The sequence below is a fragment of the Balearica regulorum genome, chromosome 7, assembly GCF_011004875.1.
Source record: "Balearica regulorum gibbericeps isolate bBalReg1 chromosome 7, bBalReg1.pri, whole genome shotgun sequence".
Lineage (NCBI taxonomy): Eukaryota > Metazoa > Chordata > Aves > Gruiformes > Gruidae > Balearica > Balearica regulorum.
The window spans coordinates 36,241,005-36,380,771 of NC_046190.1; the positions used below are offsets into that span (position 1 = coordinate 36,241,005).

The following is a 139,767-nucleotide window of genomic DNA, read 5'->3' on the forward strand; positions in this document are numbered from 1 at the left end:
GCTTGCCAAGCAAATGAGCAGGAGTAACACGTGCAGATCAGTGAAACGATTGATGAAAATCTCACTGAGAATGAGCTTAAGGCTAATGTGGTGAGGTGGAGAAGGAAATCCTGCCCACCCCGCCTGCAGCGACTAGGGCAGGCTAAAGGAGGATGTGTCTGCCAAAGCAGCTTGTGATTTTGGCCAGTGCAACCATTTAATTAAAGTAGCACTGAAAAGGAAGCCGGAAACTCAAGAAACAGGTTTTTAATCACTTGGACTTTGGTAGACAGTCTCCATGCAAATCACGCCTCCAGCATCACCATCGTTTGCATGGGTGTGTGTTCCTGTCCCCGCGGACGGACTCGGTGCAGGCAAAAACCCCTCAGGCTACTGGCATGTGTCGTCTTTGGCCTTCGGCTTTCAGAGGCGCATTGCGTCTCTTCGCTTACGTGCACGTGGGACCCTCAGAGGCTTCACAGAGGTGGATACGTGCTGGGGAATGCACCCTGATGTGGCAAAAATGTGGGCAGCACGCACTGGGAGGAGAGGTCCTGTCTGTCAGCGTGTTTGATGTGGGGATTTTATGGATGGAATAAGAATGTGGGATCCCCAAAAGTACAACTGTCAAAGTGATTGTCTGCTTTCGGGGGCCCCTGCGTGTCTCCCAGCAGCTCAGCCCACAGCCCAGGGGGACCAGGCTGGGTCCCACTCACAGTGGAGGAGGCATCGCTCCTGGGCAGGGGATGCTTAGTGTTAGTTGGAGGTTCCCGCAGTTTTGCTATTTTCTCAAAGATTTCTGAGCACAGAGGCTCTTCTGAAAACAGCTTTGATTTAGTTTTCTTTTTCTGTTTTTTTTTTTTTTTTTTTTTTTTGCTTTTCACTTTGCTCTTCCACAGCAGAGTTAAAAGAGTGGCGGGAAGCCTTCAGCAGTCTGTCTCCCAGGCTGCTGCATAAAGCCCCTTTTGGAATACGGCAGGGCATTGCCTTGCTCCTCCTCCTCTTCCTCCTCGCTCTTGCCTGCCAGAAATAACACCGAGACCGCTCCGTGCCGCGCCGCCGCCACGTCCCCGCCCGGCTGTGGGAGCGGGGCTGCGGGCGGAGCCCGGGCCGGGGCCGGGGCCTGCCCGGAGGAGGAGGAGGAGGAGGAGGAGGAGGGAGGAAGGGGAGGCGCTGCGGCGGCGGCGCGGCCATCCCCGGGCCCCGCATCGCTGCGTGCGCGGAGCCGCCCGCTGCAGCCGGCAGGATGATCGCCGCCCAGCTCCTGGCCTACTACTTCACGGAGCTGAAGGAGGATCAGGTCAAAAAGGTAGACTGAAATCCCTCGGCGGAGGGCTGTGCCCCCCGCCCCCAAGCGAGATGGGGGTTTTTTTAATTTTTTTTTCTTCCTTTTGGTTTTGTTGCTTTGTCCCCATAGCGACCCTGCTATGGGAGCAATGGGAATAAACCCGTTTTTAAGCTCGGCCGAACGGCCACCCAGAGCATCCCCACTGGAGAGCGGAGCGGGGTTTGGGTATGGAGAGTGCCGCGCGTGGGTGATGCACACCGGCTCGCTGCCGCTCAGGCCGCGGAAACCCAGCTCGGCCAAGTGGGCAGGGGTCGGGGCCGCACCGTGGGGTTTTGGTGACGAGGGTGGTGGTGATGATGGTTACCCTTTCGGGTTTTTTGTGGGCACCAGCATCCCTGGGAAGGGGACTTCTCCTTGTTCCCCAGGGTGCTTGTGGGCATCTGTCACTCCAGCCCGGGGGTGACGAAGATGAAGAGCAGGTAGTTTTTGGATTATGTGTCACTGCAGCTTCTGAATTTACAGGAAGTGGTTGTCAGTTGTGCTTAAAAAAAAAGAGGTATTTCTACGGACTTCTTTTCCTTTAGCATTAGGCGACTTGCTGTAGGGTTGGTATAGCCCTGGGATTTAGCACTGCCACAAGGAAATGGGTGCAGAGCACAGGATAAATAAAAACATGGCAGTTAGGTCCCGGCTGAGCATATTGCAGAGCTGTGGGGAGTGAAGAGCATGGGGCTAGGGACACGGGGACACAAATTAGGAAAATAATTGTGAATATCACCGAGCCCTGTCACAGAGCCAGGCTGACGTCAGGAAGCAGAGGCTTCCCCTCTGCCACCTCCTCCAGCAGTGCTGCCTGACCCACCTGGGCTGAATGCCTGCTGAAGGCATCCCTAAAATATTTTGGGGAAGCCTCAGTGACAGTGTTAGCAGGGCTGATTTGTAGTGGTCTCGGGGCTTGTCCTGGCAGGAGGAGAGCACCTCCTCCCTTTGGGCTTCTGGCTGTGCCTGGGGAGATCTCAACTGCTGTGTGTGGGTGACCCATCCTGACCCACTCGAGACATGTTCACCCGTGCCCACTCCTCTGATGGATAAAACCCGAGACAGTGCCCCACGTTTTCCACATCTCCTTCTGTGGTTTAGGTCTTTTGCTTTTCCGCCCAGAGGTTCTCACGAGGAGCAGCGGACTGTGCACAGCCTGCAGCTCTCTGCGTCTTCCTGCCCCACGTACGTGGCCCTCCCTTTTCCCCAGGCCCCTTATTTTTCCTTTTCCCGGAAGATTTGTAAGTGCTGCTGCTGGCACCAGGCATGCATGCCTGGGAAGGCCTTCTCTGTCTTGCGGTGCCTGCTATATTTAGAAACCCAAGATAAGCACACGGGTGCGCGCTGGCTGAGGAGCAGCAGAAGGGCTGCATGAGGAAGGCGTGGTGGGAGTGTGCAGGCACGGGGGGGAAACTCTGGTGTTCCCCGGGGTTATTTATTGCGGCTGGTTTGGCACTGTGAGGCTGCTATTGTCTGACGGCATGGGAAATCATTTGGCCAAGGAGCTGTAAAGCATTCTTACAGATCAATCTTGTTTTGTCTGAAAAAGAAAATAAGAATATCAAATTAAAAATAAAAGGCAGGCTATTGGTTTTGGAGGATGTAAGACATCTTTTCCTGTTCATATCCTCTTGGAACAGATATTGAGCCCCCTGACTTTTGGCAGTCCTGTAAGGAGGGTTTCTGCGGCAGTCAGAGGCTCTGCCCCATTGCTCTGTTGCCCCACGGCCACTGGGAGCCGGTGGGCTCCGCTCCCTGGGACCCCGCGGGGCAAGGGGGTTTGTGTTCCATCTCAGCATGCCGTTTACGGGAATACGTGCCTGCATGGCTTCATTTCAGGTCCCTCCCTCTCGTCTCTGCTTCCGGAAGAGCAGCACTTGCTGCTGTACGTGCTTTTGCAGCCGGGGGCTGCCGACCAAGGCGTTGCCCCCCCCCACCGCTCACCACTTTGCCCCTTAGGGCTCCTGGCCCCTGCGGCTGCTCCTCTGCCTAGCTTGTCCATGGCAGCAATCGACTCGGCGTTTGGTGGCACAGTTGGCAGGTCACCTTGAGGATGCTGCTGTGGGTCACAGGAGGGATGTGAAGGGGTTAAAAGTACCGGTGAGGTGAATTTGGGAATGGATTTGTTACAGGGGTCTCCACTGCTCTTGAGGCCGAATGTCCTTCTTCCCTTGCGACCCTGTTTCCTCCTTTTTTTTGGGTTCCTATCCCTGCGTGGCACTAATGCTTAGTATTGCCTTTCTATGGTGGGATCCCTGCCGAGGGGCGCAGATGGGGCTGGTGGTTTCAGGCCCTCAGGGTACCCTGGGTCTAAGAACTAGTGTGTGCTGCTTCCGTGCTGATTTTGCTGGGTTTTAGACACTCCCTTAAGTTTCAGTGTCATTATTTTCCACTTTGCAGTTTCTGGAACATTTTTCAAGATGAGTCGTGGCGAATGGGAAGTATAGGCAGAGTGGATGTGTAGCCGGGAAGATGTGGGTGGTTCATCACGTGTTGGCAGCCCCATGGCCCAGCAGCCCCTGCAAGGGGGCATTTTCCCATGAAACCACATGTACGTGCGCTTGCAGGTGACCCTACCGTGCAGAGGCAAGCTGGTGATGTACGATGCCCTGTACCATATAAATAGGCATGTGATTTTACTCCAAGCCGGATAAATTATCCAGATGTTTTTGAAAACATCTGCTTCCTGTACATTTGTGATCTTCCAAGGGCAGGAGCTTGAGCTCAGCATCCTCGCTGTGACAGAGGACTTTGCACAGCCTGAACTGAGGCCTCGATTTCTCTAAAGGGCTGACTTCCATCCTCAGGGGTACAGGCACCACGGAGCATCCCTGGCATCTGTGCCGCTGGCCTGTGTGCAGGGGAGCTTTTTTAAAACTGTCTTTGAGTACCTTTGTTTCCAACAGGTTTGTACCTGCAGTAGCTGGCCCCAGCAAAGGGAGCCTCTAGGTGTTGCCTGGTTTCTGTCAGTGAGGGGGATAATACCTTTTTATCATATTATCTGATGAGAGAAGAAAAAAGTCTTGCAATCAGAGAGTGACACTTAAATGTCGTTTAACCTTGAAAAGAATGTGATGGAACAGGGTGTAAAATGTAGCAACTGCCATCAGAAAAAGACTTGTAATGATGACCTGCCGGGGTAAAGGCTCTGTAGGAACCAATCTGAAAAATCAGAAGCGAGCACAAAGAGTTTCAGGATGTCTTGTTTTAACATGCCTTGGCTCCTGATGAATCTTCTTGGTGCTGAAAGGAGTATGGAGTATGATTAGCTCTGCAGAAAAATGTTTACATGCTGAAGGGTTTTAGTGCAAAGCCTGTGTCAGTAAAATAGGTGCTAATGATTTCTGAAATTGTTGTGGGAGTGCTCTGTTCTTGGATACCATCAACTGTTAGTGTCTGGCGAACGAGACACGTATTTAAGGAATGACCCTTGGTGCTACCTGTTTCATTATGCACTTATAATTATTCACAACGTCCCATGGAGGCTGCTGTGATTGCTGGATTTTCAGAAACTTTTCCCCAAGTACCAAAAGTGTCTTTCCTACGTGACCAAGGAAAATTATGTGCATATGGTTCAGATTATGAAATCCTATTTAAAAAAAAAAAAAATTGCTCACAGATTCTGTCTGGCTGTTTTGTTGGGGTTTTTTAAAGAAAAAGAAAAAAAAGAAGTGATTGAGCTCGTGGAGGGCTCCCATAGTGGCACTCTGGGAAGATGCCCTTCCTAGGGGTGTGACTCTGAGATGGCAGCTAAATAAAGGAGCGTTTTCTGCTCCTTGCCCACACAACCGCCTGCCTGAAATTGCTCCTGCTGTCCGCCATCTCCTGGGAAGGGCTGGCACCCATCTCCCACGGGGCCACAGCCGCAGGAGCCTCAGCGGGGCTGTGTGTCCTGCCAGCAGCTCCTGTCTCTGTCTCTGCCAGCCCCTCCACTGCTTCCCTTCGGATAAGGCTGAGATTTGCTTTCTGATCCGCTTTTATCGCAGGCAGAGCAGGGAGTTATTAAACCTCCATGCTGTAATCCAGCCTCCAGCCGCCCCCCCCCCCCCCCCCCCCCCCCCAGTTATTTATGGCTATCTGCTGAGGGTTTTTGCTCAGAGGGCTGCCTCTGCTGCCAGCACAGGAGAGCAGCGCTTTTCCCCTTGCAGCTACACTGCTCCAGTGACTAACCCTTTTCCTGCCTGGGGAAAAAAAAACAAAACCACCCTGCTTTTTTTGTTTTAGTTTTGGAAACTGTAACACAGGAGTGATTTTGTTTCAAACTGAGGTTCAGTCCCCATCTCCCCCCCCCGCCACCACCCCGTGAGTCTCAGCGGTGAAGATGGCCTCGATGCGACGCAACGCGATGCAACGCGATGCAACGCGAGGTGATGCTCCCTGCGCGCAGGAGGGTCCAGCCCAATTATGTAAGGGCGCTGACAGCGCTCATTGGTTTTTCACAGGAGGAAAAAGAGCCCTCCCTCCCGTTTTCCCTGGCTGCTGTGGGTAGCACAGGGGCAGAGGTGGGGAGAACGGGCTTGTCTGGTCCTGACTGTGTAGATGCCAAAGCCGGCATTTACAACAGGGCTTTTGGTGGGGGGGAACCCTTTAGCCCTGTTTTTGGGAGGAGGATGCAGCAGTGGGGCTTTGTGGGGGTATTTTAATTGCACAGTGAAGTCTGACTGTGTGAATGATGTGTTAGTGTAGTTTTCACTGGGAGATTTGGGGAATCGGGCCTCTGAGCGTCAGTGTGGGCTGCTGAAAGCTCAGCCTTAAAAGAGTTTTGTTTGGGGTTTTTTTTGTTGTTTTTTTTTAAACCCCCCTTTGAAAGGGAATAACCTCATGCTCTGACATCATGGCTTGACAGTCTCTGTTAAAAAAACCCCTATGGCAGGGTTTGCCGTGGAGGAGAGACCTTCCTGCCCAGGTCGACACCAGCCTCTGCGTCCATCCCCACACCGTTTGGGGCTGCAGCGAGGGTGCATCCCGTCCAGGTTTTTCTTCTTGGAGTGAAATGACACCGGTGGCTGGCTGTGGTTGTCGCTGCGACAGGGCTGTCCGCCCATCGGGGTGGCACAGGACACAGCTGGGATGTGGGGATGCTGCCCTGGGGTCTCACATTTCTCCTCTGCAACGGAGAACCTGAGCTCAGACTCTTCTGCCTGCACCGTCACTTCACCGGTTCGTGGAGCAAACGCACGGTATCATTTTGTTGCACTGTAACTTCCCCCTAGCATCTATTTGATGACTCTTTTGCTCTTTCTCTGCGAGCGATGGCACCAAAAACTTCGCAGCTTGTGCAGCCTCTGGCTGTGGCCCCGCACTTCTGGCTTGCCTGGCCCCAGCTCTGCGGTTCGGGATCAGACTGGGTAGCTGCGCCCAGCAGTGCCGTCCATCCATGCCTTCCTCCTGCGGCTCTGTAAATGCTTGGTCATGGTGGGAGGGCGTCTGGCTCGGGGAGATACGCTGTCTTTGGTGCAGATCTCGACCACGTGCCCACAGAAGTACTTTCTGCAGGAGCAATTAAATTGGCGCTGATTTTACAGTCAGTTTAGGGTTTAATTACATTTTGATTGTCTGCATTTCCTTCATGAATGGCATTATTCATCGCTTTCTGTCTCAAAGTCCCTGGTATATGGAGCACTTGCTTACATACTTTTTGCATGAGGTGTTTTATTGTGGCATTGGTCCTGTTAGGACATAATGCCACCTGAGAGATGAGTTGCTCTCAAGGCTTCCAGAGCAGCGAAGGAGGCACAGGTGGCCTTGGCACAGAGATGGCCTGGGGTTTAACATGAGGTGGCTTTTCCAGTTTTGCTGAGGACAGAAAACATGGGCAGGGTTTTATTTTCTTGGTACTGCTAAGCTGGAAACAAAAGTGTCCCAAAGGTGTGGCTTCGGTCTGAGCTGTTTACAGACCCAAATTTCCAAGGCAGATAATGAAACAAGGCAAGAATAGACTGGCAGCCAAGGTAAAAGGGGTGGGACGTGTGCGTTTAGCAAGAACCCCCTCAAGGCTAAGTTGTATTTTTGAATCATCAAAGCATCTCTCACTCTTCTTCCTGATGCAGAAGATGGGTGTAATATTATGGAAAGCAATTTTACTGGAAAACTGGAACCACCTCCTTTTTCCAGGGAGGTAAAGAAAGTTCCTGTCATGGGCAGCCACAAGGGAGAAGTCAACAACTTTTAATTTGATGTTTTATCTTGAGGAGGAAGACGCTACCTGCCCACAGCCTAGTTCTGCCTCTTCTGACCCTCTGGCTGTGATAGCTTTGGAGCGGGATAGGGAAAATTGTCTGCTACACAGAAATAATTTCTCAGCCTCGGACGTAGCCCCGAAACCGCTGTGGCAAGTCCTTCACAATGAAAGGCTTTAAATACAAGGCACCTCTGTGCTCTGCAGCGACACCCACATCACCCCAGTTGGGACAAGGTGCCAAAGGAGGGATTTTTAGCTGCAGGTCTTCAGCTCACAGACAGTCAGGAGAGCTGAGAAGTGGGGCGAGGCTGTGGGCGAACTGTTTTGTGCGGAGAAGAGGAGGCAGAGTGATGTGGGACTGGGTCTTGCCTTGGGAGGGCAGTAGGGTGGGGTGGGCTTCAGCTCGTTCTAGGTCCTAGCACTTGCACGTTTTCCTTGATTTTGAGTCAAAAGACAAGGCACGAAGCGTGTGGCTGTGTTGTCAGCTTGGCCAGAGCCCCGGGGCAGTCTTTCACTCCGTGGTGGTTGTCTTTTTCCTCAGATTGATAAATACCTTTACGCCATGCGGCTCTCCGACGAAACGCTGATAGACATTATGGCTCGCTTCAGGAGAGAGATGAAGAATGGCCTCTCCAGAGATTTTAACCCAACGGCTGCAGTGAAGATGCTTCCTACATTTGTGAGGTCCATTCCTGATGGTTCAGGTAAGGAGCTGAGTATTTGTTTTCTGTGTTAAACATGGTGTGCTTCGTGAGAAACCTGTTAAAAATACACCAAGAACAAGAGCAATTTGCTTTCTGGCAAGCCTGGACAACGTTTCGAAGACAGCCTCCCCTCTGTGTGCAGGTCTGTTCCCACAGATGCTGGAGGATTTTGTGATTCCTATGTCAAACCCACTTTGATGCCAATGGAAGAGCCCTTCCTAGCAATTGGTCCACTAACAGTCAATACATTTACGCTGAGATTTGTCTGCTGACAATCAATACCTCGCAAATTTTTGATTTATGCAATTCACACGCATGTGATCTAGAGTCTTAACAAATACGGTGGCTTTTAGTCATTTGCTGGTTTTGACTCAACATCTCTTCTCCTCCTTATTTTTTCCCCAGTGGAAGCGTAAACCCTTATGTGCTGAATTTGAGTTCCCTGGCTTTCATTTTGCTTTTTGTAGCTACCTCTTGCAGACTGTCTTAGGGCAAACTCACAGAACTCAGGGAGGCTGCAGTGTATGGCTCGAAAGCTGCTGCTGTGGCGTACTGAGCTTTTTCCATCCGGAGGTAGGATTTGGTTTTTCCATGCTCACTGTACCTGATAAAAGTGGCACAAAGAGCTATTGGAAAACAAAAAGATGTTGTGATTGTATTTGAGACCAAGATTGCTCCTATTACTTATTTTTGCGTTTATTAAAAAATAGCTACTATATGTGGAGTATACAAATGTATTTATAAACAGTATATAATAGTGTTTATTATTTTGTGGTAACATTGGATTTCCTTCTCATGTAGCATGAGTTGGTTAACTGTAGTTTGGTGCCTACCACAAATTACGTCCCTGCGTGAAGAAATTGCACAGTTGCAAGAACTGCAAAACATGGTTACCTTTTTTGAGGCTTTTTTGGAGTTAAAATTAAGAATTTGTTGAGTGAAAGAACACGAAGCCTGGTGCTTTGTGTTACTTGCCGTTGTCTGGCAGGTGGAAATCTCTGATGGTTCTGCTTTGCTGTTGCTTTCTGCCACCTTAAGCTTTGTAGTTGAAACATGATTCTCTGTCTAAAAAAACCAAAGGGAGAACAAACTTGAATCCTGTGTTTCCCTTAATTTAGCACTACTGGCTGTTATGTTGAAATGTTGTGTTGAAATTCGCAGCCTGTTGAGAAAGCCAGAAGCTGCCACACACAGCTGGGTCACAGGCAGAGGCTGCTCTAAGGATTTGCTGGTGATGAAGTGACTTGAGGGCTTTTGCCTGGAATCCCAGCATTTTTACTGACTCTGAAATCCCTGTTTTTTCCTTCATGGGTGTTTTGAGTTCAGCTGAGTACAGACCTGTCCCCAGTACCCTGGTTTGTCGGGCACTGCAGGACAGCAAATCTGAGCTGCTTACAGTGAGTCAAATAATTGTGCAAATTGTTCCATGGCACAAACTGGGGACACTTTGAGATGCAGTACGGCACAGAGAAAAGGGGGTCTGTGCCCGGCCAGGAGAGCGGGGAGAGATTGCTAAATGCTGCTGGGGGACCGAGCACGAGCCAGAGCAGTGGGTAGCCCTGGTGTGAGCATATGTGTGTCTGTATGTCAAGACGTCAATATTAGATCATGTATTATGCACCTACTTAAAAAAGCAACCTCGTGTCTTGTGCGCGGAGTGCTTGGTTCTTGATCCTGCGCCCATTTGGGTACTGCCAGCCTCTCTGGGACAGGCACGCTGTGGGTAGTGTATTTGCAGCACAGGTTAGAGCAAGGCAGTGCTTTGCCCCACACAATTTCTGTAGAACGTGATAATAATCTGTATATGCACGCTGCGAGTGTCTCTTTGGATAGCTGGTAGAAACACAGGCAAAACCATTCCATTATTTGGCTAGAAAAGGCATGTTCTGACCCCAGGCATGAACAATGTTTGGTGTGGATGGGTGTTGTTGCATTTCTTTCCCTGACTCACCTGCGTGTGCCTGCCACGTCCAGCTCAGCCGCCGCACAGATGCAGGCAAGGCAGACGCAGAGCCCCCTTCTTTCTTCCTCCAAAAGGCTCTGGGGGGCCCCTCGCGGATGTGTCCGTGTTGCTGTGCCCAAAGCGTGGGCTTGGCTCCCGGCCGGTGGCAATTTCTGCCTTCAGCTGTCCCTCCGTGAAAGCCAGAGGCTGAAAGCCTGCCCTTTTCTCTGGCCCGTCTCTAATTACTGCCTTGTAAGCTCTTTCCTCTGAGTCTGATTATTATTATGGGAGCTGACTATTCAGAAAAATACTGTTGTTTAGTTTCAGGTCTGTGCTTGTGTACTTTATTAACAAGGAGCTTTCGAGTAATAATTTTGGAGACTTTTGGAGATGTTGGTGTTGCATCTTGGTGTTAAAAAGCATAGATTAAATGCTGCTACTTGGGTTTAATTCCTGAACTACACTGAAAGAAAACAGCTACTTTGCATATAGAAAGCTTTACATTCTAGTTCAGAGTTGTTCTTTTTAACTGAAAAGGATAATTCTTAATAAATTTTATCTTGCAATGAGATTGATGGTGCTGGAAATCAAACCTGCTAATCTGTTAATTTACTGCCAGGGAAGATATTTCTGAAGTGCAGTGTTTGTTTAGGTATGTACCAAGGTGCATTTAGGCTTGAAAAAGGGCCATCTGGTCCAGTGTTGATTTTTCCATTATTTATTGGAGGTAATGACTTGCATTCAACAAATGATAGTCATATAATAAAGCTTATTTGGGTATTTGGTTTAATGAGACACTTGTGGTTAATGTTTTGCTTCCGGTCTTCTTGTGGTGAAGGGGGTTATGAGTTACTGAATTCGTTATGCCAAACCTGATAAAGGGAACTGCATCTACAGTTTGGATATGTTCATGTTTTAAATGACATTTGTACTGGAGCAAAGCAATGTTTAAAGCCACGCTGTTCAGAAACAGATAGGGAAGCGACGCAAGATCTGTATTTCGACAAACTCTGAGTTTGCCCGTGTCTTAAGCAGCAAGAAGGAAATGTTGCATTGCAATGCACTAAAATTAGGATGATTTTTAGGAATTCTGGGCTCCAACTGTCGTTTTGTTACTTTTTTCTGTATGGAGGTTGTTGTTCTTTCTCAGATGAGAAATTGTGATTTCTCAGATGACAGTGTTTTGTTTCTGTATTACACCGCAACCTTGGAAAACTGTACGGGCTTTTGCAGTGTCTTTGCCTCTTGTAGGCTGTTCCTACTAGAGGTCCTGCTGTGAGGGATGCCCCGTCCAGCTAATCAGCTTTGCTGAGCAGGATGGGGCTCCTGGAGGTGCATGGGGCGATGAGGAGGAGCAGTTCACTAAGCTAAGCTTTAAGAGTTTTGGTCTGAGATTGGGCAGAGTAATCTCAGAGGTGAGTCTGGGTCTGTAGATCCTCGTGGATAAATTGCATACCCGATATTTTGGTGACAGCGTGGGGTCAGAAGGCTCTGAGAGCTGGCTCAAAGTTTGAGGTAACACATCAAAAGATACTGTTCTTCCCAACTGCTAGAGGTCTTTCCACACTGAATTTAGGTAGAAATGGAAAAACAGTGATGTTGGGAATGGCCTTCCCGAAGTCATAGTTTAAAGTTGGAAGGCAGAATGAAGAGAGGCCAAAGAGCACTGCAGGATGGGACTGGCAATGCGCATCAGTGGTGCGGGATGTGGGGGAGGCAGCTTGTCCTGCCGTGGTGTAGAAAGTACAAATCGATGGGGAAACCAGGATGAGAAAGTGCCGTGCGCCTCTGCTTCACCACCCTCCGAGCAGCCTCGGTGAGCCTGGGGAACGCCACGCGTAGGCACGGATGCTTGCAAAGAGCCTCAGTGATTAACTGCAGCCTGGACGCGCGCTCCTGTGTGATAAGTTGTGCACACTGCTTCCCTAAATATTATCTTTTTGCAGACTTTAATGATTGCTGTCTTTGTTTGCTCCCTCTTTGATAAGGCAAGATAGCACAAGCGGTTCAGTCAGATATATTTGTCTTGCTCTCCAGGGGGTGCTGGAAGTGTCGTTCCTCAGATAGCCAGACCACGCGTCTCTTGCCTGAATTACACCCTGAAGTCTGTGGAGGTGGGCTGGTAGGGGATTTGGCTTCAGACCTTTGAAATCCAAATCCCTCTCCACCACAGAGACGGATGGAGGTATCCTAACTCTTTCCCTGTCTCCTGGGAAGGTATTTAGGAGCTCTGTGCAAGGGATCGCAACTTCTGAGTAACTCCTGCAGCAGTGCAGGGCCACCCTGTGATTTTTCAGAATGTCGTTTCTCTGACTTCTGTTATCTGACTGCAGTTTGCAGTGAATCTCAGCTTCCAGGCGTGAAATAAGTGGTTCCTGCTTTAACTAGCTCTGTGTGTAATTTTTTGATTTATAGAGTAGTGCACAATCCAGCCACCATTCGCTGTTATTTGCCAAAATGACACAGGTTTGTTTACAGCAAAATGCTGTTCATTAGTGGTCTGGCATCCCTTTGTTGTACTGTCTCTGTTTTCAACGTCTTTTTGGCTTTCTCCTGAGGTCTTTGCTCTGCCAGCTTCATCATGAGATGTCCATACAGGCTGTCCGCTGTTAGTCCATTCTTTTTTGGATAAACCCTCATTGCACTTGTCTGTGTATCCATGGTGTTTGACGTTGCCATTGCACCAACTTCATGTTAAATTGTAGGGAATCAGGTTGATGCTTCACATGGACGCCCTGCAGCTAGAACTTCCTTGCTGTAGGCACTGGTCATTTGCCTATGCGTTATACTTAACAGAGCTTGTTGTTTCCCAGATTTGTGTCGCATGCAGTTTTTAATCATTTGTGTCTTGTTTTCCATGTAGAGAAAGGAGATTTCATTGCACTGGATCTTGGCGGTTCTTATTTCCGAATTCTGCGGGTGAAGGTATCGCATGAAAAAAAGCAGACGGTACAAATGGAGACCGAAATTTATAATACGCCTGAAGATATCATGCATGGCAGCGGAACACGGGTAAGCATCTCTTCCTTAGGATGTCTCTCTAAAGACTAGCTGCTTTCACACTTCCAGTTTAGAAAAACACCACGAGAATGACCGTAGCATCTTAGCAGTTGCACTTACAGCATGCACAGACTTGACTACAGCTCTTTGATGATACTGAAAATAAATAAGCAGTAGTTAGCGTAATAGAGCATGCATGGGTGCTGCAAATCTGCTGTCATTGTGTGGGAGACTTTCGGCTGAGTTAGGGAAAAAATGGCCTAGAAATAAAAATTCTGACTTTTACAGTAAAGTTAATTTCCACAGGTAGGAATGGGGAGCAGGAAAACAGCTTAGTCTTTGTAAGCAACGAGCGTGACCAACCCTGCAATTGTAATGTTAGATGAGGGATAGAAATACCCATGACAGCCACATATCTGTCCTGGCAGTCTGAGCAACTCAGCATTCATGAACAGTACAAGTACATTAGAAAAATTACAGGAAGCTGATAGAATGTTTTGGCACAACTTCAACTTAATTTTTGCTGAATAAATGTAGGGTGTTTTTTTTTAATCTCCCATGTTCCAAGAGTAGAAAAAGCTTGGATCCATTTACTTGGATTTCAAATTGGGTTCTTTGGAATAATTTATTTTCTTTTTATGATCAGGAAGTGGATTACAATGAATATTTTACTGACAGATTTGTCTCAGTGTCAGTGTAAGACAAACCCGGTAATTTTCATTGTTGGAAAATGCAAGGTTTTTTTATACTTTTTACTAGAGTAAGGTGCTATTTAGGAGTATAAGACACCTGCAGGAAATGTATAGCTTGTTTCACAAGAATAAACAAAAGAGGAAAAAAAGAAAAATTGTGCAAACAGCATTTCTACCCTTAACGTGTTTTCTGTAGTCACCTTAATGCCCTTAGCATATGTATCTAACTGCTGCTGCATTCTTACGCAGTAAGATGGCAATCATGGCTTGTAAGTAGCACGGATGTAAGCATTGCTGTGATATCTGAACCCCAGCAATAAAAGACCTTTCTTGTAAAGACTTTTCCTAACATTATTTCTTTGTTATCTGGCCAAAAGGTCATGCAGTGGCTTTCCCACAGAATGGTTTTGAGGGGGAGCTGAGCTGCCTGTTGCTGGTGGAGGCAGGGAAGTCGGGTGAGTGCCCGGAGGCAGGTTTGGAGCTGGGGTCGCTTGTCCATCGAAGGGTGTCGGGAGCTGGAAACCGGCAAGCAGCTGCCCGCACACCCAGGGGACAAGTGTCTGTCCTGGGGAGGCAAGGCAGCCTGACTTAAGGTGAGGCTTGATGGAGACACAATAAGGATGGTAAGGAGAAGCCAGGAAAGGAGACATCAGGTCTGCATTCTTTCCAGGGCTTTGTCATGTTTACATTTTAATTTTTAAATATCCGAAGGCCATTTGGCCATCAGGATCCGGCAGCGTGGAGCTCAGACTGGTAGGCTTTGTCATGGCTTTTAAACTGAGAGAGAGGCGAGCAAGGCTTCTGCTGACCCTGAGGGGACAGTTGCTCCCGGTATTTAAGTACCAGGAAAAGAGGAGGAGAACTGGAAGCATCATCAGAATTACATTCGGGTTCGAAGTTGTCTCATGACAATATCCAACCACGACTAAAATGCTTGCTGAGACTTCACAGGGGAGCATGGCAGATGCCTGGGAGGTGCACAGGCAGGTGATGATTTGGTTCTTAATGACTGATGCATACGGTTGAGGTTCTCTGGAATCTCTGAGGCAGATTAGTGGAATACTTGGACTGAGCTGACTGCACAGGGTAGTTTACTAATATGTTTTTCAGCAAGCTGTGTCATTAACCTCAGTGAATTATACTCCTGAAGCCTAATACATAATCAGCTTATTGAAGGGATTGCGATTTATGGTTTCATGCCTCACTAGCACGGTTCGTTTTGATATTTTCTGCTTCATTGCATTCAAACTTCTATTTTTGCCCATCTGTCAGGCATGGGCTGACAGCTTTGCCAGTCGGAGACATTTCCCTGTCAAAAGTCAAGGGCAAAACTCTCGTTGACTTCAGCAGTGTAACAGCAGGTCTAAAATTTGTAAGAAGCCTGTTTTCTTTGTGAACTCAGCGAATGAGAGCGTGCCTGAGGCTTGATTTTGGTGTTGCTTTTTGCGTTCTGCCGCCACTGGAGGTAGGTGATGGATTCGTGGCTGTTCTCCCGATCTGAAGCTGTGGTTTCCTTGGCCCTTAAGTCTTCCCCATTCAGGGGCTTGAGCTTGAGCTCAGGTCTTCAGCTGCTTGCCAACGTCTGGTGGCTGCCAGCCAAATGCATCCTTGTGGAGACTTCTTGGAGCCCAACCTGAGCAGGCAACTTCACGGCCAGAGGAAGTAATGAAGCCTGATATCATATTGCTCAGCGTCTCGTGGTTGTATCGCTTCAGGTCTATAAAGGTGTAAAATCTGATTGGCCCTTTTCTCTTGGCTGCAGCATTCCCTCTGCCCGTCTCTTTGACTTTTGCTAAAAAATTGGGCTCGTACTTCCCTACCGCACATCTGTGGGTGGCTGGAAATTTGGATTTTTCCTCAATCCGCCTGCCCTACTTTAATGAAATCCACAGGAACTTTGTAATGTTGCCTCTACTGTCCTGTCAGAGTTATTTGGCTTTCGTAAGGTTTGGACGTTAATATAGGCACGGGCGCATGCAGATGCTCCCTTGAATCTCCTTAGGAAAAATCTTACGACTCTCAATGGTAGCAAAATTAATAAATGCCTCTCTCTTTCTTTTCTCCTTTCGAGCAATGCCTTCTCTCTGTGCTTTATTAAAAACAGTAGCACAGCCAGCCCGTGCATTCCTGACTAGACACTGCTACTGTAGCATCAAGAATGTGGCTAATAGTTAACCGCATTTGCCCGAGCAGGCTGCGGCAGGGCATGAGTTACGCTCGTGTGCCCCGCTACCAGCCCAGAGCCCGAATGACTCACGGTGCATTGCTTGCAGCAAGCGTGTGTGCTAACTCACGGAGGCGAGCTTCGGCAGGTTGTGCCGGGACTGCACGGGCAAACGCCGGGAGATGCGTGGACTTTCCGGAGTGCTTTGGGAATGCCCGGGGATCTTTTTGTAGTTGGATTTATAAAGCAGGTCCTGTTTCTTCTCTCTGCGTTCGTGGTTCATTGCATGAGAGGGATTTTTGTAGTGACACCCACAGTCAATATATCTGCTTCCTGCTCTCTGAATTCCTGAGGGGTTTGAGGTTGGCCCCTGGTTATCGTTTGTAATCCCAGGAGCAGCTGAAAGTTTAGTAGGATTGAGTATTTAGCAAGATGCTTCCAGATGGAAAGCATAATAAAAACATATGCTTCTGTTATTTCTGTGTTTCTCCTGGAGAAGTTGTCATATTTTATTACCTAACTATAGTTCTTCTTTTTGTAACTCCTTTTCCTCTCTCCCTCGTCTGGAAAATACTCTTACAGAAGTGGAGCAGCGTACGTTGCTTTCCCATGCTGTTTCCCTGTGTGCGCTCAGTTGAAATGTCCTCGGTTTGCCCAGGACCATGCAATGTTTTCCTTGGGAAACTACTGTACTTCTCTTTAATCAAATCTGACTTCATTTTAGGAACGGGCTTTAGATGCTCTGTTAAAATTTAATGTTACATTTCTTGACCTGCTTCAAACGGCAAAATATTCCTCTTCATTTTTTGTAATTGCTGCAGCCTGTCTCTAGTGCTTTCCCATCTCTCTGAGACTCTGTAAATTGTTCTTAATAAAGCTGCGCGGGCTAATTGGAACCAACAGATATCTTTTTGTACTCCCTCCCAATTATCCCCAATCTTCTGGGCAGTTTTCCTGGCCTCATCCCACCAACGCTGCAGATAGGGTTGGATTGTTTTTTGTTTTTTTTTTTTTCAGGGAGTTAAAATGTGAAGCACAGTTATCTTCTGGGGCAGGAGGTGACTTGTCAATTGTTTGACATCCATTTGTGGTACGGATCAGTTCAAGGCATGTCTGGCTCTTTGGTACTGGTAGATAGACATGTGTATTTTTGTTGCTTCAATTGCTAGGGCTTGATTTCAGCTTTGTGTGTTGCAATCTACCTGGGGGGCTTTCCAAACAGTTTGGTGTGAGAGATATCCCTCGCCTTCGTGCCCACGCACTCCCTGGCATGCCTGGCTCCTGGCCTGGCTGTGGGGACACGTAGTGCTGTTGTCACAGGGTGCCACTGAGGGGCCATCAAGGTGTCCGGGTGGGAATCGGTACCCCCGAGCCTGGTGCAGCCTGCCTGCATGGTTCAGCATTTTAAAAAAATGCAGAAAATGTTCCCATTTTGGGTTGTTTCTCAGAGCATGTAAAATATTTAGATGAATCCCCTGGGTTTTCTTTTTGTTTGTTTGTTGTATGCTTTAGGAATACATTTGAGAGATGATGTCCTTTTTGGGTGGCTCCTGCAAAGTGCTGAGTTCTCTGGTCTCAGCAATGCTTGACTGAAGCAGATGTTATCTTCTGTGCATCACTATAAAAGTGCTCAGCCCCTGTGAAACTGGATCCCAAAGGTTCTTTTGGGATGCTTTTTACTGTTACCAAAAGGTTAAAAGAACACTTTTGTTCTCATCAAATGTCAAGTGGAAGGGTTATGGCAGGCCCCTTACTTCAGGAAAAGCATTTTTGTATGGGTGTAAACGATGCTATGCAGAATTAGGTCCATAAAAGGACAATGTATTTCATAATTTATTAATTATTAAGGTGTTACTATACACTGCCTGAGAGTATTTTCATAGCTATGTCATTTATATATCTTTAAAAATTTGGAGCAGATACTTTCCCCTTTCCCCTAACCCAGTACAGTTTTCATATGGAGTTTGGAATATTTTCTACCTGAAGCTGTATCTCTACTCATGGTAGTTTTATACTTTTCATTTTCTTACAGCTTTTTGATCATGTTGCTGAATGTCTGGGAGACTTTATGGAGAAACAACAAATCAAAGACAAGAAATTACCAGTTGGGTTTACGTTTTCTTTCCCGTGTCGACAATCCAAGCTAGATGAGGTAAGAAGATTTCACAATTTTCTTAATATGCAGAAGAGCTACCATGTTATTAAAACACTGCTATGAAAGCAATATCCCAGACAGGTCTCATTTTCAGGATAAACAAGTTATAATCCACTGTCAGACTTCATGTTTGTGTTTATGTTTCTGTCTGAAAGAGCTGGTTAACAGATGACGAAGAGGCATCTGATGTTTTCTACTGCCTCTGCATGAACTCCTCAGTATTGCGAGCTCCACAGTATTATGGTTTACCATGTAAACACGGCAGCAGGTTTTCCTGCCTCCTGTGCAGCTGTTTTCACCTCTCCATGGGGTGTAACTGGGAAGGACCCAGCCCGGCAGCCTTTGCCCAGATTTTGCTGAACTTCACAAGTGCACGCACCAATCCAGATCAGGGTCTGCCTCCTGAGCAGCAGTGCTGAGCTGTGCTATCGGCTGGGTGTTCAGCACTGAGCGCAATCGGGCAGGCCACCTGGAAGCAACGTGCTTTAAAAGGGGTGGAAATAACCAACGTTGTATGAAGTCACTGATGAGGTTCCCATGACAAAGATGCTACAATATTTTCCTTCGTTGGCTCATTATATCACAAATGACTCAGCTGCCTCCTGGTACAGCATTGCCATGGCAAGGTCTAGCAAATTAATGCAGGAAAGTTAAATCCGCACAAAACGTGAAGAGGTTGCACTGTTAAAGCACAACCTGCTTTTCTAGGTTGTGCGTCTCTAGGCGCAACAGCTCACCAGATGTTGGTGCTGAGGAGGGTCAGGTGAGGCATGATTTTTATTACATTTCATACTTATTGAGTGATGCTGAGAGCTGAAACCAAGGGTGCTTACTAACTCAGGGGCTGAATGTAGTTAAGAACAGAGAGCTGCCTTTTCTGGCATCAGTTCAGAAGAGATGAGTTGATTTTTGGTGCAGGTCTCCAATCTGGCGGTGATGCGTAGTAAGGCCCAGGCTACTGACCACAGCAGCCATGCTGGGGATGTGGTTGTGAAGTTGTGAGTTGCCTGTAGAGACTTAGAGATGAGCAGTGGCAGAGTGGAGGAGGATAGTAAGAGACAAGGGAGGGTGTCTCTTAATAAAAAAATTAAAACAAAAAAAAACCCCTCTCTTTCTGAGAGTTTTTGTGTTACTTTGGGCATTTGAAAAATACATTTTTCTGGATTCTGTGGGCCAGATTTGTTCCTGGATTGCTGCGTCTGTGAGGCTGTGCTTGCCTGGGTGCTGGTTTCTTGTGTTTGGTGAGCAGGAGGAGTCAGGGTGGTCCCTGGTTTCTCCAAGGGTGACAAGGTAGCACTGCATGGTTGGATCCTGCTCAACCCTGCTGCACTCCAAGGGCTCCTCCCTGCTGCCAAGGCTTTGCTGGTGAAGCCAAAAATCCTTCCAGCACAGTGGGCCGATCACACTGAGAGGTGCTGCTCTTTGCCAGTGTGGTTTGACCGGTTTCCTGAATGATAAAAGTTAATGTGGAGCAAGTGGCCCTTTTGCCCATTAACGCTGTGCCTGTAGGGTGGGCTTTACCTCTGGTTTCCCTGCACCGCAGCACGGGGCTTTGCTGGGTTTCTAAATGATGCTAACGATGGCAGCACAGTGGCAAAACTTATGCAAACTTGAGTTTGTGATTTAATGTAGGAGAATACCTCCTGGCCTGGAAAGAGCTGCCCTGGCCCCTCTGTCCTCTGTAGCTCTCCCAATTGGGGGGGTGAACATACACAAGACACGTGGCTGATTTTTAAGCTGAGATATGGGGAAATGTACACGTGGGCAATGGCTGCTTGTGCCTATAGGTGTCAGCTTTTCTGGTTGTTGGCTTCTTGGACTCCTGCTGTGATAGATGTGAATATTGTGGTGGGTACAAAAAGCTGAGCCGATTTGAGTCGTCTTTCCTGTTGAATATTGTCAATGCTCTTTGCTTTCTTTTGTTATTATTTACTTATACATTGAATGCTTTGAATCAGCTGGGCATTATCTAAATAGAAAAAAATCAGAGGTAGTCATTACCTTGGGGGTTTTGCAGGCTCTTTATGACAGTTTGCAAGCAAGGAATTCAATACCAGGATTTCTGTTTTGATGCATGCTGTAAGTCGGGGACATACATTGCTACATTTCCAGTATTTCCATTTGCCTCAACCCATAAACATCATCCCACAGTGAAACAAGCCTGGACAACTGGGACACCAGGCAGCAAATGTGCAGCAGTCTGATCCCCGCTGCAGCAGAGTCCTGGACGTACAAACATCACATCCCTTCTCTTTAGTGAGTCCTGCGCAGTCAGCTTTTTCTGAAAGCAGTCAATTTCCATGGCCCAAAAGGATTAAATGGTTTTCCAAGAAAAACTGTCGAGGAGTAACAGGGAGAAGAATGGGCTGAAAATACAAAATGCAAACAAACCATTTTCTAGCAAGGGAGGGGAAAACAATTTCCCATCTTTCAACTTACTGTAATGAGAATCAAAGACCACCAGTTATCTCAGGTTGGGTTGTTAGGTCATATAAGAAAAGAGACCTGAAGATGCATTTGAAGTATAAAATCTTGTTTTTAAGGGGGGGGAAAAAAAAAAATCAACTTGTGTCCTATGGTGGCATCCTGTTGAATATTGCTCTTTTGTTTTATCAGGGCATTCTGATAACCTGGACAAAGCGCTTCAAAGCAAGCGGCGTGGAGGGAGCAGACGTTGTGAGGCTGCTTAACAGGGCCATCAAGAAACGTGGGGTAAATTGTACTTCATTCTTTTTTTAACTCTGTATCACAGCAAACTGACGTTTCTTTGTCAGGGCCCACCCTTCATTTCGCTGACTCGAGCGTGTGATCAGTGATGGTGCAGCTCTGCTTTCTTGCGTGAAGATGTGCGGTTTTGCCGTTGGCTGGGAAAACAGAGCCACGTCGGAGTTGCTATGTGGAAGCTGTGATTTTCCTCATAGCCCGAAACTGAGTTACTGTGTTGTGGTTTGTCACTGGCAACCTTCAGCAATTTTTTCACTCTCCAAAAAAACCCTGAGATAGTGCTGTGTGTCAGTGCTGCAGCTTTTCAGCGATACCGACACGTCCCATTCCTGAGAACCTGCGTCTCATGGTCTGGACTCAGCTGAGTTGTGCAGCTGCCTTGCTTGGGAGCAGGAGAGGAGCAGAGTAGAAGAGAAGAGGGATTTCAGGCTCAGTGAGCTGTGTTGCTCCCTGCAGTTTCTCATTGCTGATTTTATGGAGGGTGAAGGTGACCAGGTTGCTGATTTAAACAAATAAAAAGGCACTGAGCGTGAGATGGAATGAATTTGGGTTTGTGCAATGCTTGCAGCCAGGTGATATGTTGATTACTCAGCATCCAAGTTCATTGGGAACTGGGCAGTATTTGCTCTGTTTGGGCAGTTGTGGACTCTTAGGCAAACCTGAGTTTTACTGTTACCGAACAACATTAATGTAGTTAGTTACTGTCATCAGGTTTGGTATCAGGTAGAATAACACCCTGAAGAAGCTGGGAGGGAATGAGTGCATGTCATTTCAATAGATTATTTAATTGCATTATTTGCTTATATTTTTGTATTAAAATCTTCACTTGAAATAAAACTCCTAGATATTTTAAGTGAATTCTATGAGAAATATGTAACTCGGGAATATTTTGTAGATTGACTCCACGAGCAACTGTATCAAATTACTCCATGATGATTAACTGCAGAGTTCCTCCCTCCCTTGTGTATAGCTCTTTCCTTTCCTGCCTAAGGGTGCTTATGTGAGAGCAAGTCTTTGCTCTCTAGAATTATGCTACTGCTGTTTTATTGTTTGCCTGGTGCATTAGTCTGTTCTCTTTGTCTTCTTGGGTACGTGGGATAGGGAACTGGCAGACTGAACAGGTGACATTTAAAAAAGAGGAGCTGTGGTATTCAGACAAATTGTTCATCTCCTGTTCCATGTGAAATTAGTTGATATAAGCAAACCAGTGATAAACACAAGCAACATTTTCCAGAGAAGCCATATGGTCCCAGTAATGTTTTGTTCCTCCATCAGGACTACGATGCAGATATCATGGCTGTTGTGAATGACACCGTCGGGACTATGATGACCTGTGGTTTTGATGACCAGCGTTGCGAAGTTGGCTTGATTATTGGTAACGCACATTGCTGCTGCAGCATGCACATGGCTTTTCTCCCTTTGCCTGGCCTGTTTGGTTAGCACCTTCTGATGTCCTTTCCCTAAAGGCACTGGCACCAACGCCTGTTACATGGAGGAGATGCGGCACATCGATCTGGTGGAAGGGGACGAGGGCAGGATGTGCATTAACACGGAGTGGGGTGCCTTTGGAGATGATGGCTCGCTAGAAGATATCAGAACTGAGTTCGATCGAGAGATCGACCGTGGATCCCTTAATCCTGGGAAGCAGCTGTGAGTGAGGCAGTTATTTGTGAGCTTTGCTTCTTTTGCTTTCCTTGCTGTGCTCCCTTTTCCACTTGTGTTAGGAGTTCAGCAGTTGAAGAAAGCTCAGCTTTGCCCGTGGTGAGGAAAACTGCAGGCTGGGCCGGGCGGTATGGTGGCACAGCTGGGCCCTGCCTCCCGGTGTTGCCCGTGGACCGGTGGGTGACTGCTGCTGTCCTCTTCTGCAGGTTTGAGAAGATGGTCAGCGGGCTGTACATGGGGGAGCTGGTGAGGCTCATCCTGGTGAAGATGGCCAAGGAGGGGCTGCTCTTTGAGGGGAGAATCACCCCTGAGCTTCTCACCAAAGGGAAGTTTGAGACGAAGCACGTTTCTGCCATAGAAAAGTGAGTACCGCTCCTGTCTCCCCGCTTGGGGTTCACAGTGACGCTGAATGTTAATTTTCCAGCATCTCTTTTTGCTTTGTGGGGAGATGTGCTGCACTGGGGATGGCTGCCATCCTACAGCACAGGTGCAGAGTAGAGACCCCCAGCAGAAAACTTGTGCCCTTTTCCCTGAGATTTCTTCCTTTTTTTGTGTTGTGAGGAACTGTGAAAGCCAACCAATCTGTGCAGCTACAGGGTATGTGCTGTGCTACCTCTCAGCCTTCTCGCAAAAACTCAGAAGTTGCTACCCTGCAGCTAAACACGGCAGTGAATTGGCTTTGTGCCTCCTTCCAAATACTTGTGTTGCTCCTTGCTGTATCCACGGGATCGCTGGGCAGAAAGAAAACAAGCGTGACAAGGCAGAGCATTCAGTCTCGTAGGCAGTGCTGGGTGCTACATGGCGACCTCTGAGCTATGCACCAGTTGGTTTCTTACGGTGTCATCACCCCTTTGGTCAGTACTTACTGGCTCTTCCCCCCCTGCGGTTTTAAAATTCACATCACTAGGATGGTTTGTACTGCAGTCATTGCGCTGGCTTTTCTTTTTGAAATGCTTCTGATTTTGGTGCACATGTATAGAGGTACTGTTGATTGAAGTGCAACGCTGAGGGAAGAGCCAGTAACTTCTACAATGCCTGTTGCCCCCTGCCCCATTTTACTCCTACCCCATCTTACCTGAACAGTTTTCCATTAAATGTGTGTGTCCGTTCCTCTTAACCACAGAGGTCCATGTGGAGCCAGTGTAATGTTGAACAACAATGAGAAAAATGCAGTTATTGAGAAATTCAGTTACTAAGAGCAAAATTTGCCCTGGAATTCCACCTCACTCTCTAAAGGGCACTTTGGTTATAAGTAGGGGTTACATCCCTGTGCAGCTTCAAATTTCTAGCTGATGCTACCAAGACGCAAGGATCCTTAAAAAGATGTATGGAGTGCAGTTAGTAATGGCAAGATATACTCCTTGTGTTTTTGTCTGGGAAATGACCAAGGTGGACGTGGGTAAGTTTAGCCAGAAACTTTGCTCTCAGGCTGTGTGTAATGTGGGAAAATGCAGTGCAAGAGGCAGAAATTCAGTGAGGTTGTAAAAGTCTGAAAAGAGACCCATTAGGGTGAAATCACTTAGGCAACCTTCGCTCAGGGTTTTGGTTTTTTACACTGGGCTTAATTTATTGTGATATACAAGCAAGTGAGCATGGGATTAGGTGTATGCTCAGGCCTGTGTTGAATTGTGGGGCTGGTGCTTCCAGCTCCAGTGAGGAGAAGCTGTTTGAAGTCTAAAGCATCAGCGTGATGAAAAAGCATTCAATTCCTCCAGGTCTGTAAAAGTGCTTGGAAGTCGCTAACTTTCTTGGGGGTGCACTGAAGGAGCTGTCATGGGGTTGCTGCTCTGCTTTGGGTCCAGTTGGACCAACAGCAGCCTGAGCTACGTGCCGTGCTCCCGGGGGACGCCTTGGCTCCGCAGGATGGGGCCGGTCCCGGTCCCGTGCTTCGTGCTTTTGCTTTCAAAGTACAGGAAGCTCACCCTGTACGAGACTTGATCTGACCATCTGGCACAACGAAAATGCGGTCTGTGTTGGAGAGGTTATTGTTCGACAGGTTTCCAGTGACATGATGTACTTGTTGCCTTGTGGGAAATGAACTTGGAGGAGGGCAGGGTCTTGGGGAACATATGGGAGTAATCCTGCCCAGAGGATGGCTGCTATAGTACCTGGAACTGCATGTTTTATAGGTGGCATGTTTGCACCAGGTTTTAATTGGAAGTTGATTCTATCCATGAATGAATGCATATTTAGAGCATTTTATTTTAAGCCTCATGGAGCTTCCCAGTCCAGATATCTAAGAAATTTTCTTTCTAGCCCCTTTCTCAAACCCCAGGCAGGGACACCCATGGTTGGATGCACCTCTGCCCTGCATTTTGTAGCTCCCCCACTAAGGAGTACCCTTTACTATTCTCTCTTTGTAGGAGCAAAGAAGGTTTGAACAAAGCCAAAGAAATTTTAACCCGCCTGGGGGTGGAGCCATCCCACGAGGACTGCATCGCCGTCCAGCACGTCTGCACCATCGTGTCCTTCCGCTCGGCCAACCTGGTAGCGTCCACCCTGGGTGCCATCCTCAACCAACTGCGGGATAACAAAGGGGTCGGCCGCCTCCGGACCACCGTGGGGGTCGATGGCTCCCTCTACAAGATGCATCCGCAGTGAGTCCCTCCACTCTTGCCGTTAACACTCTTCACCTGCTGTGGCCTCTGCTTTGCGAAAGGTCAAGCACGTAACCCCAAGATGACAGCCAGGCATGCAGTTTGGGTGGGAGATGAAGGCACCCGAAACATGGGCGTGGAGGTTTGGTCTGAGATGGGGAGCTTACTGGAAAGAAGAGATGTCTTTAACTGAAGAAGTAGGGTGAGATTTTAAAAAAACCAACAAAACCACAAAGAAAAGAACCCAAAACTGGATACTGCAATATCAGTGAAAGCTATGGTGGTCTGAGTAGGTACCTTAAGGGATCTCAATAGACTGTCTCTTGGAAGGAGAGTTTCTTTGTACAAAATATTACTGTGTGCCCATGGATTGGGCTTTGAGGAGACCTGTGTTATGCACTTTGATCTCCATTTTCAGTTTAAACTCTGTTGTTTTGAAAATGACTGCTGAACTCTAATTTTTTTCAGTCTTTTCTGCTGAAGATATACCTGGAAAACAAGGGGGGAAAATAGGGCTTACATTTCTGTGGTCTTTTAAAAACTGGCTTAGTCTTGGTTTTCCCCATCTTGAAAGTTACATTTTAAATCAAGCAACTGCTTAGATTTATGTAAAAATTGGAGAGGAAGTTGAGCTCTTTTGCTGTGGGTATACCTGGTCCCGTTAACAGGGTTTGGTGTGAGTCTTAGTGTCAAAAATAATCTAAGTGCCCAAGACTCAACGCTGCGGCTGTTCGTTAGTGGCTGCTGCCCTGTGTGCACTGGGAGAACAGCACCTGCGAAAGAGTTTCCAAGTTCAGAAAAAAGAAATGGGAGAAATAGGCAGTGTTTAGCTATGGTTGATGCACACATGATAAAAGGCTTTTATTTAGTAAATAATAACAGGTGATAACAAATCTCAGTTTCCAGTCCCGGCTGTAGGATTTAGCTCTGGGTACTGAAGAGGAGCAGAAGACCAGTGCACAGGACATACCTTGGCATTGGAGCTGTCTGGAAGGGCTGAGTGTTGTTTATGGTGAAACTTTGGAAAGGATAAAAATGTTTAACGTTTCCTTTCTCAGTTTCCCATTATTTTGTTGAAAAAAAGATTTTCCTTAGTTAAAGAAAAACATAAGATTTTAGCAAACAAAAAAATTTCAGAATAGCATTCTTGGAATAGTTTTTTCAGATGGGCAAGTCCAGGATGTGTTAAGATAACATACAGGGGCAATGTTTGTTTCTGAACTGTTTCCCCACATGATATAAATCAGTGAGTTGAGGACAGCTGCTGAACCCAGGAGAGGAGATCGGAGCAGCATTGGAGTCTGGAGGTTTCTCCCACCTAGGGTCGGGTTCAGGGCATGAGACTGATGCTCCATTCTGCTTTTTGCTGGCTTTTCTCAGGTATTCAGGAGGAAAGAGGCCGTAGGGAAGAACTACATTTCCCCTGGCAGTTTTCCTACTTGGGAGGCTGTAGCTAGCCTGGGCATGGTGAGGCTCCTTGGACCCCTGATGGTCAGTCTATGTCAGCAGCATAGATTTTGGGGGCCACGGAGGGAAGGACCTCAGACAGCGGGCTTGCAGCCTCTCCTCCCCGCAGGTACGCCCGGCGCTTGCACAAAACCACCCGTCGCTTGGTGCCTGACTCGGAAGTGCGGTTCCTGCTGTCGGAGAGCGGCAGTGGGAAGGGAGCAGCGATGGTGACGGCGGTGGCATACCGGCTGTCGGAACAGCACCGACTCATTGATGAGACACTGGCCGAGTTCAAGCTCACCCATGAACAGCTGCTGCAGGTGAAGAAGAGGATGAGGGCAGAGATGGAAGCGGGGCTGAAGAAGAAGACTCATGAGACTGCCAAAGTGAAAATGCTTCCTACCTTCGTCCGCAGCACGCCAGATGGGACAGGTAGAGGCATGCCCTCGCTGGTGTGAGGGCACCGGCTTGGCTGCAGGGCACCCAAAATGGTCTCCCAGCGTTGGGGATTGGGTTTGGCAGAGGGTGAGCAGATCTGGTGCAATGAAAGAGGGGTGTCCTGAGCTGTGCAAAGGAGGAGATCCCAGCCCCAGGCAGGGCAGCCTGGGCTGCCCTTGTGCTTGTTGCTGGCAGACTGACCCCACATCGTTGCCCCAAGGTGCAGGCAAGCCAGGGCCTGGGGGGGAGAAAATCACAACAGGGTTCGTAACCCAAACCCACCTGAACTCTGTCCACACAACCTGGGCAGTTCTTTGCATTTCAGGGTGGCTGGCCAAATTTCTGCTTTCTCTCAGGAACAGTTGTGTATGTCCTCTTTCCCTTGTTGGTTTAAAACAAAACAAACCCAAAAACCACAAAAAAGGGGCGAAAATAATCAGAGCAGCATCTAAAATCCTCCTTTGATGAAGATTTTCCCAACTGAATGTTTCAAAGAGATTTTATATCTTTTTAAGATTTTGCTTATGGTTCTTTAAATACACATGCATATTCTTTTACAGAGAATGGAGACTTTCTGGCACTTGACCTTGGAGGGACAAACTTTAGAGTTTTGCTGGTGAAAATCCGCAGCGGTAAAAGGAGAACAGTTGAGATGCACAACAAGATCTATGCCATTCCTATAGAGGTGATGCAGGGAACAGGAGAAGAGGTGAGTTATTTGTGTTTCTCTTTTGCAGCTCCGCTACTTTTTCAGTACCTTCGTAAGAGCATGTAACGTGTACAACTTCAAATGCATGACTTTTCTCTTTAAAGCTGTTCGATCACATCGTTACCTGCATTTCTGACTTCCTGGATTATATGGGCATAAAAGGCGCACGTCTTCCTCTTGGCTTCACGTTTTCCTTCCCTTGCAAGCAGACCAGTCTGGATGCTGTAAGTTCCTTAGTGTCTTTTGAATCTGCCTTTGTGCTTATGCTAGGCCTGATTTCTCTGTCTTTGTATCACCTATGTGACACTTACAGGGAGGTTGTTCAAGGGAAAGGTTCATGCTCTGACCCTGACCAGTACAGCTGCTCCTATAAATAGTTCCTTTAAAGGTAGTAATGCAAATGCTGCTCAGCCCATGACTGTGACAGATAAGAGCATTTAAATTTTCCGTGGTGGTGATACCCCTTTTTTAAGGTATCATATTTTTTTTGATCACATAAACCTGCTGGACTGTGACACTTCCCAGGTTTTGCGAGCACTAAGCAGAAGTCCATCCCTGCTGCCAGCTCCTGTTCCCTGGCTGATCTGGTCTGCCTGGGTGGAGCGGATGGACCAGGGCCTGCTTGGCTGTGTTACCCTGCGGGTGACACTGTAGCCTGCAGCGTGTCCCTGTCAGGCGTGCCCTTTTTCTCTTCACTTTCACGTTTAACTTCTTCACTGCCGCATACTTCCAGCCTGTGTAGCTGTTAATAGTTTCCTGTCTACTTAGCACTTTTTTTTGAAGACAGACATATTTTCTGTCATGCTTTTTTTTTTTTTTTTGAGTTTGTTGCATTGCTCTGGAAATCTGGAGACCAAGCATGATTAGTAGTTCTAGATGCAAATTCCACATATATAAAGAGATATTCCTTTTCACAGAGACTCTTTTCTATAACCTCACACTAAAGCATTTGAAATGTCAAATGTACAGAATTACATTTGAGTCTTAGCAAAAATAAGATGAATATTTATATATAAGGAAGGAGGAAATAGGCAGTGATGTTAGGAGCAGCATTCAAATGTCCAGCTCTAAAATGCTGTCATCTTGCTGATGATAGGAGGCTTGGTCAAGCCAGGGAGACTTTGGAGTGTGACTGGGAGAGAAGACAAGCTGTTCAGCAAAATGTAACACCCGTGTTGGTGAATACTGGAGAACCTCCTCCTTGAGCAGAGGGCTTCTATGAGTCCGTGTACCGACTGGCCATAATTATTCACAGCCATTTGCTGGGACTGTGGGGTCGGAGCCGTGGTGTGCGATAACCTGGTGGTCACCTGTGTGAAGTGTTGTGATTTTGTGCTTTTATGGGCTGGGGAGGTGAGCAAATGCAGGGAAGTTATCAGATAGAAATCAGCGATCATCCCTTAGAGGACTGTAGGATTTTGGGGGCAATCTGTAGTGTACCAGGGATACCTGATAACCTATTTTCTTTCTTTTTAGGGTATCCTTCTCAATTGGACAAAAGGCTTCAAAGCTACAGACTGCGAGGGAGAAGATGTGGTGTATTTACTCAGAGAAGGAATTAAAAGAAGAGAGGTGATTTTTCTTTTGGTTTTGTTTTCATTTTCTCCTCCTACTTCTCCCTCCCCTCCAGACTTGACAGACCTCATGTGTCAAGCTGATTCCCTCTCGCAGGGTTTGTGTGCCTTGAGGAACCGTGCTGTGCCTCCTGTCCTGCACAGAAGGCGTTTGCTTTGCAGCAGGTCCAGATACAGCAGCCCTCGACACTGTGTGGCTGTGCTGACTCCGATGCTGGCCTGACCTGATCCGTAGCCTGACCACCACGTAGGATGATCTAGGGGGTGTGCTGTGGAAACGGGAGAATTCAGACACCAAACCAAAATTGCTACTCAAAATGAGCCACACTGGGGATTTTGTTTCGTTGCTTGTTTGTTTTTTTTTCCCCCAGAGATGTCTAACGTGCTAAATTTGGCAGAACTTTCAAGGCTTCTTCCAAACCCTGTAGCAATTTTCACTGCATCAGAGCATAGAGAAGGCAGGACTTTTCAATGTAGTGATTGCAGGAATCCACCTCAGTACACCCTAAATGAGAGTTTTCCCCCCTCCCAACACTTGTTCTTGAAAAAGCTTCAAGCAGCTTAGCTGAATCTTTCTGGGAAGGGAAGAAATATAGCCTGAGGAGAGCATTAATTTAAGCAGAATTTTATCAGCAAGTGAAAAGAGGATCTTAAAAACCTTTGCTACTGGATTTGCTACTGCACTGCTGTAATATAGAATGGCGGTAGCCCTCTACCATGTGCCTATATACGAGATCTCTACTTAAATATATCTAAGTCAAAGAGAACAGCCATGAATATACTTTCTTCTGAAGACATAGTCTATTGTAGGTAGAGCATGCGAGGAGCCTTAGCTACCTGCTGGTAGATTAAGTTCCTATTTCTACATGTGTAAAATCAGGCTGGTATGTTCAGTTGTTTGTTTCCAGTGTGCTTTGACAGAGTTCCCAATGGTGTACTCCTTTCTTGTCCCCTTTGGTGTGAGGAGTTGCCCCAAACCCAGAGTTCTCACTGTTTTATTTCTCTCTTCTAAAGGAGTTTGACTTGGATGTGGTGGCCGTGGTGAATGATACGGTGGGCACAATGATGACTTGTGCTTATGAAGACCCAAACTGTGAAATCGGACTCATTGTGGGTAAGTTAGAGCTGCTTTTTTATTTGGTATTTTTTTATTAAGCAGCACATCAACACATCTGTCTGTATTCTCATAGGAACATCCCCGTGGCTAACTGGAAATACAGCTAGGGTGTCCAGGAGTGAAAGATTTTGAGATTAACAGCTACACCTTCAACAGCAAGCTGGGTGATGGAATTAAAAGCAAAATTCAACAGCCAGCTTAGTTCTTTGCACGATCAGTTGAGATAAGCACAGGCTGTAAATGCAGAACAAATCCTGCGGGTTTTAACCGGGAAGGCAATGTGCTGCTTGGGCAGCAAGCAAACGTGGGCTCAGGTAGCCTCACCAGCTCCTGGAGTATCTGTTAGCCCATAAGAGTTTCCCTGCCAGGGCGTTCAGGTAGCCCACAGCTTCCTTCAAGCATGTGGTGTCTCAGAATAAACTTGTAAAGCACAGCCATGATTCCCGAATGGCATGTGATGGAAAGCTCTGATAGGCAGAGTGCAGCGACTGTCAGCTCCCTTCCCAGCAGTGAGACAGCTGAAATAATTCCACAAGCGACTGCCACTGCCTTTGCAAATGCCACTCTTGGGGTGCCTGTGGCACACGGTGGTGTGAATTCCCAAAGCTTTTCCAGAGAAGCGAGTTTTTAGTGGGAGAGAAGGGGACGAGGCACCTTCAAGCTTTAAGAACACTTTCAGTCGCAAGGTGGCTTATAGGAAAATAAACCACCACTGATTTCTCCTCCAGACAGTTGGAAAATGTCCAGGATGAGTCAGCACAGTGCAGTGTGGGTAGGAAGCCGTGCCTGCGCAGCTCTGTCGGTGGCGTGTTTTCAGGGACAGAGTTCCCTGCAGGAAGGACAGCCTGACCTTGGGGTGCTGAGAGCATCGTCTGAGGACTGTTTGCTGTAACCCTGCCAATATGCTCACCAGCCAACGTGTCTGTGGGCAGAGCAGGGGGTCAGAGGTGGCCTGGGTACATCTAGGATAATGAGAGCAAAAGCCCTGGGCTCTGACAACTCCCTCTGCCATGCCTGAATTGCCTTGGCTGGACTGACAGCACTTGTTGAGGAGCCTGCGTGAGCCAGCAGTCCGCCCTGCCCTCCCCAGTGCAGGCAGGTGGGTGAACTTTCCCACTGTTGCTTGGCAGGGAAAAATGTTCTTGCAAGGGCGAGTTCACGTCACGCTGGTGCCCTGTCTCTGCCCAGTGCCACCTGTCCTGCCCAGGAGAGCCGATGCTTTGAGTATCCACTGCTGAATACTTTGGAAGCTGCCTCTGATGAAACCAGGTCTCTGCTGGCAACAGGAGATCATCTAAAAGCCTGTCAGTCTAACAGCCTGTATTTAATAGGTATCTACAGGTTCAGGCATCCCTTACTTAGCTTGTTCTGGACAACGAGACTTGGTATTGGACAGTTTGCCAGTGCTGATGGTCCACAACTGTGCTTGGTCTGGTTTGGCCCTGCAAACCTGGGTCTCAGTCTGCAAGCCCAGACTTTCGCCCCCAAACCCTGTGTTGTGGCTCAGCTCTCCTGCAGCAGGGTAGTGCTGTGGGAGGATCTCTTTTTGCTCAGACTTTATTGATACAGTACATTTAAAAAGAATCTCAAAGGAAAACAGACTTGCTGATATAATTGGTGCAGAATCTGTGATGCAGGGTTAAATGAGAGTTCAGTAGGTGACTTTGAGAAAACTTGTGCCCAGGTAACAGCAAAAGCTGCCTCTCTTTGCTAATAAAGCTTTGCTCCCTAAGGCCTCTGTGTACATGGAGCACTTGCAATTGCCACACTCATTGGGATCCCCTTTAAGCAGAATCAGATATGGCATCATTTCAACACGGAAGTAACCTTCCTGCCAGAGAAACTCTTTAAGCAATTTGAATCAGAAAAAAACCCAAGCAGGAACTAAAAAATACCCTGCAATTAGCTGGTTAAAACCCCTGGGGTTTTCTTTGCCTGCTGCGTCAGAACTTGCTGAGGTTTTCACTTTGGTAAATTTTCCCCTGAACTTTGTGAGCCTGCGGGCTTTGTGGAAGGTGGTTCCTAACTTCAAAATCCAGATGGTTGCTTGCTGTGGTTTTGGGTTCAGAAGCACGTGAGGGTTGGTGTGCTGAAGTTGCTGCGCTGCTGCTCCTCCCTGGAGCGCGGGACCCTCAGCCCAGCTGGCCTGGGTGAGCCTCTTCTCCTCTAGCTACCCTGAGCACTGCAGCACAGCAGTAATGTTCTCCCTCAATTTAGAATTACTGAAGAGTGGGGTTTTTTTGCAGTGTTTCAAATAACGATTGACTTCATCATTCAGAAAAAGCACATTCAAGATCCCCCAGAAGGTTTTGTCAGGGCTGTCGTGCTTTTTCTAGTGTTGTTTTCCAAACAAAGAGTAATTGCAGTATATTCTTCCTTCAGGAACTGGCAGCAATGCCTGTTACATGGAAGAGATGAGAAATATAGAGATGGTGGATGGTGAGCAAGGCCGGATGTGCGTGAACACGGAGTGGGGAGCGTTCGGAGATAATGGATGCCTGGACGATATCAGGACAATATATGACAAAGCGGTTGATGACTATTCACTAAATGCTGGAAAGCAAAGGTACTGCAGGATAAATGGTGTGCTAAGTATAAGCCAGGCTGTCTTAAATGCTTTTAAGAGATAGTTGGATTTCTCCCAGTCGGAGAAGGGAGAGGTTGAGTCAAAAATGACTGCGGCCCTGCTATCCTGTGGGATCTCTCTTCTGTGCTTTTCCTGATTGATTTGCTGCCGTGGGATTGCAGCAGGGTTTTTGGTGAGAACTTCAAGAGTCTTGAAATCACTAAGAGAGCCTTTTTCTCATCCCATTTTGTACTGAGGGGGTTAAGATGGCTTGTCATTCTTTTGCTCTTGGTCTCAGTTTAACCTCTTTTAGCTGAACTCTCTTTGTAGAGGGCTCTGCTTCTAGAAGTCCTCAGCCTAGACCAGCCAGCATGGTTGAAGCTTGGAGCTCCTTACTGTAAAGCAGTCAGAAGCTTTCTAGCAGTTGCAGCCAGCTCTTATTTCAGACAATTTTCTGGATGAAGTATGTCATGTTAGAGGACCTGCCTTCCTCGGCCCTGGAGGTTGCATCTCATTTTGGGTGTCCAGCTCTTGTTTGGGCAAGTGCTTCCCTGCCCCCTTTAAGAAAGGGCTGACAAGGAGGTGTACCCAGCACCGAGGAAACTGGCCTGAGACTGCTGCATGCCCAGACTGCAGTTTTTCATCATTTCTCTGCAGCAATGCTTTGATGCCAGGAACTATTAAAAAGATTTTGTGACTAGAGTAAATCTGCCTGAAAACCGGGGGGATGCAGACAAGTTGGCAGGTCCCTTGGGAAGCTCTTTAGAAGTTAGGGCTCAAACAGACCCAGAGAGGTGGACGCTGCGCGAGCCTGATGCAGTGGTGGAGTTGGCATGGAGTAAGCAGGCAAAAGCAGTAGTGGATACTGCCAGGGGGGAATAATTTATTCCAGAGAGAGTTAGGCACTCAAGAGGGAGGACACTTGCTGGGTACAAGCCTGAGAGAGCTCATAGTATTAAATGGACTGCATGGCCTGCTTCCAGGGGAATGGCATGCTGGGCTCTGCTCAATCCAGGGCAGAAACCCTGCTTAGAGCTTCAGGAGGTGAAATAAAGGATGCATCACAGAATGCCCTTTTCAATACATGGAAAAGTGTTCAGTTCTCATCGGTAACAGCACGCTCACAGACCACAAAATGCTCCGTTAAAACCAGAATGATGCTGGAGGGGAAGGAGAGCGAAGCAGACTCCTCAGCACAGGGCTGTCCTGTGCCGGTGCCGAACACCGCTCGTGGACTGCTCCTTGTCCAGACCGGGAAGACATCTGCAGGTGGAATATATTCCCCCTTTCTAGCCTGGGGCCAGGCCTGCAAGTGGGAAACGCGGGTCCTGTGTGCAAAGTGGGGGACAAGAGGAGTTCAAGACAGCTTGGTTTCTCCCTGTGGGTTTTGGGCAACTGGTTCCCTACTGGAAACCAGGTGCTGGAATTAAGTGAAAACAAACCTTGGACCCCAGCTTGCTAGTTTACAGGTCAGTGATCCTGGGAAGGTGCTGGACATAGCTTTTCACATCTTTTAACTTTCACAGGGTGTTTTGCAGCACAGGACTCCCTTAAAAATGCTGCTCTCACGGTGACTGTACCTTGTGGTTTTCTTGTAATTTTGCTGTATGGAGCCACTGAGCTTTTTCTGTTGAAGGGCTCCCAGACAATGTGGACTGGAGATGCGTTTTCCGTGGGATCCACTCAGGGCTATCACTGGGGGATGCATGGCATCCGAGCAGTGTTCTGCACGCTGGTGATGGGTTTTCATTTCTTCCATCTGGGAGAAATACCAGCTGTCATTAACACAGCCTGACTGGGGGAACATGGGAGTGAGGAATAGGTGAAGTGTTTGTAGATGGGTTCACAAGGCATCACACAGAGTGTTCATGGTTTTTCTTACCAATTTTTCTAGCAAATGGCTCTTCTGTGTAAATTGTTTTGCATATTTCACATCCCTGGTGTGTGCGGGCAGGATACCTGGCTGATAATGCAGCTGCGATGCTGCCTTTGCAAATGGGAGCAGCGTCCCTCTGAGCTGTGCCCCTGTCTTTCATTGCAGGTATGAGAAAATGATCAGTGGGATGTACCTGGGGGAAATCGTCCGCAATATTTTGATCGATTTCACCAAACGAGGGTTCCTGTTCAGGGGCCAGATTTCAGAGACACTGAAGACCAGACATATCTTTGAAACCAAGTTCCTTTCTCAGATTGAGAGGTAAGAGCACTGCACGGGAGGCTGTTGAGGGTGAAATAGTGTGGCAGCGCTCATCCGGTGACACTGCTGGAGGGGAGAGACAGCTGGAGAGCATCGCTTAGTTCTCCAGAGATCATTTTGGTTTCAGTAAGAGCCTGCACGTGTGCAGAAGGGCTCTTTACAACATCTGAATTTCTAGCAGTGCTCCCTGCTAAATGATGGGAATTGACGGTCAAGGATTCCCTTATTGTTTGCTTGCTTGGAAATCAAGCCATTTTCCCGTGCCCCTTCTGTGTGCTATAATTGTTGAACTGAATGAACACTAGCTGAATGAGCACTTTACTGGATATTTTTGTATCTTTATTGCTCAGACTCTGTATTTTAAAGTAATCTCAAAGCCTGTTGAGTCTTTATGGGGGAAAACAAACCCCAAGCTGGTCATTAAAAATATTTTCCTGAAATGCCCTTTGGTAAGAAAAGAGAAGGGGAGGCAATTGCAGAGCTGGACCTGGAGCCTCCCTCGCTGCCTGTGCCTCTCCCCTGTGCTGCAGCATGGTGTCGGGGTGAACGAAATTGCATTCCCCGAGGTCTTTTGCGCTGGCAGTATGGGCTGCTGCCTGGTGTGGGTGTGTGGATGCAGCCATTGACGCAGTGGGGGTCGTGGCGGTGGCTTGACAGAGGGAAACCTTTAATTTTAATGCCATGCTTCTCTGCTTCTGCAGTGACAGGTTAGCCTTGCTGCAGGTGCGAGCCATCCTCCAGCAGCTGGGGCTGAACAGCACCTGCGATGACAGTATCATTGTCAAGACAGTGTGCGGAGCGGTGTCGAGGCGAGCAGCTCAGTTGTGCGGTGCTGGAATGGCTGCGGTTGTAGATAAAATTAGGGAGAACAGAGGATTAGAGCACCTGGAGATAACGGTTGGTGTGGATGGGACTCTGTACAAACTACATCCACAGTGAGTATTCCCTTCTCAGCATTTGTTTGCTGGCAACCTGTAGCGCGTTGCTTTTACATCTTTTCTCTTGACGCACCAGACTGATCTCTCTTACCGGCTAGGATAGGAGCCAGGCAAAATAAGTTGTAATCAGGGGTGGTCAGGGCTTTGTAAAGGGCAACGAGAGGATCAAGAAGGACTTGTGAAGGATTCTTGGGGCAGTGACAAACTGAAGGGGACGCACCTTGCCGAACAAGTTGGAAGCCTCACAGCAAGGCGGGATCTCTTGGCAAAGGCAATGACGGAGCAATGCCGAAACGCCTGGGGCCTCTTTGGAGGATGTTTCTGTTCAGTGTGCAGAGGAGATGGGTTGCGGTGAAGCAATGGCAGGCAAGGGCAGGAGTCTAAAAGAGCTGGCAGCAGGAGGAGGAGAGGACTAGTGCCCATCTGTGGTGTGCACGGAGAGCGATGGGTGGGAAGGAGGTGACTTTACAGTCTCTTCTCTCCCCTTTGCTGTGGTGCTAGCAGTCTGGGTTAACCCACTCAGACAGAGAGTCGGGGTGGGATTGCAAGTGCTTTTTCCCATCAAATCCCACTGCTCCCCATCTTCAAACCCACCCTAGTTTCCAGCATTTTAGTTCTTTCCCCAGGGAAAGGGGGAGCACTACAAAGGCCTGTGGTGGTGCTATGCTCTGTAGGTGCTGCGGGACCTCCCTCACCCACTGCCATTGTTTCCTTTCACAGTTTTTCGAGGATCATGCACCAAACGGTCAAAGACCTGGCACCCAACTGCGACGTGACCTTCCTGCTGTCAGAGGATGGCAGCGGGAAAGGGGCAGCGCTTATCACAGCGGTGGGATGCAGGCTTCGTGATGCCGAGCAGAACTGAACTCCACAATCCTGGCCCCGGTTCTGTCTTGTGAGCACTTTCTCATAAAGCAGCGACTGCATAGTCAGAACTGGTAAAAACCCAGAACTCACTGCTTTATCGGGGGGGGAAAAAAAAATATAACTAATGACATAAAAAAATAGGATACAAGATAGAATGTGTGCTGTTAATAATATCTCCTGTTTCTGGACCCCAATCTGCATGTTTCTTATTCACCTTGTTGGTACCTTCCCCATCTGTAGGTCATGGAAAAATCAGTCTATAATTTCTGCAGCTGTCAAAAATCGGTTGTTGTCTGAGACAAAATTGCCCCCAAGTGATGTGCGTTGAGAGCTACTGTTGCATCGTACCAAATGTGTTCTTTGCAGCATCCCTGTTAAGCGCACCGCCAGCACGCTGACCACCAGACCTGGGTGTTGATGCTTTTAGTGAAGGGGAAGCAACAGTTCCCGCCTGCATATCTACCTGCTGTTGTTTCGTATAAAGCGATTGTGAAAACATTATGGTGTGTCAGCACTGTGCACACACGTAACTCTATAGTGGGACTTGACAATGCGACTTACTTGCTTCCTTGATGCCTGTTTTGTCACGGTAAAAGTAAACGCCCTCGTCCCACAGATCTGGTTCCACTGGTATTTCCCATTGCTTCTGTGAATAGTGTTGTGTTACTGGGCAAAATCTGTCACGTTTCAGCAAGAAATCCCTAGAGAGTAAAACAAAGTGGTTGGTGATTGGGGTAATCCAAATCTCCAGACCCGGGAAATCGGTAGATTCATGGTCCCTACATGGGCTGTGCTGTATTCTTCTGTTCAAGAGTTCTTATAAAAACTATTTTCTATCTCTTCTTGTTAGTCTAGATCAGGGCACTGCGGCTGCCCTTCTACCGTCTCTCGCCTTAAATGGGTATTTGCTTCCACACAAAGCTTTAATCTTTAATACTGTTAAGTAGCCACTCAAAACACAAACACTCAGCTAGAGTTAGTGATCGGAAAGGAATATGAGGGTTTGATTTTGATCTTGCCTTTGAGGACCCGGGTGCATAAACTAAGCAAACCACAAAGCCAAAAATCGGACCCAGCTTATTCCAAGGACTAAAGCAACAACAAAGATCACATACACTTGATGTATCCTGTCCTCTGTCGAGTCAATGCCATTATTATATTTGCATACCAGTTGCATTACTTAAATTGAGAAGCAGTTAGGAAGGCAAATGTTGAATAACATTTGCAAGTGACACCACTTTCTGCAAAGAGGGAGACCACACTGTAGTCCTTAATTCCTGCTCTTTTACCAAAAATGAATTTGAGATGTCCGCATGGTTTTCCCTGCTGCCTTTTCCTGCAGAAAGTAGATGGAAATTTGCAGGCTACTCCTCTTTGTCCTCGTTCCACTCCCCTAAGATTTGGATTGCCCTACCTATCGATAACATTTCAATATGCATTATGGTGCACTGTGAGTGAATGTTGTAAAGTAACATGTGAGTCACAGTCATTGCAGCTTTAAGTGTGTGTCTACCTGAAAAATTGCATGCCTAACTGGTTTTGCAAAGGTAGAGAGTCTTTTTACTTTGCACACTAGTAGCTCCAATACTAGTGTTACGTGATACTTGTGAAAATATTAAACTTTTTTGATGTGCGTTAACTGGTGTTTAGTGGTTCTTTCTGGAAGAGGTGCTGTTGGCTGGTGGCTTAGTGCTTTGGGAAGAGCTATTGTGTAGGGAGAGCTGCAACCTAATCCCAGTGGTGCCTGCGTTTTGTGTGTGTGTTTTTATTCCCGGGCATTCGGGGTCAGATTCAAACAGGGTGGATTTCACCCAGGTCCCCATGCCTCCTGTTTCCTAATGTAGTTCAGCAGAGGCACAGAGCTGACAACGCCCAAATCTTAGGGCGCGTGTAGTTTGTCTGGGTGTATCTCGTGCCCTGTCTTACGCAGGGAGATCTGCAGTGCAGGAAAACCTCGGCCCACTGCATCAAAGCCAACGTGATTATATTAGGCTTTGCCAGATACACGGTGATGGATACGTTACAGTCGCTGTGTCCCTGCAGAAGCCTGATGCACATCAGAGTCTGTAACCTCCCTGTGTGCATAGGGTTAATGTTTGCAGAATCACAGTGTCAGGTGCTTATACACCGCTGGTTTGCACGTCCTCTGTTGGAGTTGTCTATGAGAGCCCCTTTTGCATACACTGAAGTTGTGCTTCTCCAATAACCCATCTTACGTTACAGCTTGAATAGTCTCTGACAACCTTGATGTGCAGCTATGACCCCAAATAGGAGACAGAAGAAGGTGAGAAAGTTTTTGGGCACAGGGGACACATTGCATTTTAATTGCTTGAAGATTTGAAATCTTATGCCTGCCGTCGGCAGTGCTGTAGGGGTGGTGTGAGCCGTGCCTGGGGACCTGGGTTTGGAGCTCTTCAGCATCTGAGGGTTAGGCTCAGTGCCGGATAGATGATGAATGAGAAGTGGAAGTTAAACTTGGTCTCAGGGTGACTGTGAATTTTGGAGATGCTGGCATAGGTCGTTTTGTTTATTGGATCCAGCTCATAACAAATAGGGAGTGAGTTTGTGTTTCTAACAGCGCAACTGTTCCTACTGTGGACCATAGGTGATGTACTCGATAAGACACAGCAGTTCTTTTCCAAAGGGAGACCTGGTGGGATTTTTCATTTCCAGACTACTTCTTACCCCTAGGAAACTGTTCCAAGTGAATCACAAGCTATAACTGTCCGAAGAAATGTCTCCAATGTTATCCAAGCAATGACTGAGATGTCTTACTTAAAGCTTTTAGGCTTGGTGAATAAAAATCATAGTCCTCTTAATTGTTAAGCTGTAATTACTGCAATATGAACACAAAAATCTTATATTTCCTGGGGAAAAGACCATTTGCATACCACTGTTGTAATGTCATCTGCTCCTTACTCCTCTGGGGGTTCTCTCAGAAGCCTTTTGAATGGGTTTTAAAACAAGCAGACTTTGTTTTGTTTTGTTTTCTTAAGAAAATAGCAGAAGGCAAAATAAAGTGTTTCTGAACTTCTGAACCCCGTTCTGTGCTTTTTGTTCGTTCCTTTGCCATAAAAGTGAGATTCTTCAAATATTTTTCTTTACTGACTGCAGGGACTCCGTTGCTGCTTAGAGCACGAGTAACTGTGCAGAGGAGGGATTTATTGCTGACCTGGAGGTGCTTTACTGCTGCGTGGTATTTAATCATGTCTATATCTATATGAAGAATTGCGTGTATTTACTATGGAGCATGGTGTTCCTGTTACCTCATATATCACAGGAAATAATGTAGTCTGCCTTGGCGTGCCTTTTCTTCCAGTACCTAACGGGGGCTCAGAGCATCTCTGCTTCCTTAACTGTTGCTGTTTCTAGTGGAGAAACATCTCAGGATGCGTGGTGTGAGTCCTTCAGGGCACGGGGAGTTTCGCTTGCAACCGGAAGAAATCATCCTCTGCTTTCCGCACTCGAACAAGAGAGAGAGATGCCACGAGCTGTCAGAAAACGTCGGTGCCTGTCAGGGACTGCACAGGGGAGACAGTGCCAGCACGTGCGTGACGCTTGCGCATCTGAAATGGGCTCTAGCTGGCGGTTAAGGTGTGGTGGAAGATGGAGGGGAAGATGTGATGCTCGGGATAGCCCTGTTTGGTCTAAAATGTTCCTTATTAGAAAGCTGCAGGATTTAAAGGCCTTACAATCACATCGGCTGGGCATGGGAGAGGTACAGCTTATGTATGTGAAATAGTGAACTCGGTGTGTAGGTGTTCTTCAGTTCCTCGGAGCGAGAGTCTTTGCAACCTCTAGGCTGATCCCAGAGATGTGTGCCCTGCAGAGCATCCCTCCTAAATTGTTTTGAATCCCTTCAGAAGAAAGACTTGGTGGTGGCTGGCTGTAAGTGCCTCTTACTGCTCTCCCTCGCCCTGCATGCGCCCCAACAGTACAGTCAGAGTACAGAAGAGCAGGCTGACCAGTAAAGGGGGCTGGACAGATAACATCAGCGCTGGAAACTGCCCGCTGGAACTATTCAAAATAATGAACTTTTTAAGAAGGGCACCCAGCCCTGCGCTCTGTTGTCCCATCAGTGAGACAAGTTTGTTGGGCCTCTGTAACATAATTGTTACCTGCAGCAGCCAGGGAGGTGAAGAAGATTAAGTGGAGAAGGAAGATGGATCTGCTGGTTCCTATATTGAAACAGATGTGGGAAAACAACGTCCCTGAGTGCGCTTTCAGTTCAAGCCACGGATCTTTTCTCTGAATTTACTGCAGAATTTAAGCCTGGCAACACTCTGTAGTTTTGCTTTCACAGAGCAAAGGGGAATATTTCAAATAACCGGATCTTGTTGACATTGTAGGAGCTTTTTGTATGGTAAGGTATGGCTCTGTGATATTATATACAAGCCTGTCGTGAAAGATGAAGGTGATTGTGAGGTGCTACTTATCACACCAGTATTATATGCTGTATTACTTTTATATAATGTTTATATTTCAGCTTCTCCTGTTTTGAATGCCTGCACGTAATGCCTCAGGCTTTGAAGATGACATATTTCAGCCTTTATTTTCATATCTGAGAAGAGAAGAACAGTGATGATAAATATGGGGTAAGTCTGGGAAGGGATGATGAAGGGACTCTCTGGGAAAAGACGGGGATGGGTCAGACTGTGGTTAGGACTAACAGGAGGTAAGGGAGGTGAATTCAGATTGGATCCATGAGCCCCAACCGAGCCAGTGAGCATCGCATCCCTGGCTACTGACTGTTCAGACAGCCTCGCTCTCCAAATTAGGCACCACAATTAACTATGTGAAGTTGGGGGAATCACTTGGGCACAGTTTAATAGGAAAATGACCTCGTATTTTGGTACAAGGTTATAGAAATCCATGCAATGATGACATCTTAAGGAACTGTTTCTCGCTTTTAACTGATGAGAGATAGTGCTGATGAATTTGCAGGTTTGAAAATCCCGGAATTCAGAAAATTTTCAAGGCAGACTTTTCAGTCTGGATGTGTTAGTATTTGCCTTTCTCCTAAACAAGCTTTGCTCCACAGTCTTCTCTGCCTCAGGGCTGCTGAGCCATGGGGTTTAGCTGCCCATGCAGCCCTGAGGGTCTATCCAAACTGGACCAGATGTGCCCCAGCCTTTCTTCTCCATCACCTCTTTTCCAGATTTAAGTGTCATGGTGGAACAGAAAGCAGGAGATCGCTATCTGGAAGAGAATAATTGCTATTCCACTGATTGGCACTGCCTCAGGTCTGCCTCACTGCTTTTTTTGACCTCATGGGCAAAATCTCTCTGTTCTGTATTGTAGTTGGTGGTGGTGTAATGGGAGGGCTGAACTTGCATCCATAGCTGGGTGATATTTGGACCTACGTGGATATAAGTCTTATCAGTAGACTGCTTTCAATGCTGATGGTATCTGAAAAAGTCCCGTAGGAAACAGTTGGTGCAGAAAAAAAAAAGAACTGTCCCAGGCTTCTACAAATGTGCTGCCTTGAAATGGTGTATTAGGATAGAGCCAGAACCAGGAGGAGAAAATCAAAGTGTTAGCTGGGTGAGGGTAAATGATGTCTTCTCTTTCTCATTCGACTGAGTTTCTGTATTGAAACTTGTTGTTCTTGACTTCCTGTGGGTTGTCTGGTAAAGAGATGGGGACATAAGTTTAAGTTTGTCTTTCTCAGTTGCTTTTATGCATGGACACCACCGGAACGCTAATTTGAAGCCAGAACGGAACCTGTAAATGTAAGAAAAGAAAGTAAATGGTGAAACGATCTTTTTAATTGCATAGAGAAAGAACAAATGCATGACTTGGTTCTACCTCTGAATGACCATGGAAATAAAAAGTTTCTACTGAAATCAAAGGACTAAAGAGCTAAATGTATAAAACTACGGAGGAAAGAGCAATAAGAGTTTGTGATCAGATTTCCTGATGTTTTAAGTAAATAGATAAGATCAATGAAATGGCAGGATGTCCGATGTGCTCAATAGATGGTGCTGACCATGCTGATAACAGCATTTGAGAGAAGTAGAGCATCTGAGGAATATATGTGTGTTTACCCACTGGAAGCTTGAATAATTAAATGAGGAAGCCATCTACTTTCTGAGAGAGGGGGAGGATGTGTTTGGGTGTTTCACGTTAAACACAGATTGGCTGAACGGGCTGCAAAACTGCCTTATTTTGCGAGCTTACGGGCAGGATGCTGTTTGAAATGCTCTGAAGGAGCGAGCCTCCTAGCATCACTCTGGAGTCAGGCATTTTGCTGATGGAGTCCCTGTGAAACTGCACTGGAGGTGCTGGAGAAGCTGTGCCAATAACTATTTCTTACCCTTAAAGCTCGCTGTGTGTGCAGCCGCGGTGAGGAGAGATGCAGGTTAGGGAGAGGTCTGGCAGTGGGATGTGCAGGCAGGAATTGGCATGGAGACCCGCAGGGCAGCCAGAGCAGCTCCTCAAGCCCAGCGTCCCCCCCACACCAGCGTCCCGAGAGCAGCCCGTTCTCAGCGCAGAGCAAGAGAGACATCTCTTGGCACGATGAGGTTGCGCTCTCCCAGCTGCTCGCTCGCGGCGGTGTGCCCGGACTGGAATCTCAGCAGATCACCCGTGGGCTGCTCCTACTCCCCAGGGGTGAGCCCTGCGCCTGCGTGGGGGGGCTCAGGGCTGTGCTGGGGGTGGGGTGGTGGTGGCACAGGAGGAGTGGGTGGCCGAGCCAGCCTGGCATTAGGCCAGCAGATGCGTGGCAGGGATTACAGATTGCTGGCTCCTTCCTTGGAAATAAGGTAGTCTGTGTGTGGAAGCTGGTGCAGATGTGGCGGTGCTGATCGTACGCCTCCTGCCTGTGCTTTATTCGGAGGCAGAAAATCTTAAGGGTCAAGTTAAAATCTCACTTGCATAGTGTGGCTAATCTCACACTATTAGCAGAGTATAAATTGTCTAGCTGGCCTATGGACTGCAGTTGAAAATCACAGTTGTTCTCACCTCCAGAGGTTTATGCTTTTTCAGATTGAGATTTTCGTTTTCTCTGCGCACATGAGCACATGCTACTCACCTTTGGTTAAGACAGCAGTATATGATGGGGTTGTACATTGTTGAACTCATGGCAAGCAGAAAGATTGCGAGATAAACCTGCTGAATGTACTTCTGCTGGTAGATGTCTTCCTTGAAGCTCCCCAGGATGAAGTATATGTGATAGGGCAGCCAGCAGACAGCAAAAATGATCACAACTACCACCATGGTCTTCACAAACTAGAAAAACAAAACCAGTGTGTTATTCCTGGGCCTTTGGGTGATTGTCTGCGCTTGCTGGGGGAATGTGAAATGCTGGGTTTGTTTTGGGTCTGTTTTGCCCTCCCGAAGCACTGTGCATGGTACGTAGACCTGGGCTGCTATGGCAAAGAAACCAGCCCTGATGGTGGAAACTGGGAGCAGGGAGAGAGGGAGAGCAAATGTTTCCCGGTGCACCGAGTGGACTTTCTGCAGAGGAACTGCTTGCAGCTACATCGGAGAGATATGGTAGGGAAATGTGAGATCTGCTGTTACACTGAAACCTCTCCACCCCGTCCAGAGTTTTTCCCCGGTTTATCCTGCGACGTGTGGATTCACTGGACACAGCTTTACTCTCTAAGGACTGCTGGGAACTGGCTCGCTGCCTACTGATGTAAGCTTTTCTTCCTTGGAAGCTGGCTGGTGCGTGTAGATCACCATTTCGTTCATACTTGCTGGGTGATGCCCTTTACCCCTTCCCAAAATATGCTGTCAGCCCTTTACGCCCGATCCCACAAGATTTTGTATCAAACGCAAGCTCCATTTTAGAGTTGGAGCCTGCAGGGCTGGTGTGCTGAGGGTAATTATTTTTAAGTTTCACTTCTGACCTTTTTTTTGGCATTAACTTGGTGTTCGTAGCGGACCCTGTTAAGGTGGTTGCCTGGAACCGCGCTGCTCCACAGAGTAATTCCTATAATGCTGTATGCAACAAACATCACCATTAAAGGCAGTAAATAAATCAACACGATCACTGCAATGTGATACCTGAAAAAGAAGAACAAGCACGTTTTCATAGTCAGTATGTCTCTTGAAGGGCTCTTTCAGAAATTTTCTTTTGGACATGTATGTCTGGTTCCCATTAACTTCAACCCCAAAGCGTAAAGAAGCAGAAATTTTGCCTGCAAACATCATTACAGGGACTTCTGTAAAGAGCAAAAGCTCATCTCTCTTGTGTGGTGATGATTAGTCCTTGGCCTAGATCCACTGCTCTTTCAAGGCAGGGTAATATCATTTATCTTTTATCAGAGGGTTACAGTCCATGGGCACCCATGGACTGAACTTTGCTATCCCACTGCAGTCAGGAAAGAGAGGTGTCTGGGACTTGCGGCTATAAAAATACGAACCTTTAAATCACAGATATGGAAAAGGAATATTCCGAAAACTACAGAGTAACTTGACGAATGCAATAGTGCCAACAGCTTAATTCAGCAACAGTGGAAAAAACCTGGATCGGGGACTGCAAAACGGAGCTGGCTGCTAACAGCTGGGTGCACAAAGCCGGCAGGGAAGACTCCGCGGATAGCGAGGAAGGAATATTGCCTGTTGATAGCGTGGAGAAAGTGAGCGGCAGTCGTTGCTGTGTTTGTGTTGCTGGCTGGTTTTATTTGCGTGTGCACGCACAATTATGTATCACCAACAGGCAACTCGGTTACTGCTCCAGCCAAAAGCGCTGGCGTCTCCTTCGGCTGTGTTTTAGCTCGGCCCTTCCTAGATTTCCATGTTACCCCGCAAGCTTCTGCTGGTTCCCTCGTGCTGGGGTTTGATTATTTTAAGGAACCACCATTTATGGGGAGGGAACAACCTGCTCACTCGGTTACAGCAGCTGTCAAATTAACATAAACAGTGTAAAAAACTAGGATTAGTCAGGAGGGCTCTGGCACACGCTGCTGGCAATGACCACAAAAGGCTGGGTGCAAATGGTCTTTCTCAGTATGACAACGCTCTGGAGTTACTCGCCGCGTTAGCGAGCGGGATCAACTGCTTTGCAGGGCGCTGTTGAAATGGGCGTTGGGGCGCTCGGTGGTGTTTACTCCTTGGGGTGGCTGCAAGTATCAGGGGGGTGGCTGCACGTAGAAAAACATTATATTTGTGAAATGTGGCAAGTTTGTCACTGCCTGTTTTCCGCGCTTCCCAAGTTTCCTCAAAGTGGTACCTCTTTTGAAGGTCTAATACTGTGCGTGGAGCGCAGTGGAAATGCAAAGCCCTTTTAGAGTTCCCATCCTGGAGAAGGAGAGGATGGGAGCCTAAGCTTGAGCACGTGAGAAAAAGAAACTTTTAGCCTTTGCTGCAAAGTTAACCTGTCACCAGAAAAAATAATCTTCTGTCGTTAAGGTTCTTTTTATTTTGGTTATATTCTTTATATTTGGTTATATTTTGGTTAAACTTCTACAAATTTAGTCCCTTCATATTCAAGATTTCTTAGGCACTGGCAATCACAGTAGCACATCGTTTGGGGTTTTTTTGGACTTGTTTCTGTCATAATTAGAAACATTTTTCCTGCAGAAATGGATTTTCCTTTGTTCTGAAGTCTAGAAATCTTGAAAGCTGGTTTTAATCGACTGAGAGGGATTTGGAGGACCCACAGTCAACAGAGGAACCTGGTTCTCCATTTCTTTCTTTTTTCCTTTGGGTTTCTTAGTATTTCTTTTCCTTGGCATTTGGACTAGGACATGAATGGCTGCACGTGGCTTTTTCTCCCTGGTCTGTATTGCAGGCATTTGTCCTGACACATCCATCACTCAAGATGATTTCTGGGGAGCGCTACTTTCAACTTCCTTTCTAGGAGAGCTACTGAAACCTGCAAATCTGAGGCTGTTCAGGGAGAGTGAGCTGGGGAATGAAGTGATTTAATGTGTTTGGGAGCTGCTGCTCTTCAGCTGGGGATCCCAGGAAGAACCTGCCCTGTTATTTGCCCTGGTCAGGACCCAACCTTTCCAGCCCACAGAGATTTCGTTGGCGTGCTGGTAAACTCTTGTTTCAATCCTTTCCAGACAGTGGATGTGGGAGAAATAAACCTAATACTTTTCATCTGAATGAAATAGTCATCGGTGACTTTATATATAAGTGATTATCTACTATCCCTCAATCGACAGGAGGCTGGCATATTGTGTTCCCCACCATGTGCCATGGGGGTACCAACCAAGGAGCCCTGGGAGGAGCATCGCCCAACACGATGTGAGCCTGATTTTGCTCTTCTCTGACTCTGGAGACTGGGGACAACTGACCGCTGAATATGCTGCAGCTCAGCCAAGCTTACATGAAGCTCTTGGGACTTGGCACATATTAGTGTGAAAACCAGTTAGTTTGGTAATAACGGACCGCAGGAAGCATCCAGCTGTCTGCCAGAGATGAAGACCGAGAAGGTGAAAATGTCCCTGGTGCACATAGCTGGGCAAAAGCGTTCACAGCGAAGAATGGACGCGGGGAATTTAGCACTTGGGTTTGGTTTGAAAAATTGTTTCCATTTTGTTAATCAATTTGCTCCTTTTCCGCAGTTCTTCCATTACTACTTCGTATAAATATGTTTTGCTTGATAAATTTCTCAAACTGCTCTGGGTATCGTGTGCTTTGAATAATGATTAATCACAGCAGATCCCCTAAATGCAGGGTATGGCTTGTTTCATCTGTCTGAACAATCCTGCTTTAAAGCAGGAGGAAATTGCTGTGAGCGTTAGGAGCTTTTGGGAGTGCAGATGTCTACCCAGATAAGTCAGTCTATAAAACCTTAGGATGTTTGAAACATTGGTCCTCTTTCCCCCCACCAAAGAGCAGCATAATTTTTAGCCAATTATGTGGCTTCTCAGCATTAAAGATGGAGGGAGAAAATCCAAAATCTTTGGAACCAGGATTTATTGCTTGTTTACAGACTTTCCGTGCTGGTTTCTCTTAAATCCACCAAGCCCTGTATCTAGAGTTTCTAGATCTTATAACCAGTTTTCCAGTCAGGGGAGGACAGCGTATAACCCTTCTTTACCCTGAGCCATGATCACCTGGCAGCTTTTTCAACAGCTGGCTTAAACTGAGCTGAGATGGGCTGCTCCAGACCCGTATGCCCCTGCTGCGTGGTTTCCCCCCAGAACTGCCTGTAACCAACAGTTTGGAGACAAAATTAATTTCATAGTTAACTTTTACACAAGTGGAGAACTTTTTGTTTCTCTTACGTGAGCTGGTGCTTGGATCCGACGTCATCCGGCCAGACGACGATGCATTTTGTCGTTCCGTTGTCCGTCAGGATCTCAGCATAGAAGCACTGGGGGAAGGCGAGCCCAAATGCCACCAGCCAGATTATCCCTATGATGACTCTGGTGCTTCCAGCAGAAAGCCTGGGCTTGAAGGGATGAATTATCGCCACGTACCTGCAAGAAAATTAGGTAACTGCTTTTACGGTTGCATTGGTAAACTATACAACAAATACAGCGAGTGTAAAAACTCACCAGACAGTATGGTGGGCTTTATTTATAAAGGCATTTTGACAGGTTCCAGGCTATAAATAATAGGAAGGAGCTAAATCCTTTCTGAAAAGAATGCAAGTCTTAAGGCAGAATATATTAAACCCATGTGGATGGATGCTTATGGTGTGAGGAGGAAGCAGTCATCTATGCCTTCTGCATACGGTCTTTGTAAGTATTCCCCCTTACTTTGATTTTTTTTCTCTTTTTCTTTTTTAATTATTTTTTAAATGCTTTATATCTTCAGTCTGAAATTTCATGCAGTGAACTGTTTGTATTAGTCTGGAGCTATGCACTATTTAATACCATGCCCTTCTCTCCTTCCTCTACCAAAAAAAAAAAAAAAAGCATAAACACCCTGTTCCCCCCCCTAATTATATCAGTCTCCTCTGACGCCCCACATTATCACAACAGCAGATTGGGGTCTCGAGTATCCTTCACTCTGAATTTTCCTCCACTGATTTTTAGCCATGGAAAACTCACGTGCCATCCACCTCTGCCTGTAAATGCTCGAGGGGAAGGCTGACCCTTTCATCCCACACCTGCTCCGAGCCCTCATGGCCCATCTGACTATTAGATTACTCGCAAGCCCAGGGTGCTCTCTGGTTTTAAGTTCCCCGTGTAGAAATGCATGGTATCGTAATGAGTACATAATCAATTATGCATTTCTTGTCATGCTTTCTGTACTCTTTGTCATGGTTGTTAGACAGGCAAAATAGAGTGGAAAATGCCAATTGCCTCCTGGTTTTCATAGCGAAAATCTGACAAACTCTGTGCTGTCTCCTGGCCAGGCTGTTGGGAGGGAGCTCTGCCTGGGTGCTGCTGCAGGACAGAGGGCGGCTGCAAGGACAGACAGCAGAGTAAGTAAGCCAGAGCTGCACAGCAGCAGAACCTTATTTAGCTATAAAATTTTCACGTCACCTTGCTTTTCTTAAGCTCGTTGTAGGCAGTATTATGCAATGCTTGAATCTGGTCAGGGAGGAATCAAGTGGCAAATGTTCTCCAGAATACTTGCTCACAGAAGTGCCCAATTCCACGATCCGTGGCTCTTGGTGACCAGCAAGTCCCGGGTACAAATGGTGACCCCCGCCGTACTGCCGAAGCAGCCTGACGCAGCAGCCCGCGTTGCAGATACTGAAGGTGTTAACAGGGCTGCTGGGTGGAGGCTTTCCCACTCAGCCGGGGTGCACCCCCGAGGCGAGCTGCACTGTTAGGCAAGCTCCTGCAAGTTGGGAGATGAACCAAATCTGCTGAGATCTCCTGGCTGCTCTTGCCGTGTGGCAAGGGCTGCCTTTGCCCTCCTGCTCCCTGTGCCCTCTCTCTGTGACGTCCCAGGATGCTGGGACCACGCTCCCAGCACCCTTCCTCCGGTTCTCGTCCCACGCAGACCAAACAAGCTGAATTTCGGACACTTTTGCACACTTTCCGAAGAGGGCCTAGGAAACTTTGCTAACTGGAGTGTGAAACTTGAGCTGATATACTACATTTCTGCCTGGAGCACTGCGGAAAGCGTGCAGTGGAAACAGCTGCTCCGGTACACAGAGCAGCCTGAAACGGGGAAACAGAGTGGTCCTAAACCCAACAGTGAGCAATATCACGTGGGTCTTTTCCATGGCAGACAAAGATGACTTATAGAGCTGTTGCTTCTTAGACTCCTTCCTTACAATAAACCACTTCAAAAGACATCGTTTTATCAAAGTTAAACAACGGAACCCAAGTGGACGCAAGTTCTCATAACAATAAATGGAAGCTGCGAGTTTCCAGGAGGCAGCATCAAGATCTATTTTAAGGTTAAGCAAAGAATAGCTAAATATGGTTTGCAGCGAGATGCCAAGTTTTCTTTCTGATCCGTGCCATGTAACTAAAGCAATTTTGACTGTATAGGTACTTCCACCAAAAGTCCCCAAGGAACGAGAGTAGGGAGACATGAGGACAGGCTGAAATGGATTTATTTAAAAAAAAAAAAAAAATATTTTTTTGGCAGACCACATGTATAAAATAGCATTTACCACCAACCCTTGATTTGAAGCCAGGAACAGCAAAAGAATATTTGAGTCTAAAACTGAGCCGCCTCAGTTTAGTTGCTTCTAAATAAGGATTTGCTTTCATCTGGACAACTGCAGGCTGATAAACGCATCACTCGTCCCTCTGCTTACTGGCGATCCTTCCAGCGACCCCAGGGGCCACTGCCCCGTTCCGTGGCAGCTGCGTGTCGATCCTGGCCGTATCCCCAGTGGAAGGTGCGGGTTTCAGCCAGCGCTACGTGCGCTTCTTTCTCCTGCCAGTTTGTTTGTCTGGTTTGATTTGCGTATCGCTTGCTTCCCTGGGTGTGCTGGGGTGAACCGAGCTGCGAGCAGGGGCGGGAGTTATGAAAGCGACCCGATGACTCACGGAGCAATACTTTTCGGATGGCTCCAGAGGGACGCTGGCTCGGCTCCCGAGGGAGCTGGAAGGGCCCTTCGTGGGTACGCATGCTTGATAAGGAACGGAGGAAACCTTGAAGTCAACAGGAGGGCTTGATAAAGGACCGCCAGGTATTTCTGGACTCCAGGTCCGGCTGCCTGGGGGAAGACCTTCGCTGTGGGGTTGCGGCAGGGACATAGGATGGAAAAGATACAGATGTTCCCAGCGCCGGGCAGGGACTGGAAGTAACGGAGGGAAGACAGGAAGGATGGAGGGAAGGAGGGCAGAGAGCCTAGAAGAGAGCTTAACCTCCCGTACTTCTTTTACATGCCATTGTCTTTAAGAGATGAAATTCCCAAGGACTTTTGGCCACTTTCTAGTAAAAAGAAAAACAGCGTCACGCTACTTAACAGTGAGCTGTAAACACAGACTCCACAAATTTAAGCTCGAGTAAAAGAGACTTGGCAGATGGAAGAGAGTATTATGAAAATACTAAATTACCTCAGAAGTCAAACGGAATCACTGTAATTACTTTCCTCCCTCTTGGAATAAGTCATTCTTGCGAACTATTGGAGCAGACTCTGACATTTCTGATCCAATTCCCATTATTTCTGGTGGTTTGCTGGGATTGTGGATGCTGATGCAGCATCCTGCAGCATATTCGTATCGCTCCAGCTCCAGCTCTGTCCAAACGAGAGGTCCTTCTCGTGGTTTAAAAAAAAAAAACCCACAAATTTGCAGGACGACTGGGAAACAATTTATGATCAGTAACATGGGAACAACAAAATACCAGCCACTTCCACTCACTGGACATTTGGGTGTGATTCAGACCAGGGATAAGACAGAAGAGCCTTCCTTTCATGCCATAACTAGCATCTAACCCCACAGTCTATTTGCCTGGCACTCCTCCCCCGTTGCTGATAAGGCACCTGACGCGGTAGGTGGGAGCCAATTGCACAAAGTATTGCGATAATTTTTTTATAACTTAAAGTGAATTTTTCGGACCGTATCTTCTCCATTCGCCTCTTACCTCTCTGCAGCCACAGCTGTCATGGAGTAAATGCTCACAAACATCGCGGTGATGGGGAACCAGTTCTGAAACCTGCAGAATTCCTCGCCAAAATACCAGACGTTGTGACTGGCGTAAATAAAATTGAAGATGGTATTGAAAGCGGACATCAGCAAATCCGAAAGAGCCAAATTAACGATAAAGTAGTTGGTAGCAGTCCTCATCCTCCTGTGTGCAAGAATAATCCAGATGATGGTGACGTTGCCAACAATGGATGTGATAACGATGAAGGAATAGCTGATAGCCCACAAAGCAATTTGCCATCCCGGCTGGGTAAACTGGGTTACAGCTGTCCAATTGTCGCTGTCCTCGAGGGAGTCAGCCTGCGAACTGTTGCTAGCATTTAAAACGGAAAATGTGCTCATGGTTTTTTCTTCGGCTAAGCATAAAATAAAATCTTCTGGCATCTGCTCGTTTTCTTGCAGTAGATGCTGGTGTTATGAATTCCCATGCATATGACTAAATGCCGTTAAAAAGACACCGGGATGAGATGTCTTACGTCCTCTCATCCTGTTTTCCAAGTGATGCAACGCAGTTCCAGGAGATGAGCGATAGCGAGGGCCTCCTCCTTGCCTGGCATTTTATCCTACGCTTGAAGAGCAAAATCTAAGGAACGACTCTCCTCCCTTGAGTTTCTTTTTCCTCTAAAACAGAAAGAAAAAAGGAAGGGGGAAAAAAAAAAAAAGAAAGAAAGGGGAGGAAGGTGTTTTCCAGGTCAGTGACAGGTGATGTCTTCCTTCAGATTATTTTTAGGGCCAAGAAAATATAAATGCAAGTATCAAGCCAGAAAATGCTTCAATCCAAGTGGAAATCCTTCTTTATCAGGGCAGCGGTTTTCCAAGGCACCAGGTATCTGAATCCTCTGCAGCGGGACTGAGGACATTTGGTTTTCTTTGCTTGTGTAACTGTTAAGTGCGAGGCAGGAGCCGTACTGGGATAAATTCTCCTCAGGGTTTAAGGGGACTTTGAAAGGAGGTGGAGTCTTGCAGGCAAAAACTAAACAACCAATTTGACATCAAATGAAATGCGGCAAAGTGGTTCTTGAAAATTTTTTTTTTCCCCCTTCTCCGTTTGTTTTGAAATAATCTCTGAAATGGACCTGCTGCTATATCAGGGTTTACAGGCTTAAATGCAAGGGTAGCTACTTTGCCGGGTTTACCAGTCCTGCAATCCTTGTGTTTCCAGGACCCTCCCCGGCTCCGTGCGAGCTCTCACAGCAAGAAAGAAACAAAACATATTGAATGCAATTTTAGCAAGGCGGTATTGCTCTTTGCAACTATATGGAGGCTCATCCGCATTTTAAATGCATTTTCCTTAATGATGACTGCCCTACATAATACGCCTCGACTAGCCATATTTAGTAGATTTCGTATGATTTAATTTAAATAAATTACAGCAACGTGTCCTGTTGGTTCTTGAAGGGTCGCCGGTGAATAATGCCAGGAGAGAGGCATTTGTGAAGACCAGACCTGTGCTGGGACTTCTAATAAGGCTTCAGTGGGAAGTTGGCACCCGGGATCTCATCCGGAGCTCCAGAAATCCTTCTCCGGCTGCTCTCTAGCATAGAAACCTCCAGAGGAGCCTCAGTTCCCAGCCTCCATCCTCTGCGATGCTGAGGGGCTGAACGAGGGACGTTCCCCCTTTGGACCATTGCATCCCCTTTCCCAGCGTGCGCTGTTGAAACTTACTGACCTCACGCATGCAAGAAGGAGTATCTGTTCCTCGCAGGAAAGGGGAACCCCTAACTCCCGTCTCTGCTCAGAGCACAGCACTCTTGCTCGCTGTCAGCTTTGCAGTAAAGGACATAAACATAAGCAACACGTCGAGGCTGAGATTTCAAAGAGTACTTGGCACTGGCTCGTGCCTGCTCTGCTGGAAGCTCAAAGTGTTGCAGGTATTAAAACATATTTTCAGATTATTAAAACCTGTTTTCAGGATACGGAAAGTAATACAAAGGAAAAAAAAACTTCCCCTGTGCGTGCAGCGCTGGGATGGCAGTAGTTTTCCAGCTCCCGTAGTTGCTGGAGCTGCAGCTGTGCCAGACTCCCCTGTAACAGGGCAGTATTCATCGGTTCAGGATCCTCTCCACCAGCTCAGCCTGCACTCTTTCCTTGCTTCATTAATTTCTGGAGGCAGCCTTCAGTTAACCCATCACCTAACCACCACAACTCTTTACAGCAGGTCTTCTCTGATACGGTGTTACCCAAGTGTAATATTTTAGAAATTAGTACCTGTAGTACTACATGTAATATCTCCTTCTCCTCATGATGGACTTTCCTGTAGGTAATCCCACTCACTTCCCTACCCAGAAACTGCAAAAGTACACTTGTACGTATCTTCTCACGGGCACTGCAAGGCTGTTCCAGGCTCTTCTTGAAAGTCTTCCGCTGACACCTCATTAAACAGCTTATGAACCTTCCACTTTCTGTACACAGTCCAGGAGGGCTGTTCATGATTTGCAATATGAATTCAACAGCTAATAGCATTCTTCAGATTTTTTTCTTTGTCTCTCAAATCCCTTCAAATTCTAAGGGGAATATGAGCAAAAACCTCCGTATGTTTAGCTGAGAGTGGAGCTAAAATGCTTTATAAGTCTTTGTTATAGAAAGCAAGCGCTTAGAAAAAGGACTGTACTTTTTGATGTGTCAGTGGTGAAACCATAACTTCTCTTGGCTGACTTTGGAGATGGTCAGGGTGCCCACGTTTCATAGGAAGCACCGTTGCCGCCTTCTGAATCATCTGTCCCCGTCCCTTATCTGTTACTAATTGCTGGTCCTAATTGGAAAGCAGCCACCCTTTGGTCAATATTTCATTATACGAGTCAGCAGGGACTTGCTTTCATTTATACAAACCCACACCTTTTATTCGTTTGCTGGTTGTGCATTGACGAGGTTATCATCCTGGAGCCCGGCCAGCAATGTAGCGTGTACTATCGGCCTTTTGGAGCGATTTTTTTACAAAGGCAGGCTTCAAATGCCTCAGGAAAGTCGTGGTTGCCTGGGACTACGCGTAAAATCTGCCTCTCTAATGGTTTTGGAGTTATACCGGAGAAAGAAACTATCCGAGAGCAGGAGTTTAGGGTTTGGCTGGCTTCACTGTTGTTTTTATTACGGGCAGGATTGTTCAAGGCCAAACGTTGCTGTGCTGAGTCACTGATCCCAGCTCTGACCAAAGGGCGAGAGATGCAAACAAAAGATGTGCGTCTGGAAGGTCAGGAAGGGTGAACAAGGTGCATTTCGTGTTTTGGAAAAATATTACAAGGTAATACAGGCAGTGGAGGCTTTAATTGTGTCGCACTTTGGACTCTGCTTTGGGAGGAAGGACCTTTGTCCAAGGAGCAGCTCCGAGAGCTGGATGTGAGGACCATGAGCATCCGCCTCGGGTGGGGCAACATGCAGCCAGACTGCAGCTTTATCAGCCAGGCTCGGGCTGGAAGAAAGCAGCAAAAACGCTGCTGGTAGCTCAGAAAAGCTTAGGGTCTTTCTGACACTCCCCAGTGCAGGGCTAGCTGCAGGTTCCCTTTCCTTTTCTGCAGATCTCCTAAAGCCCTGGGTCAAAAGCTCTGCAGACCACGGCTTTTGAAGACTGACCATGGGATCTACCATGCCTTGTACCTGCTTGCAATGACCCCGGTAGCTCTGGAGGTGAGGGAGGATATGTGGAAGTTACCGATCTTTAACGTGAACAAATCCATGGCTAGTTGAGCCATCGGATGGTCTCGGGAGCAGATGCCGTAACGCGTGATCTGCCTCGATGCTGGCAGAGATGCCAAACTCTCGGTTGGAAAACCGCAGCTCTGTGCTGCATCGGGCTGAGGTGGAGGGAGCCCAACCGAGAAGGACCCTCAGCACCGCAGGCAATTCACAACATCTTGCTTTAAACCATCATTTGCTGCTAAACTATACTAATTGTGTCCAGAAATCTTGCCATTTCATTGTCTAGACAAAGTCTGGGATTGAGACAAAGAAAAGGATTATTCAATTATTTTCATACGGTTTCGTAACAGGAACCTGTTTTGACGTATTGGCTCAGTTCAGAGTGAAAACAACAGGAAAATGGGCACTCCTTTTAATCGGCTTCCCCATCCAGCCAGTCGTGCCCTGAAATTTTATTTGCAGAAATCAGAGCTCGAGCGACAAGGTATGGCATGAGGAAAGTCAAACCAAAACTATTAATTTAGTTAAATACGCAAACAAGGAAAAAGCGTAAGTGACAGGAATGTTTGGACGTGAACGATGCCCCTGAGACATGAAGAACGTGTGGTAGGCACTAATTCCCAGCACTTACACGGCATGTGATGCCATTTCCAGCCTGCGCGCCATTGGTAAGTGTCAGGGGTATTTGCAAATTTGTTTCAAGACTGAAGTTGTTGATATTTTAGAAGATGAATGCTCAGGGATGTCGTATTGTGTATTATTCTCAGAAATGTAAGAGGTGATGAGCTGTTTTGTCGCTGGCAGGGACCTGGGCTGGATTATTTGTTTCCCTGAAGCAGAGTTTAGCAGTGTGCGCAAAAGCAATAGCGCTTTTTATAATAGAATTATCCAGGAATATTTTTTTAGGCTGTATAAAAGAGGTTTTGGTAGCAACTACTGGTTTATTGTACGTACCTAACAAAATGATGTGCGACTGACCACTTAAACAGTTTTAGAGGTTTTCCACAGTCTCTTTGCTAGATAATTTAAGAATAAATGCTGCCACACTTCATCTTCTCTGATACTAGATGCTGATTTTCAATGCTGTCTGTCTCTGCTCTGGGCCGGGATACGACAACTAACTCTGTGACACTTGTCTGCCACTTTGAATGAGACTTTTTTTCCCCAGAGGAAAATAGCCCTTTGTGGGACAGGAGCGCAGCAGTGCCAGCTTGAAAGGGCTTATTTCATCTCGTAGGCATGAATGGCGTTTGCAGTTCATGATTGCCGCGTAAGACCCAACACTGACCCGCTGTCACGGCAGCGTGGATAAACGCCCGCGTAGGCAGAAAACGCAGCCAGGGCAAAGTGCATTTGCGTGGCGGCATTCGCAGGACGTGACCATCTTTGCACGTGCAGTCGCCTGGGTGTTACGAGGAAAGGTAAATGCTCTGGTATTGCTTAATTGTGCCACCGTAGAGAGCGGGGATTCTGCTTTGCGCCTTTCATGTACGCCTAACCAAAAGCGGCACCCATACATATACCGATGTCTTTCTGCCCACTCGAATTGCAGAGGTTTGTGGACGCCGGCGTTGCTCTGGGCTCCGGCAGCACTCTTAGATGGCTCTTTGGGTAGCGATATATTTTTTCCTGACCTCTCCAGCCGTGGGGTTAGTTCTGACCGAGCAAGCCCTCGGCAGCTGCGAAGGAAATTGCGGGGGGGGGGGGGAGAAAGAAAGAGCCGCCACCGCCGGGAGCGTTTCGGAGCTTTGCATTCGCTTCCGACGTCCCCCGTCCCCCCCTCCCCGTGTTATTTGTGCCCCCCCCCCGGCACCCACTCGCGAAGTCCCCCCCGGTGCCGCTCCCGGAAGCGGCGGCGCCCCCGGACCCGCCCGGTGGGGCGGCTGCTCCCGCCCCCGGGCACGGCGCGCCGGGAAGGGGAGGGGAGGGACGGGCAGGACAGGCAGGGAAGGAGGGACGGAAGGAGGGGAGGGGAGGGGAGGGACGGGCAGGACAGGCAGGGAAGGAGGGACGGAAGGAGGGGAGGAAGGCGGGAGGGCGGCTGCGGGCGGCAGCAGGTGCTGCGGGGCGGGAGGATGGCGGCGAGGGACGCGGAGCAAGTGCGGTACTGCGGGCGGCTCTCCTACGTCTGCCTCAAGCTCACCCTCATCACCTACTCCACCACCTTCTGGGTGAGGGCGGCGGCTGCCCACGCGTGGGTTGCTGGGGGGTGGTGGTGGGGGTGGATGGAGAGCGGCAGCGCACCCCCAACTTGACGCTGTGCAAGAGCGCGGCCGCGCATCGGCGGTCCCGGGGTGCCCGTGGGGTGCCCGTGGGGTGCCCGTGGGGTCTGAGCAGCGGGGAGTGGGGTCCCGCACTCGATTCCCGCGGGGAGCGCCGCGTCTTCCCTGGCAAATGGGGTTCCTCCTGTGCAAGGCATCATCAGGGTTTTTCAATAATTAATGCTTCCGCTGCTGAGCCGGCAGCTGGCACACCTGTACCTGTGGGCGTAGCTCCCCGGCCTTCCCTAGGGACCGGCAAACTGGTTTTGGCGGATGGGGACTTGTGGGGGTGGAAAGTTTGGCAGCTAAAAATCATTTATGCGTGTATTAAAATACTGCTTTTTCCTCTGGGGGAGCTGGGCAAATAAAGCCTTTGTCCTACAAAGTCAGTCGTCAGTATATGGGATAATTCCTTTCCCGAGCCTTGGCTGGGTGATAGCGTGAAGGCGTGCCACGCTTGCTGTCCTCAGCCAGGTGCCCGATAAAACCCACGTGCTGTCTCCTGCAAGTGATAAAGTCCCAGCCTTTGGGTGCAGACTGTTACCGCTGACTTCTCAAGTGTGGCAAATTTGCCCTGACCGGGCACCCCCCCGGGCTGGAAGGAGCCGTCGGGGCTCCTTGTAAGGACTCTGATTTTATAAAGTGCTTTTTCAGGCTCCGAGATACTGGGGTGATGCTGTCTGGCTGTGCTGGCTGATGGATGAGGTGCTTAGGCGGGGTTTCTTTCTGGCTCTTTCAATTTAAATGTCGCTTAAGCTCTTGTTTTGCTGGTCTGTGTTTCTGTCGTAGTAGACGCAGTGTTTACAAGGTGGGAGCGCATAAAGCTTTTGGTGCGTTTTGTAGGAGAAGGTGTTTAGATCCACCAGGTCTGATAGTAGATGTCTGATTAAAGCTGTGATTCAAGGAAAAATTGAAATGCAGAGTGTTCGGGTGTAATTCAGGCTTTTTGGGATCCTAGATGATTTTTGTTTTTCTTAGCAGACAAACCAGCCGAGGAAACCCCTTGGGTTTAGAGTCCTGAAGTTTCCTGCATTACTCCACAGCAGCTATTCCGCAGGTGCAATTTTCTGAAAAGGAAAATTTGTTGCATTGTTTTTCAAACCATCCCCCCCCACCATTTTTTTTTTTTTCCAGCGCGTCCTTCCATGCACGCTGCCTACTCTGTGTTTTCCACTAGCAGCAAGGGCCCTTGCCTGGTGGGATGTAACAATTAATCTCGTAGCAGGAAAAGGGCCCTTCTGAAATATTTCTCTCCAAGTGTACCTGGAGGACAAAGCCTCTCAAGCAGCCTCAGGATTTTATTTACTCTTTGTAGTAGCTTGCTTTGGATTTTCAACGCTCTACCCTTGTTTATAACCGAGTGCTTCAATCTCGCTGCTCTGCCGAGGAGGTGGTTTGCTCAGGGAGGGAGGGCGGCGGGCATGACGGGGGCTGCAGGAAGGGGAAGGATGGGGGCCGAGGGCTTTTGGGCAGCGAGCTCCCGGCATTCGGGCCGAACACACGCCGTATTGTGTGAGGTACGGCGCGTGGGTTTCTCTCTGGAAATTTTCTTTTATTCTAGCTTAGTGAAGTAGATCTCGTTAGCCATGAATATGAACGGTCTGGTTCTTTTTTTTCAGCTGTGGTAGTCTTCCTGCCTTTTTTTTTTTTAAATAGGTGTAAACAGGAGTAAAATTTGGCTGTGGAGTATTGGCTTGCTTAAATATTGGGTGATTTGTGTTCTTTTGCTGCTTTTTGGGGCTTTGCTGTACGGGATGCTGAGGCCATTCAGTTTCCTCCCTGCAGTTTCTCTTTACTCCGGTAAACATTTGCAAGTGATAAACACCCGGATTCGAATCCCCAGAATTGCTTAAAGTCCCCAGGAACGGAACGCCAGCCTTATCCAAAAGCAGAAGGGAAGTGAAAGCATCGCTGGGAGTGCTGGAGGGGACGTTTGCTACAGGCCCCGTCACTGCCGTGTTTTCCCGTGTCACCCAGGGCTTTTTTAAAAAACTAGTCCTCGCTGTGACTTTTTCAGGCAACTGTTTTGCCGGTGAATGAGGCTGTGATGTAATTTTTTCTCGCCCGGCTGAAACAACATCCAGTGTTTTAAACGAAAGGCGCTGTTGTTGAGCGGGCGCTTTATTTAAGAATAAGTATCGTAAATACAGGGTTAAAACCACTACTCTAGAAATAAATGTTTTTCCTTTCTCTTGGGGAAAGCAACTTCTGTGCATGAAAAAGCCCCAGAAAAAGTCCCTGATACTTGCTGGCGGATACTCATTTAATGCGAGTTAAGGCCAGTTAATTTTTCCCGCGGACGCAGTGTGAATTTCCAAGTGGGGAGCTGTTGTGAAGGATGCAGGATGTAAACAGTACGTATATTTGTGGGATACCTACGGAAATGTGGCATTTCCACCTCTGGTCACAGGAAGGGAGAGCGCGGTCCCGGATAAGAGACGCAGGTGGGATGATTGCTTAGTTAAGCACATCTGCTTGGAGTAAATAATTGCTGCTATTGGTTTGACTGTATTAAAGGTTTAAAAGATTTTTATTAAATGCTTAAAAAAAATGGAAGGTAACAAAAGCATAAATTCTGCTTGTAAGGAATGAGGATTTTAATTGCGTGCTTAGGTGGGTTTTTTTCCCCTCCCATAATAGCTTTCTATGCTTCAAAATCTGTATAAAACTTGGAATGCAAGCGTGTGTCTGCTATTTGATAGGTCGATCTGAGTTTTTTATTTGTTAGCTGATGCTTTTCCCCTGGCATTAGCAGCGATGCTGCTGGGTGCAGCGTGAAGCCTTCCTGTCTCCCTGCGGCACGTGCCTTCTGCGCGCCCCGGTTTGCAGAGGGTTGCCGGAGGGAGTTTTATTACAGGGGTATTTTGTAGCCCTCTACATGGGGAGTGATGTCATTTCGATGTCTGGTATCCTGAAGCCTTCCAGAGCAAGTGGCTTGGTGCGCTTTTGGAAGAGAGGCGAGAAGCTCCCTGTTTATCCCCGGCGGGTCACGAGATATCGCACCCCAGACGAATTATGGGATTAAAAGGATCGGCCGCCTTGGTGCTTGGGACAGTAAAAGCCTAATGTGTGGGAATTTTGGGAGGGTTTTTTTGGGGGGGGGGGGCAAACTGGTTTCAGAAAACAAAAGGCAGGACTGAAGTACACCTAAAATGTTAGAAGCAGTCTTGGAGGGTGTGTGAGCACAAGTGCGACTGGAAGAGGATGAAGACGCGTATGTGTATAAAGATCGCTATATGTGTCTGTATCTGGAGCTATTAAAGTGGGAATGTGTCCTGTATTTCTACTCGCAGGCGCCTTTGAATCTTTAAAATATCTTAAATTGAATGTTTTGGTAAGAAAACTATAGCTAAGAAAAAGATGTTTCAGTAAAACGTTCTCGTCTTGAAACAACTCCCTTCTGAAATTCAGATAATCCCCGTCAAGTTTGAATGCCTGTGTTTTATATCCGGTGTTTGGGGGTTTTTTAATTTTCTAAACAAGGAATCTACCAGGCAAGCATTGAGCTTGTTAATGGTGCTTTAATGTTTGCAGGAGAGTCTGTCTATAAATTGTATTATCTGCTGCTTTCTGAGCAGGGTAAATGCAGTCTGGGCAGAAAAGTATCAGGTTTTTAGGTTTGAGGTTTTTTTTAATTTTTTTTTTTTTTAAAATAATAGAACTCCTGAATCGCTTATACATGTGCAGTCACCAATTTTATGATCTGTAATTGTTTTGCATGGTTCTGAGACTCTTCCCTCAATTGTTATAGGTGTATTTTAAAATTTCAAACTGACTTGTTTATGTTGTCTTCTGCTTGAAAATAACTTTAATAATTTGTTACCCAAATCATTGAATTTTTTAAAGAATAAAGCTAACACTACAAATTGACCATTTAGTAATAAAAAACCCCCTAATTACAGTTTTACAGTAGAAGCATATAAATGGTAAATTTGGGTACCTGTTATTTCTCCACCCTGTTTTCTCTTCTGCCTTCCACAATCAGTACAATTTCTGAATTTGTCGGGGGGGGAATTACTCTGAATTTGGTCGTGTAAAATTTTAAGTTGCTTTTTAAGTAGCTTCAGTATATTTATTTTCATGGGTGAACCTTTCCGAGATTTTTCTTTTTTTAAATGACAACTTGGTGGCATTCCACACATAACGTCCTTCGCGTTTTTTATTCTTACCTGTAGAAAATCAAGGTATTTATTTTAAGATATCCCATAATTATATATAAAAAAAAAATATTTCAACCGTTGGGCTCACGATCTTGCAACTAAGTATGTCGTGTGTCCATCTAGACCTTTCTCTGGGATATACTGTGCGATATCCAAAAGCTTCGTATAATGAAGAAGGGTGCTGTCCCCGCCGTTGGTGTGCGGGGAGCAGTCTTGGGATATGTCGGATCAGAAAAGGGGAATGCTGTTTATCAGGTTGCCAAAATGATTGATTTGAATCCGGGTTCTTCTCTGAGGATGTGCCTGGCAGTTGGAGTTGGCAGTAATTTTCATGGTTAAGTGTTGTGGTCTATTTTATGGTTTGTTTTTGTTTTCTCCCAAATTCAGCATAATTCAAAGCTATTTGCAGCATGCTGCAAGTTTAATACTAAATGATTTTGACTTAGCTGTAATTATTGTGATTTAAATACCTTGTTAAATGAAATGCATCACTTCTTACTTCACTTGTCAGCTATATCTGGTAGCGCTCAGAAAGTTACGTAATTTCAAACTTGCAGGTTTTCAGGTTTGTTGTTTTTTTAAAATCTGGTGCATTTCCCCCAATGGCAGGAGGAGCGGAGGTATAGGATACACCTGGCCGTATTTAGTGAGCCTACACCAGGAGCTGATAGGAAGGGACATGTAAACTGTTGATTGCAGACTGATTTAGAAATTGTGTTATGTTAGGGCATATATATACACACACACATACATAGAGGGAAGGATGGAGAGACACGCAAAAGAGGAATATTAATGCCATGGTATTTGCTAGTGTATGTAATATATATGATCTCAGATGAGTAATAAATTGCATTTCAACCAATGACGTATGTTTCAATTTGTTTAACGTCCAGAATGTGAAAAAATTGTTAAATATATTTTTGAAATGAGCAAATCTCGGGTTTTTTCCTAACTCAGCTTTTTTTCTGCTTTAGTCTTTGAGCTGGTTTTTTTTTTTTTTTAATCCATACTTCTCATTTGAGTATTTCGTTGTTTATAATTAATTCTGAAGTGAGTAGTCACAGGTTCTTGTGTACTCACAAAATGTCATCTCTGTGTTTACTGGGAGAAAGAGTAACATCTGTGCTCTTCTCTTTTTCGGTTTCAGGTGATTGGAGCCCTTGTCCTCGCTGTTGGGATTTATGCAGAAGTTGAAAGACAGAAGTACAAAACTCTAGAAAGTGCCTTTCTAGCCCCAGCAATTATTTTAATACTTTTGGGCATTATAATGTTCCTGGTATCTTTTGTGGGTGTGCTGGCTTCTTTAAGAGACAATTTATGCCTTCTTCAAGCAGTAAGTGTTGGGGTTTTTATTCTTAATTTTTAAGGCTCATTGCTTTTGCTTTTCATTGTCGCCTGAATTCAAACCCATAACTATGTCTGCATTGAAAAATATTTTAATAAAGTTGCTTTTTTTTTTTTTTTTTTTTTAAATTAAATCTGAAACTGCTTTATGGCAATGGTCCCCTAACCGTGGTCTGTGGATGTCCTTCCGTCGAGGAAGGGAGCAGCAGTATTTCATCTCGCCAGGGACAGGACAGGCGAGGGTCAGAGCCTGGCGCTGAGAAAACCAGCTTTCCAATAGTTAAGGGTTTTATGGAGAACAACCAGGAATGTGAATCATTATCAGCTGGCGTGGATCTTGTGCAAACTCAGCTGTTGACATACCGTTTGACGCTACCCTGGCACCACGGTGCCTGCTCTTTCTCTGGTCTGGCCGTACCATAGGCACGTGCCCTGCGTAGGGGAACCGCCTGGTTTTCCTAAAGCTGTGGACCTGCTTGCTGGGATGTTAAGTGCAGAGATGAGTTGCGGTCTCTGATGGTTCTCCAAACGCTTCTCGTTTCAACCGGAGGAAGCTGCTAGAGAAAGAAACCCCGGCTCGAGCTGACGTCCGTCAGGCTGGCGGCGGCTGGGGTGCGTCTGCCTTCGGGAAGTGGAATATAGCGGGGAGATGGAGAACCATGTGTTACGATGTTAGTTTTGTAGCACCACGGGGCTTTGAGAGAAGGGCCCTAAGGGAGAAATGAAAGGGAGAAAGTCTTTTCTCTCCAGCGCCTCTGAAAGGGTAAATTTTAGGGAAATTCCTGTATAACGCTGTGGTTGCAAATGGAAGTTGCACAGATGACTAATTAGAAATAAAGCGTGAAGACATAATCTTCACCTTCATGTCAGTTCAGTCTGAAGAAATGCTAAATACGTGGTATGTTAAGTAGGACAAAGCAAGAGGTAGATGTGGATCTTGAAATTATGCTGGAATTTTACTGAGATTCTGTCCTTAGGTGGTGGTGGTGGTGCTTGCTTTCACCCTGAGCGTGGTGGTGTGTCCTCTTCTGGTGCCGAGGACGTTTTCTCTTCCCATTGTGGTAGGGTATTTAAAAGAAGAAAGTCCCCGATGTCTGCTTCTCAGGCTGCTTTCAGATTTAGCAGGAGAAAAGATACGTCTGGTGAATTTGTGACACCGATACCGCGTATTGAGAGCACAGAAATTCAGCCAGTTTTTGGGGCAGAGCATTGGTCTTAGAGATTATTTTCAGATGAGAGATTGTGAAACTTCTCTGCTGTTGAAGTTCACCATTAAGAAGCAGACCTAAATTCATGTCACGGCCGTCTTTTACGCCTAAAGAATCTTTTGGGTGAGAATAACGTTTCATGTACTGGCACGTCGCAATTATCTCTTGATGTTGCTCTGGATTTCTTCATGTTATTCGTGTTTTGCACGTGCTTTGCTAGCTAGTCACAAATGCATACGTTGCGGTCGCGTGTGAGTGCATTTGTGAGCGTGGTACACAAATAAATAAGCAGAGAGCTAGCAGATGTAGTTTTTCTTAGCACTGAGCGCTGTAAGTCCTGTTGGTGCCCATCGTGCAGCCTCTGGGCTCAGCTGGCTCGATAACGCAGTACGGCTCAGTTCCCTCTTCTGAAACGACACACTAAAAGGTATCGGACCGGAATTTCGCTTTGATTTAACTCTGGCAATTTAATAGAAAATGGTTTGGATTATCTTAAAGCACTGCTTTCCCCAAGAAATGAAAGCTGGCAGGTAATTACTGTTTTTGTAGGAAGCATAAAACCAAGGTGTTCGGTGTGGTTTGTAGCAGTTTGGGATGCCGTTGTGGAGAGAAATGTCTTGGCGTGATAAATGCATCTATCGGGTTTGGGTCCGTTCAGAGCAGAAAAATAACGTGTTTGCCAATTGGGCAAAGCCCAGAATGACTCAAGCGAGGAAAAAAGGCTTTCTTGTGACATGAACAGTTTTATAAGAACAAAACCATAATTTTATATCTTCCTTTAAAACAACATCTCATGCAGAAAGCCAAGTATGTTGGCAATTGAACGTCACGGACTTCAGGACGCTCACTGAAAGAGTAATTGGGGTTTGTTGTGTTTAAGGACTCACTTGCAATTGTTTTTCTGCAGTTCATGTACATTCTTGGAATCTGCTTGCTGATTGAGCTGACTGGTGGAGTGGTGGCTCTGATCTTCAGAAACCAGGTGAGCCGCTTGCGTTTAGGGTTCGATCACCAAGAACGTTACTCGCAATCCGTGACGTTACAGCTGTGCTGCTGAGCAAATAAAAGGTGTTAAAATTGTCGCCTGAGCACTGGTTGATGGAGGTGTGAAGGCAGGTCCAGACTTTTCAGGGGTTTTCAGGTTTGAGGGTGGGTGGGATTGGCCAGCCGTTCTGGAGATGAATTCCAGATTAAAGAATTGGGAGAAAATCTTGTAACTAAGAATGGGCAATACAGGCAAAACGACTTTCCAGCTCTTCATGTATTACAAAGTGCTTTCTTCTTATTTGCCGTCTGGGTCTCAGACTGCTGATTTGGGACGTTTCCAGCTAGATTTGGAGATTTTGTTATTTTTTTAGTGGCCAAAATGTTTTACCTTACCTAAAGGGCAGCTCTTCCCTGCGCGCATCCGTAAGCAACGTAACTGATTTCTGTAGGAGACCCCAGCATTTTCAAGCATGCTATAACTATATATAAACCCCTTAATTTTTCTAAACAGAAAGCAGCAGGCTATTCTTTTCTGTTAGAAATGTTTTAAAACATAAATGTGTTCACTACGGCAAGTAGTAGATTTCTGTGCTTTGATTTTTTATTTTTTTTTCTGTTCTGGCAAAATTTGGGCATTAAAAGGAGACGCTGAATAATAAGACCTCTTCCCTCCCTCCCTCCCTCAATCCTGCCAATTTTATTTCCACAAAAAGAAGTCATACATACTATGTTACATACATTGTTTAAAAAAAAAAAAAAAAAAAGGATTTATTCTGAATTGTGATGGGAATGCCAGGTTCATCCGAAGGGAGCAGATCAGCCTTCCTGGTGTAGGACCGTGGGCATCACGGCATGCAGAGAATTTGTTTGGTGGAAAATTAAGTAGATGCCAAAGATGGCATTTGCTGAGAGGGCGAGGAAGAATTGCTGTTGACTTTCAGACAAAGAAAACATATTGTTGGGGTTTTGTGCATTGTTTTCCGACGTGTTTGTTGGCTGTCTGAGCAGGACAGCTATGCTCAGGGACAGGCTTGCGTGTTTGTTTTACAAGGTTAATGAAGAAGTTGGAGTTAGTACAGGGAGGAGAAGGAAGTATTTAATAAAAGTTTAGGGTAATAGCCTCCATTTAAATGCTGATTGTTTTGCATGTCTCGTTGGTTTTTCCCATTTCTGTCTCTATTTCCTTCTCAGATCTGTGGAGTCTAAGTGAGGCGATGCCAGGTAGCACGAGAGCAGTCGGGATTTGCTGCTGTTTGTTCTTTGGCCAGTTAGGACAGTCCTGCAAAATCCCTTCGTATTTTTAATCACCGAAGTGATAATTGTCTTTGTTCTGTTTTGGTTTTAAGTGTTGCGGTTTGTAATACTGAGAAAATGAGTAGCCGTATTTCAGGTTTCTTTATGACCTGCACGGATGTAGCTTTGATCGTTTTAGCAGCTGGGTTGAAAGGAAAGTTGTTAAATTCTGGTTATGTTTAGTCTCAATTTTTGCTATGCTGTAATGGTGCTGGATGTTGAAAACTAAATACTCTCCCCCCCCCCCATCTTCTGAACTTTAAAAGTGTTTTGTTGATTTAATTTCTTATATTCCTGGAGGGCAACGGGACCATCTCTGGGAGATGCTCGGAGAGTCTCAGAGAAGCAGCACCTCGCTGGAGGGGTGTCGTGGTGTCAGCGCTTCTCGGCACAAAACCAGCAGTGAGACTGCTTCCTTGAAAAAGAACAGAGGATCAGTCCCTGTGGGACTGTGCTATGATTGATTTTTAACTGGTATTTGGGTTTTTTTTAAAGAAAAAAAGGGGGGGGAAAAAAAAAGCAGCACCTTTTCTCTTGTGCTCATCAATTACACTTGTCGCTTTAACCTATTCCTTTAATTTTGTTCCGGCGTGTGTAACCCATGAATCTTGTTTTACTTCTGCCTTCTAGACAATCAATTTTTTGAACCATAATATTAGAAGAGGAATTGAGAATTACTACGACGATTTAGACTTCAAGAACATCATGGATTCTGTTCAAAAGCAGGTTTGTTTTGGTTTGGGGGGTTTTTTGGTTTTGTTTGTTTGGGGTTTTTCATTGCTAAGATATGGTAGGTCGTGGGCAACAGCTTTGAGGGTTTTTTTTTTTTTTTTCCAGCGATGTGATAATCAAATTCTTATTGACGAGGGGGATGAGATCTCGTGCGTCATCTGTTACGGCGTCACTGCGGTCAGGACTCCTCCAGCATCCCAGCTGGCATTTGCAGCCCTCTGAATCACCGTAGGAAGCGAGGGGCAAAAGTGCATTTTTTTTCCTTGGTAGATGTGATTCGGATGCTGAAGGCCAGATCCTGCAAACATGTAGGTTTACAGGGGCCCCGCAGCTGGATTCAGACAAATTCAGCTTAAATTCCACCCAGGTTGTTGCGCTCAGCGTTGCTGCTGGCTGGTCCAAGACATTCAAAAGCATCTCGTTAACAGGAGGTACCGCATAAAGAGAAATTAGGTGGCAATTAGGCTGTTTGAACCTGGGCCGTTGTATTTTCACTCGAAGGCACGTAGCAAGCTCTTTAACGGGGTGGTTATTCAAAGGAAGCATATATACCTGTAATTAAAATTCAGAAATTGTGTAGAGCCCAGCTGGGCATTACTTAATAGCGTGTGTGGTTGACTCACAGCCTTTTTTTTGTTTGTTTGTTTTGCTTTTTGTTAAGGCTGGTGTGTTGAAATGTTTATTGGATTATTGAAGAGCTCTGCCTTACAGTTCAGAGACTGTAGAAGCAGCAGAAAATGTTCAGAAATGTGATGTCGAGGCTCATGTGATGTCAGTGACCATGCCAAATAATGATTTAAAAAAAAAAAGTTAACTTAGGAAGTGATATGTATATTTTATGACATCGTTATGGAGATGGAAGCCTGCTTTGAAAAACAGAGTTAGCATGGAAAGTCTGTCAAAAGCCAACCATCCTGAGGAAATTTAGTCATTAGACTTCATAATGCTTTAAAGTTTCCATGCACTGCCCATAATTATGTGCATGTACAGCGACTATACGTTTTAGTGATTAAATAAACTGCTGCTTTTCCCTGCATTTAAAATATAAAGTGAATGTTTGTATTAAGTCAGTGTAAACTTACAGGATTTGTTTGCCAGATTTCAGTTCTACTAAATTACACCCAAAATGTTTTAGTGAGATTATTTTTTATGCCTTCTAGCAACACTTTTGTCTTTTAGACTCATTTAGAAATGTAGTCGCAATCCTTAAAAAAACCGAAGAAGTATACGACAGCTCGAGAGGGAGTGAATGTAAAAACATTGCTTAATGATGTCCAGACCTGAAAAGATAAATTTTCAACTTGGAAAAGATGGGAGGTGGAACTTAGCACTCAGTGCTTTGCTCTGGCACCCAGGGTAATAGCTCAAGGAGTGACAGAGGAATGCCACCTATATATTTAATTCTTTTCAGTTGTATCTATCATATACATTCGTATGTGCCTTGCCAATAAAATGACAGAATTGCTGGGGAGCTCAGTGTTCTTAAAATTGTTTTATTCTTACTTTTTTTTCTACTTAGTAGAAGAATTTCTGTTAAGAAGGGATTTTTTTTTTTTTTCCCCCCTTTTGCATCTTCATCCCCAGTTTAAGTGCTGCGGTGGGGAAGATTACAGAGATTGGTCACAAAACGTGTACCACAACTGCGCGGCGCCGGGACCGCTGGCCTGCGGGGTGCCCTACACTTGTTGCATCACAAATAAGGTACGTCCCGGCATCTCAGTGTCGCTGCTCTCTGCCGGCTCGCCGGCGTTCGCTTAAAAAGGTACCTTGCTTTAGAAAGTCTGGGGGAGGAAGTAAAGGAAAACGGGTCCGTCCCGAAAACGGGAGCTATGGATCCAGCTTGAAAAGGAGAAAATATTAGAAGTGTTGGCTCTGGTCCGTGTTACTGTCCCGCTACACGGTCCTAGAAACGCAGAAGGGATCTTGGGATCTTCTCTAACCTCACGGCTTGCCTGGACCAGGGCTGCTTAAAGTTTTGCTGCTGTTTTCCCCAAGTTTGCTGCTCCAGCTTTGCCAGGAAGCCTGGGCCCCGATCGCTTCCCTGGGTGGGGGTTGCAGTGACGTGCACCAGCTGCTGCGTGAATTAAAACCCAAACGGCACGCACCCCATCATCCAGAACAATCCAGAAATGGGGGCAAATGACCCCAGGTCCAGCGCATCCTCCTGGGCGCAGGTCTGGACTGGAGCAGCCGCTCTGCCCTAACCCATCCTTGAAAACCGCCCGCCTTGCCGCCCTGTAAAATCCTCCCTGGGAGGACACCCTGTCAGCTGGAGTCTGGACCAGTTTCTCAGTCTATGATAAACTGGTGTTAACTGGTGCTGGCAGCACTAGGAGCAGGCGTTAAGTTCCATGTAAGCATGTTTTATATTAATTCTGGCAGTTTTAATTCATCGCCCTTCATTTGAGGGATGGATGTAATGCTGAACTTGATAAGGAACTGTTCCTTAACTTAAAACCAGTGTGGGCAATCCCTGCCTCGCTGGGTTTTGGCCTTTGGTCTGAACACAAGACAGAGAAATTGAGCGTGTGTAAGAGCAGACGCAGTAGAGCTCGTGATGGATAGCCTACCGCTGCCTGTTATGTGCTGCCCTTTCAACGTCTGCCTTGAGCATGGCTGTTTAATTAAAGAAAAAGGGAAAATAAATGCAATGATTGTGTCAGTAATCCTGCTAGGTGTTGCTGAGAAATGTGTATAATATGAAGGTGTTTATTATGTATGCTTACACATCTTTTGTGTATGAGAAGAGTCTGTTTAAATCTGCGCTGAGCTTTGATTGATTCTCAGAAACCAAAGCTAAACAGTTATGCTTTAAGTCTTAGGTGTTTGAGAATAAGAAAGTCGTGTATATGAAAAATAATACCTGCTGATCCAGAGCTGCACTGAGCAGAAGAGCTCAGGATTTTGTCCTCAGTTGATGTAAAAGGAAGACAGAGCTGGCTGGTAAAGAGCAATCTGGCTTTTCAGGGGTCATTCAAAATACCGCTTGTTCCTCTGTAGCTCTCGTTTCTCTGTTGAAGTCTTATTTTAAAAGGTTACTTGATGCGCGTGGAAATATAGCCGTACTGAAGGCGAAGCGTGGCAGTAATCAGTGATTAATAACGCCGCGTGCCTTTTCAGCCCTGGCACAAATAATCAGACCTGTGGATTTCAAATGCAACCTGTCAGGCAGGAAAGCACTAAAATAAAAACAGGGAGTATGTGTTCTCTGAAATTGCTGTGTTGGCAACTGGCGAGGGAGGGATGAGACTACTTGCAGGCCAAACGTAGCTCAGGGAAGTTAATCGAAAGGCGGGGAGAAGCCCCAAATTACCAAGCAAACTTGTTATTTAAGGGTAGGCTGTTCAGCAAGATGCTGCGGTACGTTAGGGCTTGTGGCTTTGCCGCGGTGGGATGCCATCGATGTGCCTTGTGAAATCCAAGCAGCACGGACGCGGGCTCGGCAGGATGAGGCTAAACACCGTGGCTATATGGCCAGCTGCCTTTGGGGGGGGAGAGGTGGGCAATCCCACCAGAAGATGCATAAATCTTCTATGTTTGACAAATGCTTCCAAATACAGGCTGGTTTCTGTCCTGGAAAACTGCAGATACGGTTTGTGATTACTCATTCACTTTGTAGTCATGGAAAACTCCTGCTAATGTCAGAGGTTGGATTCTGGTCCTCTGAAAAAGCCTTGTGCTAAGTCGAGCCAGGCTCGTGTTGGGGGGGCTCTGAAGGGACTGTTTTCACGTCAAAGTGGTTATTGAAGACTTACACTAGTGTAACAGGTAAAAATTAGCCCCCAAATGCCTATGAACCTCTGTTTCTAATGCATTTGTCTCCGTTGCGTACATTGCCTTGTGCCACAATATCCTGTTAGCAAACGCTGCGTTTAAAATTTAAATGATGTGACCGTGTTCCTTGTTGGCAAATATTTCACCGATGGCTTGATTTGCTGCCAATGGGCTTTACGTTGCCTGATTTATAAGTGGGCAGTATTTTCGTGTTAGCTTTGCCGGGCCAGGTGGAGCTTCAGGACTCAAGCAAAATATTAAATGGCTACAGAAAATGTGTTAGTAATCTCTGATGAATGCAAGCGCTCTGTCTTTTTTTTAAAATGTATGAATTTTATATTCATATATATATAAAATGACATTTAAAAATAGATATTATAATAAATTTGGTCTTGTAAAATGCTCACGCAAGCATTCATAGTATTGGATGTTATTTGGGCTTTACATATTTCTGAGTTTGAATTTGTCATCGTGATGGTATGATGGCTGTGTTAGTTCCTGGTTTTCTTAATAAGATGTGTTAAGTTATTAAAGCCTAAAAATTAAACCCAGCTGTTCATTCTGTGGAAACAGCTGTAGCTTACAGCTCTGTTGTAGCTAGCTTTGGTTTCTGATGCTACGCTGGTTTTTCTGGATAGATACGGTTCAAACGCCTTGTGTCCTGACACGCTGGCAACAGTGATTTCTCTAAAATCCTGTATCTAAATCTGACCCTGGGGCTGCTGCGAAGAAATCGGTGTTGCACTGAGGAGTGACCCTTGTTGTTGCTTTTATATGAGCTGGGTGAACACAAGGCTAAAAATAATGGGTTTTGTGATCTTTGTTTTCTGCTATAGTTTATATTTGTTGTTTTCTTTTCAGACAGACATTATCAACACGATGTGTGGATACAAAACCATTGACAAAGAGGTAACGTAACCAGCGTCCGCCCTGTCGTGGCAAAGGGCGGTCCTTCTCTGCAGTTTTTTGTCAGTCTTCTGCAAACTTAAATCTACCAGACAGTTAAATCAGCAATTAAAATTATTTTATCTGGAATAACTTTCATATATATATATATATATAAAAAAAAAATCTTGTTTGAATGTGGTATTTTCACGATTCCTCATTTGACATGTGTGAAGCTCATCCCCCTTACGTTAATTGCACAATTAATACAAAGAAGGTTGCTTCAATACTTTTAAGCGGTGACTTGAGTTGGGGAAAGCTTTTAATACTTGAAGCCAAAGTTTCTTACTGAGTAAAACTGATTTCGGTAAAGCCAACTTAGCCATTTCTAAGTATTTTATATCCCAGTAGTGAGTGCTTTATTTTTAAGCCTGTAGTAGTTATTCCTGGAGGAGGAGTGGGGCTTCCCAGTTTGCAGCCTTCTCCTCCCTCCAGGAGCAGGATGTGACCTCCTCCTTTGGTTTTCCCTCTTGGGAATAGCCTCCATGACTCCGGAGGAGAGACTGCCGGCTCAAGGCACTAATTGCAGAGTGATTAAGCGGGGAAATCAGTAATTGGATCTGCTGGCGAGTTCTCCACTCCTAGCTTTGTAGTGCTGGTGCGGGGAGCTGGTCTAAAAAAAGCCCCCTCTCCCCAGCTCGTTGGAGGCACTTGGCGCACAATGCCAGCTTCAGTTGTTGGTTTTTGGGATTACCGGTTATCTTTACGTACGACCCCGTCTTCATTTAGATTCATTGATTTATGACTTAATCACCTACAAGCTCCAGCCTGGCTCTAACGCCCAAAGCACTTAAGCATATGCTTAACTTTACCCCATTCATCTGCTTAGGACCCTTTGCAGCCTCAAGTGCTTTCTATATTATGGGTTGGGGTCACAGTGCAGCGCAGCTTGCGGGACTGAGTCTGAAATCCTCTTGTTCCTGCCCCGTTTAGAGTCTATTGCAAAGCACTTGGTCCGCAATTTATATTTTTTCCGCTGCTGTACTTTCAACTTGGAAGCAGGGAGAAAGGCTAAATAGGGACTTCTCTACTTTCCAGAGTGGTCTAAAATGAGAATTGGATGCGTTTCTTCTAGAAAAGTGGTTGCAAAACAAAAAAACAAACCAAAAAGTTTAAAAAATCCCAGTAACTTATTCAGGTGTTGAACTACTTAAAAACAGATGGAAGAATTAACGATGAGATCTCTGTTAAATTCAGTGAGTTTAAAGAGATGGGCAGGATGACCAAATTTGCCTCCCTGAAATTTGAATGGTCATGTGTTACTGTATCATACGCCAGTGCAACCGCCTGTTTGAACATCTGCTCCGTTATTTTGCAGCGCTTGAGTGTTCAGCACGTTATATATGTCCGCGGATGCACGAATGCAGTGCTTATTTGGTTTTTGGACAACTACAGCATCATGGCTGGCGTGCTGCTCGGCATATTGCTACCCCAGGTAAGAGGGGGTCAGTGCGTTATCCATTAAAAGGAGTATCGGATTTGTGACTATGGTATGCAAAATCCCATTTGACTATACTTAATTATCATTTTTTTTACTTAAATTTGGTATAACTGATAAGCTGAGGTGGCATTCCGGTAATTTAGTATTGTGGGATTTGGTGGGTTAATTTCGTTTTTCCTTGGGTTTTTTGAGTCCTTTCCTCCCCCTAGCTGCGTCCACTAAGACTTTCTAACACCCCAAGGCACAGGGGTGGTAATTCTTCTGCTGTATTAGCTCTTCACAGAAACGATCCATTTATATACCCCTATACGCAAAGAATAACAACAACACGAGTTTCTGTCTGTACGTATACCGCATACCTGCCCGTATACCTGGCGTACGTATACCTAATTTGTAAAAGCCGTGCTGGGAGAAGCGTTAGATGAGCAATATTTGATCTCTGATTAGAGATGCCCCTTCCTTTCCCAGTTCCTGGGAGTGTTGTTATCCCTCCTTTACGTAACTCGGGTGGAAGATATCATCACCGAGCACAAGCTGAGCGAAAGACTGTTTGAAGTAGCGCCGCAGAGATCTGCCCCCGAGTTTGCTGGAGCCGGCTGCTGCCTGTGTTACCCGGGGTGACTTCGGAAACCTCAAATACAGTTTTAAAAAAAAAAAAAAAAAAAGGCAAATCCACCTCTTCTGGTTTGTGCCGGCCTGTTACAGACCGCGGGTTTAATGAATCAGCCGGTGGGTCGGCGGCGAGCCGATACCTCCGTAGCCTCGTCGTTCTCTGTGTGTCCACGACCAAAGACGCGCCAGAAGATCTCCGCGCTGCCGATTGACGCTGCTGCGGTATCGCAACGCTGCCGGAAGGGTGGGCTTGTGGATCATTAAATTTTATTTTATTTTTTTTTAATTTTTTTTTTTTGAATGATTGCTGAGTGATACAGAGCTGGGAAAACTATTCCGGAAAGATTTGAAGGTAGATTTCTAGGGAGAGCCTTTGCACCTTGCGATGTCGTATTTCAATATTTGTCCTTTCCAACTTGATTTTCTTACTCCTTCCAAAAAAGATTTCTTACCGATCTACATGGTGAATATTAAATGTGTTTAATAAATTTTTTTATGCTAATCTTGATGAAATTACTGACAATAATGGATGTGATGCTGAACACTTTCATTGCTCAGTCTTTCGTGCCTTTTAATAACAGGGCAAATGCCAATGTCGGATCAGTCAGGTAATGCTTGATATATTTTTAATGCAATTTATTACTGTCTGGCTTTTGTATAAACTTATGGGATGTTTGAGTCTTATACGTACTGTATTTTTCCTCTTTAGTAAATTAACTAGGTGATTTATGATTTTTTTTGAGTTCTGTATGTTGAGATGTTTCTAAATTTTATTTTTCTTGTCATAATAAAAATGATTTTTTTTACCAAAAAAAAGTACAAAGCTTTTGTTTAAAATGCTTTTTATTTTCTCAATTAAGTTAAGCCTTTCCCTCAAACTCTGACTCAAAAGGTAGAAATACTTTGAGCTGTGATTGTGGCTTGGGTGCTGCCTTGCCCGGGGTTTTGACAGAGCCACTGAAGGTCTGTGCCTCGCTCGCTTCTCTTAGGGAATCGGGGATAATACTGGGGAAGTCACCCGGAGCTCTGGGGCTTTTATTCTTGTCTCTTTGTCCTGAGCATTTCCTCTGCAGGCTTTCCAACCCCAGCCAGGCTTGCAGGCGAAATGCAAAACCTAATTAGCATGATGCTTCAAATAAATAAATTCGGGATGAGAATGAAGCAGGTTTGGTTTGTATCCTGTCTTGGTAAATCTCTTCTTCTCTGACACTCCGCCAAGGCACGCAGAGGAATGTCTGATACTGTTCTTTCCTTGCTGCTTTTCTTCTGCTTTTCTTAAATTTTTATTTCCTTGTCCTGGATGTGTTTTCTTTCTTCAAAACTCGGTGTTTGCCGCTTAGCTCCCCACCTTCACCAAGGATTTCTGAGGAAAAGCTTCATGCGTTTCCAGGAGCCGGAAAAGGACTCAGCCGGTTCTTTGTGTTCCTGATGGTGTCTGGAGAGAGATCCTGCAGCGTTAGCGAGCCCATCGTCCGCAGTGCGAGGTTATTTCCTACCCAGCGCACCTGAGCGTTGGGTCCCGCACATGGTTACGTATTTAATCGCTCCGTATCGTTGTCACCTAAATTTTCCTGGTCTCTGTCCTGAATAATGTATTTTTGGTAAGTTCAGGAGTAGTAAGGTGTGTTTTAAGGGTGGGTTTGTGTACAAAGAGAGGGAGGGGAAAAGGAGGGGACAGCTTTGGAGGTCCGAGCTGACTGCTGGTGAAGGACAGGAAAGATCGAAGCCAAAATTTGGTTTATTGTGGCGAGTGGGCTGGGGAGGTGGGAGCTGAGGTATCACCAGAGGCAGAGCCGTGCCCTGGCCTTTAGCAAGAGGGGACCAATGCTTGGATTTGAGATGGCAGGAAGGCTCTAATGAACTGTGAAGGAGGGAATGACAAAGGTAAATTTTATTTGATGGCAAAAGTAATTTTTCTTTCTTTGCTAACAGTGTCTCGTAAACGTGGTGGTGGTTTGAAGTACAAGATATCCGGGAAAGCAGGAGGTAACAGAAGCCAATTGATGGATGGTGGTTAAAATTTGGGTGGTTTAAATGGAACAGGGAGAGTATTTTGGGATGCTGGTGGGCAGTTCTCCTTTAGCAAGGAGATGTGTGGGCTATACTGAATTTTCAGCCATCCTCGGTGCACTCCGTCACACGCGGTGTTTGAAGGAGGGAGGTTTACCTGACAGTCATGGACTAAACGTGTGACTTTAATAAATGATTAATTAAAATACTGTTGGCCCTTCCCATTCCCTCAGATCTAGGGGAATTAACTCTTGGCTACACAGGTCCATGGTGACCGGAGGGAAGGGTGATGCTGATCGGGAGGCGGCTGGAGGAGAGGGATGCAGCAGGTCCCTCTTACGCATGAAGCTTGGCTCTTCTCGGTGTGCCACGCTATGTCCTGTTAGTAGGCAGATTTTTGAATGGGTTTGTAGTGTGCACAAGGTGCTTTGTGTGCTTACCAGTGGTTGTTTTTATCCTGAGCCGCTGACCATGCGGGACCGTGCTCCGTCCTGCCCGGTTCATCTGCACGAGCGAGGTCTGGAGGGGATGTGGTGCAGCATCAGTGAACCTGCGGCTCATCTCCAGCTGGTGCTCCACACGCATCGCTGACCCCACTGCCAGCATTTTTGTTTTAAATATGCATATCCCAGTGTCTACTAACAACTCAACTGGAAGTATGCAGAGGGCTACGCTCAAAATGTTGTCCTGGTCTGATTTTTTCCATTTGGCTGCAAGTGAAAAACCACTGCAGCCGCGCTAGCGAAAGTCATCTGGGCTTTTCCAGGCAGCTGATGCGAAAGTTGATTTTAAAATGGTGAAGAACACTGATCTAATTCAATCCCTGTTTTCCTGGCAGGAGCAGCCACAGCTGCACTAGTCCTCACAGATGCATTCTTAAAAATGGTCCTTGTCTGCTGTGTAAAAGACTGAGGCAACCCTGCAACATCCCAGAACTGTTACAGAAATTTGTGCGTGTGTGTAATTTTTAAAGTGCTCTGATAACCGCGAGCATCCTATGGTTCATCCTCCGCGCGCTCCTGCTTTCCCCGTTTCCCCGAAAGCCCTGCCCTCTGCAGATGTTGGGCAGCTGTTTGTGCTCCCTGCCTGCAAAAAATCACCCCCGCCGGTGCTTGCTGCCTGACCCTTGCGTTGCCTCTCTCCTGCCTGCATCCCGGAGCTTTCCTGCCTGTCCTGGGATGGCTGTGCGGAGCGCAGCGATACCTAATTTAACCGCTCTCCCCTCCCCTGTGGGTTGGGGAAGCAGGGTGACCGTGCCTCAGCAACGTGGAGGGGTTTTGCCCTGAGAATCATGCACCGTTCGGCTAGAAATAGAGATTTACCTCTGCATTTCGAATAATTACAGGCCGTCCAGGCACCGTCTTGGCACGGCACTTGGGCGATGCTCGCTGGAGCGTCGTGCGTGGTACGTGCTGTACGATGATGTTACGGGATGAAAAGCTTTAATTAGCGCAGTTCCTGAGGAGAAATGCCGAGCAGCTCTCCCTCTGGTGGTGTGGGTATGCCATATCGCAAGGCGCTAATTAAATCTCTGCTCACCGTGAATTAAATCTCTGTTCGGCGTGTCCGTATGGCACCGGCGTTTCTCCGGTGGCCCTGTCCCCTGCCTTGCTTCAAGAAGCCCCCTCACGCGGGCACAGCTTCCACGGGCTTCATGCCCCGCAAAGCTGGAAAACCCCTCGTTAGCCCCGAACCTCTGCAGCAATTAGCATCTTTTAGTGAGACCGAGCGGGGTACTTGGGATACGGCTGCTCATTACAACCTGACCTGGAAAACCAGCCTCGGAGGGGGCATGAGCTACTTTCCTACCGATGGGAAAAAATTTGGTGTCTAAGATCTAAAAACCATTTAGTTAAAAGTTGTTTTGCAGATTTGCGTTCCTACAGCCCTTTTCTTCGCTAGGACTTCCCAGTGCTGGTGACTTTTCTGTACGAGCTGATTATTAAAAGGTGCTTGCGTGGGTTCAGGAATTGCTTTTTGGTAAGAAATAATCTGGTGGGTGTTCAGCTGCAGAGTGCAGGTTCTCCCGCTGCCTGGGATCTTCTGGGGTCCACTGAGCCACGGAGGTCAGCTTAACCCCGAGCCCATTGGTGGCACGGGAAGTTGCTTTGGGTTTGCATCCTTGTTTGATGTCTACGCCTTTCTGGGGAGGGGGGAGACAGGGCGGCATCTTCGTCTGCAGCGGTGAGAACAACACTGCTGTTTAACTTGTCAAAATCATATTCAGTCCATGGTGCTCCTTAAAGCTGACCCAGACTTGGTCTGTTTTTGCACTTGGGATGGGAATGTTGCTTTCTTCTGGATTCAGCTCCTGGTCTGAAGTCTGTCTCTGCAGCTATAAGGGCTAAGATTTTGCCTCGCACCAGCAGTAAGAGCCCTTGGCAAAGGCAACTGTTAAATCCCCTCGGGAAAGTGGGTGTCCTGCCTGTGTCCAGCACGCTCCCTTGAAGGAGGTGGTTTTTCTTTCTTCCCTGGAAAGTTTTTTCCTTGATGAAGAGGTAGAGAGGTAGATGGAAGCTGCCATCCTGGAAAGGAGACAAGGAGAAGAGCCGATCTGCTGGAGAATATTGGTCCTTGGAGAAGTTTGCATACAGGGCTTTGAAGTGTCTGGGTTTTTTTCAAATGAACTGGGATTTGCTGACTGGGACAACCGCCTCCTCTCCATCTCTCCCAGTGGGAGTGTTGGGGGCTCTCCGGTCCCATGTAGCACGCTCCTTTGCTGGGATGGGTAAGCACGAATTCAAAGGGCTTCATGCCAGCGCTGGGAAAGGCGCCTGCACCGCAGGAGTGGTGCAAACGGTGCCCAAAGCTCTGCTGCAGGGTTGTGGTGAGTCGGGGAACACGGTCCTCTGGGGGAATGGCCGAGCCCATGGCAGAAGGGGAGAAGAAGCAGGTAAGGACTGTAAGTGTGAGCTCTGAAAGCCTCGACCTTTCCAATCACAAGAGTAAGGAGCCTGCGACGAGGTGTCCCTCAACCCAAGACCTTTGCTGCTGGTGCTCACGGTGAGTTTGGCAGCTGTCGTGCTGGAATCGGGCGGGTATAATGCTGCTGTCGGGAGGTGCCTTTGCCTCTCTTGGGTCTTCTCCTCACCCTTCTCTCCACGGTGAGGGGCTATGCAGCTGCGAGCCCTCCTGGCTCATCTCAGGGCCCTCTGAGATGATGGTGATGATTTTTCAGCCCCCTGGCTTGCCACAGCATCAGGCATATCCCAGGTTTGATGTAGCTTTGCTGGCTCATTTTTCTTGTAAAATGGCATTGCTAAACATGGCACCGAACAGGACTGCTGAGGATGATGGTGCTCACAGCCCTCCCGGCATCTTTCTCCCCATGCATGGGGCTGGCAGACGCATGAGTGCAGCTTTGGGAAGGTTCCTGTCCCAGCAAAGGGGACAGACGCTGGTGCTGTGCCTGTGCTCACCTGAGCTGAGACCATGGCTCAGATGAAAGTGGTCCATGCCCTGATGGTCCCCAGCTTTCCAGCATTTGGTGTCTCCTAAAATGGTGTTCATCCTCCAGGAAAGGGACATGAAATGCCCAAGCCCCCCCCCCCCCCCCCCCCCCCCCCAAACAGCTCCATCTCTGGGCTTAGTTCTGTTCCCAGCCAGCTGCTAGCCTATTTCTGTACAAAATGTGTTTGTGCCACTGAAAGCGTCTGATCCACCTGAGGAAATGAGCTCCCTAAGAAATATTCTCTATCTCAGTGGGATGTGTGTGTGTCAGGGGCCATCCCACAGCCCCCGACCCGGGAGCGGGGACAAAGGGACCGGGACAGATGGGATGCATCTTATGAGCATCCCATGGTGAGCAGCTCCATTGCCCAGCAGCGGAAGGAGAGGCTGTTGGTACTTGCGGGGCAGCTGGAGCACCCCTGCCCCACCTCGCCCTGCCTTCCCAACCCTGGCACCCCATGAACGGGGCAGGATGCGGCCCTGCTGCCCCCAGCCCCGTGGCAGCAGCAGCGGCATGTCAGCCCCCCGCCCCGATTATTGTTGGGTGTCGAAAAAGACATTGAAAAGCAAGGAGGAGAGCTGTGAAGAGGGTCACTTTAGTGGCTCTTTCTCCTTTTTTTTTTTTCTTTCTTTTTTTTTTTTCCTCGAGAAGAAAGTTAGAAAAGCAGAGCCCTCAAAGCCGCATTGAAAGGGTGACAGAGACGGGATAATGCGTAAGATGGAGGGAAGGAATCTCAGAGCACTCGCCACGGTGTTTTAATGATCTGTTAACAATTACCCCTTTCAGGGGAGAACATATGGTAGATGGTTTGCTTTAAAAAAAAAAAAAAAAAGGACAAAAAAGAAAAAAGAAATTACTTCAGAAACTTAAATGATGGTGGAAAATAGTGGGGATTGCAGTGAAGAGCTGGGGGAGGGAGGTGTAGCCCCTGGGGTGAAAGGACGATCGATGATGGGGGATGTCAGGCAACGTGTCCCTGAGCTCAGGGGCTTTGCCGGAGCCAGAGACCCCCAAAAGGTGCCGGTACCCCGGAACTGCCAGGGGTGGCTGGGGCAGGGTACCCGAAGGAGCTGTAGTAGGTTTGAAGAAATGTGATAACGAAGGAAACTGATAAGGGGGCTGATAAAACCCAGAAAGCTGCTGGGACCCTGGGACATGTGGGGGATGGCAGCCCTGTGCCCCCCACATCTCCGGTGCCGGTGCTGTGCCGCAGACCTGTGGCAAGGTTGGGACCCAGCTCAGACCCTCTCACAGCTTCAGAGGAGTTAGCAGCGCTTCACGGGGCGGCTGGGGATGGTCTCCATCCCCGAGGGGGTTTGTGGGCGAGAGCCCCATCGGAGCAGGTTGCCCTTTGGGCTGCAGGCTTGAGCATCCCCCCTGGCTCGGGCTCAAGCCCGGCTGCGTGGGCACAGCCGGCAAGGAGCTGGTGCTCCCGCCCCTGCAGCTGGGCGCTGCGTAGCCACGCAAATGGCTAAAATGCTCTGGGTGCACCCAGGCGGGAGGGTGCTTTGAGGCTTCCCTGCTGGTACCTGCCGTGAGATCACTGCCTTTCTCCCCCTGTTACAACCTCTTGGCGTGAGATTCGGTTGTGACTCCTTTAAGTTGCGTTGCCAAGCACTGATACAGGCTGGTGGTCACTTGTCTTGCAGAGCCGGGCTGCAGCTCAAACTATGTGTTACGATTGCACAGTGTTCTGTGTGAAAACAGCCAGAGATTTCTTTTCCTTTTTGTTGCAAATACATCATTTCTCATTGAGACACAGAAGTCAGGCTGGCTGCTCACCTTCCCAGAGGTCCTGGCAAGGGTTGGCAGAGGGGCTGTGCCACTCGTGGGCTCCCCAGTTTCCCCCTCGACTCGGAGAAGAAAGTGATCCCTTCTGGATATAAACTTGTCTTCTCAGCACTGCAGTAGTGCAGGACAGGCGAAGGCTCCAATTCAAAGGTCAGGGTCTCAGCAGATGGACCCCAATGCTGGATGAAGGGTTGGGAGAGGGGTACCAGCATCAGGAACCGGGATGGAGCGTGTGCAGATGGGCAGGGATAGCTGGGGAGAGCTGGGATGAGGCTGCCCCATGGGGACACCAGCGCAAGGCGTGCCAGGAGAGGGGCACGAAGACGCGGGGATGGGAGCGAGGGGATGGCGAGGCTGGGACAGAGGAAGGTGGGTGAGGAGGGATGCTTCTTCCTGCGGCTGGAAAGAGAGAGGAGATGGGAAGAGACAGGGCTGGTATGGGGATGGTCAGGGAAGGGATGGGGTCATGCGTTGGGGGTGTGGGCAGGTGAGCTACAGCAGCTGGCGTTGCTTGGCTTGGCTTGGTGTGGGGGCGGCAACCGCATCCAGCTCCCTGGGACGGTCAGTACCAGAACTGTCATCACAGCACTGAGGGCTGCCAGATGTGTACGGCACAGCTGAGAACGGTGCTGGGAGGAGTGTGAGCTGGTCCTGGGCAGGTCACGGGGCCAGCGAGCAAAATATCCACACGCCACACCTTTATGGATCGCATCCCTCCTGCTAGCAGAGGTTCAGCTCGAGCAGTGACCCCAGCACCGCGCTGGGCACGTCACCCGGACGTGGCAGTGATGTGGCAGCGACATCAGTTCACAAAGGAAGGGTCAAAGCCCCCACGTCTCCCTCTGTCTCCTGTTGAGGGCTTCGATGAAGATCTGGAGGGGGGTTAGTGGTGCGGGAGTCCCTCAGGGCACCTCTGCCCTTGTTTCCAGGCCAGATGAGGAATTTCCTTTCAGTCTCCTGGCTTTTAGCAACTTTTTCACTTCTCGAAAGTCAGCTCTGGTGCTTTCTGGTATGTTCAAAGTTTGACCAGTGGAGTCTTTAAATCAGAGAGGAAACCACATCTTTATTTTTGGAGGTTGGGAAGCACTGTCCGTCTCTTCGATGGGCAGCTGGGTAGTGAGGAGTGCCACAGCAAGCCAATACGACCAGTCTGCACCGCTTATACCCTCATCGTGCATCAAAATGCCAGAAGTTCGATTTTTACTCTTACAGGAGAGAAGTGCCGATTAGGAAGACAGCAGTCTGAGGTCAGCATGTCCATGGTGCGTGACTATTTACTGATGGCCAAAGGAGGGTTGATACAAATGAATACTGAAGCCTCAAGTCTCTCTTGTCCAACTGGTAGCTGAAGATAACCACTGCCAGATGGTGAAGTCCGAGTGCTGGAGATATCCTGCCGTGAAAGCTTCCTCCTGTTGAATTGTAGCTGTGGAGACAGCACATTTCTAATTGCAGTTATTCTTTGAGATTTCCATGCAGGCAGATACACAAGTACGGGCTTACTCCGGGCCCACTGGGGCTGCTGACGAGTTAAGGATGGACCCGCGCTTGAACGCCTGTTAATCCCCCATTGCGTTTCATTCAACCACCAGAGGAATGTCGTGGTGCCGGTGGCTTCTGTGAGATCTCGCCAGAAACTTGTAAAGCTTAAAGCCCTTGGAAAACCAGAATGAGAGAGTCTGCTGCACGTGTAACCCATCCTGTCTGCTCAGGCTCTCCTCAGGGTAGAGCAGAAACCCTCTTTCTGGCAGGTGAAACGGGCTGGAGCAAGGAACCCGTTGCCACAAGTGGAGAGGGGAGCATGCCTGGCAGAACTGGGAATGACGGGAGGCCGCCGACTCCCAGAGAGGTGAGGGCCACCTTTCCCTACCCGGGCAGATACTCAGATGCCTGGGTGAGTGCTTTAAGGTAACAGGTTTCACAGCACCCACCTGTAGGCACTGCAGCCCAGTATCCGACCAGCCCTTTGGTACCCGGTATCTGTTCCCTGCCTTTCCTTCCCGCGGTACCTCTTTTCCTTTCCTCCCTCTGGGAGGGGAACCGCTTGCTCGGCGCTCACCGACTAAGGATTTCCCGGGGAGGCTCCTTTCTCCCCGGCGGTCACCCCTGGCCCCTGCTCGCCCTGGCCGGCCGCCTGCCCGGGGACGCGGCGGGGTGTCCCCGCGGCGCTGCGCTCTCCCTGCCCGGGGGCCGGTTCCCTGCCCGGGGCCGCGGCGCTGCGCCCGGCCGTGCGCCCCGTCGGGCGGCTCCAGGGGGGACGCGCTCCCGGCGCTGCTTGCCGGGGGCTTTCCTTTCTTCTCCCTTGTTGTTTTGGGTTGGGTTTTTTTTTTTTTTTTTTTAAATTTTCCTTTTTGCGCCCCTTCTCCTCTCCCTCTTGTAGGAAGGGGGGTGGAGGAAGGGAGAAATATTGTTCGAATTCACAAAGGGGGGCATCTGGTGCACCTTGCGCCTGGCATCTGTGCTCCTTGTGTCCCGAGCAGCGCGCTCGCACCGGGGCGAGGGGCAGGAGGGGCAGGCGTGCATCTGTTGGGCGCCACAATAAAGTCACAAAACAGAGGAGCGGAGCCGGCCCAGCCGCGCTGCCCTCTCAAAGGGGGACGCGGAGCTGCGGCTCCCAGGTATTATGCGCCGGGTAGGTAGGGCCGGGGCAGCAGCTGCTCCGGCTCTGAAGGGCTGCGCTCCGCCGAGCCGCTCGACATATGGCACCGCAAATCACGGTACCTCCTGAGCAGCCCCGGCCCCGGCCCCGGGGGGGGGGAGCGAGGGGATGGGGGGGCGGCCCCGCCGCAGGTGCCTCGGCCGAGCGGCCCCCGCTGCAGCCGCAGCCCCGCGGGGAGGAGGCGCGGGCGCGCACCGGAGGTGCCGGGGCGGGCGGAGGTGCGCGGAGCGGCCGGCGGCCCCTCGGCCCGGGGAGAGAGGGGTCGGGAGGGGGCTCGGCCTTATCTGCCCTCCCCTCTCCCGAGCAAACAGCCCCCGGCGGGCAGGCGGGCTGCGGCCGAGCCCCGGCTCGCAAAACGTCCCCGACGCCTGGCAGGCGAGAGATGCGCCGGGGCTGGGCTGGTTACCATATGTTTTCAATAAAATAAGACAAATAGGGCCGGGAGATAGGGATTGCAGTAAACCTGTTATAAAGCAACATAAACTAGGCCAATGTAAACGGCAGAAGGGCCCCTCCTGGAAGGGCCGTTGGGTGCCAGCTCCGCGCCGGGGCGGCCCGGCCAGGTGTGAGCGGGAGCCCGCCGCGGTGCCCCCGGAGATTTTTATCACGTTTGTGGTAATATGGTGCTTGTTATGCTAACTATGAGTAAACATACCCGGCCGGGCTTTGTGGCGACGGGAGGGAGTTATCGGAAAGTGGCAGTGGGAAGGTGATTTAACAATAAAGTTGTCTTGTTTGCCAGCAGGTGATGTCTGCCCCCAGCCCCATGATTAATGCTTCCCAAAGCACTCCACTTTACAATCTCTTGTAATTATTTATTAAACGAAATCTATTTATTATTATTTTAGCAAACAGCGGTACCAGGTGGGGCTTTCTTTTCCTCTTCAGCTTTTGTTTGAAGGACGTTTGAAGTGGGCAGTCTGAGGCTTGGAAACTCGCTCGCCAGATTTTTTTGTCATCCAATTGCACAGGCACAGAAAAAAAAACAACAAAAAAAACCCCAACCCAACAAAAAACTCAACAAAAAACCCCGCCGGGCCCTTCCTATTCATCCTTCCCTGCCCTCCCGAGCCGCCCCTCGAGAAGGGGCGCCCGAGCCGCCGCGGTGGCCGGCCCCCCTCGGCCCTGCTCCCCCCGCCCTCCGAGCGCCGCTGCCGCGGGGGAGCGGGGCTGCCCGCCCGCCCGCCGCGCCGCTGGAGAGGCAGCGCGCACCGTCCCGCACCGCCCCGCACCGCACTGCGCGGGGCCGGGAACCGGGCCTGGCCGGGGGAACTGCCCCCGCACCGCCGCAGCCCGGCCGGGCCGGGCCGGCCGCTCCCGGCGCCGGGATATCGCCGGCCGGGAGCCGCCGCGCCGGTTTGGTGAAGGAGCGGGGGGCTCTCGTCCCGCCGGGGCTGCGCCCTCCCGGCGGCCCTGCCCGCACCCCCGGGGGCGCCGAGTAGTGCAGGGGGGGCCCGGCCCCGCCGCCTCCGGTCCCCCGTCCTCCGCCGGGGAAAGGTGGCCCGGGCCCGGGCCGGTCCCCGCCGCCCGCCGCAGCCGGTGCGCAAAAGTCCCCGGCACGTTTTGCGCACCGAGCCCCGGCGGCGGAGCAGTGCCCTCCGGGCCCAGCGCCGGGCTGGCGGGGCAGGGGTGGCCGGGGGCTGCGGCGGGGGCCCTTCCCCCGCGGGACCCAGCCCCCGTTTCCCCGGGGGGAGCAAAGACACGGCGCAGGGAGACCGGAGAACGACGTGTCTCGTCCCCCGCTCCGGTGCCAGCGCTCGCCGCCCGCACGGCAGCGCCCGCAGCTCCGCCGATCAGGTGCCCGGGGGGCCGCGGGGCTGTCCCCGGTGCTGCAGGGGCGAGGCAAGGGGCCACGGGAGGCGGCGGGGTCCCTTCGCTCCTCCTCGGGGGGCGGAGGGGGGGGGGGGGGTGTCCCTGAGGCGCCTCGCAGCGCCGGGGCGGCGGGAGGTGTTTGCGGCTCTGGAGAGGGGAGCGGAGCCGGAGCGGCTCCGGGGGGATCCCCCAGGGCTGGCACCGGGGGCGACCCCCGCCCGGCCCGGCGGTGCGTCCCCGGGCACCCCGGGGCGCGGGGCCCGGGGCTGCTCCGCTTTGCGCAGCCGGGTTCTCGGGAGCCCCCTGTCACCCCCGGGGCCCTGGGCCGGGGCCGCCCGCCCCGACCCCCCCCGCCGCAGCCCCCCGCGGAGCCCCGGCGTGTGCGACCGCCCCGGCCGAGGTGCACAGGGGGGAGGGAAGTGCGCGGGGTCGGGCGGCTCGGCCCGGGGGGTCCCGTCCCGGGGGAGGGCGGGTGGGGGCCGGGCCGGGGGTTGGGGGGGAAGAGGGGGCGGGCGGGGGTGGGGGGGTCCCGGCGCGGCGCGGCGTGGGAGCCGGCGGGGTCTCGCGTGGCGGGGCCGGGGCGGCGGGCGGTGCCGGTCCCGGCACGCTCCCGCCGGGCTGATAAGATAAAAGCGTGCCAAGGGGTGGGTGCGGGCGGGGGGGCGCACACGCCGCCCGACCGGGAAATCCCCATTGTCTGCCGGCCCTATATATATAGGGGCTTAACGGCAGTCGTGTGCCGGCCGCTCAACCTTTCCTGCCCGCACTCGAGGGAAAGCGGGGAGGGGGGGGCGGGAGCGGCGGGGGGTGCGGAGCGAGAACCGCTTTCCTGCCCCGCAGCCTCGCCCGGGCTCAGCAGGTACAGCCGCGGGGGAGAGGGCTCCCTCGGGCCGGCAGCGGCGCCGCTCCCCGCCGGCTAACGCGGGCTTGGCTTTGCAGGATGGCCCCGCAGAGCGACCGCTCGCCGGGCGAAGGACAGCCCTATTTCGGCGGCGCCGAGGACGCCCCATCCGCGGCCGGCGGAGGCTCCGCGGGCAGCCGGGGCGCCTCACCGGCCCGCACCGCCCTGGCCCCGCGGGAGGCGGCGGCCCGCAGGAAGGGGAAGGCGCGGCGGGGCCGCGGCAAGGCGCGGAGCGAGGGGCTGCTCAGCAAGCAGAAGAGGAGCCGGCGCATGAAGGCCAACGACCGGGAGAGGAACCGCATGCACCACCTCAACTCCGCCCTGGACGCGCTCCGCAGCGTCCTGCCCACCTTCCCCGACGACGCCAAGCTCACCAAGATCGAGACGCTCCGCTTCGCCCACAACTACATCTGGGCGCTCACCCAGAGCCTCCGCCTTGCCGAGCAAGGCCTGCCCGAGCCCCCCCCGCCGCCGCCCCCCGTCGCCGCCGCCTCCCCCGGGTCCTGGGACTCGCCCTGCCCCGCCGCCCCGCCGCCCGCCGCCCTGCGCCGCGGCCCCGCCGCCTTCCCCGCCTTCCTCTGAGCCCGCCGTCCCGCTGCTTTCCCCCCGCTTTTGGCCTTCAGATAGCCGGGGGGGGTGGGGGGGCGGAGAGGGGGCTCCCCGCGCTGCGCGCCGGGGGGCGGCGGGCGCCCCGCTCCCCCCTGCCCGTCCCGCTTGGCTGAAGCGCAGCGGGAGCGGGCGGACAAAAACAAATCACGGTTTTGTACTCTGAAACGGTAAATTATATTAATTTGTCGCTATCGGTATTTATTGATTATATTTCGTAACAAATATATATTTTGTATATAAGAGTATTTTTGGCAGCGGTGGTTCGGCTGTTTGTACCGGGGAGGGGAGCCCCGGCTGTATTTTGGGGTTTTTTTTTCGAAGAAGAAGAGGAGAATAAAGTGTGTTGCGGTCAGACCTGTGCAACGCCGTGTTTTTTCCACTGAGGGCTCTCTGGGGGTTTCAAAATCGCGCGCAGCCCGCGCCGGGTAGCGCAGCACCAGCCCTGCGGGGACTTGCCCGGTGCCAGGGCGGTGTGCCCGGTGCCAGGGCGGTGTGCCCGCTGCGAGGACGGCGTGCCCGGTGCCAGGGCGGTGTGCCCACTGCGAGGACGGCGTGCCCGCTGCGGGAGCGCTCCCCTGCGTGGGGAGGAGCGGCGAGGGAGCAGCGGGGCCCTGCGCCTGTGCGCACGGCGGTGTGCGCCTGTCGGGGACCGCGCACGCATTTAAAATCGGCCTCTCTTTGCAGACGCACTTTCCCCGCGGGGCTGCGGCCGGCCCGTGTGGATACCCCGTCCCTCCGGGCAGCCGCCCCGCTCCGCCCGCCGCGTCCCGGTAAGGTGCGCCCGGCTGCAGCCCTCCCCGCGCAGGTGGATTTTCAGCGCCCGGCTCGGCCCTGGGGCTATTTTGGGGATGTCCCCGAGGCACAGCGCTCCAGCTCCCGGGGCGGTGCGAGTCCCCGAAGGTAGCCTTGCCCCAGGCCGACCCCCATCCTCCCCGGGGGAGGGTTTAGCCCGGGCAGGCGCGGGGTTCGGGGGGGCAGCGGTCGGCCCCTGCAGCCCTGGGCGGGGGGCTGGAGGTGGGGGGAGAGCGCCGGGCCGGTTAAAAACGCAGGAGGTGGGAAAGGCAACACCTCCCACGCCACGGCAAGAAGAGAAGAAGAGAAGCCTCATGAATCCCGCAAACCCTTCCCGGCCCTCTCCTCCCAGGGACTCAATTTGTAGCTGGTAGATTTACGGCCGGGCCGCCTCCCCTCTCCGCGCTGCCCCAGCGGGGCGGCAGTCGCTAGACAAAGCGGCCCGCGAGGCCAAAAGCCCATTGTGATGCTAATTGTTCTCAGCTGAGCCCGTTTGCCCGCGGCAAAGAGACGCTATTGAGGCAATTTGTAGAACAAAAGAAATTTGGTTACTGGAAACAAAGACGCACGCACAAACACCCCCCCAACACCCCCCTCCCGCACCGCAACAAAAGAGGCGAGAGTGAAACCTGACCGAGGACGGGATCCCGGGGGCCTCGTCCCGCCGATACCCCCCTTCCCCCCCCCCCCCGCCCCCTTGACGGGGGTACATCCCCCTCCATCCCCCCCTCCGCGCTGCTCCCGCTCCCCGGGAGCCTGTGGCACGGGCTGGGGTGGGGGAGACCCACCGGCGTGGGGAGGGTTTGGGCGATGGTGGGTGCGCGGAGCGGGGCGGGGTGCGCGGAGCGGTGCGGGGTGCGCGGAGCGGTGCGCGGAGCGATGCGGGGTGCGCGGAGCGGTGCGCGGAGCTTCCCCTGCGCCCCGTCCCGCACCGGCACCGCGGGCTCTGGCCATGGTGCTGAAGGCGGCGGCCGGGCCCGGGCCGGGCCGGGGGCGCGGCGCGGTGCTCCCCCAGCCCCAGGCCTCCGTGAGCCGCTGCCTCCCCCCCCCGGCTCTCCGGGGCTCAGACTTTGGGGTCTGCCCTGGCCAGACACGGGGTTATGGGGAATCCCGCCCGGTGCGGACCACCGGCCGGTGCGTCTCTCCTGGGGCTTGGTGGACTAGGCACAGGCTAGCTGTGGAGTGCTGTGTGTTCAGGTGGGCTGTGGGCAACATCGCCCAGTCCTGCGGTGGAGGGAGAGGCCAGCTTGGCCCTGGTGATAAACAGACACTTTGCAGCTCAGAGAACACACGGGACTTGGTGGATTTTGGAGAAGCGGTGATCTGTTCTTGTGCGCTTGATCCAACCTCAGTCAATGAAGTGTCCCACAGAGAGGAGCTGCAGGTGCTCCATGCACCCCGGAGAAGAGCGTGAAGGCACCGTGGTGCCAGTGCTGACAAGCAAGGTGAGCAGGTCTCACTTTCTACTTGAGCTTTTTTTGAGATCTGCTCTTTCTGCTGCCTCCTGGGACCCCTTCATCCATGCAGAGCCCCACTACTTTGCCTATTCATTGCTTTGAGAAGCAACACCCACATCGCTGGAGAAACACAGGCCATGGGGCAAGGTTGAGGACTAGGAAAAGGCAGTGTGTGCCTATCTCTGTGTGTACTGTTATAGTCCTGAACGTGATCTATCTGCGTCGTAGATCAGATAGGCAGAATGAAAGACCTAATAGTATTCCTCCCCCTTCCCCCCCTTTCTGGTTGAATTGCGTATTGTTTTCATACTCTAACAGTCTGCAAAGTGCTCCAAGGCCTCCGTGTGTGGCCACAGGCGAAACACTGTGATTATTTGGGTGATAAAATCATTTAATGTTTTCCCTGCTAGTCCAGCTCCACTCTGATATCTCCCTACGGGAAGTATCACCTTGCCCTAGCTATCTGCGTGTGCTGTGGGACTGAGGATAACAACGCAATCACTTAGTCTCCAAAAGTAGCATTTTTTGCAAAAAAAATTGCAAAAGGGAGCTCAGGGTCTATATGGGCAAGAAAAGGGGCAAGAAGGGCCTGAGAGTCCTGTGAAGAGCGGGTATTACAAAAGTCCCCAAAGATGTCTATCGAGCTGTATTTTCAGAAAGTGATCAGTTTAGTGGTTTTTACTGCGTTGCAGATTATTTTCCCTGGAGGCTTAGGATGCTTCTGGTCTTCCAGCCGTGGGGCTATATGTTGGGGGGGGGGGGGGGCGGGCCGGATTTACTACCTCTGGAGAACTAGTGACTTCTTTAGGGGCTTGAATGCATTTTTTTTTTCTTTGCCTCCACATTATTAGGTTAATCATTGCTTGAACTGGTTGCTATGGTTTTGGCAAACCCATGGAAACTTGATAATGAAGACTGAAAGACTCCTTTTCCATTTATCTTTTCTCTATGTTTAGTGCATGATGGTCTCATTTCTCTTGATGGGGCTGTCCCAGCGCCAGTGCCCAGCCTTTATAACCACGGCTGCTGTAATGGCCTCCGGACTTTTTGATGTTGAAGAAACAGGTGGCTGCTGGGACCAGGACCGTTTCAGAGATGCAGGCTTGTGCCCTCACATACTTGCAGGCGACGGGCTGGGAACAAACTTAGCCCGGGCGCTGCCAGGTTTGGTTGCTGAAAGCCCACGCATAGCGCACTCAACTTTTATTTTTGCATCTAGGGGAGACCCACTCGCTACACGCTGATGATTTCATGGCCCCGACACTCAGTTTTAGCTCTCTTTCTGTTTGGACAAGAAGATTTTTGAATATGTGTTATTATCCTCTATTACAGAAATAAGAAGGCTTTAAACCTGTCTCTTCCTGAACCTTCCCTCTCCTCCGTAGCTGCATTTTACTGTTGAGCTCTGGCTGCAGGAATATTCAGCAAACTCCGGCCGTGCCTCCACAGCGGAGTCTCCTGCAGCTGCCTCCCCGATGCTCTGTTCTGCTCAAGGTTAAAGTGGGGGATTGAGGATAACAACCAGTTGAAAACAGAGCCTGTAAATTATTTGCACGGCTCAGAGAGGCCAGGCTCATTGCCAGGGCCGGGGAAGGGGAAACACCGGGATCCTTTCCTCAGCGACAGACTTGTCCCCCTCCTCCTTGCTCCTGGCCGGCTCCCTCGTGTCTAAAGGCTGGCGAGAAAATGAAGGTGATTCCCATAATCCCAGGGCAATTCCTTTGACCTCAGGCCTCCACTCTGTGCTCTAAGTACGGCTTTAAGTGAGTCGCCTCCTGCCCTCTCGCATTGTCTGCCTCTGACATTGCAGTCAGGTTTCCTGGACGAAGAAGCAGCCAGGGCTCTGAACCGCTGCCTGTCCCCTCTGCGCCAATCAATGGGGTCTCCTGCGAGCGGAGCAGACCCTCTCGCCTCTTCCCACATGCATTGGGGTGCCCCGTGTCCCCCCCCCCCCCCAGAGATGCTCCTGCACAAGGCCGTGGCAGGATGCTCGGCCGCAGCTGCACGCCTGTCCTCCCGCACCGCCCGCGCGTTTCGGTGTAGCTGCGCTCGCCGGCAGAGAAAAGGCGAAGAATTGGGATTCTTTCACATGGTCAGCCCTCAAAAGTCTGCCTTCCCCCCCCCTCCTCCCAGCTATAATGACAATCCAAAGAGTTCCTGATAGGGTTTTAAAAGATGCTTATTCATTCACTGTCCACCAAGCATGAAAATCCAGCTCATTTGTTCATTTGTTGCCATTCTTTGCCCAAACGACCCCACAGGGGCTGAAGCCTGTTGCCGAAAACTTGTCACTCACACTTTTAACTTCTTTTTGTTGTACTTCTCTTTATTTCATTCTTCTGGGTCCCCACCTCCGCCACCACCCCACCCTCTCCTCCGGTCACAAAGGCAAGTCTGGGAAGCTCTTTAAAGCCGCAGTGCCCCCTTTTAAAAATCAATACAAAAAAAGCAATAGCTGAAAGGAGATCCCAAGTTTGTGTAGGGAAGGGGGAAACTCCATCCCGTCTGCGCAGCCCAGACGGGGAGGGTGGGAGGGGGGAACGGCACCGGGTGCCGGCGCTCCCAAATCGCCTTCGAGTCCTGCCTGGGGTTCATGTGGCGCCCTCGCCAAAAGAGTTGGGTCTTTCTGCATCAAAGGAAACATAACCTGAGGGTTTAAGGGGCTTTTAAGGAGAGGGCAAAAGCATTGGCCAAGCAATGAGCTCCCTGAAGAGCAGCTACCGGCGTGGTCTCTCTCCCCACAGTGTCCTCTCCTCCGCTCAGAGGCTTTGCAGCACACACTGATGCGGCAGCTTTCGAACGAGACTGACCTGGTGCACATCTCCCCTTTGGAGCTGTGGGCTTCATAGTGCAGAAGAAAAGCAGAAATCAATGTGTATTTGGAACTGGGCTAGACCATGCTAACTAACCTCTGAGCAGGTCCTATCTGCTGGAAAGTCAGACTCTTCCCAGCTTAGACTATTTAGTGATGCTCTCCCTCCATCCCTCCCTCAAGGAGGACGAGTGTGATAACACCTACAGCATCTTTCTTCATTCCTGGACACACGGTGTCCTCGGGTGGGTTTTATGGCAAAAGCTCTGTGTTGGCTTTGCTTGCGTCATCCTCTCTCCCTGGCCATTCTCTGGCCGAGGATGCCCCTGGAAAACCCACGCTGGGGCAAACAGGAGACGTGAGTTTTTCCGCTGGATCCTTGCTGGCCCCTCCACGGCTCTGTGTGCCCTCGTAGCAATGTCTGCCAGGGCATGGGTGAGAGCAGGGCGGTGGGGATGGGGCATCTGCGACCACCTCAGCTCCCCCATCGTCTGTGGGGCTCCTGCCCTGGTCAAAGCACGAAGCTTTGCTCCCTGAGGGACACGCACAGGTTTTGTGTTGAATAGTCCCCATGGACATTTCTGACTGCATTTTGCCAGTTGTGCAGTTGCAGCCATGAAGAATCGCTGCCTTTTGCTTTCGTTTCAGCCAGAGCTGTGAGGTTTTACCTCATTTTCCTGGGGCCTCAGATGTGATTTTTTTTTTTTTTTGCCTGGACTTGGTGCAGCAGAAGCGAGCCCTGGCATGAGGAATCACACCTCCATCTTCACCCTGAAGGATGTGGGCGAAGCACGGGCTCCTTGCTCAGGCTCAGCTCATGATTTCAGATAGCAATTGAGGGGGAACTATCTCCCCCTCCCTTCCCAACCCGTGTATACAAGTCAAGCTCGTTTTCTCTTTTCAGTACCCGAGTCTTCAGTACGCAAATCTCAGCGGAAAACGCTGTCACCAATATACCCAGGCACCTGCCTGGCCATGCTCACCTCCCCAGGACAAGGGCAATGGCAGGAGCTAAAGGGAAAAATAAATACCTTCTCCCTGTCACCTCCATCATCCATCATCCCTAGACTCCGGGCACCAGTGGCCCGAGCCCTCCCGCTCCCTCCCTAGGCAGGTTGCTTCAGCCACCGAGACCTCGCGCCCACGGGACAGGGGGAAGATTAATGGGGCAGGTGCTGGTGCCCAGAGCTGGCCCTTGCCCTGATAAGGTAGGAGTTGAGATAGCGCTGGGTCAATACTCAGCGGTGGCCACCTGGAGCTGTGGCTGGAGCCACCTGAGGGGCTCCAGGGAGGAGAGGACACAGGGGCTCCTTCCCCCTGCGCGTCCCAGCTGTGTCCCGTGGGAGATGTAGCCGCCGTACCCCGCCACAGCCCCCTGCGCTCTGCCGGCAGGGACTCCCCACTCCTGGCCGGACCCCGGCCATCTGCTCCCCCTGCCCGCTCCTCCCCATCGGCTTTCACCACGCAGCCCAGCTCCCGGGGCAAAGCCAAGGTTTCAGTCTCCCCCGCCGTTAATAATTCCCAAGGGAGCGCGGCATTCCCATTTATCACCCTTCCTTTAAAACCCAGCTGTTATTTATGAGCGTGCCCCCCTTCGCCTTTCCCAGTGCGCTGGTGTGCCCTCGCTGCATTCCACGATGCCCCAACGTCCCTGCATTTGGGCAGAAGGGGGTTTTGCATGTGCGGGGGTCCCACCCCCCCCCCCCCCGCTTTAGGTGCCAGAGCTTGGAGATAAATGGTACTGCCGGCTGCGTGCGTTAGAACTACAAAAGGGCACCTGTTGCTGGAAAAAATTGCAACCCAGGGGTAGCCAAAATCTTTTGTGGTTTGAAACTGCTCCTCTGGTAATAAACCTTGGTGTGTTTCATCCTCACCTGCTCCTGGAACTGGGCTTTGTCGAATATTTGATGGTGGGTGGATGCCCCCAAAGGAGCCTGCCAAATTTTATCAGTATTTTCTTCCAGGAGAGGCATGCTCCTGGCTGCAGGTTATTTACCCCCGCTGCCCTCGGACTCTGTACGTGGGAGATGCCCCTGCCCTGCCCAAGATGCCCCTGCCCTGCCCGGCTCGCTTTGGGCCACTTTAGCTTTATCTCAGTGACCTGGGAGATTTACGGATGGGACCCTGGGGGTGAAAATAGCAACTGTCTATATAACTACATTTTTTTGGGTACACTTCAGCAGCCTTGCCATCCTGCAGTTTGGCCTTTGCAACATCACAAGAGGAATGTTTAGGAGGGTTTTCTTGTTTTCCCATGGTCTGTCCCTGCTCTCCCGCAGGATGCCGGGCTGTCCTGGCTGCCCCACGCCGGGCTGCACGGCCGATTAGGGACCCCCTTTGTCACCTAATTGGATTTTTCTCCCCTTGTTAGCCCGCAATGAAAATGTCACAGGCAGCAGGGAGGTGCCCATTCATCTCAAATGAAATTCGGTCGCCCCTCGGGCGAGCCGCGCCGCTATTCACCCCGCAGCAGGCAGCTGCCGCTTGCCTGGGGATGCAACTGGGGTCCTGTGCCCGCAGCCACCCCCAGGCCGGCCGTTTTGCCGGGGAAAGGGGAAAAGATCCAGGCTTGGACAGACACGAGAAAGTTTGGGTTCTCTCTCCGGGTGGTCCCCATGGCTTGCTGGGGGATTTTTGGCCGCAGCCAGCGTGCGGGCCGTGCACAGCGGTGTATTGCCAGGAGGTGGTGCTGGGATCCCGCGCCCTTGGCCTTGGCCGGACACGGGCCAGGATGCCGGGCTTCGGGCACGCTGCGTTTTCCAGGGAGCCATCGGTTGTGGGGGGCTGCGAGGGGAAGGGCGAGGCGATGCTGGGTCGTGGCTGGCGAGGCAGGAGCCCTCTGCAAGGTCCCGATGGAAAACCAGGGAGCTACGGATCAGAGCGGGAAGGAGCCTTCCCCGGGAGCGGAGTGCCAGGGAAGTCACAAAGAGGGACAGACCACAACGTACACCTAAAGAGCAATATTTTGGGGAGGTTTTGGGTCCCTTGCTGCTCTGACATTGCCTAAGCCTGCCTGTGAACCCCCAAACCCCACTGCGGGGTGTGCGTGGTGGTGGGGGGCCCTGGGCAAACCGTGCTGTGGCCAGCACAGGCTAGAGGTGGTTTCTTAGCTGAGCTTTTGTGCTCCGAGCTGTGGCAGGGTGTTTCATAAAAGGCAATTAAAGAGCTGTCAGCCTTGTAAGTGCAGCCGCAGAGGGGCAGCTCAGCTCTCAAAGCGGGACACGGGTCAGGTCGGCTTGGCCACAAGGTGTTGGGAGCGAGAAAGTGATGCAGAGGCGATGGGAAACGGGCTCTGTCCTGGAGTGGATCTGAGCCGAGCCCTCGGGGCCGGCCGGGGTTGAGCGCAGCTACGTAGGTGCTACGTAGTTGCCGGTATGTGATGTTAAATAAGAAAGAGCGGTGGTTTGTTTTGAATACACCATATGACTAGAGAAGGTGAAATTATTTGCGGCAAACAATGGTGTTGATAACTTTTTCCGTTCTTCGCTTTCCTGAGAGTAAACATCTATTATTCTTACTTTTATAAAGCATTCAGCAGCCGGGATTGTTTCTGTCCTGACTGGATGCCTCCCAGCCGGAGAAAGAGCTTTCCTGTTGCCTGCCCAAATTCCTCCTCACTGATCTGCTAAAGTCCAGGGCGGCTTTGCCTTTCCCTGACCGCGCTTGCACCCGAAAACCTCCCTAACCTAAACTTAGCAAAAAGCAGATGAAAGAGCTCTGGGGCTCCCCGGGGAGAATTAATGATCTGCAAACAGATGGATACTCACAAAATGGTTTTTTCTTGGTTTCCTCCCCTCTCTGCTGCTGACATATATATTTGGAGAGACATTTGGAAAAACGCAGCCCTGGGTGTAGGGTCCCCAGGGGAGCTTTCGGAGTTTGGAGGGGTTCACCACTGCCGCAAGCAGGCGATGGGCAGGGCGGCGGAGGAAAAGGGGATCCATGGGAGCATCAGGAGGGGCAGGCCATTAATTTCCGTACTCAAATAGCTTCTGCCAATGCTGCCTGGGAGCTGGGGTCCCTTAAAATCACCCCACGGGAAAGCAAAGCCGAGCGATGCAGGTGAGCTCCCTGCTGCCTTGGCCCACAACCCGATTGCATCATTGGCCGAGCTGCAAAGCCGGGGTTCCAGCTCCAAGATATTTTTATTGCCTGGGAACCAGGCTGAGGAAAGGTGTGGCCTGGTCTTATTTTTTTTTCCCTTCCACCTCTTTATTTGGCCGAATCCAGGAAAACGCAGGGGATGGCTTACGTTTTGGAGCAGCGTGATGGGCTCTGCTCTGCCGACAGCTCCGTGCAATTCACAGGGCCACGGAGATGCTGCTCATCATCCTCTTCCCCCCCTACATTGTTATTTTTCACATCCCCTGACGACTTCAAAAATGAATGAATCTGGTTCCCCTGGACCAGAAGGTGGGGGAACCCTGGGGAGCCCCGGGGGAACCGCATTTCCCGACTCCCCGCAGGAAGGAGCTGCTGCCGGCAGCCTAAAAACAGGCTGGTGTGTCGCGGCCAGCGGTTTCTTGGCACAGTCTGGGAAACCCCAAATATGCTATGGGACAATACATCAAGAGGACGAAGGAAAACAATAATATCTCAGGAAGGGGATACTGCAGGGGAGAAGCTCGATTTAGACCGTTTCCTGGCCTGAAGGTCCGTGCCACGGCACAGCCGTGCCTGTCCCGGTTGTACCCGTCATTGGAGGAGCCAAGTGAGACCGTTTGCAGCTCCCTGCATGCTTCTTAAACTACTTATTTGCCAGCTATTTATTATTTTGGCAAGTTGTTTGGTTTTTTGCATTCGTGCTATTCCCAAGTAGCCTGGCCCACGCAGAAAGGAGCTCTGCTACTGGAGAGCGGGAAAAACCTGGAGGAGAAGCCCAGGGGAAAAAAATTATGCATTTCTTACAGCACTGGCCAAATTTGTCTCCCGTGGCCGCTTGCCCGAGCTTGCCCTCTGATGATGCTGCCACTTGTTCTGCTTGGCTTTGGCATGGGGACTCCCATGGGAGGACAGCGTGCCTGGCCCCTCACCTGCTTTTCTCCTTAAAGACTGCAGAAAACCAGAAGATGACTTTATGGCCAGCCTTTTTCCGAGCCTCTTTGCATTCACCTGCAAACGCCGTGCAGGCAACCAGCGACAGGGCTGAAGTGGTCCAAGCCCTCCCTTGCCCCCCCATGCCTGCCGTGGGGCGCCTCTGCCGCCAACTCTTCACCAACTCTCATCTCTCTTTATCGCACCCAAACCACCGGTAAGGCTGTGGCGACGACCTGGCTTTGCTGCAGAAGCAGGGATCCGCAGAAAGCAAATTAAAAATATAAGCAGGTGGGAGGGGAGAGGGCTGTGCTGCCTTCCCCCCGGCTCCTCCTGTACTTTTCACCCCGGCAAGGTCAGCCCCATAAAACACAGACGGGGGATCCCCGTGGCTTCTTGATTACTGTTGGTGTAACACCTCGCAGGAAAATTTCGTTGGTGGAAACAGGGCTTGGCAAGGCCCGAAGCGGAGTCAGAGAGCAGTGTCTATAGGGGGTTTTGCTACAGGGCATTTTAGAGGAAAGCACTATATCCATCCTTGGACTCCTGCACTCCTCCGGGATACCCCGGCACAGCCCCTCTCCGTAGGACACCTTGGAGGGGCACCGGCCAGGTAGGGGCTGGCTCAGCATTTTCGTATTTCTAGAAGCCAGATTGTTTTCCCAAATCTTTATCTAGATTAAAAAAAAAATTGAGATTAAAAAAAAAAAAGGTCTTGACCATGGCATCTGGGTCTCCAGGGCCAAACCGTGTGGCCTACTCCAGAGCAATGTGGGATGGGTTCCCACCACGGCAGAGCTCCCCTGGCCAGCCAGCACTGCAGCCCACTGGGAAGGGTTTTTAAAGGCTTCGTGGTTTGGAAAGAAGAAATCAGTAAGACGGATGTACTTCATCCAATAGTGTACAGCAACATATTTTTGATCTAGTAGTTGTATTAAAATAGAAATTAAAGAGCCTTTTCTCAACACTTATTACTCTTTCTACAGCTTTCTTGACTTTATTAACTCCAGTCAGCATTCCTAAGTAGATTTTTTCTTATTTTTCAGCAGAAAAATGTTTTCACCTGGACTAAATGGCTCCACTCCCGCTCTGTGGGAGTCTGGGGGCTTGTAAAGGCTCCGACAATCCGGCGGGCTAGCTCTTGGGGCTGAGCAGCCCATGGCAGGCTGCACCAAGCTTCTGCCAAGGGCTCCCCACCGCACCTCCGCCTTGGGTCCGTGCAGAGGGGCTTTGCAGTGTCCCCAAAAGGCTGAGAAATGCTTTGGCCAGCTGGAGACTTTTCCTGCGCCACTGAGATGGGATGGAACCTCCTTTCCCATGAGGGGATGTGCCTGGAGAGGCCCCGCGCATTCCAGTAATTCCCCCCAATTACTTTAATTTCCCTCCCCACCCTTTTTCTCTAACTCTGCTGTGCTGTTTGTGACGATGAAAGGTATTTTAATTCCCAAAGAAAAAACAGAGCCTGGAAATCAAAGTCTCTTTTTAGAGCTTCTCGGAATTGGAGCGGCCGGGGGCTAATAAAATCCCAAGTTACGAAGTGCCGCGGAGGCTGAAACCCTCCCGCTCATCCCACAACAACAGGGACCCATTCATTGTGGGGCCATCTCCCGTGGCAAAGCCGAGAGGGGAGTCCGGTGAAATATGCGGCACTTGTGGAAAGGCAAGGAACAGGCTGGGCTTTGTTGGAAGTGCTGCAGCCTGGGCTGCGCGGAGAGGCGGCTTCGGGGATGCTGGGATGTGCTGGACCTGGCTGGGACTGGGCTTCGGATCCGCTGAATCGGTGGCATCCAAGGGAAGAGCCGGCGGCCCCGCGGCAGTGCTGGAGCTTCCTGCGGCAGGAAGCGCGGCCAGAGCGGCCACTTTCCCTGCGCATCAGGACTCAGCTTGTACCCGAGCTGAGCTTTATTTGCCTGGCAGGGCAAAAAAATGAGGCTTTTTGCCTTGAGTCCCCCTCCTGTGCTTACCGCAACAGGCTCAGCCTGCCGGCGAGCACGCTGAGGTGCAAGGATGAGTTTTAGGCTGTGCTTTGGGGATGGATGAAGAAAGGCTGTGGTGCGCTAATCCTGCGCTGAATTTAACTCTGCCCGGCGGGGCTGGGTGCAGGATTAACCAGGGCATAGTGAAATAAGTGCAATTGCACAGCACAGGGGTGGACGGCACTGTGAGTCTCGCCCCCCCCCCCGCCCAAGGACAAAAGGACAAGCCCCAACAGGGACAGGAGGCCTGGATTAGCTATTAATTACATCTCCCTGTGTCGAGCCTTGGAGGGCACTAATTGGCCTTAAAGACCCTGAGCAGCCTCACCTGGGGCTCCCCCACACCCATGGGCTGGCTCCAGTTAAGCCCAGCCTGGGGCTGTTGTCTCTGTTCTGCCTCTGGTTTGGTGTGGAAGGGTGCAAGTGTGGGGAGAGAGCTGAGCAGTCCCTCGCTCTTGCCCTGTGGAGGGGGGGGGTCAGCTGTTGTGCCAAACCACTGTTCCGTGAGGTCCTGCTGCTTCCTGCACCCTGGCTGTTTTGAAGATTAAAGCCTCTTCCTGGGTCCTTGGCAGCTGCCTGATGGAGGAGAAACTTTTTGGTAGGGAGAGGCTGGGTGGGGAAAAGTCATTGTGGAGGTGGTGTGTGTGTGTGGGGAGGGTTTCATTCAGCAAATGCATTTTTGGGAATGGTGAGCCATGCCCAGTCTGGGGCCAGTGGTGTGGGGGAGTGGGCAGGTGGGACCCTCTGGCTGGACCTTCCTCTTCTTGCTCCTGGCTGTGCAGGCAAACCTCTGGGGGGAGGGTGTGAAGTCCAGGCTTGAAGCAGGATGGCTTCATCTCTGCTGGCCCTACTCAGTGAGGATGTAGTGGGGGGCTCTTTTTTCCATTCCCCAACCCAGGTTTGAGTCCCTCCTCTCTGCTTGGCAAAGGCTTTGCCTGCCCCTCGCACCCAGAGGAGCACATCTAGCTCTTGTGTTGGGCTGTGGCAGTTTGCAGCCCTTAGTGGATGAAGGTCCCTGGGGAGTCTTCTGTGGGGTGGAGAGCTCCATGGCCAGGCTGGGCAGCCCTTCTCCACCCTGATCTGCTGTGTTTCTGCCGTGGTCAGTGGAGATGGGAAAGTTCTCCTGGAGAGTGGGTAGGGACCCCCGGTGTTGCCCCAAGAAGTGTTGCCAAGGCACCCCCCGGCTGGTGACCTCCAGGTTTCCTTTTGTTTCCTGCCGTCTGCAAAAATACCCGGGAAGGGTTTCCAGCGGCTTATCCCTCGTGTGCTCCCGTGGGTCTTGCCTGATGGGTGAGGAGCTATGCTTTGGAGGCAGGACATAAAGGTAAACTAAGGTAATATCATGTCAGCTGGGACAACATGATGATCCTTAAGTTGCTGAATTACCATGGGTTATGATATCCCCTTTAATGCAGGAGATTTACAGCGCATCAGTTCACATAACTGCCTTTCCAGAGCCTTCCCCATCCACCCCTTCTCAGAGCCAGGCAGTGCATATATGGGAATGGATTTGTTTGGGAAAAATGTTTTGTTCTATTGAGAGCCCCAGGGGGTATTTATTTTCTTTCTTTTTTTTTTTTTAATTTTAGGACATGATATTTTTCTATATTCTGTTTTTGGTTTTTTTTGAAATTTGGCATCGGCCAAGGAACATTGCCTGGCCGTGCTTTGCAAGGATGAGTGTGCGTCTCCTGGCACAGGGCTGCTTGTTACCGTGTGGACAGTGCTGGACAAATCTGTTGAGCAGAAGGTGCTGGAGGAGGAATTAACCTTTAAAACACACGCAATGTGCATGCAAAATATTCATCCCTAATGCAGTGCTTGGGATCTGGGCAAACGACAATAGCAGAGCAGCGGGGCTGTGTGGGATGCGGGGCTGGCCTGGCCTGCCTGCAGCAATGGTCCAGCCAACGCAGGCAGGACTGGGGAGCTCCTGGCAGCCACTGAGGAAATGCTGAGAGTTTTTAAAAATCATTATATTGGCCACTGTGTCTCTGGCTTCCCGATGGTTCTCCCTGTGTGGGTACCCTGGGTTTGACATGTTCCCCTATGGCTGAGCTGGATGTAAGGATTTAATGAGCAAAACATTGGATTTAGGGATCTGTCCTCCCCCCCTTACTTATTGCATTTAAAAATACATTTTTGGTAGCAAGCGGGGAAACCTGCCTGGCTTAGCGGGGCTTGCTCTGCAATGTGCCCACCACCAGCAACGCTCACCTGGCACAGAGGTTGGGGGCGAAAAATTAACTCTTAAAACACACGTGTACAAAACCCCATCTTGCAGGTGGGCTCAGCCTCTGGTGGACAGGCAGTGCCCATCATCGGGAGCTAAACTCGAGTGGCATTTGGGACCGGTGACAAAGATGGGAATCCGGAGGCTGCGGGGCAGGTGCAGAGGAGAAGCACCATATGTTAAACAGCCCCGAGGAAGCTTTCAAGCCTCTGTTGTGAAAATCCCTCGTCTTTCTCCCTGTATTTAATGCATCTTTGTATGGACACTAATTCCTCAAGTATCCACGCTAGGGTTGACTTTTAGTATGTTTGTCCAGGCAGGCTGCCAGCGCGCGGTTCCTACAAGGCTCCCAAGCTCTGACATTTGTTAACGCCGCAGTAAATCACAGTGGCTCTTTGGGCAAGGTTTTTCTTGACAAAACGGTGGAGGCAAGAAAAAGAGAGGAGACCACAACAAAATGCAAAGGGCTTATTTAAGCTGGGGAAGAGTAACCGGCCCGAATGAAGCAGATGGGGAACAATAAAGGAAAACCTCTAGCTCCGTGCCCTCCGCTCCCCCCGTCTCCCCTATTCATCAGTGGGCAATAACTGAAAGAGGAAAAAGCCTGAGTTTGGTACTTTTGGCTGAGGAAGGTGATGTGGAAAGCCTAGCTGGCCAGGTTGGTGATGCAGAAACCTGCTAAGGTATACAGATCCTGGGGGGAAGCATCAGAGTGAGCTGAAGCATTGGGAATGGTGGGATTATAACCCTAAAATCCTCCGTACCAAGCCTCTTTGGTTACTGTTGTCCTCCCGGTGTATTTTGGGAGAGGATGTGTGATATGGCCCCTCTAGTACCTGGCCGTGGTTTTGGGTGGGAAGATGGTTGGAGGGGGAAAACAGCTCAGTGTTATTGACCAGGAAACTGTCACCCCAAAGCAGCTACCTCTGGGGCAAGATCTCCATCCCAATGTGGGCTGCATCCAGTCCCGGTGCTGCAGCCCCTCTCCCCGCACCTCCCCCAGCCTCGCTGCAGTGTGAGTATTTATTTATCCCTGCCAGCCTTCTGTCTTTCCTCTTTTCCCCAGCTTATTTATGGCCATTGCCTTTCAGCTCCCGGCCACTGCAGCCTGAACTTGGCCATTATGTGCGGCTCGTTGCGGAGGCCATCAATCTGCGGGGCCGGCATGCAGCCTGATGGACTTCCCTCATCATCATCAATTTTCCCCGCCATGCTGGTGCATCCCTTCGCATCCAGGGCAGCTGCACATGTGCCACTGGTGGCCTCTGCACTCCCAGCCCAGACACCCGCCTCATCCTCACAGAAGCCTTTTGTCCTGGGATACTTGTAGCCATCAGGTGGGTCTGCCTGGTCCGGACATCCAAGGAGGGCTTTGGGGTAGCCTTGAAGAGGTGATACGAGTGCATTGCACAGAAAAAAGCATGTTATTTTTGCTCTAAATAAGCACTATGGAGTCTTGCTTTGCCAGCCTGACACCTAAGTAAATTCTCTATAAGAAGTTGCTTCTACATCTTGGGTGCAGGCAGAGGTGGGCTTGGCTGCCTTTGCAGATTGATGTCTTCAAAAGGGCCGCAGAGTTGAAGTTGCTGCATTTCTTACTCCCAGGGTGTTTTGCCCATCGCACCACGCGTGGGTGCTGTCGAAGCCATCGTGCCCTGAAATGCACGTGGGGTTGGGGTGGGAGGTGACAGCTCTTTAACAGCAAACAGCAAAACTCCTGCTGGTTTGAGTGCTGTTGGGGAGGATTGTGTGGGTACTGCTGACTGCAGGGCTGTGTTTTGGAGGGGAGGTGAGAGACACTGCTGAGCTGTCCCCGCTTGGCACCAGCAATGCGAAAGCCCTTGGACGGTGCCAGTTTTTGAGAGGTGCAAATCCCTCGGAGGAATGGCTCGGGGCTGGTTTGGGCTGCAGGGAGATGAAACCCAGCTCAGCCCTCCTGTGTATCCCCCAGGGCTGTGGGGCATTGGGGTGTCTAATGCCCCCCCCTGAACTGTCCCAGCCACCCTGTCCTGCTTGTTAGGGGCAGGGAAGCAGCTGGATTGAATGTAATTCTCAGTGACTGGATGGTTTCATCCCAATTTACCCAGAATAATTGAGATCTTGAAATAAAGCACTGTTCAATTAGAAAAACATAATCAGGAGAGCTGCTCCAGCCAGGCTGTGGTTGGGGCCCTGCGGTTTGGTGGGTGCGCTTGTCTGGGGGTGATGGGAGAGGGATGCTTTACGCTTTTTGTGGCTGGACACTGATGCAAACTGGCACGGGGCCATGGGCAGCTTTGCTCTGTGTGGGAGCAGTGCTCCCATGGGAGGTGTTGCTGCTGCTCCCTCTCTCACTGGGGAGCAGAGGCTGTGGCTTTTGGGGAAGAGCAGGAGCAGGCAGCAATGTGCCTGGACAGAGAGGGATCAAAGTTGCTTGTTCTAAAGTGATACGGGGCTGGCTGCTGATCAGGCAGCAGCATCACGGGGAGCTTAATTTCATTAGGAGCACTGGCCAAAGTCCCTGGTGTCCCGTGGATGCTGAAAGCAGCTCCTGGGATTTCAACCCCTGTCTGCAGCCCGTCTGGGTGTGCGATTGTGGCTCCGCTGCTGCCTTGCTGTGGGTGACACCGGGCTGTCACCCTCCGACCTGCGTGGGGAGGTGCGAAAACCCAAGCTGGGTCTCGCTCAGCTGCTTCAAGTTGCTGCCTCATTCAAAAATAACTGGGTGGCTGTGGTGGCCTGGCCGGAGGGGTGAGCAGCCAGTGGAGTGCCTCTCGTTCCCGCTGGTATTTTCAGGGGTGGCATTTAGACTTGGCGCAGGTACAAGCAGCTGGAAAATGCATGGCATTTCCTCTTCCTGACAGGTGATCTGGGGAGGCTGGATGATGCCCATGGTCCTGCTGTGCCAGCTGCCTGCCCGCAGGTGACTTATGAAAAGCGGAGGCACTGAAATAATGTCACCCTGTGGCCCTGCTGCCCAAGGAAGCACTGGGGTTTGAGGCTGGTGCTTGCAGGTCTGGCTGAAATGGGGTAGCAGGGTGTTGCACAGTACCTGTCACGCCTCTCCCCCATAAAATGCTGCTCACTTCCCGTGTGAGCTATTGCATCAAATCACCAAAATGTCCCTGTTTTGCATGAGGTGCTTCGGCAGGGTCACCTCTAGCTGCCAGCTGCTATCATGGGGATTTTTTTGCTGTTGGTCTGGTACAAGCCAGGAACTTGGAGCTTGAGCTGGCTTTGTGCCCTCCATAGAGCCCAACATCTTCTGATGCTGTTGCAGCTTGAGCAGGAGGAGCAGCCTGGCCACCCGCTGGCCCCTCCACCCCATGAATTTGCTGTGGGCAGAAAAATGTGACCTGCAGTCTTGCCCTTGCCCATCTCTTCCTCTCCTTCCCCTCTCTTCTCCACCTTCATCTGGAAAAAAAATCCAATGTTGGAGCTCCATCTGGAGAAGTCTTTTAGGAGAGAGGAAGCCTATAAATTTCCCTCTGGCTCCCTGACCTTTGGTTTCCTGGGGGAGGCGTGCGGAGGGAGAGGAAGCGTTTTCCCCGTGGCAGTGACATGGAGGACGGGGGTCTCCCCTTGCTGAGGCAGATGTTATACAGATTTGCAAACCCAGGCTGTCGGTGGGGAAAGGTGCTCAGAGCTTTGCCTTGAAGTCAAGGAGAAGGATGCTGACAAGTGGGCTACAAAAGTTTTTGCTCTGTCCTGCTGGGGATGGTACTGGGGAAAGTGGACCCCCCCCCAGCTTCACCCAGCAACACGTACCCCCGGCATGTCTGCAGGAAGAACAGCAGAGGCAAACTTGATCTCAGTATTTCCATTTCATCCGTTATAAAGTGCATCATTATTCTTCAAAGCGATGTAAAAATCGGAAGCACTATTCTCTGGAGCCCAGCGGGGAGGAAACCTGTCGTCTTTTATCAGCCTGGGCTGTCCTGGCTGTGGCACCAGTTATCCCATAGCGTGCGCGTTTGGGTTTCGGCGCGGATGCTCCCCGCGGCGTACCTGAGCTCCATGCTGAACAATACCTGCTTTCTTTGCTGGGACCAGAGTGGGGCTGCCCCTTCCAAAGGGGAGATTTATGAGGTGCTTGACTGCAGGGGACACTGCCTGACACAGACTGCCTCTGCTCCTCCCCTGCTTGGGGAGGAAGGGAAGGAAAAGGGATCCTTTTCACTGAAGGCTGAATAGCAGTTGCTGCAGTGGCACCTGGCTTTGTCCTGGTCTGGGGTAATACAGTACGGTGCAGCACTGGGTAATGCCTCTACCCGTAAAAGACAGGTTTCAAAGCTGAACTCAGGTTTGATTTCTAGCAATGGAGTGTTAATGCTGGGTCAATTAACCTAGAGCTTCCTGTCTCCTTCCCCTGAAAACTAGGCACATCCTAAGGCAAGTTGTGCTGGTGAGGCTTGACTCAAATCTGCTGCTCAGCTCCTCCAGCCCTAGGCCAGGTGAACTTGAGGCATTGGGGCATTAATTGCTAATGCTATTATCACCCTCCACCTGTTTTAAGGAAAAGTGAGGGGTTGCTAGCCAGCTGTGAACCTGAAGCCATTGCATGGAGCTTCCCCTGAGGTGTTATAGGGCTGGGAGGTGTCCCCAAACACAGCCCAGGTAGTGGCACTTCTGGTCTGCTTGGTGAGGACACTTTACTCTTGCTCCAGCTGACTTGAGGCTATAAAGCTACTGGTGTCTTTCTGCCCTCCCTTAATTTTCCTATGGGAAAGTTTGGGTCAGGTTCATCTGTGGTTAGATGGTGACACCCTGCCTGGGATGAGGGCAATAAACCACCCGCCCCAGGCCATGCTTCTCTTCTGGTTAGCCGGAGGATGCTGCGGCTCCAGGTTGTAAAAAGAGATTTCTTGGGGATCCCCCAAGGAAAGGTGCCAAGCAACCTACTCCTGAGGAAGACGATGGGGACTTTTCAGAGGATCTCAAGTGGGCAGAGCCTGCTCTGTGTCCAGAAGAGCTGCTTTTCTCTGAGGAGATATCCCTTTCTTGCTGTGGAGGACCGACAGATGCACCCCAGCAAATCCCCCCCCTCCACAACTGCAAGCTGAGAAACCAAGTAAGAGACACAGTCCAAACCCAACGTACACCACAAATGGCCTTTCTGCAGCCCCATAGCTGCTCATCCTGCTCCAGGTACCTTCAGGAGAGCAGCCCCTGCTCAGGCTACACTCCTGGGGCAGCAGTTGAAAGTCGGGGGAGATTTATTTGCTGAAGTAGCCAGAAAGGGCTCCCTGGGGTGTGTGTGGGGGTGTCCCCAGCCGTCTGCGCTCCCTCTGAATGGCTGTGGCCTGAAGCGGGGTGTCTTTATCAGAGGAATCGCCTGTGAGGGTTTAATCTGTCCATCAGGTCTGTACTGTGCCTCATGTGCCCTGGTGCGTGTCCTCCTTCGGGACTGATTTTTATCCACGACTTCGCCACTCAGTGGAGACTTAAAGTCCAGCTCTGTCCTCGTGCATGTGCGTGTCTATGCTAGCGTGTATAACTGCTTGGCTCGGGGGAATGTTGCTGGCCACTATTTCACAGGCAGCTCTGCACCTGTTTCTCCCCAATGGTTTAAAGCATAATAAAAGGATATAAATACTGTGGTGACACTCACACGGGCCAGCTCACAGCTCACGGGTGGTGTGCAGCCTGCTGTGGGGCCATCAGCTGTGCCTCGACGGGCGCTGCCGTTCGGGGAAGGCAATTTGAACCCCTCAGTCTTGTGGCATCAGGGAGAGATAGCTAAGATTTTTTTTAGGGGAGGAAAAAAAAATCCACCCCAATCCTGTTTGACAGATGTGTTTATGAAAATGTGTATCTGTGCCAGAGAGAGGTTCTGCTGCAGTTGAGAGGAGAGCTGGGGGGTTGTAACTATTTCCTAACCGCCCCCCCAGCTTCTGGATGGTAATGGGGTCCCAGCGCCTGGGTGCAATGGAGCCATCCTGCACCTTTTCCTTCCACGACAGGCTCTGATTTGACAATTTTTTTTTTTGGGGGGGGGGGGGGGAATCAGCCCTGGTGCCCAAGTGTTGTTTGTGCTGGATAAAAGTTATTGGGAAGGAGTGTGCTCCTGCCCACAGGAAGCCTGTGCAGAAATCAAGGGTGGACCCAGCGCTTGTCCCCACGGGCCCTACCTGCTCTCAGAAGCACAAGCCTGTAATCCTGTTTTCTTGATCATCAGGGTGACAGGTATGACATCACAGGGAAGGATTGGGCCATCCCAGAGCAGCAGGTGGCTGCAGGTCCCCTCTGGCATGTGTTCCTGTGGTCCCTGCCTCTCTCTAGGGAAGGAGTCTCTTTCCAGGAGATGGCAGCAGCTTTTCGGAGCTGGGACTGTGTTTCCAGCCTGTTTCTGAGGACTGGCAGGAGGGATAATAGGGACAGAAGACCCAGCTGGGTAAAATGGAGAGGGTGCCTGGGGAGCGGCTGTTGTGACGGCGGGCACCTAGGCTGATGGTGAGCCTGTCCCCAGTGATGCTCCTGGGGGTGTAAGATGTCCTTTCAAGGCTTCCCTTTCTCACAGGGGACATCACTAAAGCTTGCAGTTACTTATTTTTTTTTGCCTGACCTGAACCTTCTTATGAGATGATTTTGCTTCTGTATTTTTGTGCACATAAAGTATTTGGAAGCTTTACAGGGCAGTGATTTTTTTTTGTGTGTGTGTGTGCAATGGAAAGTGCTGCCTGAGAGCTCCTTATAAAGGCAGGACCTTCATAAAGGTGTAGGTAGGAGTGGAGGAAGGCAGGCACTGATTTTCTTACCAAGCTGCTGTTAAGGGAGGAGAAGAGTTATAGTTTCTCTTCTAGCTGGAAAAAAAGCATGTTGGCAGGATTGCTGTCAGACCCCAGGCCTGCTGGGAGGATGGTATTTAAGCTTTGCCCAAAAACCAGTCCAGAGGTGGGAGAGGGAGCCTGGTTATGGGGAATCCTCCTTCAGAGAGAGCTCAGTGGACCCAGGATTTGGGGCAAATTGGGCTGGTGAGAAGAGCTGAAATGTAAAGTTTCTGTACAAACCAACTTCCCCTGAATTCTAGGGGAAAATCTTAAAAAAAGAATAGCATAAATAACATAAGAATTGCATTTCATGGTGATTTCTTTTTAGCTCTCGGTGTCACCAAGCAATCTGCTGCAAGCAGAAGGCGGCAACACTTGCTTCCTTCATTCCCAGGAGCCCTACTGGGCCAGAGGAGCAATGTTTTGGGAAACAATGTGGTACTCAAAGTTTCACTGGCGCTTTGAATTAATTTGAAGTAGTCAAGTGAATGCCCCATCCAGCCTCTGAGGCTGCCATGAATGCAGCAAAGGCAAAGGAATTTCAGGGAAGCAAATGGAAAATGCTTTGGAAATAGGTCATAGCGGCTGGAGTTTGCTGTCACTGGGATCCTCCTGGCAGAAGGAATTTGCTTGGATGTGGCTTTGGCTAAATAAAGAGCTCTTTGCGCATGGCCAACAACTCAGCTGTGTTTTGGGGTGGAGAGTGGTCTGAGATGGCTTATAACAGCACTGTGGTCTTCACAGGCCCTTGTGGAGGTAAGGCTTGCTCAGTCTTGAAGCCTCTACAGCCTGATTTTAAGCTCATTTGCCATGTGTATAATCCAGCCAAGTCACCCCTCTCCCTGAAAACTGCAGTCTGCCTCCAGATGCAGAAGTACCCCTACTGAAAAAAGGCTGGTCCATCCAAGCTGTTGCTAGACATGGCCTGCAAAACCCACCTGTAGGACTTTCCTCTGCTGAGTGTGATGGTGTCTGCAGGCTCTCGCTCTCCCCAAACCTCCTGTGAGGTGGTCCCTTTTACCATGCCCATTCCTGCCCCTGTGGTGGGGGTCGTGCACCTCCAGCACCCCATTGCCTTCCCTTCACCCATGCTGGAGAGCCCAGCTTTGCTTTGTTCCTGCCTGTTCCCTGCTTTGGCTGTTTTGCTTTTTGCCTTTCTGTGACAAGCAGGTGCTAACTGCCCTGTCACTGCCCTCCTCTTCCTCTTCTGTCCCCACCAGGACCTGGGGAGGGAGGGGTTGCCCAGCCCCAGCTGACACTGTCTTGCCTTGTGGCTTTGAGCAGCTCCAGAGACAGCTGGAGGCTCCCTGGGCTGCAGAGACATGCACTGCTCATAAATAAACCCTGTCTGTCAGTCCTGCTGCCTGAGTGTCTGTCTGCTGCCCTGGACTGGGGAAAAAATGGGGATTAACGGAGGGTTGGTCCTCAGCAGGGTGCCCAGAGCATCCCTGCTGGTTGCACCGTGATCCTTCCTGGGATGTGTCCCCATGTGGGGCTGGGGCCTCCTGTGTGTGGGAGACTGGTGTCACCAACCACCAGTCAGGGACCAGTATCCTCTTGCAGCTGCTGGACCATCCTTCCTGGCCTTGGTTTACTGCTTTTGTAAGGAGATGGTCCAGGAGCAGGCATGACCCTGAGCATGCATGTGTGCCCGCCCCCCTGCCTTTTTTTGGGCACTTGCTCAGGTGGAGGGTTGAGACCTCCTTGGCTTTGTGCTTGCACCAGAGCAAGGAGAACTTGTGGTGTTTGTTACCTGTGGTGGCTTTTGGAAAGACCCGGGGGAGAATAGTTTCCTCCACCCTCTCTGCATTATGTCTGTGGGGAGTGAAGGCATCTTGGTTTAATGGCAAACTTTGTCTGGACTGATCCAAATGCCAGTCTCATGGTTGGGGAATATGGTTTGTTTTTTGGAAGTCCCTGCAGATGTGAACAGAATAAGCCTCAAATGCTGACCAAGTGGTACATGAAGGAAGGTGGGTGCTACATGCATCCACAGGTTGGTCACTGCTGTCCTGGTGCTCTTGTCTTGCAAGCTCAAAAGCTTTGGGGTCATGGCTTTTGGGTGCACATGTGCAGTCATTTAGTTCCTCTGTGCCTCTGCTTTCTCTTCTGTAAGATAAGGATGATGATATGGAAATTATCTTAAAGGGTTTTGAGATCTAAGGCTATGTAAGTTGGGACCATTACAGTTCATGAGGGCACCTGCCTTAGGTACCCTCTTGTGCAGCAGGAGGCATCAACTCCCGCATGCCAGGAACAAAATGAAGGTAATGGTTTGGATCTTGGGATCACCGGCACATCCTTATGCCTTTGATAAGAAGTTAAGTCCTGTCTTTTAACCAAACAGTGCAATCTGGGTGCCTTGCGATGGAAAGGGAGCAGCCTCCCAGGCGGCAGCAGGGGTGCAGTGGGACTGCCAGGAGACAGTTTGCAAAGCGAGGAGAGATAAGACGCCAAGTGACAGCCGCTAGCGAGCTGCTTCCAGAGGGCAGGGTATAAATAGACAACAAAGGGATTTTGTGTCAGAGCAGCGCTTGCACCTTCCTGCTGCCCAGCCCCGCAGGCGCGAGCGGGGGAAATGCAGCTGGGGAGCTGCGCTGAGCCGGCGAAATCTGCTCTGGGATTTAAGCGTGTATGGATAATGTAATGACAAGATAAGGCATTTATCAGCCTGTTATGGACTTCTGTTCATCCACAGTGGGCTTGCTCTGCAGTGCTGACTGGCCATAGCAGGTGGCACTTGGGTGGACCTAATAGCTGCTAACATCTCAGCCAGAGCCCGGAGCTGCTGGCTCCTGCCTTGACAGCCCAGACTTCTCCTCCATGAGGCTGTTGACATCCTAAAAAGGTGCCCTGCTTGTCCTGGCTGTATCCCTAGTAATTTATGGTGACACCTGCCATGTGCTGCCCCAGGTCCAGGCTTATCCAGCCCTAGCCACTGCTCCTGCAGGGTGCCTGGGCTCTGCATGGGGGGGCTGGCTTATCCTCCTGCCCACCGGTTGTGCCAGGCAGCCTTGCCTGGGCTTTTCCTGCCCAGTGTCACCCTCTGGCTGGGCTGGGCTTCCCCCTGAGGTGCTTCTGTCCCCGGATGCTCCACTTCTACCCCATTTCTCAGGGTGGGAACAAAACCATCAGCTTAACAATGCTATGGAGATCATGGGGCGTTGCAATAATACTGTTTTTCCGTAGCCTCACCAATGGTACATGGGTACTGGTTCTTAAAATACTAAAGTGGTGCATCAGTAGGCAGTAAGTCCTCTCCAAGCTTGCTGGCTATTTTCAAAACCACCATAATTTTTGTAGCATTACCTGTGACAGCACTTTGATGCCTTTCAGGCAGCTTTGTGCCTCTTGGGGTTTGGGTTTGTTTCATAGTTTGCTGCTGGGGTTGGCAGGTTTTGGCTCACACGATGTGCATGCCCTGCCCTGAGTAGCTTGCATGGATGCTGTAAAGCACCACCATAAAGACTACAAGGACATGATGAAAATGGGGTGAAAAGAACTGATTTAGGCTGAAGAAGGAAAATAAGTGGAAAAGACCCATCACAAAATCTGTGTGATGGAAAATCAGCCCAGCCTGCAAGAATAAAAGGCCAGGTTTGTACATGCTGGTGTAAATCCACGTCGGCTTTCTCCATGGCAGGGTATGGGGAGAGGCATCTGCGGGGGTGTGCGTGGGGCTGCTGGGGCTCACAGCAAGCTCAGCTGTGAGGATGCTGCAGGCTGTGGCACTAGGGAGGGACAGACGGGCTGACGGCAGTATTTGGGGCTGGGAGCACAAAGCAGGACTGCTCCCCTCTGTCAGGCATGTGAAATTCCTGGGATATGGAGGGTCTTTTGTGTGGGGATCAGCTGTCGGCTGGCTGCCTATTTTTAGGGTGGCAGATCCTGCGGTATGTGAGGGGAAGGCTGATGGCAAGAGGTGTGCAGAGACACTTGTGTGTGCCTGTAGGCAGACCTCACCTGTGCTCCTGCACTGCAGGTAGTGTTTGCTGCTGTCACTTATACTGCTCCGTGCTTGGGTGTAGGTGTGTAATTGAGCAGAGACTCAGTATTTACACACAGTTGTGTCTGCTGATGGGTTTGGCCAGCTTTCTTGCAGAAATTAAGTGGGACGTGGTCACAGCGCTTCTGTGCATGGACCTCTGATGTGTGTCCTCCCCACTTCGGCTTCAGGCCAGCTTCAGCCTGAGAAAAGAGCAGCGTGGAAGAAATTCCCAGGGGGTTAAAATTTTCTCAGGGTTTGGGAAAATAGGTGGCCTTGCAAAAAGGTTTTAAAAAAAAAAATAATTAAAAATCTTTCTATGGTCTGCTTGAGGGGAAGGTTGTGTCTGAGCACAGCTCGTATCAGACACCAGAGAGTCCAAGCCAGATGTCTGAGGACGTAGTAAATAGGGTTTCATAAACTCCACTACTCCACAGCTGTGTACAACAGCGTGTACCTTCCTGTGCCAATGGCTCTGTTCTGCGTAGATGGACTTGTTCTTTTATGACCAGGTGTATGGAATTGCATCCATGTGTACAAATACAGCTTTTTTGGGTTTGTTTGCTCATCTCCAGGCATGACCTGAAATCTTTGCTTAAATGTAGCTGAAGACAAGTCAGTCATTGAGCTAAACTAGTCTTTGCATAAATTTTTTCACTAACATATAACATAAGAACGTTTTTTCCACTGACTCTGCTTATGGATTCATCATCCACATTGGTGATGCTGAGAGAGAGGAAAAGAGCCCGTAGCTGCTCTTATTAAAAAGAAAGCCTTGCAAATGCTCTGATGGAGAAATGTCTCTGCCAACAGCACGCACGCTTTCTTTGCATGTGCTAAACTGCTTGAGATGCAGCTGAATTTCTTTAAACAAAAAGCATTTGTTTAAAAACATTTTGATGAAAGTGTTGCAAATGGATTTTTTTTTTTTCCCCTTAGGAAGCAAACACTTATGGAAGTGTCTTTACCTGAAGTGGGGTTTTCAGTTACATGAAATTTAAATGTACGTGTTCCTCTTCTGTTTTTCTTACAGAAATGTTTGGATTTGGGTTTTTTTTTTAAATACATAGTTTCTTTTTTATCCTCTTTCCAGTAGATAAAAAGAGAAAATGAGTACAAAGAAAAACCCTGCAACAATTCACCTGCCTCCCAAACTTGCTGCTGAACATTTTGAAGGCCATTTTGAAGGCCCTTTCCTGTGGAAGGACGTTTTCTTCTGTGCCCAGCCCTGATTAGAAATAAGTATTCTTGAAAAGGATTTCCTAAAAAGGAAGACAATTGCTGTGTCTCCAATGCTTCTCTAAAAATACACAATCAAAGTCTGGACTGATCAGGGTGTAAATGTACAGCAATGTGCTACTGTGCTGCAGTTTGGAGAGCTGTTTGGTGTAACCTGGAGCAAAGGCAAGGAAGGCTGCAATTGCTTTCATTTGCTAATTACATCTGCTGTCTATCAGGGCTGGAAAAATATAAAAATATGAAATCCTTTGCGCTCAGGCTGTGATAATTCCTACAGCAAGTGAGCCCTTGGTTTTTACCTGGTGTAAAGGGTTGTTTATCAAAGGAACGGCAAATGCCTGTAATGCTGGGATGCAGCAGCGTTGAGTGCCAAAGCTCCCTGCTCTGGGTGGCAGTGCTTGCTGTCAGTGCTCTGCAGCGTTACGGCTCTTCATGGAAATCCTCTGGATTTGTGGAATGATGGAGGGGATGTGCTCTCCGAAAGCTGTGCTGTGAGGCTTAGTGCCTGTATGTGTGCTTGCTCCCGGCTGGTGGGAGAGTAGCACCCAATGGTGCAGTGTCCCAGGGCTTCCTGAGCACCTGTGGGGTGGCTTCAGCCTCCTGTGGGTTTTATTTTCTTGCTGGTTTCTGCCCCCATCCTGGAATAAACATACATATACGTACAAGCCTGGAAAGAGAAAGCAGAGTCTGCACTAAAAAACCTCTCCCGCATTGAGCCAGGAGCTCCTGGTGCACACATTTTCAGGGCAACTTCTGCAAGAAATAGGACTGCCTGGTGAAACCAGGACACCTGGGCACCTCTTCAAAATGCATGCAGATTAGCAGTAAAGCACAGTGTGCTTCACCAGCCTGCCGCTGAAGTCCTGACATATGGGGATGTGATGGGCTTGGATCACGGACTCCCTCTGAATAATGCCAGCAAGTGAAAGCAATAACAGGGAGAAATGGGAACTTCAGGACAATAGTTACTCCTCTTTAAAAAAAAAAAAACAAAACAAAACCCAAAAACACCCAACAAAAAGCCACAAAGAAACCTCCAAAACCCCAGCCTTGGTCTGGGCAAAGAAGCAGCAAGGGCTTGCCAGCACCAGTGGCTTGCAGCAAAGTCTGGGTGTTTGCAGAGCGGTGGCCAGGGTGTTATGTTTTTGACTCTAAATGAGGTTAATGAAAGTTACATGTACTCAAATCCCCGTGCACTACTTTGAAAATGCAGGAGCTAATAGTGGTCATTTATTGATTTTATTTTGTCCCTCTGGCTTGTGTGGGAAGTTGAAAGTAAGAGAGCAGCCCCCTGGGTGCGTATGTGTAGGAGAGGGAGGGGGAGAAGGAGTCCGTATGGATACCGAGAGCGTGGAGCTGGCACTTTAGGAAGCTTACAAAGCCCAGGTTTGGGGATTTTTCCAGGCACCAATTCAGATGGTCCGTGGGGGGCCCTGCCTCTACGTGCCCATTCCGTCCTCAACCACGTGGCTGTCCTGGACAGCTCGTTCTGCTTCGCCTGCAAGCTGCCCAGGGTTGTAAAAATTGGCAGGGCAAGGAGGAGCAGAGAGCCACTGGGTAAGCTTTGTTCCACAGGGACAGCAGGTCAAAAGCCCAGGGAAAAAGTAAACTTGACTCAACTTAAAAGTTTGATTATTTTTTTTTTTTTTCTTTCCTCTTCTTTCTAGTTTTTCAGAATCTCAGCCCATGAAACTTGGTGGTTCCTCAGGATGGAGGAGGGTGGCTTCTGGTTTACATGCAGCAGTCGGTACCCAAGCGTGCCTGAAACATCTGTCATCGGTGGAAATGAGCATTGCTCTGGCAAGGCTCTTCTTTCTTTGCAGTAAAGAACAAGCAAATTTGCTTATTTGTGGTTAATGCTTGTTCCAGATGGCCAGAAATAATACATGACACACGGCCCCACCGTTGCCCAAACTATTGAAGTGCTGTGGAACATGTTTGCAGCACAAAGACAAGCTGGGGAGATTGTTTAACTTACTGGTCTCCAGTTTGGAGCAATTCCTTCAGCCACAATATAAATGCAGCCTCCCAGCAAGACTAAACTTTCTCATAGAGGAGAGGAAAATTTGCAGAGGAGAAGAGCTGTGCTCATCTGTCCTCCTCCACTGAGATGATGGCCTCCATGCCATCATCTTGGTGGCCACTTTGAGGCCAGTGTTTGCCATTGAAGCAGATACAGACCCTCCACTTTCCACCACAGACTGTGGTTTGCCTCTTGTGTTGATGCTGTGAAGAGTGGCTCGTATGCACTTTGTATGTCATACCTATATGCCGCATATATATGGGAATTTTTGCATGGGGTAGATGCTCTTGGCCAACTCATGGGAATGGGGGGGGACTTCCCATCTCAGCACTCCAATGTTAGGTTGATTTACCACTCCCCTTGCTAATTCAAGGTGGTTTTGGTTTTGTTTGTGGGTTTTTTGGTGTGTGTTTTTTCTTTCTGCGCAAAGACCTAACCTGCCAAAACCTTTCTTTGTGAATTTTATAGGACTAGAGTAGAGGTCTCCAGAGGAGAAAGTCTGCTTTCCTGCTCTTCAGTTTGCCTGGCAGACCTGTTACGAGGTGAGAGATCTTTTCCTGTGTTGTGAACCGCCTTTCCGGCAGCGGTGACGTGGTGCAAGTAGTCTCAGACACTGTGTGGGGAGGAGGGGGGCTCTGGATGTGCGCCCCTGGCCTGTGATGCCTGCCTTGCTTTGGAAATGGGTCAGTGGCTTTTCTGGTCCTCATGCACAGTGCAAGTCTCCTTTCCCCGCCCTGGAAAAAGCGACCCAGAGAGAGGTGTGATGTTTCAAAAGGGACTGGGAGGAGAGAGAATGGGGTATAGCTAAATATCAGTGTCTTGCAGAGTGACTGACATGTATGATGACCCCTCCTATAGCCCAGCATCCGTAAAATACAATTATTCTCTGGGGTGTCCTTAAATGAAGAAACGTTTTCCTAATCGAGCCCTACCCTTTGTACCCTGCTAACCGGGGGTGATGTCCAGTCATGCTGCCTCTGGCAGCTTCCGGAAACCTATTTTCTACGTCAGCTCCCGCACATCCCCCCGGCAGGCAAAGGGTTACTTGCTAAGATGCTGCTCTGCCTAATTAAGAGTAACAGCATCTTCTGCTGCAGTGAGATTTGTTTTTTGAGAATTTATCACTCAGGAGCATGACCCTGAAATAACTGCCTGGGCCGGACTTGGGACCCTGTGCATTAACATTTTGCTCCAGCCCGGCCTCTGAGACTTGCCTCCTCCTGCTGCGTCCTGTGCTGTGATCGAGGCAACTGCTGGCAGCGAGACACAGCCAGGATGTCTCAGATGTGCTTTCAGGTTGGAGCAAAACTGAGGTGAAGCTTCCATGTGTCTTATGGTTTTGACCCCAAAACAATATGCTGACAGCATAAATTAGGAGTTGGCTCAGGCTCACTTGAAGCTCAGCCCAGGTTTGCTTGAAACTCAGCCTAATTTCTCCTGAGAGCAAAGCTGAGTGGGAGAGGAGTGCTGGGTCAAGGAGGGGATGCTCTGCAGGTCACAGCAACCTGAAGAGCTGCAGTTTATCAGCTCACAGCAATTAGTCCACGAAAGCAGGACTGCCTGTATTTCTGATTGCTTGCCTACACAGAGCCATGCAGATGATGGGCAAAGATGCCCTTGACAGGTTGTAGCGAACTGGGGATCGGCAGCAGTGGGTATCCTGGCTGCCTGTGGACCTGAACACAGCCACCTAAACATCCTCTCTGATCAACCGCCCCTGGGAAAAATCTTTATTTCTCATATTGCTGCCTTTCCATGCAGGTGCTGTGTGTCCTGGCCGGTGCCTGCAACAGTTCTTTTTATTTTTGTGCTCCTAGAGGCAATTCTCATCCTCAGCAGCACTGTAGCGGGAGAGAGGCAGGGAGCTGTGTGGACCCTCATTTCCCAGAAATGGAGAAGAAAAATGATGGAAAAAAAAATTAGAGGGGCTTGCTGCCGTCATAGTTAGCAGCTGGGCCCTAAAATGGGCTGTAATATGGAGAGTGAGTCTGTATTTCTGTGACAAGAGCAAGAAGCCAAGTTGGGGGAAAGCTTGCAAACTGAAAAATCAAGCAGAGCTGGTAAGTCTTCCTCTGTTGGTGGGCTCAGTCCCCAGGCTTCTATCGGGTTGGGGTTTTCAAGTGGAGGTAGAAGGAAATGCATGGGTGGGAGAAGGCACCCACAGGAATGGGGGAGGTCAGCTCGTGCTGCTTCAGTGCAGGGAACGGGCACCCGGTGCTGTGTGAAGGGTGCTAGTGGGATCGGGAGCTGCTGGGTGCCTGGGGCAGACGGGTCCAATGGTGTCTTGGCAGCTCTTGCCCCAGCAAAGCCCCTTCGAATTCCAGGCAAGCTATTTCCACGGCCTGCTTTCTGCAGTAATTTTGGTTTTATTGCCTTGGGGAGAGGGTTCCTGCAAACAAGTGAAACGCAGGCAGGGGTGATAAAAGGTGCAAATTGAACTGGCCTCATGCAGTCCCTGGGAAGCAGCAGTGGATGAAGAGACTTCCCACTCTTTTACAGCTCTCTCTGCTTTGTAGTAAATTGGGCTTGAGGTGTTACTGCAAGGAAAACAATATTTTTCTGATGGCTCCATTACAGTTGTGACTGTCCCCTGTGGAGAGCCCTATGGACTGGTGTTTTCTGTTCATTACACCTAGCTTTGCTAAGACCTGATTTCCTGCTGGCAGTCTCATATCCTCCATCTTTGTTTTCTTTTATTTCCCTAAAAAAATAGGAAGGTAATTATTTTTGTCTTGCATCCCTGCTTATCTCCCAAATGGCACCTTCCTTACCAATGGAGAGGTGTAAATGTAGAATGGGCATCAAGGCGCCCTTGAGCTCTCACCCCTGGTGCCTATAGGCCCCTCAAGATCTAGCCTTTCCCCTTTTTCCTGGAGGAAGATTTTGGAAAAGAGGAGAGAAGGAAGGAGAGGAATCCCTGCCCTGGAGACCGAGAGTCTAATGCCACACCACATCTCTGGCAGGGACCATAGCCCTGATGGGGCATCTCTCCCTGCTTGCCTTCGGCTTCCCTTCAGCTTGGGGTCCCAGCAGATGCTTTCCAGCCTTTCCACAAATGTTTGGGAAGAGGAGCCAAAGTTAGGCCTTTCTGGCAGCGTTTCCACAACAAATCCTTGGCTCCCAGGGAAGACACACGTTATTAACCCAAGCTGAGTCCATGGGGGGTCCCCAGGCTGGTGCCAGGGGCTGCTGCTGGGGGCTCGCCTCCAGCTGGCTGTGTAAACTGGGGAGGAGATAAAGGCAGTGGCTCTCCCCCATCCTTGCCAACTCCGGTTGTCCATGTAGAGCTGAAATCCTGGCTGCCCAGACGATGAGACAGTAGCAGGAGTTTCCCTTCCCTTCAGGGCTATCTGCTTTCCATTTGGTGGGATTAAGGTCTGACCGTTCATCCCTGCTTGCCGTTTGTCTGGCCTTTCCCAATTTGGCAGTGCTCCGTGCTACTTGTTTCTCCTCTTTGACGGTCCATGCTCCACCCTGATGGGGGGGCTTCTCGTTTTGGAGATCAGACTGTCCTTACTGTGCTGTGTCCAGGCTGCGACACTAACATTAGACAATGGGGAGGTGACTCAGTCTTTTCAGTACATGTTTCCATGTTCCCAGCTGCTGTCGGAAATAAACAGCAAGTGGTTAACATCAATAGCAAGACACATATAGAAGAAAATATTGTCCTAACAACATTAGATCTATGGCTTAAATTCGTCAATGGCAGGAAATTTGGAATTAAGGACGGACGCTTGTCTCGCACTCCTCCATTTGCCTTGGGAAATAAAAATAATTCAGGCACAAAGTAAATGAAATGGCACTGGAAATGCCATATTACTGCATTTCCTGCCTTTTATGGCAGGGAATGAAGAAGGAAGAATAAATGAGGTCTTTTGTGTCCTTCAGTTCAAAGTGATGGCAACAAAATCCATCCAGGTCTCTGGAGTCAACAGAGACTGAGACTAGTTTTACTCAGTTTTATCATTGTGTTGGGTAGCCAAGACACTGGAGAGGTTCTTCCTTTGGGGGCAATTATTTTTGTCCTTTTAGTTGAGCAGTTTATTGGGGTTTTTTTGGTTCAGCTCCACTGGGACTACTTGGATGCTGGAGAACAGGTTCAGTCTCGGAAAAAACCTCACATTTACTGAGGTACAGAGACTTTTGAAGGTTAGAAATATTTCCAGGTCAAAAATCAAAACTGTTGGAAGCCCATCACTTGTGGGTACTGTCTGGCCAGAAGGTCTGAAACCCTTGTGCTATGCCAATAGGTTTGCAAGTCATGTGTGTTCTTGCAGTCACCTCCTGATGCTCTTGTTGATGGCAAGAAGTGTTTGTTCAATGATCAGCTCCGCAGACATCAGTGGGACTGTTGTAGAACATGAACCTCAACATAAGGGCCAAGAAAGTCAACTGAATGACTGAAAGATTTTGCAGCCTTTAACTGTCAGGAGGCAATTATGTACTTCTGGAAGAAGGTGCTGGTCCAGAGCTGTTAAGCAATCCTGTTGACAAAAAGGTAACTTCCGTAGACCAGAGATGCCTTAGCTGTTGAACAGAAGACAAATAACCTGAGAGATTTCTATGAACAGAGTGGTTTGGTGTGTGTTTAGGTTGGCTCCCAAAACCCAAGAGAGGGAATAACAACATTTGAAAAGGATGTTGGCTGAGTCCTGGGTCAGGGATGCTGTTTTCTCCCTATGTGTCTCAGCATGAAAGAGGGGTTGTTAAGACTGGAACAGAGATAGACACAAATACCAGAAAGGCCTTTGGGCTGGAAATGTGGTGGGCATGTTACATCATTTGCTCTTTATCCTCTGTTTTTAAAGAACAGTCTGGACATTTTGAGATTATGCTGTTAGCTGAATGAACAAAAGAGATTAATGTTGGGCTGGTTTGTTCTTCCGCCCTCCACTCATCTTGGAATTAGTTACCACCCTGCCACTAACTGAAATAACGTGGGGACCAGCCGTGCACAGCGCTGCTTCCTCTGTCCCAGTTTCCCCATAGCAGCAGATTCATCCACAGAGACTACACACACACACACGGGCAGAGGAAAGAAGGAGCCAGACTTTCCAAAAGTAGGTTTTCTTCCAAGACAGCTTGGTCACACCAGGATCCCAAAACACAAGGCTAGCATCCATCATAATTCCTTTTTACCAGAATCAAGAAGGGCTGAGGGGTGTTAATTTTATGTTTGCCTGTATGTATTTAAATGTGTGCGCCTATTTAAATGCACATATGTCTGTAGGAAAGGTCTGAGCTTGGTCTTGCTGACTTTTGGGCACAATGTTGGTTGAGCTGTTATCTGAGTCTGCTACAGTCCTGAAAACAGCCCTTCTGTGATCTACTGTCCTTCCTGACAGTGTCAATCAGAGGAGCTAGAGGAGCCACCCTTGAGGCTCCTCTGTTCTGCCACCACATACTGGAGGTACCAGCCTGAGCAGGAGCAGATGATGGAAGAGTAGCTGTACAGAAGGACAAAAGCACGTCTCCCTCCACCAGGAAGCAGGTGATTTCCCTGCAAGTGCTAGAGAGGATCCATCCTGTCTTGAATGTCCCTCTGGATGTCCCATAGGTGTTAAACTCAGGACTGAGTTTGAGCTGTGTCTGCTGGCAGAGAGAATTCTGCCTTTGTGTGAGGTGGCAGATAGGATGTGACACTTGATCCTGTGGGTGCCTGGTGACACAACTCCAGGCAATGCGTGGATTCACCCAACTCCCTCTAATCAGTGGAGAGCAAGTGGAGCCCTACGTGAGCTGAGTCACTCAGCAGTCAACCAGAACCCCAGGGAGATCCTCAATGTGTGGATAATGCATATTTTTAATGTGTAACACCAGCTTTCCTTTGTGTTGACCGTACCTGCAGCTGGGCAGGGTTGAGGCCAAAAAGGTGGTGAGGTCCTGGAGAGTGAAGCCAGTGCCCAGCTCCTGTGCCATGCAGGCATGTTACACGCTCCCTCCATGGTGTCTGAAGTGTGGGCCCAAACAATTGGTGTGCATGCACTCTGTGGCTGCTTGGAAAATGCTGCTGATGGAGCCAAATTCCTTCTTCTAACCTGCATGCAAACAAGCCACTAATTTCACCGGTAGTTGAATGCACATATCTGAGGGCAAAATTTGGCCAGAAGCCTTTGGGCAGAAGTTTTAGCATAACCACCCAGAGAAAAAAAAAAAGATGGGAAATTGCAAGTGGCATTTTACAGAGAAAGAAAGGGAGGGGAATAGAAATCAAAGTGTTGAAAAGCTTTCCACTAACAAAACTTTTCTGAGTTCTTTAAACAGCACAATGGCTATTGATGGATAAAAAAATAAAACAGGACGGCATATCCTCTAGAATTTATTCTTGTCCCAATGGACAGCCCCTGGCATTTTTTTGGAAGAAACTCTTGAGTAAACACATCCAAAGTAAAAAGGCACATAGCATGTCATAAAACTCATTTGTAACATGTTCTGGGAGACACACCAACCCTGTCAGGGCTGGGTTGCTGCTTAGCTTCACTTTGATTTACAGATAAATACAGTGTGTCTGGGATTCCCAGTTGCTGACTGCATGGGTGAGCTCCCAATTATGTGCTGTGCTCTGACTCCATGGGATTAATTGGGACCACCTGGAAGTGCAGCAGTAAGGGTGACCTTCTTGATTGTATGTGGTTGTAAGAGTTAAGGAGGAGGGCTTGCTCAAACAGGTGGGCTCAGCTTCTCCCATCACAGGACTGGGGACCCAGAGTAACCTGAAAGGTAAAGAGGATATTGCAAAATTAGGATTTTCTGGATATTCCCATGCAAGGCAGAGCTCTGAGCACTGAATGTGGCTGTATCTGCCTGTTTTTTTAACGTGATGCTTGTTTTAGTGTTTTTGGGGTTTTCTGCAGGATATTGAGGTAAAAAATAAAAGCAGGTGCCCAGCTGAGATATTCTGATGTCTTCTAGGATATGACAAAACCTGTGTGAGGACATTTGCCCTTCAAGCCTATGGTGTAGCAAAATGTGGAGGTGGAGTGGCCTGGAAGGAGAGGGGATGGGGTTTTATGGGAATACTATACAGCAGGTGATTACGTTTTGGGCAATGCAGCAGTTCACACAGGCCCTGGCAATTTTATTACTTTGGCTTCTGTGCACAGGTAATGCATGCAGAATGATTAGCTGGGGCTCTGATAGTCATTAATTACTGGGCTTTGCCTCTGGAAATGGCAGGTGCTTTTCACAATGTTGTTGTACTTCAGGGGGGCTGGGACATAGCAGGAGTGTGTTTCAAGTGTAAATAAACATTAGTTTTTGGTATAAGGTGGGTTTGGGAAAAAGGCTGGGATTGTGGAAAAGAGCAGGCCAGCCTGAAGGATATGCCATGGAAAGCAGCTTTGTGTCAGTTTTTTTAACATGTCCCAGCAAGGTGATGAAAAAAAAGTAAAGTGGATCTGCTGGAAGGGTTATAATATTGAAGAGAAAACCTCATGTCCTACAGATGGCAAGAGGAAAATAAACTGTGTGCATGCAGTGAAATTACCTTGTAAGAGCAAGAGCTGCTTAGAGGTGATATTTCACCACACTGCCATATATCGTTCATGTGGCGCAGGCCAGCTCTGCCCAGGAACGTGATGGCATGAGCCTTTGCCAGCGAAGAGTAGCTGTCGAGTTTTTGGCCAGGGCTCGGTTTCTGAACTCAGCTCCAAGTGCTCCCTGACACGCAGCAGATTTGGATCCTGATCTCCACCTTGCTCTGGTCTCTGATTTTTTTTTTTTTTTTTTCCTTCCCCCAGCTCTGATCTTCAGCCTGTGACTCCTGTCTCCTGCTCCCAGTTCTGGCTGTGCAGGTTAACCCTCGGCCTCGCAGCTTGCACGTGAGCACACAGCAGTGGGGATGTACGTGGTGCCTCTGTGCTTTCCCAGGCTGGAGTGTTGTGCTGAGGCCAGCATGGTGTTTGCTAAGGTTACTGTTCCTGGTTTGGCTTCTGCACTGCTATCTGCTGTGTTAATTCTGGGAGGGATTCTCCTTGTTTGATTTCAGGCAAGGAAACACGCGAGTGAAGATAAGGACCTTTTTCTCAGCACCCAGAAGTGAACTGAGATCCCTGGGAGAAATGTGAGCTCATTGCAAGAAAGCATGAATAAAGCCAAGACAGCAGTACCTTCTGCTCCTTGCTGTCAGTGATGTCAAGGGCTGTGCAGACCTCATGCAGGAGGCTGTCCATCAGGAGGTATTTCAGGGGACACGTCAGGATTCCAGGGCTTGGAAAGTGGTGTGTGAAAGTGCTTTCCCCCACCAAAAGAGCAAACCATCTTAACCCTCCTGCTCTTTTGGCCATTGGTGGCTCACTGCATTCACCAAAGCTGTCCTTAGCATCATTGACAGGAAAAACTGAGCAATAACACCTTTCCTCCCCCTTTCCTCTTTTTTTTTTTTTTTTTTTTTCCCCTCCAAAAGGGCTCAAAGAGCATGTTCCTTCCATGGGTCTCTCCTCTCCACCAGCTTACCTCCCTCCCTGCCCTCAATTGAAGACAGCTGCCAGGAAATATTTCTGCTGTAAAGCTGAAGTGAAAACATATGGAGGTGGGGGGAAAGAAAGCACATTTACAACTTAATTACTGTCATCTCTGGAAACTTAGGTCGAGGTGGGTAGAGTGGTGCGTCGAGTGTGTGGGTACAGGTGTGTACAGGGTCATGAGACCCTCAGAGATGGTGGCTTTGGCTGGAGGTGAAGCACCGCAGCCCTCGGGTGGTTCTTGTGAGGAAATGGAGGCTCGTCCTCGAGCGCAGGCACCGGCTTATCCCGTGTTCCCAGACCACTATGGTCGGGTAGGTCTCCTCTGCCTGGGGACGGGTGCCTGCACCTAGGGGTGGCAGCAGGGCTGAGGGGTCTCTTTGAGGAGAGGTGGGAGCTGCCCTGGGCACAGCCGGTTCCAGCTGGTTTTGGCAGGTTTTGGTGGCAGCATGCAGCCCAGCTCCTCAGCCCTGCTGGTGTGATGCCTTGGGGAAATGGTGGTAAAAAGGACAAAAAATGCTGGGAAATGGAGAGGAATGAGGGGAAAAAAGTGAGGAACAGCTCTGTGAGCACTAGGGTGGGGAGGAGGGGAGGGTGTGCTGCGGGTGTCGGGGCTGTGACTCCTCTGCTGCCTGTGGAGACACCATGGTGGGGCAGGTACACACTGGTGCACGCTTGGGAAAGGGTTTTAATTTTGCCTTTGTTTCTCACCATCCAAATCTATTTTCGTTGGCAATGAGTTCAGTTAGTTTTCCTCAAGCGGAGTCTATTTTGCCTGTGATAGTGACCAGTGAGGGATCTCCTGCCTTTGCCTCTAGCCATAAGCTTCTTCCCGCCATTTTCTCTCTCGTCCTGCTGCTGAGGGGGTGTGTGTGTGAGAGAGCGGCTGGGTGGGTGACAGGCAGTGGGACATGGTTGACCTGCCACAGCCTGTTTTTGGGTCATATTGTTTATACAAGGAAGAAGAGGAAAGCAAGCACAGAAATGTGGGTTTTGTCTACTTGGCTGTGGGTTTAAGTGACAGACCTTGAGGCGTGGGCTCAAGTCCTGTGGATGCTAGTTCAGGTTGCTGGGTCCACATAAGTCTCTTAATTTAGCTGCTTTGGTGAAAGTGAGTTAAGGGAAGTGTTTGGGTGGGGTTTCAGTTTCAGAATACTAGATCTTTTGATGATGAATACCGAAGCTCCTGGGTTTCTGTAATCATGTGAGAAACTCTGCAATGTGTTAATTTGGGGCAAGAAGGTGTTTTGCCTAAGTAAGTAGGAAGAAAAGTTGCTTTGACACTTGCAGCTGATAATGTATTTCATGAGACAACCTATTTTGACTATGGGATATTTGATAGATATGTGCAAAGTTAACTGAAGATAATGTAACTTTACTGCTATTGTGATGTGAATTCAGACACAGCTATGCCAAGAAAGGTATCCCTTCCTTCAGATCCTATGTAGGATCACATATACTTCATGTATGACTACAGAGATTAGCTGGTTTAGGGCTAAAAGGGAGTATTGAAGACTACTTCTTTGGATCGCTCTTTGTGATTTTGTTCTAGTGAGGCTGGGAGCATGAGGCAGCTTGTTGGGCTGCTTTGCTGTCAGCACAGCCCTAGTTTTTTACCAAGAACAATATTTAACTGCTTACTGTTTGGTCTTCCGAAAACAGCTCCCCGCAAGAACCCTTGTGTGGCTCTTTGGAAGGGTAGCCCCAAGAAGTCAGCCATATGAAAGTATTTATGAAAGAAATTTCCTGAGGGAAGGAGGCCTTGATCCACAATGGATGCTTCTTGGCACGGTAAGGTGTGACTGGACAAAGGTATCAGGCTGCTACTTCAAACCTGGCCCTGTCTTTATGAAGCCAAAGCAAGAGGAGAGACCCAGTGACTCTGGTGTGCAGCAGGTGACAGCACAGCATTAACAGGTAGATAAACACATATGCTGCCGAGATCATACGGTTCATACAAATTGCAAACAATTAATATAAATAGCAGGGGGTGTGAGTGCCAAGCCAGGGCAGGATTTTTCAGTGGCTGTTACCAGCAATGGTCTGTGAGGACCCTCACTACTGCTGAGCAATACTGAGCCACGTCTGACTTAGATGTAGCAGTGTGGCTAGCCAACATTTTTTGTCAAGACATAACTGTCTTTTTTCACTTTTTATTATTTTATAAAAAAATGTCCAAATGCAGAAAGAAAAACATCACTATTTTCTTTCCTTTTTCCAAAGGTGCCAAACAAACAAGCTTTCAAAGTGAAACAAGCCTGATTTTTGTTTTCCCTCAGGAAACTTGTTTTCCATCTTTTCAGAAACCAGTTCCCGCTGGTCTCTGCTGCTGGGCCCCCTGATCATGTGCAAGGGGAGCATCAAATGGGGGCAGGGACTGGGGGAGCTGTTTACAACCTGAGAGTGTTTGGGAGCAGTTCTGAGTTCACTGTCCTGCAGTTCCCCCACTTTCCAAAATGCCAGTTTCTAGGGAAAACTGCATGAATTTGACTTGGATCCTGCTGTGTAGCTCCCTGGTCCTCGAGACTATTTTTTATCAAGCAAAGCAATATGCATCAGCCCTGGAGCTCTCTTGCACACCTGCAGTTACTGCTCAGAGTTTAACGTGTCAGTCCCTCTGCACATGTTATTTTTTCATGTCTGCTTTTGGACATGTCATTTGATTTGCTCTGCAGAGGAGTCCTTGGACTTGGCCACAGCAGCACAGGAGTCAAAGGTAGAGCCTGTTAGGATGGCAATGTCCCTCGCAAAGTCAGCTGGGAAAAAGTTGCATGTCTGCAAATATCCCAAACAAACAGAGGGCAATTTCAGAGAGACGCAGGCAGGAGAGTGAAACCAAAACAAACTATTCCTTTAAAATAATATACGGGTCTATAGTAGTCTGTGCTACTGTGGACTCTGTGCAATTGTTTGGGCCTGAGCTGAAGTGGCTGTAAAGTGCAGCCACTCAGGTTTGATGGTGGTTTACACTTCTTTGCTAAATGTGTGTCCCTACAAGAGGTACTGGGAAATGAAGACTCAGGAGATGTGTAGGTACTGCTAGGCTATGGAGTGGAGACCTGGCAACAGATCTGCCTGTCTCTGCTGTGTGTTGCTCAACACCTCGGCTCTCCCACATGAGAAACATGCCTGGCTGAGCCTCTCCTGTTCTTGTGTAATGCAGTGCTTGTTGCAAGGCCCATCAGGGCCAAGTCTACCCAGCTGCAGCATTCACTTTTAGTGATGGGCTTCTAATTAAGCCTTTCAGGAGAGATCTTGCCCATCTTACAGCATGATTGACAATCTTCTGTCCTTACTTGCAAGCTCTGGCTGTCCACAGATGATGGCCACAAGGAAGCTTGTTCTTAACCTTTCCCAAAAAAGCTCATTTCAGTCCCAAGCATGTTGCTAGGCAAAGACCCTGAAAACACGGAGAAACTCAGGAAGGACATAGAAGGGTTGCAATGGGATGGTGGCTGTTCTCTCAGCATCAGACAAAGCATTAAGAGTGAGGGAGGCTCACTCAGTGCTGCACCTAAGGGTTTCTCAGGTGTCCCTCAGGACTGCTCATTGCCTTTCCCTGGATGATACATGTACATATCTCTTGGAGGTGTGAGATGAACATGAGCAGGCTTTTGAATGATGCCCTGGTGACAGGAGTCTTTCCAGACCGGGAGGAGGATGTGTTCTTGGGCAGCATGAGATTCAGGACTTGCAAGGTAAGGATTTGATAACTCCAGCTTGAAATGCTTTGTGGCTGGCAGTTTATTAATCTCTTTTCCTCAAATGATAACCCTGGTCAGCAGTTTATCTTAAAGCAATTTACAGAGTAGCCTTATTTCACTGAGGAGGAAAGAAATGAGGACACAAAGAATGAAAGGCCATGCCCAAGGCCACTAAGCATTAAGAGTGGCAGAGGTGGGAAAAGGATCAAGTTGTTGGTCTATCCATAAGGTCATACAGCCCTAGAACTATATGTGGCTTGTGAGAGAAAGGCTAAAAGGACAAAAAAAAAAAAAAAAAATTACAGGGGCTGTGAGGAAGCCACAGACCCTCTGTCTGAGGCTACCCTTGATGCAGGCTTACACCTGCCTCTGGTGCAGATGATGGACATCTTCCAGTACTGTTTCCCTGTAGATGAACACAAGCAAGTGGCCGCCCCAGGCATTGCACTTGTGAGAGATACTTGGTGTGTCTCAGCCTGAGCTGCTGTTCCCACCGGGTCCCCAAATTGGACATGTGGACCAGGGCAGCTCAGAGACCTTTTCCCAGCCACGTTTGAAAGTTGCCTTAGGGTAATTGCCACGTTGCCTCACTAGCCCCCAACAAAGCAAATGACAGCTCAGGCTTGTCTCTGTCGATGGCACCATTTTAACACTCTGGCTGTGAGCGATGTTAGTGTTCCAGGCATAATGTGCCACCGGTCAGGCCCTGGCTGTAACCTAAACCAAGGTTGAATGTAACCTTTATTCTGCCCTGACAGGAGATGAGAGGATGGTGATCCATCCCAATCTTTGCATGCGTGACAAGAAGCATGGTGTTTGCTTTTTAAAATTTTTTTTATTTGAGGTAGTGTTAAACAGGTTGAGCAAGCGTAGCAGAGTGCCACCCTTGGAAAAGGCAACCTGAAAGGACTTTCCCAGGGAGACAAATACTAAATGTGGCAGTTATAAAGCTGCTACAGCTGTCGGATAGGCTTCTAGGAAAAAACAACAGGACAGCAAGGCAGGGCTGACAGCTGAACCAGTACAGGTGATGGAAAGCGATGCTGCCTCACCAGGGACTGTGGTGACCATCAGCCTCTCTTAGACTGTAAAAAACCAAAACTGCATGCCAGAGCATGCTTTGGACAAAGCTGACTGGGGAGTCGAATGCACCGGGATATCTGCTGGTGAATGCAACTGGATTTTCCATCTGGAAGGCATGACTGTCTGGCCCAGAAGCCAATTTAAAGTACAAATTAAATCTGGCTGTTTTTCAGAGTCTCCTCCCCAAAACGCAATAAGGACAGGGTGGCTATATAATATAAACCATTCTTGGTAATTTAATGGTCCTGAAACAACAAACAAGCCAAGGGGGAAAAAAATGGCTTGTAGAAGAATTCAAAGCCGAAGGATTTGGGCTGAGGAATTCAGTCCATATGATCCGGCAGAGATGTGCGCTGCTATTCCTGTATGTCTTGAAAGGAAACTGCCACCAGATCCTCTGCTATTTTCTGTTCACAGGGCCCTACTGATAGGCATGATATTTCAGCCTCCGCGCTAACCCCTGCACTCCATATATGTAGGGACAGTTGTGCAAACAGCCAAACACCGTTCCCTACTGCTGAGGAGGGGCACCCGTGGGAGGCAGCTCTCCCCTCGCTGACATGCAGCAAAGTCTTCAAGAAAGGCAAACCAAACCTCCGTGGGTGACATGGGTTATGGTGGCTTTGCCCTGATCGTCACAAAGTCCACGGTGCTGTATGTTACCTGTGCAGGATGCTGTTTGGCACAGGCAGGATGCATATTGGCAAGGTGGGTGGTGGGCAGCAGTGCCTGTGAAGGGGGGCTCTCATTGTCTTTCCCTGCTGACTCATCTTACAGCAGCAAAGTGTATTTTTTTTTCTCTGCATTGGAGGGCAGCATTTGGGAGAAGGAAAAAAAGAAAGGTATTTTGAGCCTGAAGGATGTGAACCATCGTTACAGGCTAATGTCCTTAAAGAGAAATTGCAAGAGTGTGTTTACTACTTCTTAATATTGATTTAGTACATATATATACTTTACTCCCCATTGTTTGTAATCAGCAACAGGCCTCTCAAATTTGAAGCAGGTACCAGCGCTCAAGTGTAACGACCAGTTATTTTTATTCTCATGCTTACGAAGTTGGATAGCACTGACTTGTTGAGGAGAAAGAGGGAGAATGTTATAATGCATCAAGAGGTGGTTTCAGATGCCTGTGGTAAAAATGGGGGGCTTAGCTTCTCCACATGGATACTGAGTTTTGTGGCCGGAGGACTCGGCTCTTCCCTCTTCTCATCAGGATCTGTCACAACAGATTCCCTTTTTATGAACCAGCATAAATCTGGAGTGACTAGACTGATGTTAAGCTGGCGTGAGACACAAGTGGCAAAGCCTAGGGAAGCTAAAAAGGGGTTTATTTTCCATTGACTTTAATAAGTCCCAAGCGAGAGGAATTGGGCATTTTCTCATAAAGTGCCAAGAAAAAAGCTTGTTTTGTTTTGGACGTGCCCCTTGGGTGCCCCAGCGTAATGGGGATGCAGTGCCCCAAAGGAATACTACAGATCTGCGTGTGCCCCGTGCATCCAACATGTGAACCAGCCTCACCAGAGTGCCTTTGGGGTGGAAACGCATCTTTCCATAGTCCCCTTGAAACGCTGCTAAACGGAGACAAACCCCTGGTGACAGTTAAAAACCCAGCAAGCTGGAAGAGACTCCGCAGATGGCTGAGGATTTACTGATAGACCTGCCTTTTATTAAAGGCAGGTTAACCACCCTGCCAGGAGGATTTACATCAGGTGATGTAAAAGCAATAGTGGTGGGAGGGAAAACCCCAATGCAGGGAGCCATGCTGCTCTCTGACACTATCGGTCTGCTCCCAGGGATAGGGATCAAGTCCTTCCTCCTTCACTTTTGCTTTGTTCTCCCTCCTGCTGGACTGCAGGGACGAGCTGTGGGGAGCCATGGTGTGGGAGGCAGAGGGCACGAGTGAGGGCTTTGCCCCATGCAGGGGAAGCGGTGGCGTCACAGAAGGATGTTAGTGGCGCTCCTTGTCTCCTGGCTTTCCTCTGTGACCAATTTCCAGGGAAATCGAACCTGACTCTGCTCCATTAGCTGCTGGGCCTGTCTTTTGCATTACAACAGAGCAGAGCCACTTTGTGCGCTGCTGTCAGGGTCTGAACGAGCTTTGATAAAAGACCAAGTGTTGGAGCGAGAGGAAGTATTTACCAAAAGTTGTTTTCAATTTCCTGAGCTTGCTGTATCCATTCCCCTTCACTCCTGGACTCTGAAACAATCCGTCTTCTGGGGGAGCCTCGCTTCATTATTTTTGCTTCCCCAGTGCAGTTGACACTTAGTCTGGGTTTCCCAATCCTTCCAGCTCTGATTCATTAGCTTCAAAGGCTGTGCAAAGCTGCTGTGGGTTCCCTGGCTGCTTGCACAGGGACACACGCCTGCCCCAGCACTGTAGGGTTTGGTTTCTTAGAGCTGTGACACAGCTCTGCTTGCCTCTGGGTATGCACGTGGTATCTGGTCTCCTGTGAGCAGGCCTGCTTGGCCTCAGTATTTTGGGGTTTCCAGTTCACCCTATAGCATGTTCACCCCACATATGTTGACTCATTGTCCCAGGTTGCTGGCAGCCTGGACATGAGCTTGGTCTGCATCTACCACAGAAAGACAAAGTGAAAGGGTTTCCTTAGTGATGCATGCGTGGAAATTGGTAGCTGAGGATGAATGGGAGCCCTGTGCTTGACAGAGGTGAGGGGCAGGCAGGAGGAGGGTGGGCTTTTGGGGTGGATGTACTAGCGCAGCTGGGCAGCGAGGCTGAAGGCATTTGGCAGTAGCTTCTCACTAAACCATTTAATGGTAAATCCAAATGCAAATCAGTGCTCTGACTTATCACTCCCATGCGTGCCAATGCACCATGGTGAGCACCTCGGTGCATGAGTAACTAACTGACCGTGCAATACCTGAGTTCGGCTTTAATAAAGGGAGGTTTTCTGCCCAGCAAGGGGCTGAGGGCAGTTGCAGTGGGGAACTGAGGAGCTCCCAGCCTTGTGCTGGAGAATGTTGTTTTCCAGGGATAGCTGCCTCTCATCCTTGGATCTGGCTTTGCTGGTTTCATGTCTGAAAATCTAACCCTTAGTTTTCTACCTGTACGAGCAGATTTTGAGCATTGAGAGCCTCTTCGCTCTGGCTAACACTTTGCGCTGCTCTAGCTGTGCTGCGAGCTTGTAGTGATGGTCTGCACCAAGGATTTCCCAGGTTCACTGAAACGAGTGTTTCCAAAGCAGTTTTGCTGGGGTACATATATCTCAGACCTGAGCAAAACCTCTGGCTCCTGCAGGCTGCGGTGTGTATTTTTAGGCTAGCCAGATATGGGGGAATAGTGCTGCAGGGGTGCAGGCTTTTTCTTGTCTTATTGGTAGCAGTGCTGTTGTTCTTAATTAGTTTCTCTTTCCCACCCAGGCTCTGCAAGAACCAAGATAACAGTGAAAATCAGGCTAGCAGACAGACTCCAATGGCACCGAGCACAACCCATTAAAAATCAGCTCCAGACGAGGAGGAAAAAACTTAACTGCTCCCCACCCTGAACTTGGCCATGAAATGCTTCTGTTGGGGAAAAAAGTTCCTTCCTCCACAAAGAAGGGTGCAGAGCGTGGTTTGCTCAGAGCCATTCCTCTCATCTTCTGAACAAAAGGTGAGAGGTTAGTTGAAAACACAAGGAGTGTGGACAGCTTAACTGTGTGTCCACCACTTGCTGCCTGCTGCTCTTCTCCTGCAAAGCCTTCCCTCTGCAGGGGGTGAGGGAGGAGGGGTGGTCAGTCTTTAGGAAGGCTTGGCACCAAACTGTGCAAAACCCTGGTTTGCTTCATCCCCCGCTCAGAGGCTCTGACCCAACCTCTGCAGGAGCTGCTGGTGGCCGGGCTCTCGCTCCTTCCCTCGTGCAGACTGGCTCTGCTCAGTTCTCACACAGCTCTGGGGACAGGTTCCCACCACTGCGGCTGCATGAAGCTGCTTTGGCTTTGATGGGCGGGAGGCAACAATGAGCTCAGGCATTTTGGGGTTATGAAAATATAAAGCCCCAACCAGATACTACTAGCTTTGCTTCTTCCTTTCTGCTTTTGCTGTTGTCAAGACTTGGAGTTTATATTGTGTAGTGAGCCCTTTTGTTTTGTAGGAGACCAAATGATTGAAAACAGCCATGATATTACTATGCATGGACAGTACATTTTTTCCATGTATTTTCATAACCCTTTTCCCAGAGGATCAAATGTGTCTATTCTATAACTCCACAATGGGTTAGAGCAGCTCCTCGGGCGGGAATTGTTCTGCTCCGTAGGCTACTTAATACTTCCTATAAACAACTGCCAAATTAGGTAGGTAATACTCAGTATTCCTGACCTGACCAGCAAAGTATTCCTAGCTGCATATCAGAGGAGAGACAGGGCTGGAGATGCCAGAGGTGAACCTGGAGTTAAAGATCACAAAATACTGGTTATGTTTTTTGTTTTGGCTTTTTTTATAAAAGCAAGTGTATGCGTATGGGCGCCACTGCATTTCCCTCAAAAGAAATGAAGGGAACCTTTGATCTCAGACCTCTGTTGTACCTTAGGTATCTGTGGTACCTAAGTGAAAGTGTATCTAGTTGTAAATGGAGTTTCACCAGTAATGTCACGGGATATATTTTTAAGTATGCATGTGCCTGCGTGCTTTGTGTCCCTAGTAATGCTATGTAATTCTCCAAATACTGTCTAAACTTGAGCCATGGCATTGAGACTCAAGTCAGAGCAGGATCCCTTGGTCCTTCACAGTCCTTGGGATGGGAGGTTTTTGCTCTGCTTGCTCTTTGAGGAAGGGCTGCTTGGGGCAGATGGGACACTGTGGTGGTGTCCCATGGGGACCCTAGACCTTGCCCACTCTGCAGGTCCCTGTGGCAGATGCTGCCAAGCTGCTGGGGAGGTAACATTACCCCACCTGGCAGTCTGTGGGATACAGAACAACTGAGGACTAGGAAGGTCCAAGACCAGGAAAGGAAGAAACCCCCCAAAATCCCCCCCATCCCCCATTTTTGTGGGAGTATTATGACCGTTCTTCACCAGGGTCCCTGAAAGCAGACATGAGTTTTTCTATTCCCCCATCACTGTTTCTCTCAAACAAGCCTCCAAGATGTCCTGTTGTCACTGCCTTGCCTAGGAGGGACGTGGCTGCACCGGCCTCAGCCCCTCGCTATGCTCCATCTGAGCAGCATTTTGCAAAGGAATGGTCTGCAGACCTGTGTATTTCCACTTGCAAGAGTCCTTTTTCTTCCCCCTCAGTTTTTCCCCTCCTCCTTCCTCTCCTTTTCACTTAGAAAACATCTGTTTCCAGATGTTGTTCTTGAGTCTAATAAACGCAGCAAAAGGCCTTGAGTTAATATATTTACAATAGCTGGAGATGTCGACTGCTAGTTAATGGCTCGTTCGAGCGTACCAAGACCCCCACATTTCCTGAGAGGGGAAAAAAAAATAAGAATAGAAAGAAAAGAGAAGTGGGGTGGGGTTTTTCTCCCTAGTAAATGGCCTGAAAAGGGGAAGTTTTGGAGATTACTGGTGGGATCGAACACATGGCCATCTCCAGTTGACTTCAACTTCCAGTTAGTGACAGGAAGGGTGCTTTTTTTTATATGAAAGGCTCCACTTAAAGTGAAGGTAAGTGAGGAAGACCTGCTGCTGTTGCCCACCCGTTTCCAGGCCAAATGAAGACCTGCTGTAGATACCTTGCTGGTTTGAACCATATGCATAGAAGCGAGAACCTCATCCATGCCTGGCTCTTCCATTTCTGGCCTGTGGTGTGGAGTGGCTCATGCCCATGGTACCTATCTGGGGTCAACGAAGGTTTATGGTCTCTTGCAATGAGACCACACTGTGCCTTGCGAGGAATCCTCCCATATCATGCCCCTTTGTGAGCACTGTGTGCCTGTTGCAGAGCAGCACTGGGCAACCTCTCTGTAAGGCACTCTGTCCATGTACAAATGCCCCTGAGAAGGACAAAGTGCCAGTACCAGCTACCGACTGCCAAACCTGGAGGCTTGCATACCTGTACATAACCATATTCAGTGTGTCAATTGACCTAGTGCCATGTGCTAGATGTCAAACATTTTCTTTCATTGTACAGAGGGGTTCAGTGGCTTTTGGAGGTATCTATTGCTTTATATTTGCTCCAGATTTCATTTCATGTTTGTGCTGAGGTCCATAACTGCTCTGGAAGACCTGTTAGAAGCACTGGAAGTGTGTGGTTACTGTCCTTGTAAGGAATTGCGTCAGCTTCCCTGAGGAGAGAGGGATATAGCCTCAAGCTCAGCATACTGAGGGCAGTCTAGCCTGCTCTAAGAGCCACTGGTCAGTGAAGTCACTCCCTTTGATTGCAACTGAGCATCTGCTTCTACTCGACCAGCCTCGAGAGTCATGAACTTGCAGGAGGACTGGTTTCAGGCTGGCACCCACCTCCTCTGAGGCTGCTGAGAGAGCCAAAGGTTGGGCTGTGCTCAACTCAAGGAGTAATGAGATGACTCCACGTGCCGGGGCCCATCTCTGGAGGCACCTTGTTTGGCGAGCAGTGCCGCAGCCTCGATGCGCGCAGTTGGCTCAGGTTCGTAGCTAAATTAGTCCATTTGTATTGGCATGGGATGACAGGGCTCCTTAATGCCTCACGGATAGAAAAATTACCCTCCTGCACATCTGCAGCTAAGGCTTTTGCATGAAACCCGGCTGAGTGCAGCTCCCCAGCCTGCAGCAGCTCTGACATACCCTTGAAATGAACTGATCAGCTGGAGAGGGGCTGGTGGGGAGGCAGGAAAAGGCACTTAGTCATTCAGGCGATGCTCACGTCTGGACAACAAGATCTCTGTCACACAAAGAGCAAAAGAGCAGAGCGCTCTCCCCAGCCAGTGTGGGGAAGTGGAATGTAGGCACCCAGCAGATGTCTGTTTTCAGCTTAGAGGGTGCATTTTTGTGATTTTAGTGCTTGGACTGGCATAAATGGGAGAGAGAGAGAAAGAGTGCCTTTGGTGAAGCTATGTATAACACAGGCAGGTAGCTGCAGCCATCAGTAGTTTAACCCCGGTCTTTAAGTAGTGTACTTCAGAGCTCTCTAGGATGCCCAGCATCCCAGTTGCCAACTGTTATTTCCTGGTGTAGACTTCCACTTCACAAACACTGTATCATGAACCTCTAAGCATCTTCCCTTCATTTCTCACTGCCTGCTTATTTGCTGTGATGGCAGATGACATCTTAGGTAACTCCATGGACCATGGTTTCTCTCTGGCAGAGCCACAGCTTCAAAGACTCCTTTTCCTTTTGCAAAAAAAAAAAAAAAAAAAAAAAAAAAAAAAAGGCTGCTGACACAGGCATAGCTGGGAAGAGCCTGAGCAGGGAGAAGGAGACTGGGGCAGCTGTGCCTCCCAAACGACTGGACACCCTGCATGTGCTGGGTCTGTGGGTTACATGGCTCTGCCCTACTCATATGAGAAACTGTTGAAAGGCTGTGGCCATCAGAGGAGTGTTTTCAATGCGTGCTGGAGCAGCAATGCGAATTTGAGCAGTGAGATGACAAGAAACCTGCTAAAAGAAATAAAGAAAGGATTTCCTGCCTCGCAGACGCTAAAACCCCATTTCGGGAAGCGAGTGGCTGTGAAAGGCATGAAGCCATTCAAAGAATTGGGGCTGTGTGCTACCGGGCCCTCCGAGGGTTTGTCTTGGTGGAGAAGAAACAGCTCTGCTCGCTTTAACCTGCTCCCAGAAGGTCTATTTCTTCCAGCCCTCTGAAATGGAGACCGGGTGAGAGATGAATATGAGTTTTCTCTGTCAGTAATTTCCAGCACAGACTGCACGCAAAATCTTCATTTAAAATGTGTAAATGACAGTAAAAGAGTCACAAGGGAGCCAGATTTTAAGAGACCAATTTGCTGCCTGAGTTTTAATGGCTGTGCATGACAGTGGGCCCTGTGCTGCTTCACCGCTGTGTACACTCAAGAAGGGGATCAAAGGATGGACAGACAGGCAGGGCCTCAGCAGAGCCTGCATGTCACCCTGGAGGATAAAATATTGTATATCGTGCTTGGAAAAATTGGGAGAGGTGGGCCTCCCTTGCTCCCAAAGAACATAAAGAGGCTTTGTTTCCTGGATGCGTGGCTCGGAGCTGCCCTATAGCACGTATTGGGGAGACTGCTCCCTGCTAAGGGGGTTTTCTGTCCAGCGCCCTGTGCCCAGCAGGACATGGAGGAGGTGACAGGAAGCTCTGCTTCACTAGAGGGCCTCAGCAGATTAATTCCTCTGAACATGCTTGCTGGCCCCCAGGCTCAGCAGGTTGTACACCCAAATCAAGCCCAAAAGGTTTCCCCCTTGCACTGCAGCTTGCCTGCCTGGGGTGTGGCTCACTGGTGCCCTTTGCTTGGTTTTTGCAGAGCCCTCGGCTGCCAGCTCTTGCGTCCGGATGTTTCCCTCTGGTTTTCACCCTGCCTGGCTGCTCTCCTCGAAATATTGGGGTCCAAATACCCCACCGCTGGTGTCTCAGGACAGCCCCGGGGTCTGCACGGGGGATGCGACAGCCCGGTTGTACCATCCCTTAAAGTGCCCTTCGGCTGCGTGGAGGAAAGAAAAACGCAGGCTGGTGCGAGCCCAGACTCTGCTTTACAATCTCTTTCCTGCCGCTATAAATAACCTCGGCGAGAGTCACTTCAAAGGGAAGGGCTGGCGGCGGAGAGGTGGTTTGGGGACCGAGCGGGACAGGGGCGTCCCACTGCCCGATCCCACCCCGGCACTTTGCATAAATAAATAAGTCATGCAGCAAGGGAGAGGTGGAGGGAGAGGGCGAGCAGAGGAGGTTACTTTGAGAAGCCACGCAGCTCACTCATCCCAGCCTAGTAGTTCGGAGGGAGTGTGTCATGTTACAGGGGAGCCACGATCAGCCAGAGCACAACGTTGCAGGAGCAGCTGAGAATTACCTCTCTCTAATGGGGACTTTCATGTGCGAGCTTCTGGCTGGTCTGCGAAGGAACTGAAACTGGCAGCTTAGAAGGAAACAAAAAGCTACCAACGAACCAAAAGACTGAAATACAGGAGGAAAAAAAAAAAAAATCCTGATCAGATTCCCCCCCCCCTTTGCTGCAGTTGAATCTTTTTTTTCTGCACCTCTTTTATTTGTGTGTGGTTTGTTTTTATTTTTTAATAGACCCCCCTTCATCCACTTTTGTCATTATTGCTATTATTTGTCATTTGCTGGCACTGGGATCCCCTTGGACATTCTTTTTCTATGCCTTCTGGATTGTGCTTCTCAGAGTAGGAGTGAGGCTTTATTTATTCTATTTATTTATTTATTGTTTCTCAGGACAGGGAGGGAATGTTGGAGGAGAAGAGCTGGAAAGGCGTCAGCGAAGCAGCTTTTGACAGGGGGTGCATGGCTCCCCCCAGGACGGGCGACGGGGAGAGATGCTGCCGCCTCCCTCTCCTGCTGGGCTCGGGGCTGCCCGGTGTCTCCCTGCTTTCTCTGGTGCTGAGCCTCCTGTTGTACTTTCGGACCTCGGATCTGCAGTCCCGGGTGTCCCACTTGGAAGCGGACAGACCCACACAGCTCCCTGCCTGGCTCTCAGCAGACCAAATGGAGACAGCTATTTTGGGAAGAGTTGACCAACTGCTTGATGAGGTCGGTGTCCTTTCATTTTGCATGTATAGTTTGCAGTACTATAGATTTTAGGCACGTGCATGCTTGCATAGTTGCATTATCTGTTTCTTTCCTCCCTTAAAAATGTATTTCTGCACAGGTGATGCTGCTAGGTTCAATTTCCTGTGCCTTTGGGTCCCTCCCACCTCTCCAACCTGCCTGGTGTTTGCTCTGCCCCAGCCCATGCTGTGGTTGAGCCCCAGCACTTTGCAAAGGGGGAAACATCGTCCCTGGTCCTGGCAGGGAGGGAAGAGCCTCCAGCCCTCTCTGTTTGGTGACTGGTGGCATTGCCTGCTGAAAGAGTTAGAGCTAGAGGTTAAACCTGGGATTTCAGTGTGGGTTTGAGCCCTGGGAGAGCAATATGCAAGGCAACCCACAGACAGTGGCTATGGGAGGAGGTAACTGCAAACCAGTGCCAGCCCTGACCCCTTCCATGTCTCCTGGGTCAGGAAAATGAGATGTACTGGTACTGCCAGGATAGTTTCTGGTACTGCCAGGGCAGAGCACAGGGTTGTGCTATTGTCCACTTGAGCCCCATCTAAACTCTACTGGAGCCAGTGGACTCTTTCTCTGAGGATGGGGGAGAGCTGCTCCTGAAAAAGCTTGAGCTTCAGCAGGTCAATAAAAACAGCCTAAAGGCACAGCTTTTTGTTGCTGACACCTTTTACTTTGCTGTGCTGATGCTGCTGGGGGCTGCCTGGGTGGCTCTGCTCTGGGAAGGATGGGTACCCTGCAGGATTCTTCACCTCATCGGGGCTCTGAAGTGGTTTTGATGTGTCAGGGAGCAGATGGTGGCTCACGTCCTGAACTCTGCAGGCAGATCCACACTGACCTGTTCCCGCAGCTCTGAGGGAGGCTCAGGGCTAAGATTCAGGGCTGGGGCAGTTTCTACCCATCTCTCCTTTTCTCTGTTTACTCCAGTTTTGGCATGAGACAGGCTGCAGAGATCCCTGGGGCTAGCCCCAAAACTGTTTGTGTCTGAAAAAATCTTGTGTGCTGCTATTGCCAAAGAGGGAAGGAATGGGATGATCA

The 139,767-nt window shown here is 49.5% G+C and overlaps 4 protein-coding genes across 7 annotated transcripts; 3 read left to right on the top strand and 1 right to left on the bottom strand.

Annotated features, from left to right (window-relative positions):
- Window positions 1-1,122: 1,122 nt before the first annotated feature.
- Window positions 1,123-40,020, top strand: HK1 (hexokinase 1). Of its 2 annotated transcripts, none has more exons than XM_075758916.1 (18): window positions 1,123-1,288; window positions 8,029-8,191; window positions 12,997-13,145; window positions 18,022-18,141; window positions 20,761-20,856; window positions 22,144-22,243; window positions 22,335-22,518; window positions 22,737-22,892; window positions 24,894-25,127; window positions 26,704-27,008; window positions 27,575-27,723; window positions 27,828-27,947; window positions 29,200-29,295; window positions 30,312-30,411; window positions 32,797-32,980; window positions 35,022-35,177; window positions 35,879-36,112; window positions 36,836-40,020. In XM_075758916.1, exons 1-18 carry the CDS (start codon window positions 1,226-1,228, stop codon window positions 36,978-36,980), a joined length of 2,754 nt encoding a protein of 917 aa, XP_075615031.1. In that variant the 5' UTR covers window positions 1,123-1,225; the 3' UTR covers window positions 36,981-40,020. The 2 variants fall into 2 exon arrangements, with proteins under 2 accessions (XP_075615031.1, XP_075615030.1); XM_075758915.1 differs by lacking the exon at window positions 1,123-1,288 and adding an exon at window positions 6,446-6,466.
- A 2,490-nt stretch (window positions 40,021-42,510) lies between these two features.
- Window positions 42,511-52,311, bottom strand: TACR2 (tachykinin receptor 2). Its single transcript, XM_010303464.2, has 5 exons — window positions 51,893-52,311; window positions 48,172-48,366; window positions 44,839-44,995; window positions 44,016-44,212; window positions 42,511-42,706 (listed from the first exon to the last, which is right to left on the bottom strand). Exons 1-5 carry the CDS (start codon window positions 52,294-52,296, stop codon window positions 42,511-42,513), a joined length of 1,149 nt encoding a protein of 382 aa, XP_010301766.1. The 5' UTR covers window positions 52,297-52,311.
- Window positions 52,312-56,068: 3,757 nt separating this feature from the next.
- TSPAN15 (tetraspanin 15) lies at window positions 56,069-75,167 on the top strand. 3 transcript variants are annotated; one of them, XM_075758918.1, is made up of 8 exons: window positions 56,069-56,255; window positions 63,156-63,341; window positions 65,468-65,542; window positions 67,471-67,566; window positions 69,157-69,273; window positions 72,208-72,255; window positions 73,610-73,726; window positions 74,201-75,167. In XM_075758918.1, the coding sequence occupies exons 1-8, from the start codon at window positions 56,229-56,231 to the stop codon at window positions 74,351-74,353; spliced, it is 819 nt and encodes a 272-aa protein (XP_075615033.1). In that variant the 5' UTR covers window positions 56,069-56,228; the 3' UTR covers window positions 74,354-75,167. The 3 variants fall into 3 exon arrangements, with proteins under 3 accessions (XP_075615033.1, XP_075615032.1, XP_075615034.1); XM_075758917.1 differs by lacking the exon at window positions 56,069-56,255 and adding an exon at window positions 57,624-57,758; XM_075758919.1 differs by lacking the exons at window positions 56,069-56,255; window positions 69,157-69,273 and adding an exon at window positions 57,624-57,758.
- Window positions 75,168-87,007: 11,840 nt separating this feature from the next.
- NEUROG3 (neurogenin 3) lies at window positions 87,008-87,550 on the top strand. The gene has a single exon (XM_075757538.1). It carries the CDS (start codon window positions 87,008-87,010, stop codon window positions 87,548-87,550), a length of 543 nt encoding a protein of 180 aa, XP_075613653.1.
- Window positions 87,551-139,767: the final 52,217 nt, after the last annotated feature.

Coding starts and splice junctions, on each gene's coding strand:
- TSPAN15 (XM_075758917.1), top strand. CDS start 57,663: ATGGCGGCGAGGGACGCGGAGCAAGTGCGGTACTGCGGGCGGCTCTCC. Junction 65,543..67,470: donor CTCTGATCTTCAGAAACCAG/GTGAGCCGCTTG, acceptor TCTGCCTTCTAG/ACAATCAATTTTTTGAACCA. Junction 72,256..73,609: donor ACAAAACCATTGACAAAGAG/GTAACGTAACCA, acceptor GTTATTTTGCAG/CGCTTGAGTGTTCAGCACGT.
- TACR2 (XM_010303464.2), bottom strand. CDS start 52,296: ATGAGCACATTTTCCGTTTTAAATGCTAGCAACAGTTCGCAGGCTGAC. Junction 44,996..48,171: donor GGATCCAAGCACCAGCTCAC/GTAAGAGAAACA, acceptor CTTCTTTTTCAG/GTATCACATTGCAGTGATCG. Junction 42,707..44,015: donor TACTGCTGTCTTAACCAAAG/GTGAGTAGCATG, acceptor TTACATTTACAG/GTTCCGTTCTGGCTTCAAAT.
- HK1 (XM_075758916.1), top strand. CDS start 1,226: ATGATCGCCGCCCAGCTCCTGGCCTACTACTTCACGGAGCTGAAGGAG. Junction 22,244..22,334: donor CGAAGTTGGCTTGATTATTG/GTAACGCACATT, acceptor CTTTCCCTAAAG/GCACTGGCACCAACGCCTGT. Junction 32,981..35,021: donor CTAAATGCTGGAAAGCAAAG/GTACTGCAGGAT, acceptor CTTTCATTGCAG/GTATGAGAAAATGATCAGTG.
- NEUROG3 (XM_075757538.1), top strand. CDS start 87,008: ATGGCCCCGCAGAGCGACCGCTCGCCGGGCGAAGGACAGCCCTATTTC.